The 116,649-nt window shown below is 41.2% G+C and overlaps 2 protein-coding genes, 2 long non-coding RNA genes and 1 other non-coding gene across 35 annotated transcripts; 1 reads left to right on the top strand and 4 right to left on the bottom strand.

Annotated features, from left to right (window-relative positions):
- Window positions 1-1,440: 1,440 nt before the first annotated feature.
- Window positions 1,441-1,512, bottom strand: trnam-cau (transfer RNA methionine (anticodon CAU)). The gene has a single exon. It is a non-coding gene; the product is annotated as a tRNA-Met (tRNA).
- Window positions 1,513-2,039: 527 nt separating this feature from the next.
- On the bottom strand, window positions 2,040-30,706 carry phf21ab (PHD finger protein 21Ab). 24 transcript variants are annotated; one of them, XM_023956010.2, is made up of 19 exons: window positions 30,467-30,696; window positions 25,815-25,854; window positions 25,469-25,520; window positions 25,226-25,315; window positions 22,076-22,108; window positions 21,938-22,003; window positions 19,628-19,780; window positions 18,356-18,592; window positions 16,912-17,001; window positions 14,805-15,149; window positions 13,598-13,705; window positions 13,453-13,504; window positions 13,281-13,360; window positions 12,428-12,488; window positions 9,153-9,175; window positions 8,411-8,566; window positions 8,002-8,077; window positions 7,811-7,914; window positions 2,040-6,937 (listed from the first exon to the last, which is right to left on the bottom strand). In XM_023956010.2, exons 3-19 carry the CDS (start codon window positions 25,508-25,510, stop codon window positions 6,254-6,256), a joined length of 2,400 nt encoding a protein of 799 aa, XP_023811778.1. In that variant the 5' UTR covers window positions 25,511-25,520; window positions 25,815-25,854; window positions 30,467-30,696; the 3' UTR covers window positions 2,040-6,253. The 24 variants fall into 24 exon arrangements, with proteins under 24 accessions (XP_023811778.1, XP_011474708.1, XP_020559866.1 ...); XM_011476406.4 differs by lacking the exon at window positions 9,153-9,175 and adding an exon at window positions 8,934-9,040; XM_020704207.3 differs by lacking the exon at window positions 9,153-9,175 and adding an exon at window positions 8,934-9,040 and having other exon boundaries at window positions 25,815-25,905; window positions 30,467-30,688.
- Window positions 30,707-37,791: 7,085 nt separating this feature from the next.
- Window positions 37,792-41,824, bottom strand: LOC144992512 (uncharacterized). The gene is made up of 2 exons (XR_013656555.1): window positions 41,356-41,824; window positions 37,792-39,701 (listed from the first exon to the last, which is right to left on the bottom strand). It is a non-coding gene; the product is annotated as an uncharacterized LOC144992512 (long non-coding RNA).
- A 10,522-nt stretch (window positions 41,825-52,346) lies between these two features.
- Window positions 52,347-114,702, top strand: dgkzb (diacylglycerol kinase, zeta b). Of its 8 annotated transcripts, XM_023956005.2 has the most exons (35): window positions 74,943-75,054; window positions 88,298-89,287; window positions 89,785-89,890; window positions 90,680-90,775; window positions 91,647-91,724; window positions 91,802-91,858; window positions 91,933-92,001; window positions 93,075-93,146; window positions 93,599-93,715; window positions 94,433-94,507; window positions 94,581-94,682; window positions 94,911-94,993; window positions 97,147-97,207; window positions 99,222-99,335; window positions 99,890-100,030; window positions 100,138-100,216; window positions 100,487-100,542; window positions 100,619-100,681; window positions 101,929-102,002; window positions 102,170-102,281; window positions 103,016-103,215; window positions 103,617-103,717; window positions 104,121-104,212; window positions 105,218-105,310; window positions 105,966-106,035; window positions 106,109-106,149; window positions 107,330-107,508; window positions 108,446-108,517; window positions 108,988-109,056; window positions 109,248-109,282; window positions 109,480-109,532; window positions 109,672-109,792; window positions 111,131-111,167; window positions 111,243-111,342; window positions 113,798-114,702. In XM_023956005.2, exons 2-35 carry the CDS (start codon window positions 88,299-88,301, stop codon window positions 113,912-113,914), a joined length of 3,924 nt encoding a protein of 1,307 aa, XP_023811773.1. In that variant the 5' UTR covers window positions 74,943-75,054; window position 88,298; the 3' UTR covers window positions 113,915-114,702. The 8 variants fall into 8 exon arrangements, with proteins under 8 accessions (XP_078805088.1, XP_078805089.1, XP_023811776.1 ...); XM_078948962.1 differs by lacking the exons at window positions 74,943-75,054; window positions 88,298-89,287 and adding an exon at window positions 52,347-52,393; XM_078948963.1 differs by lacking the exons at window positions 74,943-75,054; window positions 88,298-89,287 and adding an exon at window positions 52,379-52,591.
- LOC110015262 (uncharacterized) lies at window positions 94,604-96,178 on the bottom strand. The gene is made up of 4 exons (XR_002290433.3): window positions 96,071-96,178; window positions 95,316-95,406; window positions 94,902-94,967; window positions 94,604-94,740 (listed from the first exon to the last, which is right to left on the bottom strand). It is a non-coding gene; the product is annotated as an uncharacterized LOC110015262 (long non-coding RNA).
- Window positions 114,703-116,649: the final 1,947 nt, after the last annotated feature.

The following is a 116,649-nucleotide window of genomic DNA, read 5'->3' as shown; positions in this document are numbered from 1 at the left end:
TTGCTGTCCCGCATTAACCTGAGAGGGTAAAAATAAAAACTAGAATAAAGAATTAAAGACTGTTTTGTTATTGCCTCGATAAAAAGAAGAAAAATATAATAACATTAGCAGGCTGGCTTCCCATCCTGCAGCGGGTCTCTGTCTTGCTGCCAGCTCGCCTCCGGCATAGTGCTCAAGATCGCTCAGTTTTGAGCCAGTGCTGCCTTCTGCTGCAGTGTTACCGAAATTATAATGTAATCCAAAGCATTTTTCATGGACTTCTGTCCAAGTTCTTTTTCTTTTGTTATTTTTTAAGCAGCTGGGTCTGGTTCTGTCTCTCCGCATTGTTCAAAAAGTGTCAACTTGGAACCAAAATTATGTCACTTTTCACCATTTCTTTATGCTAAAGAGAAACTTTTGAGAATAGAGACTGTCAGTCGGTGTCGTTTGTGCCCCCCCCCCCCCCCTTCTTTGTGTCAAGCTCTTCACTCATGCATGATGCCATTTGCAGATAGGGGGGATCAAGGGCGGGGCTCAGCACCATTGGCCACGCCCATGTGGAGGAGATTTTGGAAACAGAGGGTTCAGATAGACATGAAACAAGGCTTTTTATGACATTTAGGATTGGGATTTTGGTTAAAAACTTCCTAATCATGATTATAAAACCACCAGGAAAGTTTTTATTTAAATTAAAAAAATTGTCATGGGGGACTTTGCTCTTTTAAAATAACTTTTTTACCATCTTGCAGTGCAGCTGCTTTAGTAAAAACAGCACATTCTGGCCCTAGAGTCAAAGCAGAAATAGATCAATGGTATTTACTCGCCAAAAAAAATCCTTGTGTGCGCACGCTTTATTCTGAGTTCCTGACACAATGTTATATTTTATGCAGGCTGGGGACTGGCACGGGCTACATAAATTGGCTACATTGTTAGGTAAGAGCACAAAGGATTTGCCCAAGGACCTACACTGTATGAAGCTCATCACACCCCCTGGGAAATGAACACTTTTCCCATGCACCAGTCCCACAGGGAGCCAACTGAGCCATCCAGCAGCTTCAAGCTGGAAACAAAGGAGAGTGATAAAAGCCCAGCGCCATTACTTTCACAGCCTGTAACAATGCAGAACTAGCAAAACAAGCATCTGATGTGTTTGCATAATTTAAATACAGAAACATGTACATGGTTTATAGTACATTCACTTCAGTTTTGCATATAAGTGTACTTATATCATAAACTTCAAATGTACTTATTCTTGCTAAGGAAAGCTGGAGGAAGTACTAACAGAAAGTGAATTTTATAATGTATGTGTGAATATAGCAGATAATTGCAAAGGTTTTTAAGTTCAAGATTTAAGAACTAAGTAGGTATAATAATTTAGAATTAAAAAATAAATAAAATTATTACAACAAAGAACAACTAAAAGTCCTTTTTATATTTCGGACAAGAAAAGGACAAAGAAAATAGCAGAGGATGGTTTCGATCCATCGACCTCTGGGTTATGGGCCCAGCACGCTTCCGCTGCGCCACTCTGCTGCTGCGGAAACACTCACGGCAAGATGATATATATATACACAATGTATTTACACATATCTGCGAATTCATACATGTATATTATATAACATAGTATATAATATATTATGTATATAATATGTGGTTATAATAAAGTCATGCATCTTACTGTTTCAAAACGGTCGTTTCAAAAAATTGTACTATGCCATACAGGTCGAATTTTTATTTCAACTTGTAGCTGCGGGATTTGACATAAGTGACTCTTCAAAATAGAAATATAAAAACACACACAAAAGTTTTGTGCATGACACTCCTTACTTTATCTTAATGCCCAAATATTATCACCGCTAAATTCTTAACCTGAGCGTTATGCTGCCATCTAGCGTTTGAGAATGGAAATACAGAAATATCGGAATAATGGACAAGAATGAATGTAAAGTGACAGACGTTGGACCACTTCAAAGTAGTAAGGAACACTTTTTTTTATTGTTGTTTTTTAGTATTTTTTGAATAATAAAAATGCAGTAAAATAAAAACTAATTCAGGAGACATTGTGCTTTTCACAATTTATTAACAAAATGATAAAATAAATAAATACAAATTGATCAAATGCTCCTAATATCAACTCTTCCCCATGATCCCTACAGTATTTCCTAAACACTGCATACAAAGAATTCATCACAGAAGAGGCTCAATACAGAGGTAAGAATCCCACCAGACCAGTCACAATGTCAGGCCAACAGAAGACACATCTGGAACAGAAGTCAAAAAAATAAACACATTCCTTTCCAAAATCATTATGAAAAAATACAAACAATTATACAAATATTCAGATTGTGTACCAATTTACACATTATTCAGCACACCAGGTGAACTTTTTCTTTATTCGTATCGCTACAATGCATCTCACCAAATGGAAGATAAAAAAGATTTCTTTTCATTTTTTTATTAATTTAATTTTTTAGTTCTTTTTTTATTTTAATCGTTATTGTTGTTGTTGTTGTTTTTGCACTCAACACACGCCCAATGGAATCAGCTGTGGATGAGGTAAGAAGCTGCAGGTGTACCTTTGGGTCAGGACAGGATGGAGGATGGATAGATGACAGAGGGCAGCTGGGTGGGAACAGAATAATGATGTCATGAATCGACAGAATACTAGAAGGCCACAATCATGACTCGATCTCTGACGAATAGAAGGGTGGAGTTGGAGAAAACAGCCTCACAGGGACCCCAGGGTGGCACGGAGCCTACTGTTTGATGCATGGCAGAGCCCCCGGGATACAACGCTTTTCAGGTGTACGACCACACTTGTTCAAATGATATGCAGAAAAGGCTTCAAAAACAAATCCACATCTCTTTGGATAAATTAACTTCAGCGAGGATATAAATTAACTTGCATGGGCCTCTTCCCGTCCCCACTCACCCCCTTTCATGCATTTCTGCAGGAACATACACAGGAACCAACATTACTTCAAGCAACTAAAGACGACGCCATCAATCGCCCTGCGCCATGTGGTTCTTGTGGATAACACAGAAACTTCTGCAGGGCAAGATGGGTTTTTAAAACCCAAACTTTTAAAAGAACAAAAAGACATTTCCTCTGGAATGGCTGAACTGCACACATTTAATATTAGGATGCAGGAACTAAGAAAAGTAACATAGAAAACAAGAAAAAAATATGCATATTAAAACAAAACTCATATAAAAACTTGCATAAGAAGGCATGTAAGGCGCCATACTTAGCCGACAGATGGCGCTAACTCGGTCAAAGTTTGTTGATCAAAAATGCACCCAGGCTCTGGCTCAATGACCTGACTGGGCAAGCTCCACCACCTTTGGGGGTGGGGTGGGGGGTGATGTTTTTTTTTTTTTTTAAATGACTGTGACCACTGAAAAACACTGCTCTCACTCTGACAATAATACTGGTCAAACTAAAAGTGCATCGTAAAACAGATCCAAGAGAAGTCGGTGACTTTCCTCCCATAAAGTTTCAGCAGAAAATCAACAGAAAATAAAACACATTTAAGGCAACCTCTAGAATCGACAACAAAACACTATGTGGTCAGTTCGGTATGAAATGTCGTTTTCAACTTGCATCTACTGTTGGCAGCCTGAAGCGATGTGACCGCGTCTGGAGTCTGGGGGAGAGCAGGGTGGGTGGAAGGAGGGAAATCCAAAGGGTAAATAAGGTTTTACGAGTCACAGTGCAAGTCAAGAGACAAATATTATCTGCTGTTTGAAGAAAGGCACTCGAGGTACCTACTGTACAGAGGGAGAGCTCCAGTCTACCTGGAACACGAATGAAAAAGACTGGATGACCGTTCTGAAGGACACACACCCGAGGACAGACACACAACAGGACACAACGGCGGGTAGGCAAACAGAGGTGGGGACACGTTTGGAGTTTCTCCTCTGGCTCTTTGTCTGGGGCTCAAACTATACAGACCACATTTATCCCAAAAAAATAAATAAATAAAACCGCAACACTGAAGCCAAACAAGAGATGCTCTGGGATCTTCTGAAAGTGGGCAGTTTTCACGGCTGTGGTGAGTAACCAGAAGTCAGACATGAAGGCTTCTATATACAGGAGCCTCCATGACACAAACAGCTCTCTGCAGACCCCAACATTATGTTCACTCCGAATTTCAGAACATCACATCCTCTGTCAGGATTACACTCTCAAACCTCGGCCAGATGGTGACGCCAAAAGACACGACAGACGTTCTTCCTGAGTCTGAGTTGATCAAAAACCAGGGTGGGACACAATGTGCAGAAACCAAATTTCAAGCAAAAATGAAAAAGAGATTCCAGCACAGCCAGAGGCACCATCTATGAGCAGACCAGAATATGTTATTGCCTCAAACCCAACAAGAAGCCCAAAGTCATGATCAGTTCAACGCACAAAGACACACCCGACTGACCACCACCACCACAAATCCCAGCATCCCAGCTCCGCCCACATGCAGGGGATAATGCTGAGCAACTCATCAAAAACATCTCCATGATTTGAGCCTTGGTGTCAGACAGAGGTCAGTATTTCCTCCTAGAAAAATATTGGCATGTGGGGATAAGTCACATCACAACAAAGAGATGCATACTCTGTTTAATTCCATGTACAAAAAGCTCTTCAGCACTTCTTTGTAATGCAGCAAGCTTGTGCTTTATTCTCAGGAGTTGTGTTTTTGTCCATCCGAAGGTTCACACCACAAGTCGCTCTGCTTCGGGACAGAAACACATCCTGTCAGTTATTGTTTGATAAGTTCTATCTCTACATGGGGACTTCCAATTTTAAAAAGGAGGCATCTTCATATAAAAATGCCAGCAGTTTGTTCTTTCAAGACAGTAAGTAGACTTGTCCCTGCTGAATTTGGATGCAACATCATTTTGGCAGTTCAGGATTTGAGAGAAACGCACAAAATGCAAAGATCCCCACTTCTTTGTGTTGATGATGCCAGTCCAGCAGGTTCAGGAACAGAAAGCACTTATTCTGAAGACGAGGAAGACCTGAATATCTTTTCCTATAAAAAGAAACACAGCCCAGATATAGTGTGTGTGTGTGTGTTGACGTTGCAATATTGCAGTTTCACATTTAGTGCTCACAGTTGACACACTTGACTCACGAATGAAAACTCAATCACTACACTTGACCGACACCACTGAGAACATCTGTAGGCTACTGCGCCTGTTTGGCCTCGTGCCTGCTGAGAACAACCTTTGAGGTCCACACGGCCTGAACTCGCCGTTGCCGGCGAGGCGGGGAATGTTTGCGAGACTCAGAGTACTCAGAGTTCTGGATCAGTATGCTTCAAATGAGCTTCACGAGTACACAGAAAAGAATTCTGCAATACTTCAGCTGACCTGACATGAAGCAGAAGCGATGGTTGATGGAAATGTGCGACACTAGTGTCATCCTTTTGAAGGACTTGGTACACACAGGATCTTTGTTGGGACTGTTTGGACTTTGGATCACAGCTGGTCTCAAAATTCACAGTTCAGCTGGGGTGATGAGGGCAAAAAGAGTGATGACATGAGGCGATTGTTTCGTAGCAAATTACCACCCATACTGTATCAAACCAAACTAGACTGTACTACTAAACTCTAACGAAAGCTTGACTCGAGCTTCGACCATACGCCGATGACACCTTCTCTTTTACACTCTAAAAGTTTGAAGCACACTGAACCTTTTTGTACTAGAAATTTTTCGTTTGGTTAAAACCACGATGACGAAACATCGGGTAAGGTAGAGCCAAGGCCGGAGGACTGCAGAGGATGATCCAGATCAGGTTGAAAGGAACGAGAGAACAAACAGGTCGACGTTTCAGAACACAAACTATCACAACACTGCTTCTTGGACCAGTTACCCCTGACAGATGTTTGGTTCCATGTTCTTGCTCATCTTTGCACCCATGGGAACGACTCCCCACCCCACAAGAGAACACAGGGGCCACTGTAACAGGCACACACCGGTGTGATGATGGATTGAACTCCCTTTGAGTATTCCCACCATGATTTCTATTACTAATTGGCATGATGACACTGGTGCGCACGGCTTCCTGGAGCCCGTCTCTACGGGTGGGTTGGCCGGCGTCTTTCCAGAGTCACGTGACTCCGGCTGTATATCTACCATTGACACAGTCTGACAATACAATGCAAACAAACAACATTTATACAGATTGGCAACTTCAGGGCACCGTGAGATGCAAGCAAAAGTTTTTTTTTTTTTATATATATATATGCTTGAATTCCTGCGACTGAAGACGCAGCGTTACTTTTTATTGTCCAAACTGCTGACGAGAGCTGGCAAAGGATGCTGGGAGGGTTCTGAGGTTTTGCTGTTGTTGTTGCCGCTACCGTCGCTGGTGGCGACCTCTTCCTGTTTCTTCTCCGCCGTTTCTGGGGGGTTCATGGTAACTATCTTATTCTCCGAGTTGGTGGCGGCGTTGGCGGTGCAGACTCCAGCGGGGCTGTGGTCAGGGCAGCTGGGCTCAGCCAAACCGTTAGTGGTGGCAACTGTTGCAGTGACATCACCCACCGGAGCAGCATCAGTTTCTGGGCTGGGCCCAGCCTCTGTGTGACCCCTGACTCCTGACCCATTTCCCAGCTTACCCCCTGCTCCCGCAATGGGACAGTTCTCTGCTGTTGGGACCAAGCTGTCCAGCTGTCTGTCTGCACTACCTGCTGCTCCTGCTGTCTGGTGCTTCTCCTGTGTGCTGCAAAAGGAGTGCCCTCCTGCATTCTCCACAGAGTTGGCCTCAGGTGCAGCAGGTTCAGAAGTGACCACAGCTGGTGGAGCTGCCTCCTGGACTCTGGCGTCCTTTCCGTCTGTCTCTGCCAGAGTCTGATTAAAATTGAAGGCTTGAATGAGGCGAATCAGGTGCTTCACTTTGTCGAGGGAAAGCTGCATTTCCTTCTGACGGGCCAGGATGGTGTTTTTTGTCTCCATGCATTTCTAAATAAAAACAAAAACAATATTAGGGTTAGGGTCATACAAGTCATACAAGGTATCCGATCTGAAACACCGACCTACATTTGCTTCTAACTTAATTCAGTGTGACTTTAACACATCTAGTTCTCCATAATCACCCGTATGCTGGTTCTGAGATGAAAAGGTTGACCTGCCCATGATAATATATTATTTTTATAATTTGTTGACAATTTTTGGTGTGTGGCCAAAATCCTCCCAAAAACAAGTTGGGTATTAAACACGTTGAAAAATACAGAATATTATATTTAATATATAATTAAAAATCTAGAGCCACAGAGAAAGCTGAGTCCTTTAATTTGGTCCTATTATAGTCATAAGAAGCTCAGCTGTGTACTCAACCTTGGCACAGATAAATGGGAAATACCAGACAGCTGAGAGGACATTAATTAACTTATATAGTCTGTTTTCATTAAAGTGTTTATTTATTGGAGGCAATTCTTAAATTAGGTAACATCTGTAAAAGTGCAGTTAGTCCTTGTTGGTAAAATCGGAAAGTGACTTTTTTTTTAAGTAGAGGTGTAACAATTATTCAACTTAATTGATGAATCAGTTTCTATTCCTATGATCCAACCAGAACTTGTGAATCGAATCGAAGCGACCCTATACCAATATAAAAGCATTTTTTTTTTTTTTTTTAGTTTTCCTTGTTAGTTGTTTTTTTCACCTATTCCCTCGTTTCCTTGCGTGTTTTTTTCTGTTTCTGTAATGATTTGTAGGTTTAAGTTTGTATTGTTACACTTGAGTGTTTATTTCTTTTTGGATATTTCCTGACCAGCCTTCCCTGACAGGAGATCTAACAGCCTCGCTCTGGATTTGTGTCTGACGCGTTTCTCTCACCGTTATGGAGTTGCTGAGCTGCTTCACTCTCTGTTCCAAATGTTCTCGCTCAAGCTTCAGCTCTGAACTCCACCTCATCAGCTTCTGCTTCTCCTCCTCTTTAGCTGAAAGTCAAAACAGAAATAGTCAGCAGGTCGTGCTTTCCCTCCACAGACGCTCGACAGAAAGAAATCAAAAGCTTCAGTCTGCACCTTCTTTGTAAGCGATGTAGGAATGGACAATAGCCAGGGTGCCGGGCCAGGGAATGGCTTCTTCTTTCTTCAGGATCTGCAGACAGAAGCTCTGAGATGTCACACAGGCTGAGGCACAAAAAAGACTTGAAAAGGCAGTTTTAGTGGTGGGCTGACAGGGGACAGGCAATGGAGTGGAAGGATGTGAGATGCCAATCTTAACTGACACAATGAATGAGACATAGGCACAAAAGAAACATAGGGTTTCATGTCTTTGCTTACAAAGCACTGAACAGTCCTAAATCTGAGGACAGTGTTGCAGAAGCATCTCTGTACATTTAAACACAGCTACAGGCCCACACAGGCCCTCCCCTGGACTGCGGTACCCCACTCCCCCTGACTCTGGATCAGTCTCGGCTGCTGCGATTACCTGATCTTGACATTTTGGACAGATCCACATGCCTTTAGGAATGGTTTTCAGGGGTGGATCCAGGCAGTCCAGGTGATAAACACGAGAACACGTGTCGCACATGAGCAACTGGCCACTGCGTCTGCACACAGTGCAGAAATCCTCATGGATGTCTCCCTGCGAGGAAGAATTGGACCAGTCAGTTTCCCTGCCCAACTTGGCCCGGCCCACCGCGGGTGGAGAGGTGAGGCGGGGCAGGGGGGGCACCGTGATCTGGTTTAGTTTACTGGCCTTGTTAACAGCTCAGATGGATGTGTGTGGGGTTACTTTACAGTTAGTGTGTGAGTTTGTTCTGCAGGAGGCTGTTCACTTTGTAAGGCTGAATCAAAGTAAAACCAGATGATGGTGATGATCTTGACATGGAGACAACAAACTCATGGAGATGTGTGTGCTGTGTGGAGGTCTCGGGGTGTGAATGACTGACAGCTACCGGGCCAAAAGGACTGTGTGCGACAGGGTGTCCGTCTCCCCCGTCTTTACTTACATCCCCAGAGCTGGGGCTGGGCAGGGGGAGGGGACGGATGGGGCTGGAGGGGGAGGTCGGGGTGAGGCTGCCCAGCTCCAGGACGCTGCTGTATTTGGGTGGGCGACCTGGGTGAAATGAGACAGACGACAAAGACGGAACAAAAAAAACAAACAAAAAAAACAAAAAAAAAAGATGGAGAGGGGGGAGAAAAAAAAACAGACCGTCTGTATGACATACCTTGGAAAGGGAGTCTTCGTTGGCTAGCATGAGTCAGGGAAGCGGTGAGGGAGGAAGAGGAGGGAGAGGAGGAGTCAGAAGCCAGACAGCAGTGTTAGTGCAGGAGAGCGGCTCTGAAGGTGAGCCTGAATCACACCTGCTGGATGGACTCGCGTCAGAAGTTAGCACGCCTCACACTTTCACCTGCATCACCAGGCAACCTCTCGCTCTTTGAATTTCCGGTCTGCAGAGCTGTGACCTGCTGCTCCACATCAAGAACTCTGATGTGAGCGGCAAAGCCTCAGGCAGGTGGAAAGAAGGAAGAACGCTTTCAGGTCCATCTGACAGTTTCTTCCTCAGTTTAGTCTCCCAACAAAACATAAAAATAAAAATCTGATCTTTCAACACAGACAGAAAACCGACCTTAGAAATTATAAAGTAGGAAGAACTGAAGTCATAAACTAAACTTCAGATACGGAAACGAGAGCTGGGCAAGAACAACGATGAACGGCTCAAGACCAGCACTTATCAGTCCATGTGTCAAACATCTGCCTGATGGAGATCAGCTTGTTGAATGAAGGAAGTGTTTATAGGAAGAAACTTCTCCATCATTCAGTTCAATCAGGGAAGCATCTGGGTGGGCATTAAGCCAACATCTTCAGGATGTTTGGGATCCTTCAACTGTTTGCTTGTAGACCCAGAAGATCAGGAGGATTTCCACCAAAACAAACAAAAACAAATTCTCTGCCTTTTCTGTCTACATGTACCTTTATGATGGACACCAGTGTTATGAAAGCAGTCTTTCTTCACCTTTACACCTGCCTGAACCCGCACAGAGCTGAGTAAAGTTTTAGGACTTTCCGCACAGAACACAGAGAACAAAGATGAAGCATCTTCTGAAGGTTCAGAGCTGTTTAATTAAACATCACAACTCAGAAGCTCTCTGATTGTGTTGTGCTCTGCAGCGGCTGCACGTCCACTTAAAGGTCAGAAGAAGGCACGTTACAGTGCCTTCTCCTCTCAGTTCTGTCACAGTCTGCTCAGAAATTGCCAGTCCAACTGTTTGTGATGATCCAAGGGAGCAGTTCTGTGGCTTTAATGCGACCTCCTCTGCACAGGCGTGATAAAATCTGACACCTACAGTTACAATGGCAACAACAGTCAGCTTTTGGTTAGAACAGACGCTCCTCTTAAACCGTCTCTGAACTCCGGGCCTCAGGTCCTGCTCTGTGAGAGGCGTCGCCACACAGCTGGGTTTCTTGTTAGTCGTGTTACTGTTGGTGCTCGTGTGTGGGATTCTGACAGGATACTGAACCTGAGCAGAAACCTTCGGACTTGAGGAATTAGGACTAACGTTATTCCTACACTTCCCAGGATGCATCCCACCCCCCAAACAGGTTTGTATGAAGACTGAAGTAGATTTATGGCTGTTTATCGAAGAGCTCTGCAGGTCTGAACTCACACATGTAGAAAAATCAGACCATCTCAGTCCAGAAATACTTTACGTTTCTTTCTTTCTCCAGTAAAGGAGCACAGCTGGACATGAGTGATGCTTCAGGAAGTCTCTTCTTTTCATCCACTGTCAGGCCGTTCACAGATGCCAGTTTCTAACATGATGCTGGTGAGGACTCTAAGAAAGACTAACTTTATCAGCTGAAAACCTTAAAAACCATTGTTTTTATCATACATTTCATCTTGTTAGACCAGTTTATTTGGTCAAAAATGGGGCAGAAACAAAGTCGCCTCAGGAAACACTTCTGAACCACATCTGTGGTTGATTATCAGCAGCAACAAACAGATAGATGTTAAACAAAAGCTGTCGTGTGGCTTTAGCTGAAACACATGTCTGACTCATCTAAAACTGGTCCCCAACCTTTTCAGCCCACGGACTGTTTCAATGTCAGAACAGATTTTCACAGATTTATCTGCAGGAGGCCAAATCCGGATAATCTGTCTTTCAAATTATAATACTTTTTTATAGAATGCCGTTTAAAAAAGCAGTCTGAAGATGTCTGTAGATGGTTTACAGAGGATAAAGATTCAATGAAACAAAGTGGTTGATTTGATGAAGTTGTTTCTGATTTGTAAAAAGTTTATAAAGGCGTTGTTACACGGTCATTATTCTTAGAATGCCATTTAAACATTAACTTAATCCAAGATCAGATTATCTTTCAAGGTAAAAAAAAAAAAAAATCCTATTCCGTTTTGACTTATCGTGTATTTCTCTTAAAGACAGAGGAGAATTTCTTTGTGCTAAAGTTTCTTAAAAGTGCCTGCGTATTTCGCTTTTTTGTAGGAAAATTCTTCAATGTCCTCTTTACAGGTTTCCACAAATCAATTTGTTACTAAACCTTCATCCTCTGTAGAATATTTTCAGCCAATTTAAACTTTTTTTTGTAGTCTAAGTTTTGTGTAGCACCGATTCAAATGTAACCGACTAAGTGGAAGCTACAAACAGGCACCAACCAAAGGTGTGACAGCTAAATGCTACAAAATAAAATGATACAGCGGTCATATAATTGTACTTTTCACCTACAATAATAATGATGGTAAATCCGCCATTCATGTAACTTTATTAGCACCGTATTTGTTACATTACATCACCACCAAGGGCATATTTTGCCTGGTGTAACAACGGTTGGAATAAATCCATATTTAAGGTAAGATTCATGTTAAAAGTCAATTTCTTTGTCTTTGACGTCGAAAACCTTTCCTCTAGGGCTCCTTTCCCTCCAATAAAACTTTCTTCAGAATCTGATAATAAACAAAACTGAAAGAATGTAAGTTATCGTGCATTTTTTTGTCTGGAGTCCGTCGCCAAGCGACCCACTGACCGGTACCGGCCTGAGGGTTGGGAACCACTGATCTGCCATACTTTTTCCCGCCACTGCTTCCTCAATGTGCAGTCTTACTTTTCTCACTGACTCTCAAAGAAGAAGAATGTTGGCTTATTAAATGTTAGCCTTGAGCAGCAACCACTTTCAATCAGTCCTAGCTCTTGAGCTGGGTGATGCCAACATGAAACCCTTAAAAACTCTGAAACAACGTGGGAGTCAGAGCGAGCTCCAGAAGCGCTCTGACAAACAAGCATAAATCCAGCTTCATCTGTGAAACTCAACAGAAGCGACAGGAAGCAGAAGGCGGGGGGGGGGGGGGGGGAGCAGGAAGACATTTACAGCATCATATAACAGCACAGCGGCGAATCGTCTGTTCTACATTCATTCACCCTGGACTCTAACATCTGCCGTGTGCTCATTCTGTTGAGAGAGACCTTCAGGTTCAAGTTTCATACGGACCTCTCTTTCTGGTTCCCTGGTGCAGGGGGCTGTTCAGGTAACTCACTGCGCTCTTTTTCCTCTGCAAAATACAAGAGAGACAGAGAGCAGCTTCATAAGTTACAGCATCTTGATCAGAGGAAGCTCTTCAGGTACCTTTGATCAATCAGGTTAATCATCCTCAGGTCCAGCAGTGAATGTTGGCTCATGGAGGAGAGCCAAATCTTTAACTAGAAGATTTTTACATTTTTTGTTCTCCAAATAATTGTTTTTAATTCTTGGTCTGAATTAAACCTCGATCAGTTAGTCCTGTATGTTTCAATGAAAGACCACCAAAGGCTGATGGTGCAGACTTCACTCAGAGTTGTTTGGTTCTGCAGTCCTGTGTTTTATTTTACGTCAACACAAAGCAGATATTTGTGATGAAGTCACTATGTTAAGAATCAGCAGAGCCTTGTGTGCACGAGCCTGTGGCAACCACACATGTGGAGCATTGTGATGAGATGTTCACACCCGGCTTGTAAACGTGTTCAAGTGGCCACTTCCAATCAAAAGACAATGTAAACGCACATTTTGGGCTCCTGCCTTTAAGTTATCATAAAATGAGAGACTAATAATTGCAGTTTGTGTTGGCCTGCATTTATGACATCAAGTCTTTTTTAAATATTGAAACAGAGCAGTGAAAGCAAAAGCCTGGAGCCATATTCACAAGATTTGCACCGCTTTGACATTTCACACCCAGCCTCTTCCAACTGTGGGCAGATGCACTAGTATTAAGTAACTACAGTGTGAGTGCCGCATGTTAAAAGCGCGTTCAAAGCGTTCACATGCCCCGTGTGTTTGTAGCACGAGTCTGCAGCTGAGCTCCGTGTACCTCAGGCTCAAACACGGCACCGCTGTACACTGGGTTGGCGGTGGTTCTCCTCTTCCTCTCCTGCCGTTTGCTCTGGATCTCTGAGAAGGTGAAGCCACAGCCATGTGAGAGCAGACTTGACAGTGTCGCAGCCGCGGCTACACTGTGTGCTGCCGCAAAAAGCACTGCTTACCTTCCAAGTGGTCGTGTGTGACGAGACCCAAGGACACCATGAAGGCGAGTTTCTGCAGGAGACATTTGATCATCAGAGGCTGTCGCAGCAGCAGCAGCAGCTCTGCAGGACGCTCTTTGATGTGGTGGTACGCTGTAGCTCTTACCTCTGGTTTCTCCTCTTTTTTGGGTTTGGGAGGTGGAGACAGCGGAGGGGTGGAGGAGGAAGGGAGGCTGACCACCACCTTTTGCTCGGCTCCTCCTGATTTAACAGTCTGCAAAGAGGAAGAATGAAGAAGATGGTTCAAAAGCTGCTGTCCTCCGACCTGAAGATTCACCAGGAGCGGATGTCTAAGTTATGCTGAGAAGTAGAGGTGTAACAATTATTCAACTTAATTGATGAATCAGTTTTTATTCCTATGATCCAACCAGAACTTGTGAATCGAATCGAAGCGACCCTATACCAATATAAAAGCATTTCAAAATTAAATAAATCAATGTTGTAGGTCCACTTTGTCTGCAGTTGTGACTTTACAGACCCGGATAAATTCAGATTTATTCAGGTGCTGACTTAAACTTAAGGGAAAAAAAAGATTGAACTAAAAAATTAAATTAAGGGTGTCAGACTCCGCCCTCTGAAAGCCCACTGCTATGAACTGTTGTTTTAATGGAAGCTGCTGCGCTGTCAGACATCTCATAAAGCCAACAGGAAGCTGGCTCAGAATGATAGAAAACAATAGGAGTCATTTTTTTTAAATCTAGATCCAACAGAGTTCAAATAGGCTGCTCATGATTTCTCCTCTGCACTGAGAGCTCAGAGGTTCAGGAGCTGCATCAAACATCCTTCAACCTGCTGACATCAGCTGCTCCTTCTGTAAAACGACAACATCAAGGAGGTGAAGCCCACACAGTCCTCAGCTCAATCATCAGACGCAGACAGGAGCCTCAGAACTGGCTGCTGTCATTGGAAACCTGCAAGATTTCTTTCTTTCGAAGCTGCAGCTCATTGCTGAACCTACAGACAATCAGAACAAGCTGCGAACACTTAAGCCTGGGAGAATGATTCAATGTGAAGGCTCTTCAGCTGTCCTGATTAGCTGCAGTCTTTAACCATGTAAACACAGAGAACATTTCAGCAGCACGCCTGTGATCAGCTGCTGCTTGACTTTAGGGATTACTGTCCTCGGTTTAAACATGAAGCAGCAACATTCACTTCTAAGGATATCAGAAAATAGTTTCAAAAACAACTGATCAAAGTTTTTTTTATAGGTTTACAGTTTGTGCATCACGTTAGCACGATAGACACCTGATAAAAACCTCTGAACGGAGTCATTCAGTATCAGTTCTCCCCTCTGCCAAAGGGGGCGCTCTTACCTTGGGCTCAATGTTCAGGCTGCTAATCTGGATGGGTGGCGCAGGGGGCGAGACAGGAATCTGGGCAGCGTTGTTGGGTGCCTGGGCAGGGCTGGCGAGGCGAGTTGGAGCGGCAGAGACCGGCGTGGTTATGACGATACCCGTCAGAGGGGCGGTGCCGGTCTTGCTGCATGGCTGTCCATTGACGATGCGCACCTGGTGGATGGGGGTGGCTGAAGGCAGCGAAGTCGAAAGCTTGGTGGCTAACATGACAGGCCTCTGCAGAAGCTGGGGTGCTGCCATCATGGGTGGTGGAGGTGCCGGAGCGATGGGGACATTAGTGGGTGTGGCCAGTTTGGGTCTGACCTGCTGACAACAAACAGCCAATCAGAAAAGAGGGATGAAGTAAACAGAGGTGGATGGGAAATGCCCCTACCGAGCTCTGATTCAGGTGAGCTCAGCCGTAACGCTCCGGGCTCAGATCAGAGCAGCTCTTTTATTTTTCATCTTGATTCACACCCATTGACTGTATATGAAAACTGGACTGACTGACCCCTCCCCCTTTGCATACCAAACAGGAAGTACCCGTTGGCTCCAAGAAGCCAAAATCCCAGACTTCTATAGAGAAATAAACAGCAATTACTCAGTCATTCTATTTGTCAGAATAATCATTCTTGCTCTGATACTATTTCAGAACTTGTTCTTGATAATCATATCTTATTCCATGACACTTTTTCTGTAGTTCAAGTTACTCAAGTTATAAACTGACTAATCAAGGGGCTCAATAAAAGTAGGTGGTGCCTGCTGGCCCCCACGCCCAATGTTCAAAAAGTTTGGCAGATTTCGTATCGACAAATGTAAGCGTTAGGGGTGTGGACTTCCAACAAGCTCGCTTCTTTGGAATGTGGTTGCCGTAGAAATTGCCGTAGACATTTTTTCCTCAGACCCACTGGGACCACTGCTCAGTGACGATGTCTGGCTCCAACGTGGCTACTTATAAGTAAATGGTTTTCTGTCGGTGACGTCACACTTTCCAGGTGACAAATACAGTCAATATTCACACTGCGCAACAGTTTTTCTGGAATCTAACTGACGTGCTGCTGTTTCTTCTCTTGTTGTTTCAGTTGGATAAAAGTGTGTGTGGGGGGGGGTGTCTGCGGAGCATGCTCAGTTGCTGGTCCTCTTTTCTTTTTTATGTATATATATATATTTTTATATAATTTAAACATACTTACCTTACTTAACTCCAGACAAGATGACTCACTAATTGAAATGAAAGCAATGATTTAGGAATCCCTAGAAGCCATATTTTACAAGAAATGTTAAGTTTAGAGACTGAAATCCTCCATTTCTGAGGACACCAGATGCAGGAATTCTAATGAAAAGCTGCTTTTTTTGTGCTTTTCCTAAAATCAAATGTTTTAACTGCAGGAGGAATGGTGCTGCTGGTGGTGGTGGTGGGGGGTAGTCTTGCAGAAAGCTGCAAAGCGTCCCATCTTTACTGTCTAAAGGCTGTTTTTCATGCCCTCTCACGTCGTTGCACATATTCTTCCACATTTTCTACTCTTTGTTTCTATTTTTGAACTTTTCTGAAAATGGCGGCTATAGAATTTAAATGAACAAAGGCTAAATTTCATATTTTCTATGTTCTAAAAACAAATGAGTAGAACTTTTCATGGGAAATATATCAATGAATGACCACTGCTTATTCTTTAAATTGAGATTTCTTTTTAAAAGACATAGATATTTTAGCATCCCTCTTCTAGGTTCATGCTGCCAGCGAGGCGTTACTCAGCATCATCATCATCAACATCACATCTTCACTCACAGGGTTGAAACAAACCAACAGCCAGGAAGACAAAAAAAAAGAAAGCCGCAGGAAAACAAGTTGAACTCAAATATAGGCAGGAAACCTCGGAGGAACCTGTTCACGGGTCAACTGGACAAACCAAAAGAAGCACAACAAGAGGAGAAGAGGCGAGAAGAGGGAGCACACAGCAAGGTGGGAGTGTTTGCTTTGGTGTGCTGCTGCCCCCTGCTGGAGAATGAGTATGTCACCTAAGGTAGGGACACACACACTGGTCTGAGGGCGGGGGTCAGGGTGGAGGCAGGTCTTACTGGGACGCACCTGTGGCTGAAAGGTGGGTCGAGGCGTCAGTCTAGGAGGAGGGACAAACTGAGGAACTTTGATTGGCTGGCCGGTGGTGGTGGCCTGCACCTGAGACAAAACCACAGCAGAGGGTATTTCTGTGGATCTGCTGCAACCACACATCTGCTGACATCTGGACCCACATGTGATTTATGACTGAACTGATCCAGGTCACCGACAATGACTTTTACAGATGGATGCCTGTCCTGCATGGGGACTGGCTTTGTAAAATGCCACAATACTTGGATTTAAGCTATAAGGAAAACTGAATTTGTGTGTGACACTTCTAAATAATTACAACAAGCACACCTTTCAAGCAAAGAGAGCAGCGGTCCGCAAGGGCAACTACTGATACACATTGGCGCCAGAAAAACTCAATTCCTCCTAGCTTGAGGAGCTTTTGATCCAGTCCACAACCCTTTCCTCTAATTCAAGCAGCTCCAACAGAAAATTCAAACAGTAATATTACATGAAAACAGATTTGTTTCCCTCCCTACAAAATAAAAACCTCATTTCCATGAAAGAGGCAGTTCTGATCCTTAATCCGAAAATATCTCCATCAATATAACGCCTTTTAAATACTTTCTTCAAAGCTAAACCAACTCTATAAGATATCTTAAAATCCAAGAATGTTTAAAAGTACAAAGCTCCAGCAGGAATTCTGATTCTCCTGGGAAAACTTGACTCACTGATCTGCATCTGTGTTGTGGTTGTAAATCAATTCAAACTTTTTTCACACTTTCCATTTAAAGTTTTCTTTTTTTGAGTCCAGTCCTCGTACCTGACAATCTTCAGAGGACTTTAAGTTCAATTCAATTCAATTCAATTTTATTTGTAAATCCCAAATTAACAACAACAGTCGTCTCGATAGGCTTCGTATCGGTAATTGAAAAAGTTAAACATAAAATCAAAAGGATCATAAATACGTAGAATTCAATAGGAAAATACTAAATTGAACTAACAAACTGACTAAGCTAAACTGGACATCGCTGCCCTTTGACCCCCCTTTGTTTTAATTAGATGTAAGCACAACACTTGGTCATTACTGAGTTTATTTGCTCTTTTTGCTTGCAGCAGTTGTTCAATGTTGTTAGAGGTGGGACAAACAAGTGAAAGACTCTGAGAAAGCCTGAAGAACCGTCGGTCCAAACCACTTCAGAAGATTAGAACCGTGTGGAAGCACGATGTTGGAAATGAAGGAATCAGATCACAGCCAGTCAGTCTCTGACAAAAACCACCACTGAACCACAGCCTGCATTTTTCACTGCTACAGACACATCCTTCAGAATGGAAACACCACTCAGGGGTAAAAAAAAAAACCTCTGGGGCAGCTGGAACGCCTGCAGCTCAACAGCAGCTCTGCTCACATCTACAGACCGTTCACACATCCAGCCACAACACTGCAGTGACCCGGGGAACTTACCACCACGGCGTTCTTGGACACCAGCCGTACGGGTTCTGATCCCTGGTTGGTCAGCTTGCTGGTCACCTGCAGATTAATGGGGGCATTCTGCGAGTCAGGTTTGGTGATAGCTGTGGTTACCATAGCTACAGTGGGAGGGCGCTGTGGCAGGACTGAAGCAGGCAGGGCAGGCGTGGCAGCGGCTTTCAGCACCAGAGGTATAGTCTTGGTGGTGAGAACCGGCGTGACCGTCAGCGTCTGTAATGGAAGACACACAAGTCTCGGTTTTCACGAGGAACAAGACGAAGAACCTTACCGATGTTCAGAAATGAACCACATGTGCAAAAAAGTTCACACTGGTGCATCCTTATTAATTTGTAAACAGCAAGAATACCTGAGAACAATTATAGGTAATTATACCTGCTCTGGTTGATTTATTTAAGACAGAAATTAAGATTCAAATTTGTGACAGACATAAAGATTATAAATAGAGCCAATTATAAAGAAACAATATTTGAAAAGTTTCATTTTTTAAAGACCCACTTCGATGAAAATAATGATTTTTACATGTTCTTGTGGCATTTTTCCATATATAGCACATATATAAAAAATTAAACTTAAAATGACATTTATGAGAATCGATAGTTCTTTATTCATTGTGAATCAAGAGCAGACGGGGAAAAAAAAGCTGTAGGAAAAACAGCTTATTTGTGACTTGAAAAACATGCTGGGGGGCCCATAAACTCCCTGCTCCCCTCCTCGCTTCTCAAGCATTCTCTTGTGGACGACTAAATCCACAATCGTCTTTGTTTTCCTCGTCCGAGCTGGTATTTGGCTCTAAACTATATGGCCAGATTGCTGCAATATTACTTACCATTTCTGCTGCACCTGTAATGTTAGGTTGGAGTGTGAGACGCTGTAAGCTAGTGGGAGAGCATGTAAAGAGATGGATGATGGGAAGCACCAACAGTCCTGCCCACAACTCAGAGATGGATTTCTAATGGACAACTGCCGCTTTGTAGAAACTATGTCTAAGAAAGCAACACAATTTTTTAAAATTTTGGCTAAAAATGCCATAAACATGATTAACAAATCACTGGGAACTCTTTATAATAGATCAAAAGATGATCGGAGTGGGTCTTTAAAGAGTTTTGACTGTCTACATTACAGCACCAGTGCCTTGAAAGTAAAGGTTATGGATACTTCAAAACCAGAGAGGTCCACTTCTTTGGGTCAAAAACACAAAGTCTGTGCAGCCTCTCAGCTGGGTCACCTGTGAATGACATCTCTTACCTGCTGCAGTCCTCCAGTTATCTGCTGGCTCTGCAGCAGGTTCACCGGCTTCATCTCACCCCCTACTGGAGGGGCCTGGACCTGCAACTGCAGCTTGGCCTCAGGTTCCTGCTTCACCAGGAGCTCCTTTCTGAGCTGCTCCACCACCTTTTTCTGAAAGTAACACAGTCATAGTTTTCCCACCAGCAGCTCAACAACTCATCAAACTCAGCAGATTAAAATTATCTCTTAGGCGTAAAAGTTGATGAAAGTCTCATCCTGGTCCCTCCTGGTCTCATCACCCTAGACCAGTAACCCATTTAGAAAAGGAGTGATAATAAGGATTTGATTGTACTGATGTGCATGGATGCAAACATTTTTGAAAAATATTTACAGAGCATTTCTTGCAGAGAAAAGCTGAATCAGGAAGGAAGGAACCTGGAGCTCACTGATCACTTTTGGAGAAGAACAAAAAGAAAATGCGTCTTTAACTGAGACTGGCGGGTCCAATCAAAGATTCCCAACAGAGAAATCACGGCCTGAGAAGGGAAGGGTTATTTTTATCAGCCGCTCTCAGATTGTGCTCAGCGCACTTACTTCCAGATTTTCAGCTCACTGACAGTTTCTATTTTTAGTCCTTTTTTAAAATCCTTTTGAGTTGGCAAGTGAAAAAATAAAACAACAAAATTCATGAGTAATCAATGACCACCTAATTCATTATGAGCTTAAAGTAACAAAGAAGCAGAATGCCGGCAAACGTATAACATGATGAGCGCAGAGGGAGAAGGTCACACACGAACTAAGTAACACATGGACTCTGAGGATAAAGCCCATCTGTTGCCTAGCAACGCTCTAAAACAGCAACTTCAAGCGGCGACGCATCGACTAAAGATGTCTGAAGAAGAGGAAACCAAGCAGAGCAGAGTGACCTGAAGCTCCAACATGGTGACCTTTTTGCTGAGCCACTCATCTGCTAACTTCATAATGTTCTCCTCAGCTGCTGCTTTAAAGGGTCACTTCACAGCAATCACAAACTCCAGCGTTCTCACGAAGCCCAGCTTAAATCCACATATTAAACATTCAAAATTTAAGATTCAAAAATCCCTCATTTGTTTTGTTTTAGTTTCTACCATTTCTTTCCAGATAACCGCAATCGATTCTGCTGTGGTGGACAAATCTAAACACATGAGCGCCCCCTAGGGTTCAGAAATGCAACGTCATTATTCGAGACAGCAGCAAACAAAAAGCTTTTTCTCTCCAGGAAGTTTTGATTTCCCTGCGATTGGAGCGGCACTGTACAACACCTCATTGTTAACAAGCAAATGACACACACGTGCACACACACACAGAGTGTGTGAAGCCTCTGATCAGACACTGCCTTACAACACTTCCTGTCTGTGCTGGTGTCAGAGCAGGTCGCACAAACTGCAACTGCACAAAAATAGAAAATGCACAAAAAGTAGTTAAAAATAATCCAACCTAAAATACATGAAGCAACAAAAAAAAAAAACATCTTCACATCCAGAATGTTCACCTGAAAACGGCAACATAAACTTCTGCAAAAGCACACAAACACTTCTGTTTTTCTAAATGCACAATTGTCTCATTTGGGATTACAGACAAACATGTAACGGAAACACAAAAAACCCAAATCACAAACATTACACAATAAATTTGATTTATTCATAAAACACCAGTTTACAAACAAGAAAACAGCAGACAGAGCTTTATTAATTACGATAGCTATAATGCCATTTCAGTCCAATCAATTCCAATCTTAATTATCTTTATCTTAAAAGTGATTATACTCAAGGGTTTTCAGCATAATCTCTATCCTGAACAAGCAAAAGGCGACAGATGACACCTGGTATCTTTGTTTACATAAATAACAGAAAATGATCCCAAAAAAAGCAGAGAGGTTCAGAGTATTCGGACTCCAGAGGGCAAAATCCATGACTGAGACACAGATTTATTTATCAAAGTCAAATTAAGAAAAGAAAAAAACAGCACCTGGCAAAACCTCCCATAGCCTGAAAGACACTGCAAAAAAGTGCCGCCAGTTCTGTTTCTAGCATCTCCATGTCGAGAAAAACCCAGAGAAACTGCCAGAAATGTAAAGCCACAGCTCACATCCTGCGTGCATCAGTTAGCATGTTTCAGTAAAGTTTGATGGGGGGGCTATAGTGCGCTGGAATCAGTCAGAGAGGGAATCCTGAATGTTTCCGTTTAAACCAGTTAAATGTGAGTTTGTGGGCACTGACAGCTCTTACATACTGGAGGGTTCAGAGCTGGTTTTACACTTCAACCTGTGATGAGTGGAGGTCAACACACCTGCTTCTCACTGAGCGCGGTGATCTTAGCCTGAAGTTCGTGCAGCTGCTTCTTCAGATCTGCGTTCTGAGACAGAGAAAGGGGTTCAACTGAGCAGCACTGGAGCATTCTGGGATTGAGACGGGCTAATAAATTTACCTGAGGGTCCTGTTTCATCTGAGCAACCAGTTTCTGCAGAAGAAGACAGAAAAAGAAAACCATGAGCATCAGGGAAATCTACTGGTCCTGACTGCTGGTGGTGGGCGGATCTATCGACCGATCTATAGGATCAATACCAAGGTGAAGTGTCAATATAAGCGTGATGACATCGGTACTTTCATTGCAGTTTCTCTTTAATATATACAGTTATATTTACTTACAGAGTTCATGCAAGCGCACCGTCTGTCTGTCTCCAGTGTTGCCAGATTGGGCAAAAAAAAACTGCCCAATCTGGCAACACTGTCTGACTGAACAACGCACACTCCCCCGCTGCTGCTTACACCCCCCCACCCCCAACAGGCAGCGGAGAGTTCATTAAAAAGCCACATATTTGCACTTATGGCAGGATTTTTGTTGTGTTTTTACACTTTTACATTTACCAGTATTTAAACCGCCAAATCGTTCCCTGAGCGGCTGTGTCAGCAGCTCACTGCCCCCCAGGGGAGGGGTTAAATGCAAAGAACACATTTAACACACTTTAACTCAACTTTATCAAGTTAAATTTTTGGTTACCTTTGTTTTTTACGACTGACTTTGTTATTTTTATTACTGCCTTTATTTGTAAAATTTATGTTTGTGGTCTTGTTTTTTTTGTTACATTGTAGTAGTTTTTTTCAAATTGTGTACACTAGTTACTGTTTCCTTCTTAATATTGTTGCATTATACCATATGTTCTATATGTGATGCATGTTCGGCTCAGATTGTTGTAATTTAAAGTCTCTTTCATGAGTTTTATTATACACGTATATACCAAAAATTGTGTGCATTATTATTATTGTATTATTGTGTATTTCCAAAAATGTTCTATAATCAGACTTTTCAAGAAAAGGTATCAGTATCGATGTCGGCGATACTGGCCCTGTAATTACCCCAAATTCCCAGTCTAGCCCACCCCCTACTGACCACAAACTACAAGCATGTGTTGAAAGATCCTCTATGAGACAACAACACAGAAACATTTTAACCCTCACTCACCTTACGCTGCAACAACTAAAATGTGCATTTTAACATCTCACCTTTGCTACACCACTTACCTGAACAGCAGAAGTTGATTTTACACAAAATAAAAGAGTTACTCAAGGTCAACATTCTTATCTCCATCTTTTTTTTTCATGCCCTTTCTCTAGCTGAGGTGGTGAGGTAAGGGTTGAGGTGAGGGCTGGGTGGAGCTACCAAGTACTGTTCTGGATCTTTCTCCAGTTCCATCAACCCAGCCCTGCAAACAAACGCTTTTTCTGCTAAATACAAAACAACCGTGAGCTTGTCTCTGCCTGCACCTCCAGCTGGACCTCTGCGGCTCTCCACGCAGGATCCCTTCTTCAAACGTGGCTGCTCATCTAGAGCTTTCTGTCAAATTAGACACAGATCCTGCTTCTTCACAGATTACTGTTCCCAACAGCAGCGTGGGCTTCATGCTCAGCTCCATGTGGTCCATTTGCTGTGTTTTCAGCTCAGACTCCGTCCCAACTACAGATGTGTTTCATTTCCTTTTTCGGTGAGATTTTCAAGACGACTAATAACACCACAGATTACTTTCGTAAAAACAGAATGAGTGGAAAACAAACCTGTGCCTTGTTTCACCAGCTGTTTTCACTTAATACTCTTAAAACATATTTTATTTCTTCTTTCTAATTAAGAAACGATTATGTTATGTTATGAAGCAAACACTGGCTGAGCTACATATTTGTGCTGAACAGAAATTTAAATCCACATCCATCACCCAATCCAAACCTTTTCCTGTGAAATGCTACTGTTTCCACTGACTTTCTGTCCACTTTTAATTCCTGAGAACATCTTAAATCCTTATTATTTCTGGACTTTGGACAGTTCGGAGTTCACACACTATTGTTGTTTTTTGGAGTTTTTAAAAAGAAACCACCAAGCTAAAGAAAGCTCTGCTCCTTGCATTCTCATATTTTCCTAAAAATCCACTCATTCTTTGAGCAAAACGAACCACAAGACCAATTCTATCCAACTTCAAAACTACAGAAAGTAAGGAGATGCTCATCATGATGAGAACAAAACCTGCTTGGATAAATATAAGTTTGTGCTCTAGTTCAAAGTAAAAGTGGTTAAAAAGTAAAATCCCTTATTAAATGACTACACCAAAAAGTATGTTTATGTTAAATTAAACTTTTAACAACAATAACAATTCAAATTGTTTTATTAAATCTGTTTAATGACTGAATATTTAATTGCAACATTTATATCTGTTATTGCCAGAATGCTGACATAAATCCTAAAATCTATTAAAATATTTTTTCAGATAATTTACTCGTATAATAAGCCACACCATCATATGTTTGTGTGCCCTTAACCTTGTAAATGTCACACTCATCAATCAAAGTCAGTGGGTGGAGCCAAAGCTCATGAAGTTAAGGCAGCTTTTTTAAATATATGTTTACTGCCTCAGCATGAATCCAAAATTGATTAGTCTGGGTTTGTATGGATTAACCAATCACACGTCAGAATCAGCCGACCCAAAAGACTGAAAATAACTTTAAAAAGTAAGTGTGCATGATTTTAGATTTACCTATTTAAGATGCAAACCAAATTTAAATACTAAGCAGACAAATATTGTTTAAAATGTTCTATTTTTCTTCATTTTAATATTTCATCGTTTGTATTTTTTTATGTCATTTAGTGCTTCTGTCATGTCACTTTTAACCTGACTCTGCAGGACATTTTCATCTTCAGTGTTCGTGCTTCTTGTGGGAAAAGGTCAGACGTCTTTGAAAGAATTAAATCTGTCCTGCAGACTTTAGATTGACAGCTGCTGCATATGACGGATTTGGCAGCTTCAAATTTGGGATCATTTTCAATAAACTAGACACAGGTTGTCCTGCCTGCTGGGTTTGTTCTGTCTAGCCTCCACCAGGTGAAATATTTTTGGCCTTTTTTTTTTTTTTTAGAGATGCATTTTTGAATTCATCTACCCACAGCAAACTCAAAGGCAGCTGTCTGTAGCCACTCAAACCTTCTGGAGGCTACCCCAGCAGACTTTCCACAGATGAGACAGACTTAATGGACAAGAAAAGTGGGAGGAAGGCCACCAACTCTGTGATCCAGCAGCCCAGAAAGACAGCTCACCTGATGGATCTGGATCTCCACCTTCAGAGCCTCCTGTAACGTCTGTAATTCCATCATGGATCCAGTCAGTCTGCCAGCCGATCGATCAGCCTGAAAACAAACGATACATCTCAACACAAAGTCTCATCCTCTGCAGCTCAGCTCACAGTTGTCATAGTTACGTCAGGTCCAGCGTGACCACCAAACCAGAACCAACACACCTCAGGTCTGCATCGCACGATGAAGAAGTGTCATGACTTTTACCTGAACACCGTCTCCAGTAGGAAAACCATCCAACTGAAGCATGAAACTGCCGCTGCAGCAAAGAAACACAAACTACAATCAAACATCATAACACCGGGAAAAAGGTAACACAATAAAATAATTCTTGGTTATATGAACTTCATTTTCATTTTCATATCCACAACAGCTGGTTAACTATAGTTGCCCTAAATCCAGCGGTATCTTTGTGTTTGATTCAAACTGATAGATCACATGCAGTCTGCTATTTTAAGATGTTATGAAGCACAGTAATGATGTGAGTCACATTCAGATGTGAAGCATTACTGTTAAAAAATAAAAAAAAAAAAACAAGGAAAAAAAGACTCACCACTTGGCTGTGGAACTGGACTCCACCCCTCTGCGCTGCCCTGTAAAGCACAACAAGCGCACACAGTCACAGAGCAGCGGTGCGACTCAACCTGAAAAAAAAATCAGTTTTCAAGACACAAAAAGATGCGGGACATGTAACTGAAATAGTGACTCATGATGCGTACAGAGTATCATTAAGACAGTGTAGAACTGTGTACTAATATTTGATTAACATAATTGTTGTTTTCAACCTTTTCTTTCAAAAAGATCCATTTAAAAACATCAAAGCCTGATAGAAAGTCGCAGCTTCGCATCTTCTTTTAAACTGAGTTTAACGTTTATTTAGTAGATAAACTGAATGAATTTAAATCAATCTTTGCTAAAATCTCTCTTTTTTTTTCAACATGCCTGTCACTTTTATAAGCAATCAAAAATTAACTTTTCAAATCTTGAGCAAATATTTTCTTTTCACAATTGTAAACATATATGGACTAGTTTGTCATCGTGTTTTTCTGTGGTTGTTTGGTTGAAGCTGCTGGTTTCTGGGCCTGTTAAGACTTTTGCTAATCTTTGAATGGAACTTTATGATCAATATGGAACGTGAGAAGCTAAAGGAGGAAACACGGAAACCATTTACTGCTGCAGCAGTGCGGGACAGAGGAGACGGTTTGTGAATATCCTCTTTCATTATCCTGTGCTAACAGTAGGTGACCAAATCAACTGGCATGAACCCTAAAAAAGCCACATCCATGCTGCGTCTGAGGAGCAGTCCTGACATCCAGGAGAGCCAGAGTGAGTCAGAGCGGGCTGGGGGGGCTGCACAAACTTCTCTTAAAGTCTACACTTTGTTAAAAAGAAAAAAGGCATCCATAAAGCTTAGGGTCCTGAGGAATCGATTACAATCATACAGTTTATGTGCCCCCCCATTCAGATTACTTCTACAAGAATAAACAGCACAAAAGCCCCTCAAGTTGTTTCATGGAGTTCCCTCATTCTGTGAGAACACAGCAAGATGAAGGACAGACCTGCTCCTCCTCCTCCTCCTCCAATCAGTTAAATAAAACCAGGTGAGAAGTTTAGAGAGGAAATGACTCACAGGCTTCAGAACACTGCAATGTAGAGGGATCCTTCAACACTGAATCTGCTCACAAACGCAGAGAATTTACTTGTTCTTGTTTCATTTAAACAATGATTTAGAAGAAAAGAGGAGATAGAAACGACATCATGATCTGTGGATATGTCTCTGCATTTTGGGTTTTTTTTGGTACTCTCTGTAGCGCCCTCTGTTGTTTATGTGTTAGGACAGAAAAACAACAGCTGCTGTGCTCCAACAAAAGCTCCTGAAAACCATCAACAGCTGTGGACACAAACAGAAACTGTTCATTTTTAAACCACCCAAACAATCCAGACTGAAACATCCACCCGAACATGACTGAACGAAAAAATAAGTAAATAACTTCACCACAAGTTGCAGCAGAAAGACACAACACAATAATCCATAAAACACTTCTGAACGGATAAAGTTTAGTTTTAGCTATGCAGGAGCCCTCAGCTGCCCTGATGTTTGTGGGTAAAAACCAAAAGAGAGAGTGAATGAAGCCGCATCACTGAGCGTTAATGCTAAACTGAAATAACATTAAGCTTGTGACGAACGCTGCACAGGAACGAGACAAACGCGCACACACACGGTTCAATATCAAAGAGTCTTTTGTGTAGTTTGATTTTCAATTTTCTTCCTCATACTCCTTAATAAATTATACCGTGTGAGGAAAACAAAAATGTATATTTCTCTAAAAGACAAAGAGAAATCAAAAGCAAAGAATAGGATTTAAAAAAAAACTGAAGAGCCTCGATTTGTGGTCGATCTCTAAAAGCATGAGCTTAGTGTTTTGGGGTTTTTTAAGTTTAAAAAGTTTGAGTCTTATTGTAAAATTCAACTACTGGGGTGAGGAAAAACACTATTTGTAAAGGTACCCCGGCACTGGGAGATTATTGGTTTGAAAGAGTCAGGTCATAGAAAAGACTCAAACAATAGACTCTGTGCTTTTCTGCCTCGCACTCAGCTTCAAGAGATGCACTGGAGGCTTAAATCACCAAATGGTCCCCAACGCAGCTGTGACTGCAGCTTGCAGCATGAGGAAAATACGCAGAATATGGTAAATTCAGGTTAGTTGACTTCCACTTTGGGTCTTTTTGTTGGTTTTTAAATGCCGCATACATAGTTTTACGTGAGTCGAATACATTATTTTATACAAAGTAATTCTTTATGAAAGAACAACACCTTTACTGACAAGTAGAAGGGAAACAAAGCAGCAGAAAAGAGAGCAAAGTGATGCTATAAAGTATTTACTATGTAAAATGTAATACTTTACTACATTAGCTTTAGCAATACTTCACAAGTATCTTGCAGTAATGATGTGGCCCTCTAAAAGAAACAGAAAGGCTTCTAATCATTATAACAAGCCAAAAGATATTTAAAATGTTGTATAAAAGATAAAAAAGAAGCAGTAAGGCAGAAGAACTACAACAGTTTCGAGGCGTTGCAAAGTTTAAGTACACCAAGGAACTGGGTAACTTTTTTTTTTAGGTAAACTATAAATTAATACGTTTTGTTGTATTTTGATTTTACTCAGAAACTACGTTAACATCAATTTTAAACCAGTGCCATATTGAAGCACGCTTTGTGTAGATAAATGTACAGAAATGAACAAAAACTAATGTCAAAAACTCTGTGCTCCAGGATTTTCTGATATATTTGTTTTATTTAAAAAAGGGGGTAATGCAATTTGATTAAAAAAAAAAGACTAAAATAAATATTTATTTGAAAATGCAGAATATCCAGATATTTGATATAACACTGTTTAAAAAAATACTACGAGCAACTTTTTATTTAAAAATATTTGTATTCAAGTTTCTTCATATTAACTCTTGGCTCCCAAATCTGAGTAAATAAACATAAATATAAGCATAAAGGTAAAAATCTTAAGCAGTACTTAACTTTAATCTAATAGTAAACAAGTAAACTGTAATATATTTTAAACATTTAAAGGATAGTTATTTAAGAAAAAAAAGTTTTATTTTTTTTAACTAAAACTTGAATAAGATGTTGCATTAAAAGCATTTGTATGTTTACTTCTTTTGTAAGTGAACTACATGACATTTTGATGCACCTCAAACTGCATCAGATGAGCTCCCTTGCAATCACTCATAGCTCGGTGCGCCCCCTTGCGGCAATAAGGAGTACTCCACACACATGGGAAAAAAATGAATTATCTTATTGTTTGAAAAATATATTAACACAGACTCATTCAAATGTCAAAAGATCACTCCTCAGAAACTTTGATGGTGCATTTTTGAGTTCTACCAGAAGCTTACAACAGCTGGAATCAATTAAATATTCAAGCAAACACTCAAAATGACTATAACCCAAAACAAATAACACCATCAGTCTGTAAAGTTTCATAACAAAAGTGGAATGTGAAATTATTTATCCTCAATCCACTAATAACAGACATGACAATTGGATGTTTAAATAAATAATTGTAAATAAGATTTGACATGTAATCAAATAGTGGTGTACGTTAGTGCTAAAATATTGATCAGTTACATGTTGAATGAGGTGGTATTTATCAACTTCCCGTGTGGAAACAGCAGAAACGTAAGTAAAGGTAGATTCTGAGTTTGGGGGGGGCGGGGGGAGGCTTGCCCTGAAATGCGGATGAGTCTGGGCAGCTGCTGCTACTGGAGCGGGGGGGGCGAGCGGAGCTCACTCAGTTCAGTCTCCGGCAGCTGCCTGCTGCACGGACGGGATGCGGGTTAATTGTAATTGGACTAATTGCTCTCTGGGTGGGACGCGAAGTTTTCTGGATAAACTTCGATCGGCAGCGCCGCATGCCTCCGCTGCGGAGGCCACAACTCCAGAACTGCCGTTAAGATGGAGCCCGAGAGCTGCCAAGTGCTGGAAAACACCGAAAAGTGTGGTTTTGTTTCAGCGGCCAAATAAATGTTTTATACGCGTCTTATTAACCCACCACGGCCGCGTGCACTTCTCCCCGTCTTTAATTTCCAAATATTTCCTTACGTAGCGTTAAGTGGCGTATTTCAGGATGCATAGCATTTTCCCCCTTTTTTTTTCCTCCTCTTTAATGTTTCAGCATGAAAAACCCACAGCCGACATCTCTTCTCTGTCTGTGAGAGGCGGCCAGCACTCCGAGAACAAGTGGATAACGTTAGCTCTAGCCGCTAATGCTAACATCCTGCTAGCTGCCCGGGCTAACGCCGCCAACACGCGGATAACTTATATCAAAGATCAGCTCGGAGCGCGAGGAGGAGGCGAGGAAGAAAGAAAGAAAACGGGGGAGGGAGTAAGAGAAATTCGCACGGGAGCAGTCCCGAAAGACGCCATCTTTCAAAACAAACCCTGACAGAGAGCAGGCGTTGGTGGCTCTAAGTTCTGTCGGCCCCTTGTCCTCCAGAACATCAACTCCTAGAATAAGAAACAGAGCAGCTAAACACACAGAAACACACGAAACACACGCCGCCTGCCAGCTCACACACCTGCCCGCATACGACCGCGGACACACGGCTAAAGACACTCAGCAGCAGCCGGGTGAAGTTTGACAACGGACAAAAATTAAAGTTATGAAATTAAAAAGCCCAATGTGCACTTACTCAGCAGCAGTCTTCCTCCAGATTAATTAAATATATATCTATTAGAAGCCGATCCGCGATGGAATAAGATCACACAAATAGTCCGGCCGCGTCCTTTCCGCGGAGCTAGAATTAGTTGTTATATTTTAGATGTAGTTTCAGTAAAAAATGTGTAAAAAGAGAGAAACTGAAGCTACAAAACAAGAAGAACTCTTCTTCAATCTCATTCAGCTCAGCCTCAGCACAACACAGATCCTTGCGCACCGGAGCTAGAGGAAGGGGGAGAAAAACTACTCAATTTTCTTAATGATGGCCATTTATCTGCCACGAAGCGTTTGATATTGGCTTTTGTCGCCCTTAAAGTTCGTTAAATCGAACCGATGAGCTAGGCTAAGCGGGCAAAAAATGTGTTAAAAAAGCGGACTACTTTATGTGTCGGTGCGGCGAATTTATTTCACTTTGCCTAAGGAACGGCGGTGCTGCGACTCCCATTGCCTAGGGAAAAAACCCGGATGTAAACTCAGTGAAACTCTACGGAGAGAAAGTCAGCACGCACGTACACACTCAATGACACACACACGCAGACACACGCCGTGAAAGTCGGCGGAGCAGTTCGTTGTGTTTTGATGGTTTGTGACGGGCACCGTGTTCCTCCTCCTTTTTACACGGCGCTGTCCGCTCCTAAGCAGCCGCTGCTCGGCCTCCATGTTCGGCTGCTGGAGCTGCCGGACTGTTGCACTTTTGTGGAGGAAGAGGGGGATGAGGAAACGGAGGACAGGTGGCTCCGTTTTTTTCTCTCATTCTACTGGGATCAGAGTCGGCCTCAGTCCACGAAGGGCGGAAGGGAAATATCTTCACAAGAAAATTACGAATAAATACAAACAGCAACAAAAAGGTTTTCTTTTGAAAAACTCTAATACATTTTTCTTACCTAATTAAGTAATTGATTTCCAAGGTTACATTTTTTTAAATCTTTGTTAACATTTGGATTATTTTAGAACCCTGAAAAAAAACAATGCAGTATTAAAATATTAAAATACATCAAATAAAATGGTGTGACAGATATGTGTGTGTGTGTGTGTGTATGTATACACACACACACACACACACACACACACACACACACACACACACACACACACACACACACACACACACACACACACACACACACACACACACACACACACACACACACACACACACACACACACACACACACACACACACACACACACACACACACACACACACACACACACACACACACACACACACAGAGTGGTGGACAAAATTGTTGGTACCCCTCAGTTAAAGAAAGAAAGTCCACAATGCTCACTGAAATGACTTGAAACGTTCCATAGTAACAATAAATTAAAATGTATTGAAAATTAAACAATCAAAATCAGCCATTACTTTTGAGTTGTTGATTAACAGAATTATTAAAAAAAAAAAAAAAAAACTAATGAAATAGGGCTGGACAAAAATGATGGTACCCTTAACTTAATATTTTGTTGCACAACCTTTTGAGGCAATCACTGCAATTAAACGGTTTCTGTATTTGTCATGAGCCTTCTGCACCTGTCCACAGGTATTTTGGCCCACTCCTAATGAGCAAACTGCTCCAGTTGTCTCAGGTTTGATGGGTGTCTTCTCCAAATGGCATGTTTCAGCTCCTTCCACAGATGTTCAATGGGATTCAGATCTGGGCTCATAGAAGGCCACTTCAGAATAGTCCAAGGCTTTTCTCTTAGCCATTCTTGGGGGTTTTTAGCTGTGTGTTTTGGATCGTTGTCCTGTTGGAAGACCCCTGACCTGCGACTGAGACCAGCATAGCAGCCCCAAAACAGAACTGAGCCTCCTCCATGTTTCACAGTAGGGACAGTGTTCTTTTGGTTGTACGCTTCATTTTTGAGTCTACAAACATAGAGCTGATGTGCCTTACCTAAAAGCTCCAGTTTTGTCTCATCTGTCCAAAGGACATTTTCCCAGAAGCTTTGTGGCTTGTCAACATGCATTTGTGCAAATTCCAGTCTGGCTTTTTGATGATTTCCTTTCAACAGTGGTGTCCTGTTGAAAGGACACGAATGGTGCGATCTGACACTGATGTACCTTGATTTAGGAGTTCACCTTTATTGTCTTTGGAGGTTGTTCTGGGCTCTTTGGATACAGTTGGAACTATCCATCTCCTCAATTTGTCATCAATTTCCTCTTCAGGCCACGTCCAGGGAGGTTGGCTACTGTCCCGTGGGTCTTAAACTTCTGGATAATATGTGCCACTGTTGTCACAGGAACTTCAAGCTGCTTAGAAATGGTTTTATAGCCTTTACCTTTACGATATTTGTCTATAATTTTGTTTCTAATGTCCTGGGACAATTCTCTCCTTGGCTTTCTGTTGTCCATCTTCAGTGTGGTACACACCTTTTCACCAAACAGCAACGTGACTATTTGTCTCCCTTTAAATAGGCAGACTGACTGATTATGGGTTTGAAAACAGCTGTGATGTCAATTAAAGGACATCCCTGAGTTCATCATGACCTCCTGGGCAATTAGTTCTCAGTCTTTTATGGAGGCACCATCATTTTTGTCCAGCCCTATTTCATTAGTTTGTTTTTTCAAATAATTCTGTTAATCAATAACTCAAAAGTAATTGCTGATTTTGATTATTTAATTTTCAATAAAGTTTAATTTATTGTTACTTTTGAACGTTTCAAGTCATTTCAGTGAGCATTGTGGACTTTCTTTCTTTAACTGAGGGTACCAACAATTTTGTCCACCACTCTGTGAGCTACTTCTTTGGAACCCATCACACTTGTCAAATAATGTGTTGCTTTGGTACCTTGCCTGGACTCAGGGCAATGCATTAGGACTGCTGGTGTTTTCTATACACCACAATTAAAAAGAATGAGCTCAAAGCTAATCCTTGATACATCCACCTCCACTACATCTCACCACTATCTTTCAGGTTGCATACATTTCCTGAACATTTTCTTCTCCAAAAGCATCCACTAATCAAATACTGGATCTATGGTTTTCTTTATTTGCATGAAGTCATTTTGTTACTCACTTACTCACTTCTGACCTCAGCTGAGCATCCACTACTTTTTCAACAACTTCATTATGAGTTATTTGGTTTATTCCTCTGCAGTTTCCACAACTCTGCACATCTCCCGTAAAATGAGCACCAGTAAACCATTCCTGAGGCATCTTTTAGAATATTTTTGTTGTTGTTGACAGAAGTAATTCTTGCTCTTTTCCAGGAGAGGATGATGTAGAGCTAAACAAAAAAGAAGAAAGTAGTTTGTTGATGAGTACAGAGACTATTAAAAGATCAGGTGTGGCTGTATTGCTCAGACAACACTTCATATTAGCCCTTTGAGTCAAAATGTTTCAATGATAAACTAGAAGTTGTTCCAAAAAGAAAGATGCAGGTGTTTGCTGATGATGCAGTTATTTTTACACATAGACAGTAAGCTTTTCTTTGCTGCTTTGACTACTTTTAACAAATAACCAAGTGCATCAAGAATTGACGCCTTTTAAGTAAATTGAAGTCTCATTTAATGTGTAATTGCAAAAACAAATGTATGTGTTTTTGTGGGAAGGCCTTTTTGCACATCAATTTGTATTACGATATGGTGACTTGCTGCTGGTGCAACACAGAAAAGACACAAACTCTTTCTCCAAAGAAGAAGTCACCCAAGTTTATGAGGAAAGTTTCCCTTTATGAGACTGCTTTTTAAATGGACAAATTAGTTAAAATGCTGACTTATAAAGTTGCATGGACTTGCTTCTCTTTCTTCAAAAAGGCTTTAAGACAAACATTGTCATGGTTTTCATTAAGGCCCCAGTCCAATAATACTGTGAAGTACCATGTTCTCTGTCAAAGTATTTGTAATCATATGTGCTAATTTTGAATTAGTACTCTGGAAAGAAGCTTTTTTATTTATTTACAATAGCTGTTGATCAATATTGACTGTCTCCATCAAATCCAGCCTACATATATACATATATTCATGAAACAAATAACTTCAATCCAAAAAAGTTCCAAGCTACTACAGGTTTGAAGTTGCCATGTTACCAGTAAATGTGAAAATAGCTGCTGAAAGACTTAACTTCACACCTGTGAGTAAGTGTATGTGGACTGTGACATGTTAAAGTTAAAATTGTTCTTGTTAACATGTTAGGACTTTTTTTTAACAACTTAGTAGTGTAGATTTGAAGAAAAATGCCTCAGGTAAAATTGTTCAGTCCATTAATACTATAAATGAATACAATTATTTGTATCTGAAAGGCTATTAATTGTAGAAAGGAATAGTTATGCCTGAATACAAAAGTAAATTCTCAACATTTTCATGAAGAGGTTTTTAACACTTGCCACACCCGCACTGTTACCATAGTAACGTCATCGTGACGTCTTTTCAGGCAGGAAGAGACTTGAACCCCAAAAAACTGTCTGAATTTGGACCAGAGGAAACATGCCAAGTCCACATGACGAACTTGTTGGGTCTTTTAGTTGAAAATAAAAACTGCTCTGATGGTCACTGGGTTGCCATGGTAACGTGGCGTGAAGAGTAGAGTAATGGATTTCTTTTCCGATCCCCTTTGTTCCAAGTGTTGCTGGAGCATATTTACTCTAGATGTCTGCCGGTGTGTGGATCCCTCACAGGTTACAACTCCAATCACAGCACCACACAAACAGAGACGTGGAGTTTGAAATTTATAAAAACATTTTTACCGTGCCAGAAATATGTGGCAATTTCCATCCGAATGGGGGGAGATTAACCCTTATTTTTGATGATTTCCAGAAAAAAGTAAAGTTATTTATGTTAATACTCAAAGCTGTGGCAGATTTGGGCATTGTGGGAAATTGTCCAAGGCGTTCACATAAAAAAAAAAAAAATCCTGCAAAAGGGAAAAAAAATTAAAACAAACACAAATAAACGCCTAATCAGATTCTTGTTATGATTTAAAATTTCCCATCAAATATCTCCCTGCAGGGCGGTTTACTTGGTCTGTAGCATGCTAGTAATATTACAGAAATATTCACAAAGAAGAAAATAAGTAAGTAGCAATATGTGAACATATGCTCTTATCCTTAGAAATTCATCATTGACACTCCTGTTTCTAAGCAAATGTTTCTTTAAAATATAAATATTTTTATGTAGTTTTTTTTTAATTTAGAACAAATAAAGAAAAAAAGACCTTATGTGCATCAGTAAAAGGGAGGGGAAAAAGTAATGCGTTAAAAAAGTGTCCTTATTTAAAAACCTCCTTAAATAAGGACACTTGTTTAAAAATATAGAAGATAAATGGGCCAAACATAAAGACAGGAAGCTACAGAACAAAAGTACTCAGGTTGTTAAACAGAGGTTTATGATGTAAAAAAAAAAAGATAGCGGCTCATGTGTGTCATGCTCTGCTAATTTATTTCTGTCTATATGTAATATAAAACCCAACACCTACAAATTAGTCTGAGTGAGGCAAATACATCATCATGCAGTTGTTCTGATTTTAAAAAGATCCTGACTTTTTATCATTGAGTGAATCTGAAACAAGTGAAAGTAAATCTTCAGCCCAGTTGAAAGTTCAATGTGTTTGTATTTAAATGAGCATTGTACTCTGTTTGTGGAATACAACACGTACAAACACTGAACCATGCCTCCAGTTTTGCTGCTATTGGTCTAGGCTGATGGGGATGGGGCAGCCATTCCAGCATACACTGGGCCTTTGGCCAGAGCTCTTTTCTTTCATGTTTACCGTATGTGCTCCATCCATCCATTTTCCAAATCGGCTTAATCCCTTCTGGGGTCGTGGGGATGCTGGAGCCTATCCCAGCTACTGTTGGATGAGGTAAACCATGCATGGTTTTCCAGTCCATCACAGGAGCAAACATCTGCTCACATTCACACCTAAGGGAGAGATTAAATGGTAAATGGTATATACTTATATAGCAATTTTCTACCTTTTTCGAAGGTCCAAGGCCCATAACAGTCACAGTCCCAAACGCTAGCACCACCAGAGGCAAGGTGGGGGTTCATTGTCTTGCACTTATACATATGGGCAATCAAACCTGCAGTCTTCTGATCATAGGTCGACCGCCCACCACTGCACCAGGGCCGCCCCCAAATGACCTGTGAAGCATTTTTTTCTAACTGTAGGAGGAAGAGGGAGTACCCAATGAAAGCTGCTCATTACATCAAGTTTAGTAGATCCATGGTAGCAGAGGTTAGATTGATACTTTAGACTAATTGTGTATTTTGTGATACAAGCATCTAATTTGGCATGGATTTATCTTAGAATCCCCTCCTCCAGAAAAGCACGTCAGCCATGCGAACAACATACAATATGGCGGCCATTTGTAAAGATGGTGCCCATTCACTTAAATGTTACCAAAATGTTCAAAATCTACATTTGCCAGTCTCAACAATATGGGTTACTCCTGCACAAATTGCAGTCTTTAAACTTGAGGTGCCCCTACAGAATGCTATTGTTTATATTTTAAGATCTTGGATTTTCTCATGGCTAACATGTTTTTTCTAAAAGAGAGAATTCTACTGTACATCGATCCTAAATGTGGTGCCTGTACTACAAAATGCACACTTTTTTGATGACTGGTGCCACCATGGGAGGAAATGGTTCTTTAAAAAGTATTTTAGTTGATTAACATAATGTATATGCAAAATACATCTTAAAAGAAATAACACATGAAGAATATCTGTTACTTTTTCATTAAGATCGCAATTAAAGTGAGACACGTCTATGCCATAGAAAGCATTTCTTTGTGTTTTTTAGTTTCCGTGTGAAAAGTGTTGCTTTCATTCTGCAATGATTTCAATTGGCCACTAGAGGGAGACAAATCACAGCTGTAGAGATCTGTGCATTTGATTCTCCTTCCATCTGATTCACAGCTCTGGAGTAAACCACACATCTAATAAACTTTAAACATTAAACTTTAAAAATGAAATGTATCAACTGTGAAATAACATAAAATACTGATTTCCATTTTTTAAATGAACTTTTAGATTTCCGTTAAAGCCAAACTGTGTTTTTTTCAGCAATTTACTGACGTTAAACTGTTTGAAATATGAGGAGAAACTGTATTGATGACTTTGAAATGTGCTTAAGTAAATGTGTCAAACTGTTGCAGATTAAATTAAGTCGGTAGAGGCAAAAACTATGTTAGGGGATTTTTTTTTCATCTTTAAATTAGAGTATTCTTGATTAAAAGTTTTTTAAAAGTTTAAAAGCATTCCAACAGAACCCTGCTCTCACATCTAATCCAGTTTTTTTTAACCTTCCACTACTTTTTTTTATTTTCCAAGAAAAAAACCCACTTCCATAACAAATTACAGTTTGAAACATTTTATTGAATATACTAGAATACAAAAAAAGTGATTCATAACAAAAAAATTATTAAAAAGTGTATAGAAATAAAAGCACCAAAAAAACACACATTTATTTTTCAATGGAAAAAACCTTAACCAAAATAATTATTTTAATTGTCTTCACAACAATTATTGAATTAGCAGTTTAACCAATTTTCTCAAATTTCTTTTTTAATCAATTTGCATTTTGTAGTCATGTAAAATACATCCATACTATTTTTTTTTTATTTAAAATTTGCACTGTAATTGTTAAATATTTTTCCCAAAACTTAACTAGTATGCTTATGTTATCTTTTTTCCTATGAGTCAGTTTGTCTTTAATATACTATATATAGTTTTGTTTTTTCTAAATATTTGTGGTATTTTATTGTTTCTAGTTCATGTTTATTCATGAACTTGTTGGATTTGAGTGAAACTCTGGAGTCAGTTTGATGCATTTATTGAAAACCCTGCGTAAACTGTTTTTTTTTGCCCAAAACACGACGAACCACCAGATGAGAAGTGGATTCATATTTTTGTGCCAAAGCAAAGAAAACAGCTTGTTTTACATATGCTTTGTTTATATTGTCTTAATAAAAAGTTAGGAATCTATTTACCCCAGGAATGGGCAACTCCAGACCTTGAGAGTGTCCTGGATGCTGTCCAACATACCCTGAAAACACCTGAAACAGGTATTCTATCATGAGTAGGGCTTGGATATCTGGAAATTATGCAGACACACCGGCCCCTCGACCCTGATCTATCTTTTCACAATTTTGGTAAAATGTAAATGAAAAATAAAATTGGTCTTTAGGTTCAATTAAAGCTCCATAAGGCAGCACAGTGGAGCAGTGGTGAGCACTTTCACAATCACAGTGAAAAGGTCCTAGTTTAAATCCCTATGGGACCTTCCTATGTGGAAATTGCATGTTCTCTCCTGTGCATGAGTGGGTTTTCTGCATCCAAAAACATGCGTTGTAAGTTAATTTGTAACTCTAAATTGCCCCCAGGAATGCATATGTCCCTGCAACAGAGTGGTGGTCTATTTAGGGTGTACCCCACCTTCACCCAGCAACCCCGTGACCCAGAAAGGGACTCAGCAGTTTCAGAAGATGGATGGATGGACGAATGAAGCTCCATAAGCACAACGCGGTGGACAATTTATGCTACTGCACCTCTTTCCTTCTTTCTTTCTGTTACCCCGTCACAGCATGTAGGGAGGATTTGATAGGATCTGCCCTGAATGCCTGTGAGGAATCCCACAGCACGGACAGAAGACCACAGCTTTACCTATAAATACCACAGACTCATGGACTTCCAGAAACAGATACTTCAGATAAAGTCACTCTTCTCTGTCGCATGAAAGAGAAAATTTACTTTAGATGTTTATTGTTTGAAAGGAGAAATTCAGAGCAGGAATCTGTATTTGGGGTCAAACTCTTCCACCAGATCCATCACAACCTGGGTGACTGAAATGAAGGCAAACAGATCCAAATTCAAACAGTCAGACTTTCTGTCTCATCCCTCCGCAGGCTAAAACTCTGAGATCCTTCCTGTTGGGAGAACTGTGACAGAAGTAGCAAAATGAAGTGTGACAGGAGCTCTGGACCAATCAGTAGACAATGTGTAACCCAATCACACACAAGCAGATCCATCATGTGCAGCATGGTGACTTCCTGTCCTGGTTAGATCCACATAACCACATTAAAGTGTGCGTTCATCAGCTTTCCAGGGGCGTCTGCTCTGATGAAGAGCAGCTCTAGTTCTTTGTTCTCTGCAGCTTCTCTCAGATCTCAATTCAAAGCTGTTAAACGGATCAGCCAGGCTTTCATGCTGCGAGGGCGGCACCTGGCGTTAGGCCGGGAGGAGCAGGACGCGGAGGGGCTTCAAAGCTAAAAGCAAATAGGACAGGAGATCTGATTTTAGATGCTCTCCAAAGACTGACACATTTCTGGTTATCATCATCAGCATCCTTTTATTCCATCACAGAGGCCTCTTCGTCATCTGGCACGTTTTTGTATGGACGACATGTGATTGCTCATCCCTCTGATCAGAGCTCTTCATTCTGCTTCTTCAGCAAACATGTTAAAAAAAACTCAGCATCATTTACCAACATTCGTAAACTCTTTTGCAGGCACACACACTTCTCTACCACGCTATGTCAAAACATTTATCTTACAGAGAATCTTATCTTTAGCCTCCATTTTTTACAGTAGCACTTTCATTCAATGTTTAGCCTGATGCAGTCTTTCCACTGCTGCACATTTAAACAAAAACTTTACAAATATGACATTTCTTCCATCTTAAAAAAAGCTAACATAACAAACTGAGTTTTTATTTTTAACATTGGTCACAATAACTCAGCAGCTTTTGTGGGCAAATTTAAGTTTAATATCAAGCACTTTTTACCCATTTAAAAAGGCATTTTTAGCATTTAGCATCTTCTTTTTACTGGAAAAACACTTTTAGCGGCTCAGTTTGCATTTCATACTTGAAAGCATTTTTTACTGTTTAATTTTTATAGGTTTTAGCATTTTTGTGTGTCAGTGTCCTCTGAGTTTTTTTTTAACATGGCAACATCTTCATTCATCTTTTCTAATTGATATGTGAAATGGATTTGCTAAATTTGTTTTATTAATTTTGTATTGTAGTTTTCCATTGTTTTTAATGTTTGAAATAATTAATTCAATCAAATAAAATCAATTTAGCAGTTACTACAATCATTAAGTATCATATACCGGTAAGTTGAATTACAATAATACTATAATCCAGAAGTGCTTTATCCTTTTGTTATTTGCAAATTTGTAGTTATATTATTATTCAGTTGATGCCTGTTGATTTTTAGAGATCAGAATTAACTTTTTTGGTTGTTGTTTGTTTTGTTTTTAGCACTCAGAGAAGGTTCTGCAGGATCACATTCGTTCAGTTTGTATTTTTTTACATCGTTTGATCACTTTGATCTGTAAAAAAAGATCACACAGAGGAAAAATCTACATCCTTATGTTTTTCACTCACATGTAGCTCTGGGTTTGATGTTTAATTTCAGCACATTTTCACCTTCAAAGGCCATTTGAGTAAATAATCTGCACTTCTGAGAACACTGGGGTACCTGTAGTCGCTTTAATGGCACTTCCATATGATTCACTAATAGTGCATTAATAGTTGGTAGTGAGAAGATTATTATCTAAATTCTTCAGCTGTTCACAATAGCGGAACCATTTACACAACTGTGAAGGCACAGAAAGTCCATTACCAACATTTGAAAAACTGTTAATAAACGTTGAACTCCTTAAAGGTGAAACATTTTCTTTACTGACTTTTACCTGTTAAACCTCATTTATAAGCCAGTATGCATGAAGTCTGGGAAAATAAAGGAGTAAAGACGAGCATTTTCCAAATAAAAAAGTAAAGTCAATTTTCTATCAACTGAACTGGGAAGCAGGTCAGCTCAGGTGTGGAAGGTCTCTACAAACAGAGACTGGAGAACAGAGGAGCAGCTGAACACCATTATGCAACAAGCTCACCTAGTTTACAGCTGTTTCATACCTCTTGTGTTCCCCCCACCTTTCCCCACCTGCCCCCCTTTCAGGTGTGACTAAAGAGACGGATGTGGAGCATCTGCCTGAAGCCTGCAGGAGGACAGCGGAGCGGGCAGTCAGCACAAAAAGCAGCTTCTGTTCTTCACTCAACGATGATAAGATTCCATTGTTTGCGTCAGAGCATTTTTTTCTGCAAGGGAGCCAGCCTGCTGATGTGATGAAGCCACCTCACAACTGCCACAATCTGCAGTTTCTTGATAACCACTGGAGGCCGACTGCAAAAGTGGGTCAGTCCCTTACTGTTATAAGAAGTCAAACTTTTTTATGAAAACAAATGTTTTGTTGTTTTTTACTGTTGTTGTTGTTCTATGAAAATTATCTTTGACTTAAAAAAATTCTTGACGATGAAATTGCATATAAACAGGAGAGTGAGAGACCTAATCAGAAAACTCCTCAAAATAAAGATTTAATTAAAAAAAAAATATATATATATACCAAGTTCAGCCTTAAAATGGGTAAATAGAAACAGAAGGAGGAAATACAAACAATGGAGGAAATATGTAAAGAAAACTAAGCTTTAAACTTCAATTTTGAGTATTCCTTTATTTAAATCAATGTGAACCAGGACCAGATGAAAAACTGTAGTTTGAAAAGGCACAGGTTAATAGCTGTTACAGTCAGTGGGCCAGAAGCTCCCTCCATTCGGATACATCCATTGCAGACAAATAGATCCATGTACGTCTTTGTTTCCCTTGTCTGAGCTGGAATCCGGCTCAAAACTGTACAGCTGGTTAACTCAGATTTTGCTCACCATTTTTATTGCGCCAGCAATGTCAGGTTGGAGTTTTGAGGGGCTCTAAGTTAGCGGGGGAACATGTAAACTGAGGAACGATGGGAAGGCGGTGGACTTACACCACGCCAACAGTCCCAACCACAACTCAGGTAAATTTTTAATGAACTCTTGCCGCTTTGCAGAAACGATGTCCTAGAGAACGTCACAGGTTTTTTGATTTTAGTTAAAAAGGGCGTAATCATAATTAAGCGACCATTGGTAACACCAGATCACAGAAAATGATTGGAGTGGGACTTTAAAGGCCGTGCTTCTTTGGATATATATATTTTTTGCCTCCCAACACAACTTTGGAAGCAGAACCCAGCCAAGACCAGCATTCTCCCTGGGACCTATAACTCAAAACAATTGATATTATTCTAACTAATAACAAACTTAAATAAACAGAATAAACTACACATAATTAAGTGTATACCCTACAAAAACACAAATGTAGTGTGAAAATGCATTATTGTTTTAACCTCTATTTGACAATATAACTAAAGACTCTTATAATGTAAACATATTAAAGATGGGATTAAACTGTAGAAAAGCATAAAGTTGTGCAGTGCATGGTGGTTTGTCACTTTTTTTTTGGAATGAGTGTGAAATCTGCCTAAACAAGGTGTGTGTCTAATAAGCAAAACTTATTTTCAGCTCTGTGGTTATCTGCATTGTGACTGGAAATGTCACAAAAGGAGAACAAGTGAGCGAATCCTAGTTGTAAAGTTGGCCCTTTTCGTTTTGAACAAGCCACAGCTGCTACACAGTGACGCACCCTTGCTTCACCTGCTGTTGGTTTCAAACCAGACTGTAGGAGGAAGTGAAAGTGGCCCTCTATTTTATTTTTTTTCAACAAAAAAAAAAAAAATCCCTAATCTAAAGGTGTGAGGATCGTTCCCCTGTTTTTTTGTCGTCCATGGGTTTAGTCATTTTGTTTTAAGACTTCCTCCTATCACAATCGCACCAGGTTCAAGTTTCTAACGCCCCCGTAGTTGCATTCATTTAGGTTAATAATCCTTGGTGTCTGGTTTTTCATTCAGCTTGGTCAGGTCATCTGCTGCTTTGTCATCCCTTTCCTTTCTTCCTTTGTTTGGTTCCTTGGTTTTGTCCCGGTTTGAGTTTGTTTATTAAAGTTTTAGGTTCCTGCTATTGAGGCCGCTCTGTTTTGGGTCCCACATCATTGTGTTCTGACAGTGATATGGCCAATCTTTAGGCTTCTTTCATGAGAAAGAGGATTCTAACCTTTTTTTGTGTTCAGTTCAAATTTGATATACACATCTGACCTTTACACACATGTAATTTTGTTTAATGTATAGTTTATTTTCAATTTGTACTTGCAATTGTAATTTAAATAAAGTTGGTTTAAAAGTAATCTTCAGACTTTTTGTCTTTATTCACCCATCATTTTATATGGGTCAGTTTTGACCCGTAACAGCAGTTCTCACTAGTGAAATTGTGGAATTTGTTTGGGGCAACTGTATATTTTTTCTTTAAATGAAAGAATAATGTAAATACCGTTCTCGCTTAAGCAATATAGGAAATATAATCAGTGAATTTAAACAGTTTTTGTAATTGAAACCAGGTGGTACATTGTAGGATAAAAGCTCTTTAGAGCCATAAAAATATTAAGTGTTTCCATTGATATGAATACATAATAATATTGGATGATATCTGGTGTTTTTAACGTCCAATCTCGGATCAACGAATAACATTTCAAAAAATCAAAAAAACTTCAACAGAAATTCACCTGTGGTTGTGGGTGGGACTGTTGGCACAGAGTAGGACTACTTTCATTTCCCATCATCCCCTTGTTTGCACACATTCTCACTATCTTACAGCCCCCTTACAAGACGCGATGCAACAAAAATAGCGAGCAATATTGGAGCCATCCAGATGCCAGCACACACAAGGAAAACAAAGACGTACATGGATCTAGTCGTCTACAAGGGGATAGATCAGGGGGGTCCAACAGGCCCTTGACCCCAAAAGAGATATAGCAGGTTAAGAAAAGGGATGGAAAATTGGTGTGTCATGGACAGTACAGTCTCTGCCCACTAGGCACATCTTGTGTACAAAGACAATTTACATAAACCTTAAAACTAATCAATTATCAGAATTAGTAAAGGCTTGGTTGTTAAAATAAAAATTTCAAGTAAGTAAAAAAAATAAAAATCACAAAATTAAAGTAACAGTGAAGTTGAAAATGAACCCGGAATTGTTTTTTTTTTTTTTTTTTTTGAGTTTTTTCTTACCGAAAAGGGCAGGGATGTCCAGTTAAACTTCGTCTGTTTAGTCTAGTCTATTTTAGCAATCAGCTCTTGTTTTATGAATGATTTTATGTTTTGTACAATTCATCATGTGAACCCCGTTGAGAAAACTGTGTTGTGGTATTGGGCTGTATGAGTAAAATGGAATGGAATTGAAATAATCAAATGCAGCTGAACAACAGATGGATTTAAGGCTTTCTGGAAGTCTGTTCCAGATCTGTAGAGCATAGAAGCTGAATGGAGCTTCTCCATGTTTGACCAGATCCAGATGACCGGAGAGGTCTGGTTGGTACACACTGGGTCAGGAGATCAGTCATGTATTTTGGTGCTAAACCATTCAAAGCTTTATAAAGCAGGAACAGAACCGTAAAGTCTAATCTCTGGCAGAGGATATACCGTTTTGCATTTGGGCAGAGCCAGACTCTGACCAGCAGAAAGTCAGTTGTTCATTATGATCTATGGTGTGGTCTTTGATGGACATTCACACTTCATGTCAACGGCAGACAGACTTTGTGACGGTTGGCTGGTCTACCCTGACTGTGAGCTTCAGACTCCTCTAAATCTGTAACCGTGAATTTACAAAGATGTTCCTGAACATCAGTCATGCTGCAGACAAACTCGGGGGGGTTGTGCAAATGAACGCCGCCCACAAGGTTCGTGAAGCTCCGCCCCCACCACGACACCACCACAAAGCTATCCCTTTTAGCTGGCTGGTGGAAGTGACTCATGACCAAGCGCTTGTGGATCAAATCAGACTTTCATAACGCTCTTTATGTAATTGGAGGGGGAGGTGGACGTGATGATCCTCCACCTGCCTCCCCATCACTGCAGTGCGGCTCGACCTATAAGCTGTTGAGCCTGGGTGTCCTCAAACCTTCTCCAGATGCAGAGCTGTGTGCGACCCCAAAGATCACTCATATCACACACACACTTACTTCCTGCAGCACCGCAAACTGACACACTTCAGCTAATTGTGGCTCCTCCAGCTCACTTTATCTTAAATGGACCAAAAATGACTCAAAGGTCAACAAGAAAATTCTTCTGATAGTCAATACTTTACCTTACAGTTATTTGTATTCCTTTTTTAGAATGTTTCTTTTCACCGTTTATTTCTTTAATTGATCTGAAATATTTCTCTATCTGGATGTCACCATATGTTTGAATAGAATTTTTTCCCATTTCAAAAGCTGTTTACACATTTATATTTTCTGTATATTTGTGGTCTTGTTTCCTTTTCCTCCATGACAGTCTGTCACTCGCTTTGAAGGCCTTCAAGTCGCAAATCTTGCAGTCATAACATGACGTTCTGTCACGTTTTCCTGAGAACGTTTCCATTACGTCATTGCAGAATTAAAAAAGGTTATGTGTTTGATGAGGTTAAGATCCTTTTCTTTTTACTTGAGTTTTGGCTTTCCTGAAAAGTGATGTTTTTTAAACATCACTTTTTTATGGATTTTATTAGGATTTTTATGGATTTTATTTTTTATTTATTAGGGATTTTATTTTCTGGTTTATCTGTGTTCCTTGGAGATGATGATCCTCCTGTGAAAACAGTTTCCTGATGCCTGCTGCCCCAGTTCCTCTGAGCTGCTGCTCTTGCTTTGGTTCTCCAACAGAAGTGAGGTAACACATGGTGGTTAATTTTAGAGCAAAAAATATTAAATTAAGTTAGTGTAGTCCAATAATGTTTAGCAGCAGGACTAGACCTCAACCACCTGAAGGCAATTCATTTGGCATTTTTAGCAAGTGTTTTCACTTTTATCCTTTTCATCATCCACCTTTTTGCAGCTCCTGTTATCCATTCCTTACTTCTTCCTGCAGGTAGCCTCATCATCTATTCATTTCTGTTGCTTTTGTGTTATCTCTGTCCTTTCAGCGTCTCTTAAGACCACAATATGTGAGTGACCCACATTCATGTAATCAACCCCTGCCAACAATAAAAACGGACTGCATGCACTGGGAAGACAGAACTTCTTTGTTGCAGTTTGTGCTGTGACCGACGGGGTTCTTCTTCTGCAGGGTTCTCGTTTTCTGTGGAGTTCTTCTCTTCGTTAAGGTAGCAGGTCGTCCAATGATCGATGGGTCAGCGGCTAGATCCCCGCTCCCCCTAGTCAACTATCGTTGTGTTCTTGGGCAAGACACTTCACCCTCCCTGCCTCCAGTGTCGCTCCACTGGTGTATGAATGCATGCGAATGTGGTGATAGTCAGTGGGGCAGTGGGGCAGTGGGCACGGACTGGCAGCCACACCTCTGTCAGTCTGGCCCAGGGCAGCTTACCATCACCAACTGTGAATGAGGAGTGAATGAATAATGGACACACTGTAAGCACTTTGAGCGTCTGAGAATAGTCAAAACCCTGACAGGTCTACACCTGTAGTTTTATATGGAGACCTTGTACTGAGCCTCTGGTCCACTTTGATGTACACAGACTTGACACATAACCATTCTCTGTTCACATCTTCACCCTTTAAGACCAACTCTGATGAAAATTGTGTTTTTTGCTGTTTTTAACATGGTGTGGCATTTTTCTAATTGTGGAGAAAACATATGAAGAAAAATTAAGCTTTCGTCAGAAATGCAACTCTACAACTGATTTTAATAATTATGAATCAGGAGCAGACAAAAAAGGGTTAAGTGACGTAAAAAGAAGGAATGGCCTTACTCCACAACTCAGATGCAATTTTCCAATAAACCCTTGCCGCTCTGTAGAATCCATGTTCTAGAAAAAGACAGTTTTTTTTAAAACTTTGCCTAGAAATGGCATCATCATAATTAAAAGACGGGGAACGCTGTTAAAATAGACCAAAAGATGATCTTAGTGGGACTTTTACCACAACTGCCCTCGTGGGTGATTGGGGGTTGTCTGAGGGTAAAAAAATGGGCAAACCGAAGTGCTTGGTGTATTGTAAAACTTCAGTAGTTTTGACAAAGGACCACATCAGCTTGAGGTTTCAAACCTGAACTCTGCGTGTTAGGATCTGCTGAATGGCAGCTGCCATGCTGTGATAAGCAGCTGCTTTGACTTATCTCACTTGAGGATTCAGAAAAACCTTGTCTTTCTTCTGTTTCCAACACGAAAAACACTTCAGAGCAGAACAGTGGGGCCAATAAATGCACCAGTAGGAAAGCGGCTTTGCCACCCTCACTTGGTTATTTTCTGCCATTTCAGGTCCTTATGTGACAAATGTGTCTGCAAACTTTGGTAAAAAATTCAAAGTAATCTATGGTCATGTTGCTCCAAACGATTCTGTGAGGATTTGTGTTGCTTGAGATGTTGTCACATTCTGTGTTAAGTTGTGTCCTTTTTTTTGCTAAACTCACACCACATCAGGGAATTTGATTAATTGGTCCATCAGCTCTATTATCCTTATCTTTACTGTTTTGCCATGTCATGTTTAGGGTTTTTCCTTTTGTCATGTTTAGTCATTTCCCTTTTTTATATGTTAGAGTCTAATTGATTAATTTTCTCTCTGTTCTGTTCTCCTGCATCTGTTTTCAGCAGCTGCAGGTACCATGTAAAACAGTTTAAGGCCATGTCACACAGAAACTATATACATGTTGCGCATCTTGCACGGATGAAACTTGGTCATACTTAAATATACACGGAAAAAGGGAGAAAAGATGCAGTCTTTATGTACAAATCTCACAATTATATCATGAATAAACCATGTTAAAACCACGGAAGAAGTATGGATAAACCACGCAAAGAACACGAAAATCAATGTAGAACATGAACCGTGCGTTATTATTGCACTGTTGATATGTGATTTATTAGTGATTTGTGTGTCAATTATATAATTTAAACATGATATGTGCGCCGTATTTATAATATAAAAGCCCATTAGACACACGTGGACTGAGGAACGGTCGTGGAAAGCCACAAATGTGAGTATGCATCTTGCAAAAGTCATGCACAATTACGTAAAAGTTACATAATAACTGCATATAATTCTTACAAATGTGTAAACTGCGTGAATCTCAACCGACCAAAAATTTCGAACAGCACAAAACCAAATTCATGTACAGACGCGTCAGCAGAAACTTTCAACGGACATCTGCACACATCGACGAAGGAACGACAGAAACACTTATGTATTACAGTACAGACCACAAACGTTTGGTCTGTACTGTATGTATATCACGCATTTATCAAGAAAGACCAAAATAATGTACATTGTGGCTGTGTGACATGGCCTTGAGGTAGCTCCATCTCCTCCCCTCACCTCTGCTCCTCTTTTCACGTGTTGCTCTGTGATTAATTCTAAGGTGTAGTCAAACTATGACTATATTTTTAAGTTCAAACTTCAAAATGAAACTGAGTTGTTCGTTTGTGACGCTGGGAAAAATGTGTAAGGACTGGATGAGTCCAAGTCAATGCTTTTGATCAAACATACTTCAGGTGGGGCTTGAATTGATGCACAAATTTAAGTTTTTGCAAATAAATATATCAAGAAAAACTTGGAGAAATATTTTTTTTCTGTGAGGATTTCCGGTGCTTTAAGCCAAATCAGTCAGTTAAGAACCAGGGAGGCATTAAAATGCAAACTGGTTCATTGTTCTGTCCTTTTTTTTGGTCCGTCTCAATGTGTAACCACAAAGCTGCTGCACACAGTGACAGTCTTCCTTCCTGGACAAACCAGTGATAAAAAGTTCAGATGGGAGTGCACGTTATGGCGTTCATTAGGAGTAATCCAATTACTGAGAATCAAACCGCAGTTTATTATGATGCTTTTTTACTGGGAGAAGTAATGAGATTACACTTGTCTCTGGGTTGTGCGCCTGTGTTGTGGGAGCTGCTGCAAGATCACTGAACCCCCAGCACAGAGGCTATGAAGCCCCCAGCACGCACAAACTGATGAGATTAGGAGGACAAGCACAATTCAAACACTTGTTTCATCTGCAGCCAAGGGACTAAAGAGGCACATCAGCATCGGGTTGGACAGTTGTGTTCCTGCGTAAAAGTTGCTTTTTCTGGTTTCTGAGGTTTTGATCTGTATCTGGTTTGACTTCCTGTTATATTTTGTAGAGCTCTATTCTTGATGCATGTTGTTTGGCATGTTGTCTTCCTGATTCCTTTTTATTCCTAGCAGCAACCCCAAGACTTCCAGACTGAAGCTTGTTTATAAAAAAACTTGACAATTGTACGGTGGTCCTGAAATGCAAATCATATCTACAAATCACTTGAAGCACTGATAGGTTTTGTTTTGAATTAGATGGAAAGGATGTTTTACTCGAACTGTGGTGAAGAGTTGACTGAAAAACTTTTGCAGTGGCTGTGGCCAGAAGCTTAAAGAAATATCTTGTGATTGTGTTAATAACGCCATTATTAGCAAAAAAAAAAAAATCCTTTTTTTTAGGACTTTGTTTATACAGAGCGGCAGCAGTTCACTAGAAATTTGCTTCTTGTAAAATGCACATCAGTTTTCTAACATTTAAAAAAGCTATTGGAATAGTTCATGCATGGTGTGACACATACGAATGCACGGTTTTTGAAGCCGGGTTTATTGAAATCATGGGAACTAGTTAAACTTGTAAAAGCACTAATTATGTTTAAAGCCAGAAATAACTTACTTCCAGTTAACACACAACAAATGTTCAAGGACAGAGATGGGGTTACGAGTTAAGAAAACAGCTGAACTTCATAAAGCAATGCTTTAGTACTGCATAAAAATACAATTTTCTTTCTCAATTTGTGATGTGGATTTATGGAACACAAAGGTTTAAAACAAAGAAAACACACAAACAGTGCAAAACATTTCACTTCCACAATCAATCCTTCCAGACTCATTTAGCTGAGGTTTAAAAAATGTACATGTATTAAAAAAACCCGACAAGATAATAATATCTTTATAAGGGACACCACTACAGCTCCAAATGCCCCTACATTTCAGTCAGTTTTTTTAATGTTTGCAACAACGTAAAAATTTAGATGCTCTTTGTTTAGTTCGATCTCTTTATTTTTATTTTTATTGTTGGCTCCTGTTTGAATTTGAGTATAAAGTCAGTCCTACAACCAAAGCTCTGTCACTTTTTTGTGAGCGTCCTTCTTTTCTTTATCAGATCTCCTTGCAGCTAGTAACAGCTTTGCTTAGCTGACAATAATAACCAAAAAGTCAAGGACCTTCGGGTTACAGCGCCCCCTGCTGGTTATGCATAGGACAACCCTTCCAGCAGTGGAGGCATCCAGATTGATTGGACTGTGACATTACATTGTATTTAAATAAAGCTGTCTCCATTACAGGTTTAACTGTAGAGCTGGCATCTGCATGTGCTGCACAAAACAGTCTTTGTCTGCGTGATGTAAAAGAATGTGGATAAGCATCAATGCTTTCTATAAATACTATCTGTGTTTTCTAAAAATAACGTAGATAATGAAAGCAAATATTTTCTTCCAGCGGCCATCTTTAATTGGGCGTGGAGCTTCGCAGACTTGACGTCAGACTCCACCTGAATAAACACTGGTCTTTCCGGTCGCCTGAAACCTGAGGCGGCGTTTACTTGTCTAGAAAGAGGTGGTGCCTGATGCTCACAGGTATGTATGTTCAGAGGTGCAGCTGGACTGGTCCAACCGGTGCTGGCTGGGAAATTTTCCCACAGAGGAAAAAACGCAAGAGGGTACTTGCACTGAAGCAACTGTTTTTTTTAGGTCACTTTTGCAGGTTCTTCCATGTTACTCTACTTGAGTGGTAAAAACCAGTTTTAATCATTAACTCTGACAGCTATTTTCAGAAGAAGCTGCACTTTGATCTTACAAACAAAACAAGAAACACGTGATGCTTTTGTCACCCTGAGAATGACCGTCAGATTAAGGCACGTCCTTGTGTGGATGAGGCCCCAGATTCTGTAAACCCTCACTTATAGTTACTCAGACATGTGACTTGCTGAAGCTCAGTTGACATCAGGTGCTGTTTGTGTCTGTTTACACCAGGTTGTTGAACTTTTACTTCAGCATTTATCGATCATGTGACCTCAGAGCGTGAGACACTGTCAGCAGCTGAGAGGTTTTGGAAAGATGGGACCCAGTTTTTCCTCTACTTCTTTCTGCACTTTGAGAGACTTAATAACAGAAGTGGAGATGACCGCAACAAATCATTCAAAATCCCAATAATTTTGAAGGGATTTGATCGTAGTTTGTGATATTCTGATCTTATTCTGAGTTGTGAAATGAAAAACTGGAGCTGATGTTTGGAGACAAAATGTGACAATCTGCTTTTAAGATGGAAACTGTTTTATTTTGAAAAGAATTTCAGTTAAAATGTTTTTTGCATCACAGTCAATGAAAGAGGATGCAACAAAACACCCAAACAGAGCCCTGTCTAACAGTCTTTCAGTGACTAGTTCAGTTCTGCAGGGTTCTGTGACATGACAGACCCAAATGAATAATCCAGAATAATCCAGCCTCCATTTTGTCTGCACCCAACTTCAACACATTCAATGCACAAAAACAATAAGAAAATAACTCTCTTTTATGATTCCCATTAATGTATTTTTTCTGTGACATTACTTTGCATATGTTGTTTATATTAAGTTTTATTTTTGCACCAGACCTGTTCAGCAGGTCTGTTTCTTCTTCTTTTGTGATCCTATGAAAGTGACCTGAAAATAGGAATAAGAATTTTAAAATGGGTTTCTACAGAATAAGAGCATGTTCCATTTTCTCTGTTTTCTTCCTGGTTGGATTTTTCTTGGTTTAACACATTTTGATTATAATTTGTACTTTAAATATTTTTGTTTCCTATGACTATGTCTAAAAGAGGTGAAAGACTTTTATTTCAGTCAAGTTCACGACAACAGAAAACTGAAACTGAGAGGTGTCATCTGACAGCATAAATTACAAAAACAAATATTTTATCCTACCCCCTCCGCTGTATCAACATTTGGTACAACCCACAAAGCTTTGCCCTCAGACACACCTCACCCTCCATGAGGAAGGACACTGCAGCCAGGTAACTCCTATTGTGGATAACATTGACCTGACTGTGCTTTTGACGGCTCTGAGTAAATCAACTGTTAAACACAAGTTTAATTTTGACCATATGATAGTGTTGGATGACTGTGATGTTCACTGATGAATGAGCAGGATGTTGGCTGAGTTCATGACACCAACCAAAGCTCCTTGTGTTTGTGGAGTTTGTCAGCTTCAGGTAGGTCACCATTGGCCTTTGCTGGTTTTGTCGCAATGTTTATTCAGGTGTGGAGCAACTGTTGTTTCTCTAAGTTCACGAATGAATGAAAATGGGGGTTGAAATCCGACCAGGATGACGCCTGACAGCCTCAGAGGTGCAGTCTCTCACATTTGCATATTGCAGTTTTTAGTGAGACGATGGCAGAAAGAAGATATCTAATATATGTTAGCCTTAAAGCAGAAACGTTGATATACAGAATTTTCAGTCATAACTAGACTCATCATGACTGCTACCAAATCAGAGTTTTGGTTTGTCCAGTCTGGCTTTTTTATGATTTCCTTTTAACAGTGGTGTCCTCCTTGGTCGTCTCCCATGATGTCCATTCTGTGCGATCTGACACTGATGCACGTTGATTTAGGAGTTCACCTTTATTGTCTTTGGAGGTTGTTCTGGGCTCTTTGGATACAGTTGGAACTATCCATCTCCTCAATTTGTCATCAATTTCCTCTTCCTGCCACGTCCAGGGAGGTTGGCTACTGTCCCGTGGGTCTTAAACTTCTGAATAATATGTGCCACTGTTGTCACAGGAACTTCAAGCTGCTTAGAAATGGTTTTATAGCTTTTACCTTTACGATGTTTGTCTATAATTTTGTTTCTAATGTCCTGGGACAATTCTCTCCTTGGCTTTCTGTTGTCCATGGTCAGTGTGGTTCACACCATTTCACCAAAAAGCAATGTGACTATTTGTCTCCCTTTAAATAGGCAGACTGACTGATTATGGGTTTGAAAACAGCTGTGATGTCAATTAAAGGACATCCCTGAGTTCATCATGACCCCCTGGGCAATTAGTTCTCAGTCTTTTATGGAGGGACCATCATTTTTGTCCAGCCCTATTTCATTAGTTTGTTTTTTCAAATAATTCTGTTAATCAACAACTCAACAGTAATGGCTGATTTTGATTATTTAATTTTCAATAAAGTTTAATTTATTGTTTCTTTTGAACGTTTCAAGTCATTTCAGTGAGCATTGTGGACTTTCTTTCTTTAACTGAGGGGTACCAACAATTTTGTCCACCACTGTAAATACCTTTAAATTGCACAGAGGTGGATTTAGATGAGTCTCTGGATTTTACAAGACAACTGAGAGTGAAATTGAGATCAAACAACGTTGTGGTCTGTTGATTGACAGGTGATTTTGATTGCCATCTCCAGGCTGGGCTCTCTGAGCATGCTCCCACACCTGTGGAGTTCAGATGTCCCTCACGTGTGTCGGATTTTGGAAGTGCTGAAATTGGATGCAATTTTGCAGAGGAGATGTTGCCCTCAGGAGATTAGAAAAATAATCATGCACAAGTTTGTTAAAGGTGAAGGCTGTAAGAGCATCATTGGTTGACAGGTTCCCATGGACAGGAAGGTTTCTATCCATCCGCTGGCTCAGAGGAACATCAGCAGGTTTTAATCCGGCTCTTTTAAGAGTTATTTGTCAGCAACCTCTGGACTTAGAGAAAGCGGGTTTTTCCTGCTGAAACTATTCTCAGGAAACCAAAGTTTTCATAATTCCTACTGGTTATGGACACAAGTGCAGGGTTTGCATGACATTTAAAAAAGCAGGTCAGTCAAGAATGCTAATTGCTAATTTGTTTTTGAATGCTCTGTTTGTGTTTTGATATTTAAGAGGTCTGTTCTCTGAACCCAGCAGGAACTTGGTGTATAAACTAATTCATTATGAATTGACTTTTTCCACTAGTCGTTCTGAAAATACCCAGATTAATTATGGTGACGTGAGGTTTGAGTCACATGACCATGTGCAGTGGGTGACCTGTCTCACACTTCTTCAGCATTTAATTTTATTTACGCTTTATTGTGTTCTTTAAATACTCAGTTACGTGTGGACTTCTGGTAGTTTGGAGAGGACAGTTGGGTGTGACACATTATTAAACAGCCTGAATGACAAGAAAATCTGTCAGCAGGGCAGAATATGTTCTATCCTACAAGCAACTTTAGCACTCAAAGTCTCCAGAAGTGCTGCCAGAGGTTCTGTCTGCTGACACTTAAGGCAGGCAGATGCTTGGGACCCCAGGCAAGTAGGGGATCCCAAGGCTGAATCGTTACAAGAGGGAATGAAGAATGTGCAGTCACAGGCGTAAACCAATGGAGAACTCCCCAAATGCGGCCCTCCTTTGCTCTCACTTTGTAGCAAAGGTGATTTCATGTAAAACCAACAGGTGGAGCAGTTGGAGTGAGGAGAAGTTATGTGTCTGACACTGAGAAAACAAGAATAAAAGAAAACGAGACAGAGGGGAGAAAGTGCAGACAAAATAATCCACCAAGAAAAGCTTACTGTTTTGTTTGATTTCAATCTGTTATATGGTATTGTAAAGGACTGAACCAAAAAAGCGCAAACCATTTTAAACTTTATAAAGTTTTATCTAAAAACTGCAGTCAATTGATGCAAATTCAAAAAAACGATTTTCATTGGTTGAAATGATCATCTTCTGTTCCTTTCGGGGTCACAGTGTTGCTGGAGCCTATCCCGGCCACCTGTGGGCAAAGGTAAGAAAGGTCTAGGTGCCTCAGTTTCAGGTCCCCCAGGCCAGGACTTGAACCAGGGGCCTTTTTGCTGTGAGGCAAGAGCACTAAGCACTGTCGCTTTTGTTTGAAATGATCAAATCAACTTTGTGCAGTGCCAAGCGCCTTACTATTGAAAACAACGAAAAACAGAATTTAAAATGGAAACCCAACCTACCCTTTACCCCCCCCTCCCCTCCCCTCCCCTCATGGTTACCACATACATCTCATGAACCTGCACACAATGAATACTCATAAAATAAACTTGAGGCTTGCCTATGCTGCAAAGAAACAGTATGGGTTCATGTGCAGAATTTAACTTTTCCATCAGACCAGACTGCTTTGCTGATCCAGATGTTAAATAGTTGGGCTAATTCTCATATAGCACCTTTTTTACCTTAATTACGGCTCAAAATGATTTACAGAAGATCAAAGCACACTTATGTCAGCTCAGCACACGGCATTAACCTGTAGCCACCAGGAGCAACAGGGGGTTCAGTGTCTGGCCCAAGGACACTCTGACACCGCCAAGGCCGGAACTGAACCTCTGATAAGAGGTTGAGAACAGCAGCAATAACCTGCTTCCTGAGATTACAGGATAAAGAGCTGCAGCACAAATGTATGTTAACGACCCACTTCAATGAAAATCCTGTTTTTGGTGTTTTTAACATGTTTTTGATCATAATTTCAAGATTTTAATTGCGTTTCTGGATATTTCTTTGTTCAAACTGTTGTGAATCGGGAGCGAGACTGAAAAAAGTGACGAAAAACAGCGGATCACAAGCACCCTGATGCATCCACTTGTAGATGACTAGATCCATGTACGTTGACATTTTTAGTAAGATGTTTAATCAAATTGTGTCAAAAGGTAAATCAAAGTGAAGGGTGAACAGGATAAAGGCAGTGATGCGCACGCAGCCTTGTTGCGCATGTATTTCGATTTAGACAAATCCTTCTGTGGATTCAGCAAAAAATAAGGAAAGTTCAGGAATATTTCCTGTAGTGTAAAACATCTTACAGATGCAGCCTTCTCTCTTTACTAAGTCCTCGAGTCGAATCTGCTGGATAGCACAGCCTGCCTTGCTGCTCATAAAATCGGCTTCCCTTAGGTGGTTTAAGAGCTAATATGAACCACTTGGTGTGACTTTATACAAACACTTTCATGTGTTTTTAAATATAATTTGGGATGTCAGCCCAAAAGGAAATGTTGGCCCTAACAAAACGTGTCCTTAATCAAAGGTCTCTTATTTTGGAATGGAGCGTAAAATCTTTTTGGCTTCACATGAAAAATTAAACCAAATGTCTACAAATTAAATTGAACAACAGACAGGATCTAAACGATAAGATCGTTTAGTTGTGTAATGAAAACGAATACAAAGTCCTGCAAAATCAGACAACCCAGCTGGATGTTGGAGCGTTAGTCAATCTGGAAGTTTTCTCGTTTGAGCTGCAAACGTTCATCTTTTCCACATTTTTATTCCCCTTTGGTGTTTTCGTTTGCTTGACTGGTACAGATCTGTGAAAGCAAGAGGTCTACAGAACAACAAAAGTTCATAAGAAGACAGTTCAGCTCAGTTTGTTTCCGTCAGATCTTCTGTGGTCCTGAAGTGAAAGTGAAAGCCCGTGGACGCCCCTGCGCGCGCACCACACATGTGGGAGATCTTTTTTAAGCGCAGGGCTCCCAGTCGTCCTCCTGCCCGCTGCACCTCTCTTTTAATTGGCTGTCAAAAATAACCACCTCATCCGGCTCCGCGGAGCGGGAGCCCGTGGGGAGGCATCCGCCGCGCGCCTGCAGTGAAGGATCGTGCGTGGGTCTGCGCGCAGCAGCAGAGCGACCCGCGCCTCGCTGCAGCAGTGTGGGCCGCCTAAACATCTTTATGTAAAACTCATGTAGGAGGGCGGCTCGTGGATCTGAAGATGAAGAGGCTGCAGCTCTTCATGCCTTCACGATGACTCTACTATCTTTGGCACCCCCTCCAACACACGCGCGCACCCAAAGAGTCAACTTCTTTAGTTTAGGTAAAAAAAAAAAAAAAAAGATGAGTGAGTTTATTTCCTCCTCGTGTCCTCTCTGATAACTCTTCAGCAGCTGCATAGGGCCTGACTTACCAGCAGGTGGCAAAAGTGCTACCTCCTTCAATTCAGCCAATCAGAGGCCAAAGAGGGAGTCCGGAGGCGGGACATAGCCAGGAGAGCAGAGATAAAAAGTCAAGAAGAAAGAGTCGAGCGGCGCAGCGGCAGAGAGGAGGCCGGTGGAGCGGAGGAACAGCAACAGGTCATCAGACAGGAGGAGGAGGAGGAGGGCAGCTGCTTCCTTCTCTCTGCAGCTTCGCTTCTGAGACTGGAAACTTCCTGGAAGCGGATCTGAGCTGGGAGGGTCAGGACGAGGAAGGAAGTGGAGGAAGGAGCTCCCGCTCCTCCCCGCCGAAACTCGCACAAGACTTTCAGCTTCCTGGAGTGTCGTGAAGTGAAGCCCGGAGGAGGCGCACTTCCTGTGCGCGCGTGGAGAGCTGTCAGCGCAGAGCCGCGCGCGCCAGTGAGGATGGCCGGACGCCGAGCGGACCGCCTGAGCGCCGCGCGGACCCCACAGCAGCCCCGCCTGTGAGCGCGCGCGCGCACAGAGCCAGCTCATGGAGGAGCAGTCCGCGCTGCTCTCGGCGGAAGATCCGCTCGCCCCCACCACGGCTCCGGAGCTGCCGGCTTCCGCACCCCCACCGCAGAACAGCAGGACATTCACCGGCCTGAGGATCTTCTGCAGGAGGTGAGCCTCTCACGCACGCCCCTCGGCTGTCAACACATCTGGGCACGCAGCTCTTAGGTCACATCAGGTTAAAAAAAAAACGCAAACACTTTCAGAGAAGGCTCTGTCTAAAACTGAAAAACATACTCTGGGATTCAAACCAACAACCTCTGTTTTGAGAAGCTGCAGATGAGCCGCCTGGAGGAGCTCCTGCTGTCCATCATACAAGGAAAAGATGGAAACAAACGAGGAGCTGTAAGCTGTTAGATCAAGTATGACCTGGTCAGAGAGGCCAGAGGTGGATGGGTGACGGATCTGCATGCGGGACCAGGACCCCTGAAGGTCTCTCAGCTTTGGTCAGATCCCTCCACATTCCCTGGACTCCTCAGAGACAATCATCTGCTTTCCTGTTATTTACCTGGATTGATCAGATCGGGTGTTCTGAAGAAGTCACCCTTTGATTGTCTATCCGAGGAAACTCATCCAGGGTTTTTAAATCATGCTGCGGCACCAAACATATTTCTGACAACGTCCCGTTTAGATTGGAGAGATCCAAACTCAGCAGAACATTGGGTCTAAACCTGCATGCATGCTCACATGAAGAGCTGCTCCTCATGGTGAACACATGACCCACAAGTAAATACCACGTGATCCTAGGTTTTACATTGATTTATTATTAAAGCAGATTTAATTTTCTTTATGAATAGAGTTTATTTTGTTTAAAAATAAACAAAAAAGCAGATGGAAGTTTTTACTTTTGTTTCCTTGCACAAAAAATTGCAGTTTAAACGGTTTTACTGCTACAAGTTCTCTAATATAATGCAAGTAAATATTTTGCAGTGCGGTTATAAGAAATAATCCGGCTCAGCTATCATACATCTTCTTGAGCAGCAGAATGGAGGAAACACCTTTTGTGTTTGTCTTTGAATACGGCGAGGTTGCTGTTGCCGCACACACCAGGAGGCATCTCGCTGCCTTCAGGATATGCTTTGGAGCGGTTAGGATTGCTCAGACCCTGTCGTTGGACCTGCTGGGGTTTCAGAGGAGCGTCGCCGAGCGTGGAGTCAGCATATCTGTTGAGCACCTGCTGGTCTCCCCATGCTCCACAATTCCAAGCTTCTTCTGTCCTCTAAGGACAAGCTGAGAAAAGCCTTTAAGAGGTCTCTGAAGTCATCTGATGCAAGCCCTGATTCAGACGCTCCGCTCAGAGCTCCTTTCTGTGCTTTTTGGTTGTCTGGAAACTTCAGTTATGGAGGTGGATGTGAGCGTCACACATGATGTGGAAAATGAGATCCAGCAGAGGAGGAGATGACTGCTGAAGTCTGAGGGCATCAGTCCGCTCCATTAGTTTCTCACAAGCTTGAGTCAGATGTGGAGCAGGTTCTTCACCGGTGACGTTGGGGGGTGATGCTGGACAGCAGCCTCTCTTTCTCCTGTGATGATTCGTTTCTACCTTTTTTGATCAGTCAGTGAACTGAAAGATCAGTTTTACTCGGAGCAGACGGCGACATCACGGGACTGACGCTCAGAAGACGCAGGAGGTTTCTCTGTTTCATCAGATGTTTGGTAGAATTGAGTTCGGGGCTTCAATATTTATTCTGCCCAGTTTACATTTTTTTAAGGTTCTTCCGAAGCATTAAATTTGTGCAAATTGAAACGGATATAATGGCAAATTTCTTCTTGGACACTGAGTTTTAGTGCTCACATTAAAGCCACGACTTGCCGTCTCTTCAACTCTGACATCTCATGTCCCGACGAGGCTGAGGGAAGCTGATTCATGTCTTCTCCTGCTGGCTGAGCTTCTCTAACAGTTTTCTGTCTCAGATCTCTGCTTAACCAGAACCGGGAGGACCGACCTCATTACTCCTGTTTTCAAGTCTTTACACTCGACGGCAGTGTAAACGGCCAGTGGTATTTATAGTGGTATTTTAATTATGATTATGCTGCCATTTTCTAGGACATAATTTCTGCAGAGTGACAGTAGTTTATTATAAACTAACCACTGAGTTGTGGGTGTGAATGTTGGTGTGGAGTAAGCCTTTCCTCAGTTTCCTTCATCTATCTGTTAAAACACTCCCGCTAGTTTGGGAAATGAAGACGTTCATGGTTCCATTGGTCTGCAAGAGGATGCATCAGACTGAAGCGGAGCAGGGACCCAGCACATTTTCCATGCAACATCTAGAAGCTTTTGCTAACGGCATGTACTCGTTTGCTCTTGATTCACAATAATTTGAATAAAGAAATACTCAGAAATGCAATTTTAAGCTAAATTTTCTTTATATCCCCTCCATCATTAGAAAAATCCCACAGCGTGTTAAAAACACTTAAAACACCATTTTCATCTGAGAGGGACTTTTACGGTGTAGGGCACATGTGGCAAACTCGAGGCCCGCGGGGCAAATGTGGCCCGCCATGTCATTTTATGTGGCCCGCGAGAGCATAAAGGTTTTTAATTTCTTAACATAAAAATTGGTGTGTATTTATTCATGTCTAGGAGGAATCTGACGTGAAATATCAGATTGGGCTTAAACACTGTCCATAACCTAACCTGACAGAATCAAATTTAAAAGTATTTATGCTAGAGTAACAAGCAAAAATATGTTTTCCATGCAACTGTAACTGTCACTTTAAAAAGTTATAATAAATAAATTCGTTATTCAACATTAAGGAGTAGGTATATTTATTTTTCATTACATTTAGTTACATGTATAGGTTACATCTGGCCCTTTGAGGACAACCTCTATGCTGATGTGGCCCTTGGTGAAAATGAGTTTGACACCCCTGGTGTGGGGCTTAAACACCAGCAGAGCTCTGAGATCCACAGGAAGCCATCAGCTGGTTGAACGGAGTCTGAACCCAACAGTGTGAAGCTGCAGTTTCCTGAAGAACTCAGATCCTGACTGTTTGGATCTTTATTTAGGTCCAGACTCAAAACGTTCCTCCTCTCTGCTGCTTCTGATTAAAATAGGGGTCTGTTGTGTTTTACTGCCGTTTTCCCCCTCATTTATTTTCATGTTTTTCCACACATATTTTTTACGTCTTTGAATTCTCTCTGTGTAGGAGCGCAGTGCAGTTCGCACTGACGTGTGCATGGTTTGTCGTTCTGTCTGTTCTGTGAAACTTTACCACAGCTTTTGTCTTGTATTTCTTGGTAAAAGTGAAAGGAAGTTGTTCAAAATATTTGGGTGGAAAGAAACTTTAGACTATAGCTGTTTTAAAACACATGAAAAGGTATTCCCTTGGGCTGTGGTGCAGTGTCCTGCTGCTCTGGTCCGGTCACAGTCTGGTTGTGTGAGGAAGAGGAAGAGCATTTGTAGTAAATATGTGGCCAAAATGACTTATGACTGTGGGTGGAGGTTATGAAAGATAACTTAAGGAAAAGCAATAAAATGAGGATAAAAATCATTTTGGAACGAGAACAACTTGCATAATTGAAATGTATGAGACGAGTTCAGAGCACTGGTTGATAACTGGTTTGTCCTCGTTTGTCGTGCTTCGGAAAGCTTGTGGTCCTGAGGTTTGTTGCAGAGCCAGAAGATGCCCGATCTTCTAGAGGTTCTGCAGTTTCTTTGGAAAACCAATCAACTATCTGTTGCAGCTCAGCTCTGATCCATTTCCAGATTGAAAAGTCTCCAAACAATCAACTGTTGTCAGCGCAGAGGAGGAAATGCAGGGTTGTGGTGGGTGTCCAGTCCCCACATGCAGAAGACCTCCCCTCTCAATAATCTGATGGGTCAGGAGTGTTCGGGATCTGATGCTGAGAGGGCAGCAGATGAGCTGCAGCCTTCCAAGAACTTGCAGACGTTTTACCAGATTCATGAAAGCTTTAAGGTGTACAGATGGGCTTCATCCAGAAGCTGTAGTATCTGCAGGTCCCTCATGAAATTGTCTCAGATGTTTGCTTTCGTCCGGCAGGTACTGCATTGTGTGTGTGTGTGTTTTTTTTTTTTCTGTGCACGTGCAGTGTGTAAAGACTTTGCAAACTGGTGTTTACATGGAGACTTCCTCTTTGGCTGTGACTCTTAAGTAACACATCGGTGAGTCACAGCGCGTGCTTGCTGTTTATCTGCGCGCCTTCACTTCCTGCGTGGATCCCACTCAGTTAAAGTCGCACGCATTTAGCGAGGGGTGGGCAGCAGATGGGGCCTCGCTTGGCAAGCATTTGGAGGTGTAAACCCCTGCAATCCAGCCCCTGAGGCTGAATGCTGAGCGCTGAATCCCATAGTAAGGGTTCACCCCAAGCCTTTCCGCCTCAGAGCAGACTCTTCAATTCAGCCACTGAGCTGCTATGAAGGAGGACTTCTTGAAAAATGGAGGTCAGCCCTGAAATATGAGCAGCAGGAAGTTCCTGTGTGGCGCAACCTCTTACCTGGCAGCTGCTGTCATCGTGATGCTCCGCTGTGAAGAAAAGCTCCACATTCAGGTTCTTCAGATGCTTCTTTAATCAGCTCCCCCTAATTATAGCTGCTATTAACAGACCAGCAAAGCAATTAATTAAAGGCGTTCATTTTTAGGGCCTGATGGGAAAGTTTGACTCCTGAGGAGAAGATTCAATCTACCGCTCTCAAAGGAGGAGGAGGAGGAGGAGGAGGAGGAGGAGGAGGAGGAGGAGGAGGAGGAGGAGGAGGAGGAGGAGGAGGAGGAGGAGGAGGAGGAGGAGGAGGAGGAGGAGGAGGAGGAGGAGGAGGAGGAGGAGGAGGAGGAGGAGGAGGAGGAGGAGGAGGAGGAGGAGGAGGAGGAGGAGGAGGAGGAGGAGGAGGAGGAGGAGGAGGAGGAGGAGGAGGAGGAGGAGGAGGAGGAGGAGGAGGAGGAGGAGGAGGAGGAGGAGGAGGAGGAGGAGGAGGAGGAGGAGGAGGAGGAGGAGGAGGAGGAGGAGGAGGAGGAGGAGGAGGAGGAGGAGGAGGAGGAGGAGGAGGAGGAGGAGGAGGAAGGTGCATCCTCATCCTCTCTGGATAGAAACAGCCAGGAATGTGAAGCAACCATTTTGGTTTTCCTCTCCTTAAAGAACACAAATGAGTCTGTGATGGTCAGGGGTGTAACGATTTATTTTAACAATTCGATTCATTTCGTAATTTGTGGTTGACGATACGATTCACTGAACTAAAATCGATTCAGGACATCTTTAACCAAAACTTCAGAGATAAATACCTGAGTACTGAACAGTGCAGGGGAAGTTTTCCAGATTCCTTGGGTTTCTTCTAGATAATCAAGTTTAAATTTAATATGTGTTCAAACAAACAAGTAAACAATAATTGAATAAATAAACCTACCATGTCTCAATCCAAAAGGTATTTTCTTAAAAAGATTATCAAACGATTTTATGATGGTAAAGGGTCAATTCGATTAACAACTTGCTTCAGACAGATCAATCTGGTTATATTGTAGGAATATAAGTTAATTAATTGTTACACTCCTAGTGAGGGTTTGTCTACCTCATGCACATTTGACTAAACCTGCTCCTGAATTCCTCAACTTGGTGTTGGTCTCATCTTTACAGGATTGTAATCGTTTCCATGTTCTGCCCAAACGCTGCTGTTTGAGCTGCTGCTGTTATAATGGGAGCTGCAGCTTTTTATTGTATTTCTTTAATACAATGAAGCTAAGGATGGATGTTTATTTACATAAAGTTCTTTAATGCGTTTCCCGCTTAAGAAGTGAACCATTTTCGCATTGTGTAGCGATGAATATTCTGATTTAAAAAAAAAAAGAACAATTAGACATGCAAACCTAATTCATGGCTCCTCATAGTTAGAAGTCAGAAGCTCATAAGGCATTACATATATAGAGGTTTATGTCTTTATTAAAAAAGACGTTCATTCTTCTAGTGCAGGTTCTCACTGTACTGTTACAAAATAACAAAGAATTTGTGCTGAAAATGTTGGAAAAACCTCATATAATTATATTATCATTGTTATCAAATCTTTCCTGGAGTTTGACACCTGTGACATACGTTGATTTAGTCGTCTAAGCGTGTATTCAGACCAAAGCTTGTGAATATAACCACGTGACTAAAAATCTTCTCACTCATTGGTCGGGAGTTACTAGGGTGGGTCAAAAGCACTTTGTAATGCTTGTCAGGATAGTTCACTGATTCAAACTTTATATTTCAATGACCAATTTTAAACGCCCGTATCAACGGCCCTCGTCAGCTTGGGTGTTTTCACTCTGAAAATGTTTCCAGTCTAAATACACCTTTAAAAGTGGATGCACCAACAGGGTGCTTGTGCCCAGCTGATTTTCTACATCACAAGTACAAACTTTCTCCAATGGCATTTTTTTTGTCTGCTCCTGATTCACATCAATTTGAATAAAAAAAAAATACTCGCAAAAGCAGTTTTGAGTTTAATTTTCTTTTGGATATGTCCTTCATCATCAAAAAATGCTGCAAGAACATGTTGAAAAAAACTACAAAACACCATTTTCACTTTAGTGGGTATTTAGAAGACTTCATGAAGGAAATAAAGCCATAGTTTAGTTTATTTCCACCTCAGTCTTTTCGTCCATCTCTGCTTGAACAGTGTTTACAACAAAGCTTGTAAAATAGGAGATCAAAAATGTTGCATGAACATTTTTTGATCCTCATTACTAATCATAACGACTAATCATTGCAGCTCCAGGGAAAAGAAAGAAGCAGGTTGACCATGACAGATGCTAGAACATTAACTGACACTCCAAACCCCATCTGGCGTTCTAACAATTGATCAGTGATCAAAGTTTGTATTCATGGATGGCTTTATTCTCCCTTAAAAAAAAGAAAATGAAAGGCTTGCTTAGTGTTTACGACGTTTGAATCAGTAGAAACTGTGGAAGGTGAGCAGCAGGTAACTGACGGCAGATAAGTGGTTAGGGGCACCTGCTGCCTCCTCAGGCTTTTTTATTTCACGTTTGAAGCTTCACAGATGCAACATGTCAGGAATTGTGAAATATTCCTAAAGAATTGCAGAAAAGAAGTCAAACTTCAACTGTAAAGATGCCGCATAAAAATGACCAGAAAGCGGAGCGTGTCCAGCTTTTGCTAGAAATCAGGTCCTGTTTTAAAGAAGTGAGTTCTGGAGATGTATTTTTACAACCTAATTAGATGCTCTGAAGCGGCACAGAGCCTCGCCGCTGAGGGACGCCGATCTGACGTGAACCTGACCTGAACGCACTTGACACCGACTCCTCTGCGAGTCCCGGGATGAGGTCAAGTCCTGTTAGAGGACTTCTGTCTAGATCAGGTGCTGCTCTGAACCTGACTCCTGAGCTCTTATGTTTCATCGTAGCCTGACACTCCAGCTCAGGCCACGCCCCCTCAGTGATATCTCACCTCTGATGCTTGATGGAAAACTCTTGCTGCTCCATCACCCAAAGGGGCGGGGCCAAAGTGATGATGGCAGGTAAAAAAAAGAGCTGAAGTTCTGCAGGTGAAGCTTCCATTCAGACTTATCTGATCAAATGGCTGAAGCTAACAGAGCAGCAGATCGTCTGACTGCACACCTGATGGTGAGAATCAAAGAGTCGATCTTTGTCTAAGCGCTAAAAAAGAATGCCTGCATGTTCTGTTGCCTCTAGTTTCCTGTCAGTAAATAATTTACATAAAATTCTCGTGCGTGGGGCAGTTATGGGAAAATGATGCAAAAGCAAGTTTTTTGGCAGTCAAATAAAACTTAACCCAAACTCTGTATCTACATTTATTTTGACATCATGGAGAAAGTGAGCAGAACAGTGTGAGACTTCACATCCTGGCATTTCTACGTCAGTGTCTGAAGGTTCTGTGGAATCCATCCTGTCAGTGACAAGTGGAGTTTTTTTTTTTTTTGCTGGATCTGTGAATGAGTGCGGCGTTTGGCCCCTCAGGGGGTGTTTTGGGCTGTCAGCTGATCGTGGAGCTGCGTGGCCCCGTGTGGCGGTTCCCCCTGGAGTTCCTTAATGTCAGCGATCTGCCAACACTTCCCTAATGAGTTTATGATCCTTTGATCGTCAGCGGCTGATGATGGAGGATCACATGGCTGCATGATGCAGAGACAACACCAACATCAGAGGTCCCAAAACCATCTCAGATCTCCGTTCTGTGGCTCGTCATCTTGATGTTTGGCCTCAAAAGCAGACTTCAACTTTTACATTCATTTAAAATAAAATCAGATATGAAACTAAAAATGTTCATCATGAATATTCTGATTCAGTTGGATTCACGTAGGAAAACAAAATAAGTAAAAATTGTAATTTAAAGAAGCATTTCAGAAATAAAAAAATGTTTAAAAAAATGATAAAAAAGCTTTTTGAAGTAATGAAAGAAATGATAAACCATAGAGTTTGAAGTGAATTCTCTCTTCTCGAGTGTTTTGATGAGCTTCCTTGATGAAGACCATCCTCCTTGTTCACATCTGCTTTGTCATTAATTGTTCCGTTTCATTTTCTCCCAAACATTCGTGGGACCAAAAACACTTTGGGTCACTCAGCTGATCAGAGTTTGACCTAAGCAGAGATGAAGATCATCCTGAGACATAGTTTCATAATCTGCAAAAAATGTGGATTCTTTAAAAAAAAAAAAAAATCTTCCAGACCAAAATTCAGCTTCATGTTCTTCCTCAGTCTTCATCAGTGTTCTTCAGTCCATGGCTGCTCTAGTGAAGAGCTCTCTGAAGCTTGTTGGTCTTCAGCTCTTCGTGACGGTTTGCATCTTCTCTGGATCAAGCAGCTGATTTCTGCTCTTCAGGGTCTGTCTGCACATTTCCACTTTGTAAGATAAAGTCAGTATGAGACTGAAAGCCTCTGATCTTCTTGAGTTGTCCTCAGCTGACGGCTCTCACAGAGCTGGTCCAACGTTTTGACTAACCATGGACATCATCTTAGATGTTGTGATGTTGGAATCTTCCGTCTCGTTTTGTGAATAACGTCACAAAACGTTATTCACACGTTATTCACATGTTTTCATGTGAGATGTGAAAACGCGTCTTCAGTGGTCAAACTGATTTGATTCAGCGGTTTGACGGTTGGCTTTAAGGTTCGTTTGTCCCACAGGTGGCGCTGCTCTGAGGTTTCGGGTGAATCCGGACTAAAGCTGTGCTTCATGAAAACCATGTGGGCTTGTTTCATTGTTCACATGAGGTTATGAGAAGTGTGTGTGTGAGTGCACGTGTGCTGTTTGGTGGTTTTCTCAGCTAAATAAGGATCTAGGTCAGTGCATGAACCATTTCTGGATGATCAGAGACCAAACCGACCCTGGTGAAGCCCACTCCGAGGCCCTGGAAGCAGGACAGAGGGACGAGCCACCAGACACGCTTCTGACTCTGTGCGTGTGTGTGCACGTACACGTGCTTGTGTGTGAGGCAGCAGGACCGAGGGATTACACAGACCCCATTTTCTGGACTATCTTCAGCACTCGTGGCCTTTTTTCTAAAAATAGTCTGATCCAAATGGGGGACGGGACTCTCTGGGAGGAGGAGAAATCAAGGAAAGAGGACACGAGGAGACGCAAAGATCACAGTCATGAGAGTCGACTGTCGGCTCGAGTTGCTCTGTTTACAGCTAAGCTGAACATTTAGGTAGATGTGACGTTATTGCCCACAGTTACAGTTTTATTAATCTCATCTTCAGATGGGGAAACCCTGCAATGTCCCCTATAATCACTAGATGGCAGCAGAGGGATGTAGAAATCCTCATTCAAATCTTTTTCTTCTTTCTTTTTTCATTAGAGCAAAGATGATTATTCATTATGTCATAGATTGATCAGATTTGAACAGAAAAAAGTCTGAGAGCTGATTGGTTTAGTTCAGTCACAAAGTTTATCCTTTATGATCAGTTTCAGCATTTTTGAATGCGAATGTGATCCAGAGGAATTGAGAATACAGCAGATCTGAGTAATGTTCTCATTTATCTATGACTCACATGTTGTGTTTAAATTGCATTGTAGTTCTTTCATTCATCTTCTAATCATTCATTTTCTAATCCGTTATATCCGTTTCGGGGTCACGGGGCTGCTGGACCCTATCCGGCAACTTGCGGGCGAAGGGGACATCCAGCTCACCAATCTGTCGCAGGGCCACAATCACACACCCATGCACGCTCACATTCACACCTAGGGACAATTTAGAGTGACCAATTAACCCCATGAAGCATGTTCTTGGACAGTGGGAGGAAGCCCCGGAGAAAACCCATGCATGCACAGGGAGAACATGCAGACTCCACACAGAAAGATCCCCCAATGATGTTCTGGTTCAGGTTCTGGTTCTGTTTTTTTTCTCCTTTAACCTTCCAACAAACCATTTTTCTCCTCTATGATGCCTTTTAACTCTGAACATGTCGCAGGAACTTGTTTTTTTTTTTTTCCTGTGTTCAAAGTCTGATGAGGATATTGACGCAAACTGACTATAAAAACTTTTTACCCCCCACCAATTAAAAAAAAAAAAGCTTGTGTAGCAAAAAACAATATTTGTTGGTAAATTTTTATTCTGTGGTTCTGCTTTCATATGATGTGGTAATTACCTTGCAGTTACGTCTGCAGGTTCTCAGTTATCATGTCATGTTCTTGTAGGATTCTGTCTGAAAACTGAAGAAGCTTCTCAGATTATCCGCAAAACGTCTTTTTGATAAATCCAGTCATATTGCCCCGAAGAACAAAAGTTCACCTTGCAGTTTTCTGTTTGCAGCTTTAACAACTGTCTGTCTTTCAACTGAAAGGATTAATCTGGATTTATTCAGATAAACCTTTGGATATTAAATTGATAAATGTCTGTAATTAAACGTGTAAACTTCTAGATTTATATGTAAATCTCTAAAAATAAATGTAACTTTCTAGATTTAAATCTGTAACTTTTAAGCATGAAAACTTCTGGATTTATTAGTGCAAACTAGGCCTGCGCAATATACCGCACATTTATCGTTATCGCAATATCCAGCTCTGCAATCTGCATATCACAAAAGACGGCGAAAATCTCAATAAATCGTAAACCTTAAATGTGTATAAACAATCTTATGGCAGCTTGAAGCTTTTAACGAATCAAATAAATCCCTTTATGCATTTGACCAATCCGATGGACGCCTTCAAGTTGTTGACCAATCGGATGGAGGACTATTATCTTAGATGTTTGCCTCCTATGGAGTATAACTTTTAACTGTTGCAATGAAAGGGGAATGATGTTTTTGGTTATTTTGCTATTTGTTTACATACCGCAAATCATATCGTTATCACAATATTAATCTCTAATATCGCATATCGCAAGTTTTCCTCATATCGTGCAGCCGTAGTGCAAACCTTTGAGCCCATTCCTGTAAAATTGTGGATGTAAATGTTTAAACTTCTGTTCAAACAACATAGAACGCAATAGGCAATTACTAAACCAGACTAAACAGACAAGGCTAACTGTCACGGTGAGGGGGGCCCGAGAGCCGGTAGGACCCAGACGCAGAGACGGGAGGCAAACGGGCTCAGGACTAGAGGGTTTATTAACAAACAAAAAGCGCTGCCGAGCAGGATGACAAAATAAAACAAGACTTACTGTGGCGTGGCTAGAAACATGGAAGCATGGCATGAAGGGACAAAGACACATGAAGACGTAAGACGCTAAGAAGTTACGGACGTTAACGCTATGACAAGAAGACGTCAATGGACCAACACAAGAGGAAGGCAGAGACAAGACTTATATACAGACAGGGCAGATAAGACACAGGTGAACACGATCAGGGCAGATGGGGACCAAGGAAGTACAACTCAAGACAAGACAAGACAGGAACCCTTTCAAAATAAAACAGGAAACAGAACCAAATTAAAGCCGCAAGCGGCGTTGTATGGCCCGCAGACGCAACCCGCCTTCCACGCCCAACTCTACGCACTACCGCGGCCCTCTCCGCCCTCACCGCCCACAAATTAAAAGCTAATCAAGGCTGGATTTGCTCATAATGCTAACTATGCTAACTATGCTAATGTGACTAAAAGTCCTAGCATAGCGATCAGCATAATCAACTCTCTCAGAAAAACACATTTCCTAAAATGCTAATTATGCTAACTATGCTAGCTATGCTAATGTGGCTAAAAGTGCTAGCATAGCAATCTGCATCTTCAACTGACTCAGAAAAACACATTACCTAAAATGCTAATTATGCTAACTATGCTAGCTATGCTAATGTGGCTAAAAGTGCTAGCATAGCGATCAGCATCATCAACTGACTCAAAAAAACACATTTCCTAAAATGCTAATTATGCTAACTATGCTAGCTATGCTAATGTGGCTAAAATTGCTAGCATAGCGATCAGCATCATCAACTGACTCAGAAAAACACATTCCTCCATTGGTGAGAGTTATATGTCATAAGTTGCTAAAAAGCCCACTTTTTCCAAAATGGCGGCTTTTCTGTTGATTTTATCTCCATAGCAACCATTTTATGTTTTGGTCCCCTCGGGAGGACGAACAGATTGACGTCAGTTTCGGACAAATCGGTAAAAGTAAACTTTTTGTCGTCCTTAGCAACAGTGGTTTTATGCTAACCACGCCCACATTCCTTATATGTCCATATCCAGTGTTTTTCAATGTATTCAGTTTCAGGCATTAATGCATGCATTCAATTTTCACTGTATTGTATTGAAATGCATGGGAGTTATAACAGTGCGCCACTTTGCTAGCTTGCCACGCGCACGCCGTTCAAAATCTACAACTTCTAATTCCAACATTTTTTACACAGTAGCTTGCCATTGATGCCCAAAAAGTTTTGAGACGATCGAAGAAAATTCCAACGACAAGTTTACGTTTGAATCTGGTGGTTAGGGTGTTTTTTATAGAAAATTCAAGATGGCCGCCTTTTCCCGAGGTCAAAAGTCGACGAAACTCCAAAGGTGATTGTAAACTTACGCTAGGGACATGCGAGTCAAATTTCGTGAAAATCGCTCGAAAAAAAGTTCATTTTTCCATATCGTGTAAAAACGCGAAAAACTCAAAATGGCAGATTTTGGCACAAAATGGCCGCCAAACCGTAGGTCGTGTGGCCATCACGTAATGATTTCAAAACTTTCTTTGGATATACCCGACAAAGTTATCTGGGTTTCGTTAGCCGATTCTTAAAAATAAAATCCAAAAAATTTTTTTTTTGCCGAGTCAGCACTTTTTTTTGCGACGGTTTTTTGTTTACCACGGCCACATTCCTTTATCGATTTTGTCGTATGTGACATCGTTTTGTTCAGTGTGGGCCAGGGTATCGCATATTTCAGTTTCAGGCTATTCCGATAAAATATGTGCGAGCTAGCTAAAATGGCGACGGTTGCGAATTCGCCACGCGCACGCGTTTCAAATTCTACAACTTCTAATTCCAACATTTTGTCCACAGTAGCTTGCCATTGATGCCCGAGAAGTTTCAAAAAGATCGATAAAAATCCCTAGGACGAGTTTTCGTTTGTATACGTTACTAAAGGTGCTTTTTTAAGAAAATTCAACATGGCCGCCCCTTCCCAAGGTCAAAGGTCAACGAAACTTCTTTGGTTATTGTAGAATCAGGGTCTTGGCATGTGTGTGCAATTTCGTGACAATCGCTTAAACAAAAGTGTCATTTTCCCATATTGTCAAAAAACACGAAAATCGCCATTTCTCTGAGTTCGCCACAAAATGGCCGCCAAGCCGCAGGTCGTGTGGCCATCCCATAATAATTTCATAACTTCTTTGGGATATCTCCAACACGCCTGTTTTGGTTTCGTAACTGTATTTTGAAATATTTTTTTTTGGCCCCATAAGCGATTTTCGGCCCATTCATTTTTTTGACGGGATTGCTCGCCGTGATGTCATCATCGTGGGGGGGGTGACAATTTCTTTGCCGAAAATTCATTTTCAATTTATCCTAGGTGTGTGCCAATTTTGGTGAGTTTTCGGGTATGTGGTGGGGGTCAAATTTTGGCTCAAAGTGGAAGAAAGAAAGAAGAAGAATAATAATGAAACGAAGCAGAAACAATATAGAAGTTTTTGCAGTCAGGTGGCCTATGTATTTCAATGCGGCTTGTCTTTTACTATAGGCTGGGCATGTCTTTTTGGCTTTAAACCCGTCGTTTGAGGGCTTTATGAGGCGTTTTCGTGATTTTGTCGTCATTTTTGCGACTACAATTCTGTCGTTTGTGCGATGGTGTTGTGCGTGTGTGTGTGTATTTTTGTTGCGTTACACAATTGTCGTGTCGTTTTGTGCTTTGGGCGACTTTTGACCCCATTTTTTGGCGTTTTGACGCGTTTTTTTGACGTTTTGGACTTTTTGAGTGTTCGACCCTCGTACCAGTTACAATATGGTCCTTGCACTCTGTGAGTGCTGCGGGCCATAACAAGACAGAACAAGAACTAAAGCAAAAACCAAGACAAAACAAACTCAAACCATGACACTAACTTCCGGATTTAAACGTTTAAACCCTCTGGATTAAAACAAGTCAACATCTGGTTTAAACAACGTCCAGATTAAATCGTGTAAATTTTAGGATTTTAAACATGTCAATTTCTGGATTTACACATGTAAACCTCTGGATTTTATCCATGTGAACTTTTGGATTTTACATATGTAAACTTATGGATTTTAAGCATGGAAAATTCTGGATATTAAACGTGTACATTTCTGGATTTACCCACGACTGGATTATAAAGATGTAGCTTTTTGGATTTTAAAAATGTAAACCTCTGGATGATATCCAACTAAACCTCACTATTTTATCCATGTAAACTTTTGGATTTTATGTATGTAAACGTCTGGATTTTAAGCATGAAAAATTCTGGATATTAAACGTGTACATTTCTGGATTTACCCACGACTGGATTATAAAGATGTAGCTTTTTGGATTTTAAAAATGTAAACCTCTGGATGATATCCAACTAAACCTCACTATTTTATCCATGTAAACTTTTGGATTTTATGTATGTAAACGTCTGGATTTTAAGCATGGAAAATTCTGGATTCTAAACATGTTCATTTCTGGATGTTGAGCATGTAAACCTCTGGATTAAATCCATGGGAACTTTTGGATTTTATCATGTAAACTTCTCGATTTTAAAGATGTCATTTGCTGCATTTTAAACATACATTTTCTAGATTTTAAAGATTTAATTTTCTGTTTTTTAAACATGTAAACAGCTGCTTCACTGCTTTTATTATTAATGCTGGACCATAAAGGAGCTCGGCAGTTAAGTTTGCTTAAAAATAAAGTCTCACATTTCTCTGTGAGCTCCTTATGAACAGATTAGAGTACCTGAGGCTGACCCCCCCACCCCACACCCTCTGGCTGTGGGTGACAGTAATCTCCTCTCGTCCAATGGGAGCCGGAGCTGCTGATCTTTTAAGCTTCTTCCACGTTTCAAATCGGTCTCCTAATTGAAGCTCCACTTTTGGTTCAGACACTAACTCTTCTTTGGAGGGGGCGGGGCTCCAGGTATATCAGGTACCATCCTGCAGGACTGACAGGTCACTGAAGGTCCGTGGTGATGTAATGGTCCTTCGGAGGAGCTGAGGAACAACCGTGTAACAGACTGGTGTTTTCATCTGCCGCAGAACCCGTGTGCGTACAAACTGACCATCATTTCATCGCCATGTTTTCATCTGAACGTTTTTCCACTTAGAACCCACAGCCCTGTTGTTCTGTCTTAATTGTTCACATTCTTCTGCAAGATGTTCTCTAAAAAACAATGCAGTTTGATGCGTTTGAAGCATGGAAACGGGCCTAAATATTCATGCAGGGTTTCATATTCGACCCAACTTCCCACTTTGGCGTGGAGAAATAGCAAATGAGCACGCAACCAGCTGACAGATGAGTTTGTTCTAGAACATGTTCTGGTTCCTGAAGCTGAACCGCCTCATGTGGGATGTTGGTGGATCTCAATGCTGCTGCTGCAGCACTCAGGTCTTTAGGTGTTTTCAGGTGTTTTCTGGTTTGAAGACTGTTCATCTGACCCGAACACAGGACTCGTGATAACAGAACCAGACCTGCTGGTGTTTGTCACAGTCGGCTTGTCTATTTCAGTTCCTTGTTTCATCCCAACTCCATGCATGGCTCCTCCTGTACAGTTCTGAGACATTTGGATTGTTTGTTTTTAACGGTTTAAATTTCGTGATAGCTAAAAATGTTCAGTTTTACATTTTGAAAGTTGAGTTTTATAAATGAGCATTCAGAAGTTTCTGGGCTTCTTGTTTGTAGGATTTTCTGCTGTTTCTACATCAGCCTGGGTTCTGTTTTTCCGTTTTGATTTATTGATTTATTTCAAGCAATGTAGTCAAAGCAATAAAGAATTTACACATATTCATCAAACTCATTACAGAAATGTTGAAATGCATAGTTTAATAAGACAGAAAATAAAACAAAACAAAAAAGTCACTGAAATTACATTTTGCTTAATTAAATACAGTGATCAGTAACTAAAGTCAAGTAGAGTTTGATTTATTGCTTGAAAAGAAGTGGGAAGAAGCGAATTTATATAATCCCACCCCTACTGAGTTAATTCATTTTTTAGTTTTAATTTTTGTAATCCGGTTCTGATCCGATAGATTCTTTTCAAGTAACAAAATGATTGATTATCTTCGGAAACCATTCATTCACAATTTCAGTTAACAGTATCGGTAACAAATATGTAATAAGCATTGATTTTTCTCTGGGTTTTGGAGGTTCAGTTAACCAGGATCTTCTCTGGAGCTTAAGCTGTTTTAGAGCTGCTTTCTCCTCTGGATGTGTGATTGATCTGAAGCTGCTTCGGCTCCACATCAGTTGCTCTTTGGAGATCTCCAGATGAGGCTCCAGGCTGCGGCTCTGATTGGTGAGTCCTGTGGTCGTGTGCTCAGGCTGTGAGTCCTTCAGAGTCTGTTGGTGAGTGTTGGTGAGTCAGAGCTCAGTGTCAGTTTAACATGCAGCTTTGCTTCCTGTCATTTTTCTTTCTAATTGGATCCATAATGCAGCAGCCATGGGCCTTGAAGTGATAATGAAGGGCGGCCGGCGGCTCCATTCATGTCTGCCGCTGTGCTGAAGTGCGTGATCACAAAGCCTGAAGCTGCCTGCTGATGAGCTGATCCTGGGTCAGCTGGGCCGGGTGGCCAGCAGGGGTCAGCGGCGTGCAGCTGAACTCAGAGCAGTTTTTCTGCTGAGAGGTTATTTTTGACGGCAGCTTAGTGAGTGTGTGTTTTCTGTGGGAGACTTAGTGCCTCAGTGTGTTTCTGCTCTTCATCTCTGCTGGAGCTGCTCTCCTCAGCCTCCTCAGGTTGTATTCTGCTGCTTCCTCGCTTTGTGTTGTGTTGGACCTGCTGGACCTTCTCAGTCCTTGTTCCTGGATCTGTCTCTGGATGAGTGAGGCAGATTAGCTCAGATTAGTCTGACTCCTGTAGTGTTTTGCTGCTTTGAACTTTGCATTTCGGTTTTGCTTCTTGTCAACCTGACTTCAAATTTACTAACTATTTCTCTGCATTCTAAGCGATACAGAGAGAAAAAAATCCCAGCATCTGTTTGCATTTAGTCTCCAAACTTTAGGAAATAATCCCTTATATTGGATAAATAATGGACTAAAACAGATTATTTTAATTAAAATCTTACTAGAAAATCCCTTTTCTCCATGAGTATGGTGAACATCTGTTCCAGAGAGGCAGTTTTCGTTTCAGCATGATTTCTGGCCGTCTGTGGCCACAGGTCACTGCTGGAGATGACGAGATGTCTTCATGCTGTTTGAGTGATTCGACAGCCTGGTAGCCCATCCAGACACACAGGGTTAAAAGAAGAAAAAATTAACTTGGAGCAAAATGAAAAAATAAACTGTTGAGTCAAACTTTAACCAGTTACGTCCACCTGTAATTATTGACAGTGCTGGAGAGTAAACTGAAAAAAAAAACCCATTACTTTTCCAGTCATTTCAAATACATCTTTATTTACTTAGCAAGGTAAAAAAGAAAACTTAATGGGCAGGCCGTGTGACTCTGTTCTATTTTTTTATTTATGAAATTACGTCCCTTTATTTTGGGTGATCTAAAAACAGTTTTCCTCAGCAATTTGTGGCTTCATCCCTTCTTTTGTGGCTCCTTAGCTTTAAAGGAAATGGCTAATAATGATAAAAAAGATTGGCTTTGCAGTTTTGGTTAATTTTTTTAAACTAATTAAGTTTTGTCCTTTTTATATTTAGATTTATTTAGATTTTAATATATTGTTATAAGAAGAAGATTAAAGCCCATTCTACTGTCTTTTGCTTAACAACGTAGTGTAAAAAAAAAGTAAAAGGAGCTTTTTTTTCAAGAATTTTTTTTTTTTGTTCTTGCTATAAAAATAAACAGAAAAGTTTTTCAACAGCAAAATAATCTTAGTTGAAAGACGCACATCAATGAAAATCATGTTTTGGGTGATTTTAACATGTTGGATGACATCTATGAAAGAATTTAGGATTAAAACTGCACTTGTGAGTATTTCTTTGTTCAAATCGTTGTGAATTTAGGTGCAGATGAAAGAAGCTCTCTTTTGAAACGAAACAACAGGTTAAGAAGTCACACTGCCCTGATGCATCCACTTGCAGACAAATAGATGCATAACATCTTCATTTTCCTGATCTGAGCTGGTATCTGGCTCAAAGCTGTACAGCTGGATAGCTCCAAGATTGCTCGTCATTTTTGTTTCACTGGGAATGTTGGTTTTTATTTGTGAGGGGCTGTAAGCTAGCAGTGCAGAGTGTTAACAATGGGATGTTGAGATATCAGCTGAGGCTTACTTCCACACAAACAGTCCCGCCCACAATTAAGAGGGGAATTTCGAAAGAACCACTGCTGCTCTGCAGAAACAATGTCCTAGAAAACCACACAGGCTTTTTTGATTTAGGCTAAAAACTAAATCATCCTAATTAAAAAGAGGAAATATATAAGATTATAGCCTTTTAGTCTAATTTCCATTTTTAGTTCCTACAGTACAGGTTGATGGTCTCGAAGTAAAAAGACAAGTTAAATCAACGCAGAAAAGATAACAGAAGGCAGATAATAGAAACAACACAGATGGGGTTGTCAATAGAAAAATTATGAAGGTAAAAATGTGTCTTAATGGACGAGCTTGTAGGTTTGATGTGAGAACTGTGAAAACGTGTGCACCAATCATCTGCATCTGTGTGTAAAAATCTTGTGCTGTAAAGTCTGACAAACAATATCAGAACCGACAAATTCCCATTTGCATGTATTCATTTAGAGTTACAGTCTCAAATCTGTGATTACAACTGCTCAAATGTGCTCCAATCCATGGGCGCAAATCACTTGTGCGTTACAACTGCACCCTGACTTTTGATACATTCCTTGCAAGATACTTGTGTCAAAACTGATCTGTGTCCGATATTGGAACAAGGGGGGGAGGAGGGAGTCAACCAATCAGAGTGCAGGACTCAGAGAACTTGGTAAAGTCAGAAAGATCTTCACAGATTGGGACTTCCTGCTTCAATCTTCTGATAAACGATCAAATGTGACAGCAAGTATCTCAATCATTTTGTATTAACACAGAGAGAGAACTACAAATGCATTTCTGAAGAAAAGATTGTTTCTTTTCTGCACTTTTATTAGAAATGGTCTTTTCCAGCTGTAAATGCAGACATGCAGCAAGGCGCCTGCCAAGGGACCGTCAACAAAGTGCAACTTCCGTGAAAACATCATTCTGTGAAAATCAATCTCTCAAAAATGAATAAATGTCTACATTTATATGAGTTGGTAATGAAGACTTGTCAGCATATTCATGCTACAATCAATATTTTATGAGAAATTTCATCTTTAATGTATGTTATATAGTTTTTCACATTTTAAAGGCCTGTACACACCGGGACCGACGTTTAACGCCTCATGACTAAACAAGGGGCACCAATGTGAGTGTGCACACCGACGCGAAAAACGCCACGCGTAAAAGCGTTATTTTTTAAAAAAACGCCTCGGGTTTGTTTTTTTGGTTTGACGCGCCGCGTCAAAAACTATACAACCAATGAGAATGGCGCTTTTGCACACGTGTCTGGAGCTTCTGAAGTTACAGTAAAACACAACTTGGGGGGGCTCAAACACAAAACTGTCTCGCTGAGCACACATACCAGCGAAGAAGATAGACGCCAAGTAGCGTCTACTGCCGCGAAGAAATAAGACGAAGAAGATGCACTCACTGACGGACATTCTAAAATATCCCCGAAAACGCTCATGATACATTTTCAACTCTTGTACCAGTCGATAAAACTCCCCATGTTCTTCTCTTCTCGTAACTATGGGATGTACCCAATATCTACGTCTTTTCCGGCGTCTTTCATCATTCAACAGAACAATAATTTTTTTCATCGCTGGAACTGGAGCTAGAGCTATCGGTGCTGGAAATATTCATGTTTTCTTTGTTTGATTCTGACAATCGCGTAAATACTTGCTCTCTTCTTCTGAGTGAAAAGCGACTTTAAGAAGCGTAAAGTTGCGCAGCGCCACCTTGTGTACAGGGGTATTTCTGTTTTACATTAAGCGCCATCTAATGTCAGGGAATGAAATTGCATGTTCACTCGGCTCATCGTCAGGGAAAATCACCTGGGTGTGAACACAAAAAACGTGTTGAAAAACGCTGGCGAATATTCGTCCCGGTGTGTACGGGCCTTAAGAGAGATGATTCATAATAAAAGGTGCTCAATAGTTCTAAAGATACTAAAGCTAATGTCACCAAACATTCTGTACTGACTAATCATGACCCCATTGTCTTACTAAAGCAAAGATTGTCAGTAAATTACTTTGTTAGCTCCAGTATCTTTATTGAGCATTTTTCAGCAAACATGATCCATATTTAAAATTTAAAAAATTCTTAAAAATAAACAAAGGGAATCTTAAAATGTGAAGAACTATAAAAAATATATTATCTAACTGAATATAACTGTAGACATTTATTCATTTTTGAGAGATTGATTTTTACAGAATGATGTTTTCATGGAGGTTGCACTTTATTGACACTCGCTTGGCAGGCGTCTCGCTGCTGCCGTCTGCATGTACAGCTCGACTTCTCATTAAAAGGCAGGAAAACACTATCGTTTTTCTATAGAAATGCATTTGTAGTTCTCTCTCTGTGTTAATACAAAATGATTGAGATACCTGCTGCTACGTTTGAACGTTTATCAGAAGAGTGATTGAAGCAGGAAGTCCCAATCTGTGAAGATCTTTCTAACTTTACCAAAATCTCTGAGTCCTGCACTCTGATTGGTTGACCCCCCCCCCACTCTAACCCCCCCCCCCCCCCCCCCTCCAATATCGGACACAGATCAGTCAGACACAAGTTCCTCGCATAGAATGTGTCAGAAGTCAGAGCGCAGCTGTAGCGCAATTGTGATTTGAGCAGTTGTAATCACAGATTTGAGGTTGTAGCTCTAAATAAAAACATGCAAATGGGTTTCCGGTTCCGGGTTCCAGGACGGACGTGTGTGGCTCACGGCGGCTACACAACTATCTTCAACTGACTTATACGTTGATTTTCTATTTTACTGATATAGCATTATTTTTATTGATCATATACATGACTTTTAAAAGTAACATAATCTGCATATATTTTGGATAAATGATCTACATTTGCCATGTTGATTTCTAAAAGTAATTTTTTTACATAATTATTTAAGTAATTCATCTTTGTCATGTGCTTTATTGATACTTCAGGTTTCTTAATTCTGTCTGATTAAAACTAGGAACCAGATAATGATAAATCATGTAATAAAATGGTTACGGTATAACGGGGTGGGATTATATAAATTCGCTTCCTTCCACTCCCTTACAAGCAATATTTATTGATATGTCTAATTATCCTAAGTTTGATTCGTCATTGTATTTGATTGCTTGAAATGAACCATTTCAAATCAAATCAATTTGTCAGTTCTTATATTGTTTGTCAGACTTTTGACAAAGTAAGACAGATGCAGATGATTGGTGCACAAGTTTTCACATTCTATTTTACAAGTTCTCACATCAAATCTATAAGCTTGTCCATTTAGACACATTTTACCTTAATAATATAAAGGTAACCTTAATAAAAAAAAACACAACAGTGAATTTATAAACATAGAAGCAACAATTAAGAGGGAAAACAAACAGATACAATTAAAATGTATACAGAGGTGTGGTGGCAGTTTTGATTGCCCTAAAGCTATGATTTGATCTGTTTTGCTAAATCTCAGCTCAGAGTTGTCAGTTGTCTTATGGTTGTGGGAATTAAAATCCAGGTGGGAGATGCTCTGTAGGAGAACACAGCCTGACTAACGGCGCTCATCCTGAGGGGAACAGTGCAATCAACCCTGGAAACTGCTGTGGTGTTTTGTGATAAATGTTTGTAAAGGTGGTGGGCCGGGCCATGAAGGATTGCGTAAGTTAAATATGAGTCATGGTATTTGACGTAACTATCCCAGTCCAGCATGTTGTCTTTATTTTCAGTATATGACAGTGATGATGGGCTTTGCGCTTTCTGGCTAATACTTGTAGAGCTTGTTTGTGGAGTGTTTTTGTTATGTTGTCTGATGCCCAGCTGGATATGCAGTAGAACAAATATGATTATTGCAAGAAAGTACAGTTTAGAAGACTCGAGGGTTAAGTCGTTGCTTATATATCTAAAATTTGACGCGTTTCATTTAATTGTGTTAAGAGTTTTCTTGACATGGTGTTTAAAATCAAGCTGTGAAACTAAAATTACTCCAAGGTATTTGCATTTTGGGAACAATTGAAGTCTTTGACCCTGTACCATGATGATGAGATCTGATTTAGTACTTACTCTCTTTGAAAAGTACATGCAGACAGTTGTTGACACATTTAGATGCAGCTGTGATATCTGCAACCTTGTACTCACATTGTTCATGACGAATGTTACCTGTTGTGCATCTTGATCTTCTTTCTCTTTCGGCTTTTCCCACCAGGGGTCGCCACAGCGAATCATCCTTTTCCACCTCACTCTATCATGAACATCTTCTACTCTAACGTTAGCCAACTTCATGTCCTCTGTTAAGACATCCATATATCTCCTCTTTGGCCGTCCTCTTGCCCTCCTGCCAGGCAGCTCCATCTCCAACATCCTTCTACCAATATATCCACTATCCCTCCTCTGAACGTGTCCAAACCATCTCAGTCTGGCTTCTCTGACTTTGTCGCTAACACAGGCAACATGAGCCGTCCCTCTGATGTACTCGTTCCTTATCCTGTCTAACCTGGTCACTCCTAAGGAGAACCTCAACATCTTCATCTCCGCTACCTCCATCTCAGCCTCTTGTCTCTGTCTCACTGCTACCGTCTCTAACCCATAGAGCAGAGCTGGTCTCACCACTGTCTTGTACACCTTTCCTTTGAGTCTTGCTGACACTCTTCTGTCACACAACACTCCTGACACTTTCCTCCAACCGCTCCAACCTGCCTGCACTCGCCTCTTCACCTCTTTTCCACACTCCCCATCACACTGAACTGTTGACCCCAAGTACTTAAACTCCTGCACCTTCTTCACCTCAGCTCCCTGTAACCTAACGCTTCTACCTTGATCCCTCTCGTTCAGACACATGTATTCTGTCTTACTACGACTGACCTTCATGCCTCTTCTTTCCAGAGCAAACCTCCACCTCTCTAGCTGTTCCTCCACCTGCTCTCTACTCTCACTGCAAATTACAATGTCATCCGCAAACATCATTGTCCAGGGAGATTCCTGTCTTACCTCGTCTGTCAGCCTGTCCATCAGCATAGCAAACAAAAAGGGACTCAAAGCTGATCCTTGGTGTAGTCCCACCTCCACCTTGAACTCCTCTGTCTGACCTACAGCACATCTCACCACCGTCATACTTCTCTCATACATGTCCTGAACTACTCTGACATACTTCTCTGCCACTCCAGACGACCTCATACAGTCCCACAGCTCCTCCCTCGGCACCCTGTCATACGCCTTCTCTAAATCTACGAACACACAATGCAGCTCCTTCTGACCATCTCTGTACTTTTCCATCAACATTCTCAAAGCAAAAATGGCATCAGTGGTGCTCTTACGGGGCATGAAACCATACTGCTGCTCACAGATCTCCACCTTCTTCCTAAGCCTGGCTTCCACTACTCTTTCCCACAGCTTCATTGTGTGGCTCATCAACTTTATTCCTCTCTTATTCCTCACCTGTTGTGCATCTTGATGTTTGTTTTATATCTAAACATATATAACAACATCATCAGCATGTAACTGACAGGTTACAGTTGCTGGACAGCAGCTTCCCAGATCGTTATTGTACAGGCTGAACCACAGTGGGCCTAGGATGGAGCCTTGTGACACTCCAAGAGGGTTGTGGATTTAGTTTGATGAGCCTTGACACACTGTAACCTTAATGTGAGATACAAATCCATCCATGAATTATCAGAAAAAGTTGAAACGAGGGAGTTTTTTTAACAGTATCTGGTGGTTGACCGTTTCATAAGCTTTTGTGAGGTCAAGAAAACCTGCATCAAGCTTAGATTTTATACTCTCTAGAAGGAGGCACACACTTGTCTCTGTTGAGTGATGTTTTATAAAACCAAATTGCATGCTGCAGAGCATCTGGCTTTTATTTAGATGTTGTATGAGTTGTTCTGCAACCAATTTCTCAAGTATTTCTATCACTGAGGGAAGGATGCTGATCGGTCCATAATTACTCGTTATTGTTGGGTCTCCAGATTTGAGGATTGGTGTGACAACCCCACTTTTCCAAGAGTCTGAAAATACTCCTTTGTTTAAAGAGTCATTATTCATGTCTGTAATTGGTGGGAGAAGAGGTTGTTTGGGAGTTTAAGAAATAATGTATCCAAACCATATGTGTCTTTAGCTGTAGAGTTTTTAGCAAGTTTTTGCAATGTCCTTCAAATCCTGGACTATAGTGTCGTTAATCTGCAACTCTTTGGTTTCTGCTTGTGTGATACTGTTACTTGTCATTTTTTTAATGCTTGTCCAGATTTCTTTAGTATTACCTTTAGCATTGGCAATAGAATTTATAATAAAAGTGTGCTTTTGGATTCCTAAGTGCTTTCACCCCCTTATTACTAAGTAAGACAAATATCTGTCTATCATGCATAGTTTTATGTAAGAGATATCTTGATAGCATGATCTCTCTGTTACATCTGAGTCCATATGTTGTCATTTAACCAGAGTAAAGTTTTCTTTATGCCAGGTTTATGATCTATATAAGAATTCTTGGTAAGACCATTTTTCATTCCCCACTGGCAGATTTAGTTTGACTAATTTAAAGAACATTTTTGAAGTTTTAAGAATTGTTTTTACCTAATTCTTGGAAGACTCTTTTTGCAGTTCAGTGTCTAGTTGCTGTTCAGAGATTAAAGAGGTAAAGAATTACATTTAAATGTATTAATTAAAAAGTCTTCACCAAAGTTGTCATATTTATCTTTGATAAATTATGGCAGTGAACCGTGAAGTCATTATGATAAATTATGTTGGGAGGGGAAAATTCAACCCAACACGGAAAAATACATTCATCTTCTGAAATAATTTTTTTTATATCAAATATTTATTTCTTATTTTCGAAGGGGATGTTTTCCTTGTGTAGCAAGCCCCCTAGTGGTTATAAAGGAGAACTACCGTGGCTCCAGTTATCTTGGTTTTCCAGTGAGTTTCATTCCAGAAGCTGCTCTAATCATTTACAGGTCTAAACTGTCTGTAAACTCTTTTTCAGCATTTTTCCATTTTTGATGGAGTAATGAAAATTTAATTAATCTGACACACAGCTCTGTAATTCATAACATGAATGGTGTTTTTGTGCCTTTTTTTTTCAATTGGTTTGTTCACATAGACAGAAAAGTAACTTATGGAACAAGTGCAGTTGTTGGGAAAAGAACAGTCGGCTAATTTCACAATAGTTATTTATGTTTTCAGGCTTTTACATCAAAAGATAAGCTCATAGATGGTCTGATCTCTCATGCTGCACTGCTGACCACTTTCATCTAAAACCCTCTTTTAAGACCCGCCCACAAGCATCCATTTGCTGAAAAGTGCAGGACCTTAGTTCGCTTCTTTTTATAGAGGTTCACGCAAATCTTATTATCATATACTTTGCATTGAATGGTCAGCAGGTGGCGCTAGAGTGCAATGGCACAGTGGTGGTTGTGCTTGAACAAAGACATTACCACGGCAATCAGGTTCAGATTTGTTCAGAATTCAGGAATCATTGGATCTCTGCAGAAATGAAATAAACTTTTTGGGGGCAAATTTATTTTAAGCTTTTTTTATATTTTATTATTACATTTAAGAAAATAAAGGTTTTTAAACTAAAAACAATTGACACAACAGCTAATTAGTTGTTCTGTAACCAAATGAGAACTAGTATAATTTTGAAACAAAAATGAGCTGCATCAAAATGACAGAAATGGAAAAAAAAACAACATAAAATGTGAGTTAATTTCTTTGGTGGGATCCGTTTATTGCCTGGGTTAAGGGTTTCGGTACTCTGGTCTGAGATAATCAGCTGTTTAATCAGCTGTAAATCCAGCAGTTAATCAGCTGCTGTTTAATGCTGCTCCTCTGGAGCCTCGTCTGTTGTCGTGGCAACGGGGCTTCATAATTAGACGGCAGCCGTGCTGCGTTTACTGTCTGATGGCACCGTTTGTGTTTATGCTTCTGCAGAGAAAGACAGCTGCGGTCCCCAGAAGACGTTTTTGGACTCTGAATTGGAGCCCAGCGCAGTCCTATGTTCAAAGAGGCAACAAACTGGAAGCTGGAATAACCAACGATGATGCATTCAGGAAAAAACTGACTCACAGTCGCACTCTGATCATCTTTTCATTTTGATTTTGTCGATTTTTAGACTATTTAAAAAAACCTCTATCGTTTTTTTTAGGACATTGTATCTGCAGAGCGGCAGTAGTTCATTTGAAATTCCGCTCTGAGTCATTGGCAGGACCGTTGGTGCAGAGCACCCCCCCCCCCCCCCCTTTCCCTTCACCCATAACCGAGAGCTTTGTTTACACACTCTCCCCCTAGCTTACAGCATTACCGGTGCAACAAAAATGGCGAGCAATATTGAAAACAAAAAACTTACATGGATCTATTTTTCTGCAAGTTGATGCATCGGAATAGATTTTTTTTTTTTTCATCTGCTCCTGATTCACAACATTTTGAATGAAAAAAGAATACTCTTTTTCTTAATATATTTTCATCAGAATTGGTCTTTAATAAAATGTAGATGAAGGTCAATAAAGGCCTCACAGACACCTGTGCAGGGTCACGCTGACTCTCCTCCCTCCTTAAGTGCTTCAATTATTTACTGATGAGCTGCAGGCTGAAAGTGAAGAGGAGGAGCTAAAAATAGGTTTCCCTGAAGTCAATCAGGTGATTATCCGTCTGCTGCTCTCTGATCGTAAATGTTGATGTGACGCTGCTGTCACTGGTGACGATGCTGGGGATGAAAGTTTCTGCAGACAAACGGTGACTCGCTGGTAAAAAAAGTAACGAACTAAACTCAGATATGAACTCAAAGTTGAAATACAGTGATTTTGTGATTTTTAAAAAAAAAAAAAAAAAAAAAAACTTTATGTAATGAAATCTTTGACGAAAGAGTCTATTCTTATGGAGGAAGCAGACTTTTAATCCAGATCTTAATCCATTCAGGAAGAAAACCAAGTAGAACGCCAAAGAAACAAGTACAAACCGACTGAAACAAAATCAAATTAAAACACGTCCCATCGGGCGACGAGTCACCTGCTGCTCAGCAAGTACAGATCATCAAAGCGTCTAAATTAAATACAAAGAAATACATTTGTGCATAAACTGATTGATTCAATATTTATTCTGTATTAATTTAAAATGTCAAACATCTTGATTTGTGCTATAAGATTTCACAGTATTATTTCTTATAACATTTAACTTTTCATAGAAAACTTGCTGCTCAGTGGCATTTACCAGAACATTTTTTATTTTCAAAGAAAACAAACATCTATTGTGAGCTGTTTTGAGTGTGAACACAATAAAAGATGTTGATCCAGAACCTTCTGACAATCGGAACCACATGGATTTTGTCTGTTTTTTTTTTATCTTCGTTCAGAGTAGGATCGTTGGTGTTTAGTTCAGGGTTTTTTGTGTTTGTATCGTTTTTCTGGAGTTTTGTTTTTGTGTGTTTTTGTTCTCTTGTGTCGCTGCGGAGTCTTCTGGAGTTGGTATTTTAGGGGATTGATGGTGGCGCGGAGCAGGGATGCTCATGTTTCCTGTCTGGATCACATGTGCGCACGCTGAGCGGTGACTCACGAGAACGCTGCTGCTCCGCATCAGAGGAGCCGTCGTCACAGTCTAATTGCTGAAGTGAGGTTTTGTTGAAGGCGGTTGTGGCTTTAATTACAGTTGTTTGTGTCAGGATGGAAATGACGGCTTCCCACTGTTGTGCTGCTGCCCCCTGGGGAGAAAGCCCACACACTCTGTTAGGAAAGGTCCTTAAGAAGCAACTGTTTGCTTTTTAAAACTCCTCTGCTGCAGATTTGGAACATTTGTGTTTTGGTCCAGTGTTTTTAGGAAAACCTGATTAGTCCGAGTACATCTTCTTTATTTTCTGAAAAATGAATCTACATTCCAGCATGGTGTCAAAGCTCCTAAGACGTTTCACAGAGGTCATGTGCAGGAGATATTTTAGAATTGCAGCCCCTCTTCTGATTTCTAATCTAAAATGTGTTCACAGTCGTGTTTGTCATCTGCACTAGAGGTTTATAGTCTACACTTTGCAGCAAGTCGGGTAGGTTTTGTTTTTTGGAGTGGAGATGCGTGCTTTATGTGTCCTTCTTGACTTTTTTGAAACTTTTAAAGCCCCACTCTGATTAAAATTGTGTTTTTGAAATGTATTTCTTCATTCAAATTGTTTGCCTTTGATTTAAAAAAAAAAAGGGAAAAAAAACTTCCATGGGCGACCCTTGGCTCCCTGCTTTGAGCTCTCAGCAACGGGTAGGGGGGCGGGGTTGCTCTGTGCCATTAGTCCCAACTACAACGCAGAGGAAAAATTGAAATGAAATATTGAAACTATGTCCTAGAAAACGACAGATGTTTGATTTTGTTTAAAAACTGCATAATTATAATTAAAATACCAATAGGAACACTTTTACAATAGATTTAAGGATGATCAGAGTGGGACCTTAAAGTACTCACAAGACAATATATAAATACATTTTAGAATATTTCTGAGGAAGCTTTTGAGCATTTATTTTTCCATTTTCCTTTTTACATAATTATCTACTTTGTGTATTTTTGAGTGATGGGTATCGGACAGGGCTACACGGTGAAGCAGTGGTTAGGACTCTCGCCTCACACGGAGAAGACCGTGAGAATTGGCCTTAAGTGTGAATGTGTGTGTGATTGTGTATCCCTGCAACAGACTGGTGACCTTTTCAGGGTGTACCCCGCTTTCACCCAACAGTAGCTGGGATAAACTACAGGAGCTCGATGTCTCCAAAAAGATTTCATCGGGTTCAGAGGATGGATGGATGGATGGATACTGAACAACCAAATTTCTCCTGATGGGATAAATGAAGTATTATCTATTCTATCTAGAGATTGCCTTCTCTGAAGGTCTGATTTGTGTGGCCCCTGGGAGAGCTTTCCTGAACTATGGTTCAGACCAAACCATAAGTGTGCATTCACAGCAAGCGTTAATGATTGTTCTACTTCCGTTACAACATGGGAAACGAGGCGTTCAGGTGTGAATAGAAACTCTGGCCCGGGACCAAGCCAGCGGACTGAGTCCTGCCTTGAAGAGGTGGTCTTGATCCACTTTCAGAAGGATAATTGAAGTGTCACACACTTGTAATGAAGACGAGATGCTATCGTATGGTCCCCTTACGCCACACTCTAGTCCTTAGAAAAGTGTGAGTACTCGCTCATCATCGAATGCTGCGTGCATGAGGTGTCCGGTTAGGACGCCCATACAAAACTGCGCTGAACCCCACATTGCCTCCCAATGAGAAGAGGCAAAATGAGGCAAATGATGTCGGCTGTAACAATCGGAGGGAATAACAAAAATATGGAGTAGAGGTGAAAGAAAGTCTGTTAGACAGAGACGAGCAGGACTGCCTTGTTTTGGTTTCTTTCTGATCCTGATCCTCGTCAGCTTAGCTCTGGGCAGTACCACGTCAAAGTGTGGTTCTTGAAAGCTAATTACTTTTTCCTGATGGATTAGTCCACTTTTGCCTTTCATTCCTTCTTAAAATCAATCCAAACTAAATAAAGATGCATGTTTTTTCAGGAGTTAACACTTTTTTAAATGGAGTCCACAAAATGTTGACGTGTTCTAAACTTCTACTACCAAAGTTCTACTTTTCTAAAAACTGGGGGTCAGGCTGGCTGTGACTCAGAGGACTGGGGGGGTCCAGTGGTCCTGAAGCTTTTTGCAGGACTGTGCAAGTTTCAGACATTTTCGGAAGCATGGATCCTCACGTTTGTGTCTAAAACTTACGGTTCTGTAAAACGCTCCACGCTGTGGTTTCGTCACGTGGAACTAACTCACTCGCTGTCTGTCTCCACGTCAGCATGGACACCTTTTTCCGCCGGCACTTTAAGAGAAAAGACGCTACCCTGCAGGTGAATGCAGAGGTCGGTGCCTGCCGCCAGCGCCGGCCCAGCGTGGCCGTCCCCACCAGCAAGGCCCGGCGCAGGTCTAGCGTCGGACTGCCTTCTTCAGCTCTGACCAGGCGGCGGCGCTCCAGCGTCCAGCTGCAGCCAGAACAGCACAGCGCAGGTGGGGGGAGGGTAGTGAACACAGCTCTGCGTAGCAGGTGGACGGGACAGAACCGTAGACGCTCCAGCACCACCACCCCAGGACTGAACCCGCGGTTCGCCGTGCGCCGGAAGAAGGTGGGGAAGCTGCGGACCATTGACACTCACTTGCTGGGGCCGTCCATGCTGCTGGCCAGCCTGATTCAGATGGCTGAAGAGGATGAGGAGGATGGGGACCTAGTGGAGGGGCTTCCAGCTGGGGAACAGCAGGTGGAGGTGAGGGGCGGGGCCAGCAATGGGAGGACACATTCCTGTTCCAGCAGCATCCACTCAGATGGAGATGACAGCAGTGAATACTCCAACAGCAGCCAATCAGAGAGCAGCCAGCTCTCAGAGGCGGAGCGTTTACCTGAGGAGGCGGAGGAAGGCTCTTGCTCCCCACCTCCAACACCTTGCTCCCCCTCCACACTGGAAGTGCTGAGAAACCCCCCAACACTGTCGACATCGCGGCCCCTGATCCGGGCTCCCCGCTGCCTCCGCAGAAACTCCTCTCAGGTGTTTGTGGGAGATGCTGCCCCCTGCAGGTGCCTTCAACCCTCCACCCTAAGAAAGAGGAGGAGGAGGATCTCCACCATTTCAAGAGCTGGGAGCCCCTGGCCAGGAAGAGGCCACCCATTGCCCAACCGCAAGAGCTCAGTGTATTACCTCAACCACCCGGCCCTCTGCAGGGGCCCCGGAGCCCTCAGCCCGCTGGGAGCCGAATGCTACGACTCGGGGCTGGAAAGTCTGAGTGCCTTTCTGCTGTATGTAGCCGAGCTGTTCTTTTACTAAAGCTCAAACAGAAAATAGGCTCTCAGACGATGACAAATACATCTTACTTTTCCATAAAAACCTCTTTGCCCTGATTTATCGTTACGTTACACAGACTCCACCCACTCCAGCTTTAAAGTAAACATACAAAAAGGCATTTTAATCTTGTTTGAGAAGCATGAGGGGGTGACTTTAGATCCAGCAGTGAAACAGTGCAGCCTTGATAGCTAGGTTTCCATATCAAACACATTTCTGCAAGTATTATCAAATGTATTCATGTTGGACCACAGAAATGATTTTAAAATGTCACACATGCTCCTGACACTGAGGCATACAGGTGGATGAAAGGAGGTGATGGTGTCTATTTGAGGTGTAGAAAACTGAAAACCTAGATCGAGTCAAATAAATCTGTTGGAAAAGCAAAATGTGTGACTGACCGCAGACTGAGAACCTGCAGGTTCCCTTCACTCTCCTCTTGTTTCGTCCACAGGAAAGCCATCGCAAAGTCTGGCCTGCCGCACATGGCAACCCAGCCCAATGTGTCGACGTCCGGGCAGAGCGATTTACCGCAGCTCAACAGCACCATCGACTGGAGCGTGAGTAAAGTTGCCGTTTCTTCAGCTGTCTGAGAAAAGTCCAGGACTGCTTTGTGCAGTTTCTGTGTGGGTCTGCAGCTCTTATGCTGATGAAACCTGCTGTGATGTGTGCATGCATGGGATAAAGTGTGCAGAACGGCGTCCTGCAGAATCTGACGGCTGTCCAGTGGGGGGAGGTCTGCTGCTTCTTTGATACTGACTAAACTGACTTGAACCTTATTTCATTTTATTTAACCTTTAACCATTTTGGCATTCAGAGCAGCCAGCAAAGTAAGCATCACATTGTACAAGGAAACCCGTTTCCTAACTGTGCATATGACAATAAACCACCTTTGAATCCTTTGAAACCCGAGAGCTCTGCAGTGATGAACGGATGCCGGAGGAGCTGATTGGTTCACATCCGTCATGTGATTTATTGTTTTCAAGAATTATTTGATTTATGGAAGTTTTTACAAAAACTTAAAGATACTGGTAAAATCCTGAATTATTTTCCTTTTTGAGTTCTGAGTTGAAACAGTTTAATTAAAAAGGAAAAAAATTAAACTTATTGAATTGAACAGAACAAATGCAAACATTAAAATTAAAATACAAGCCACGTTTAACCTAAAAAAAATTGCAAGAATTTTAAAGGATAATTTGTCATGAATTTATAATGTATGCCGTTTGGTTCAAATTAAATATTCAAATACTAAATTAAATAATTGGACCACAGATCATGGCGGCGCTGCTCTCTTATGTGATTTCATCGGTATTCTCCATGCAGGATCGTGAAAATGTTTGTGCTTGCAGGAGAACGCCCAGTACGGGGAGCACATCTGGTTTGAAGCTAGCGTTTCCGGAGACTTCTGTTACGTCGGGGAGCAGTCCTGCATCGCCAAATCTCAGGTGGGTTCTGGTCTCAGTGGGAGTCCAACAAAGTCTCCTAAAGAGAAAACCTAAAACCTGAATTTTTAAGAATAGTGAGATAGGAAAGAAGCTTCACTACAGACTTTTGCCTTTAAAACTAAAACCAGATCACAGAACAATGCAGTAGATAAACAGGTGAGACACAATGTAAGGGGCAGGGATGCTGCACAACAAAGAGGTTATGTTTTCAGGCCTATACGAAGAAAAGTGAAAATAATTATTTTACAGCAGAAAAATATGTTAGTCAAAATTCTGCAAGTTCTCACATTTAGAAAGATCAATTTAGTCTTTAATATCAAACACTTCAACTGTGAAAGACAAAATGTAAAATAAGAATCCTAAATCTTATACTTATTTTATGCACCATTATACAAATTCTTTACAAATCAAACAATGCGATTTCCTGGATTGTTTTTTTTTACATTTTTTCTCTTTTAGTTGGAGTGTTTTTGATGAACATTGTAGACTTTTTATGGGATTACTCGAAGAATTGGTGGTTGACAAATGTAATTATTATTTTTTTTCCATCTGGAGTTCACAGAAGTACTGCACTGCAAAAACAGGCCCCTTAGAAATAAGTCAAACATTCCTACCCCAGTGGCAGATTTGTTTTTATATAAACAAAAAAATATTTTGCCAATGGGGTAAGAAAAACAGTTTTGTCTAGAATTCTTAATGAGAAAAAAAATCTTGTCACTAAGACACGTTTTCTTGAACAAAGTATTTTGCTGATGCTTCTTGCAAGACAGGAAATAATTTCTAAACTTGGGTCTTTTTGGTATAAAGAGCCTGTTTATGCCCCTCCCTCTCTGCTGTGAAGATACTAACTCCTTGTTCTGTTGCTTTGCAGCAAAAGTCTGTGGCAAGGAAGAAGTGTGCTGGTTGTAAGATATGTGTGCACGTCACGTGCATGGAGCAGCTGGAAAAGGTGAGCGAGCTTTGCACCAACACCTTTCCTCTGCAGCACCCCCAGCCCCTGCCTCACAGCTTTTTATCTTTTGCCAGATTAACTTTAGGTGTAAACCATCCTTCAGGGAGCCGGCGTCTCGGGCCGTCAAAGAGGTCAGAGGTCACGGAGGTGCTGATGTCTGCCTCATTTCTGAGGTGATCCTGCTCATAAGCATGCTGTTTTTCAGGCTAGCGTGGTGCGACATCACTGGGTCCACCGCAGACGTCAGACGGGGAAGTGTCGGCAGTGCGGGAAGGTGAGCCTCCGAATTCTGCCGTTTCTGTCTGCAATTTTTTTAAATGTAAATTTCCATTTTATTTGTATAGCCCAAAATCACAACAAAAGTCGTCTCAATCGGCTTCATACCGGTAATGGTAAAGTAAACATAAAATCAGAAGGATCATAAATGCATAGAATTCAATAGGAATATTCTAAACTGAACTAACTAAACTAAACTGGGCATCCCTGCCCTTAGACCCTCCTTCGCAGTAAGGAAAAACACCTTAAAAAAAAAAAAAAAACAGATTCAGGAACAAAAGAAGAAACCTACATGTTTAAATAGTCCAGCAGATGGGCTTCATCCAATTTAAGAAAAAAATCTAAACCGATAACAAAAGGTATTACATTTTCAAATGCTGTAAACAAATGTTAGCAATGTGAGAAATCCCTAATATGTTTATTTTACAATAATAAGTTAATAATTTTGAGGCTGTAAAACTCCTCACTACACACTTTATACATTTTCAGACAGACAAACATTTCCACTTTTCTTTGTTTAAACTCTCAAAGTTCAAACCTTTGTGGAAGAATGAGTCTAGTATTATAGAATGAAAAGAAAGATCTGATCGCAATGGAAGACATTTGTAAATTTGGTAAACTGATTGCATCTTTACTGGAGATAAGACAAGAAAGAGGAAGATGATTGACCACGGTCTGCAGCCAATCAGGACGCAGAACAGTGTGCTGTCAAAAAAAAGAACAAAAAACATGCAAAATTGCTCCTACAAAAATCGGCAAAACACAAAGACCGCAAAAGGTGAACCAGGATGTTGCGGGGGGGGGGACGACATTGTACCAAAAATCCAGGATTGTCCCAGAACAATATCCCTGAGAAGTTCATAAGATTTAAAAAAAAAAAGAAAAAAAAAAGAATGATAGCTAAATGAAAACAAGTAAATCACATTCCTCAGCAGAACGTTAAGCTTCTTGGCTTTTTTAATAGAACTGCTTGTGTTCTCCAAGTTTCTGAACTCGCTCATCTCTTTGAAATCTTTATGGTTTGACCCTCCTGCACGTCGAGCTGACGCTGTGAACCTTCTCACCCCACAGGGCTTCCAGCAGAAGTTCTCGTTTCACAGCAAAGAGATTGTGGCCATCAGCTGCTCCTGGTGCAAGCAGGCGGTGAGTGCAGACTTCTCCAACTGTTTTCAGAGAAAACAGGAACTAAAATGGTGAAGAGCAGCGTTAGTTTCTGCAGTTTAAAAAGAATACAGGTCACGTGACCTGTCCTGATCCTTGACGGCATCTCATGGTCGAGAAAGCTGATGCCACAATGATGGAGAAATGAGGTTACAGCTGAATGGTGTCGCTCTCAGAGTTGAGGTAGAACAGGTGATGATCTGCCTGCTTTGTTTTAAAAAAATGAAGGATCTGAGCTGCTTCCCTGGCTTTTAGTTAGACAGCTGGGCTGCTGGCTGACGAAATGCTGAAGAGCTGATTTTAAAATGCATTACTTGCCAGTCATGCCACCCCCGTTTATCTTAGCCTGCCAGATGTTCCACATGAAGATCCTGACAGTGAAGAGGTCGGAGTCGCAGAGAAAAATGATTGAAGACTTCCTGTTTGTGTTTCAGTACCACAACAAAGTGACATGCTTCATGCTGCAGCAGATAGAAGAGTGCTGCTCTCTGGGAGCTCACGCTGCTGTCATCATCCCCCCCACCTGGATCATCAGGGTGCGCAGACCTCAGGTACGTACTCACAAACCCGTCAGTGTCTTTGGGAAACACTCTTCATTCAAACCGATGACGAAAGAAGCAGAGCGAGACCTCCTGCTCGCGTTCTGGAAACCCGGACATCGGTCTGCATAGTCGACACGTCACCGCTGCTGCTGGGAGTCACGGTCAATATCCGGTCAGATGGTTGCAGATTTGGTTCTCTGTTTCTCAACTCGTGTGTCAAACTGCTCTTGGGCAAGGCACTGAACTTCATATTTCGTCTGACGGTTACGGGTTAGCACAAGGATCAGCAACCTGCGGCTCTTTCCTCCCTGTGCTGCGGCTCTTTGTGGTTTTGTAAAATAACTATTATGTTCTAAGACTGTCATTGTGCCTTTAACACCGTCGGGATGTGTGAGTGGGCAGGAGGAATAGAAGCAGCATGAGCACGCAAAGGGGGCGTGTCTGCGGCTGTGAACGCAGACCACTTTTTTATGGGATGTAAAGTTCTTAACAGACAGTACATGTGGAATGAGAGGTGTATAAAAAAACCTCATCATGCAGGACCTCATCCGAGTCGTCTGTTGACCAGCTGTTGTAATTTTGTGAGCAGGTCTGAACCAGGAGCGGGTTTGGGCTTAGCCAAAGTCATTACATGCAGAATAAATTATCTCTGAAACTGCCAGCTGACTCCTAGAAAGTTCTATCAGGTTTCCTCACAGGCCATGCTGTGACTGAATCTTTCCGCAGACCTCTCTGAAGTCCAGCAAAAAGAAGAAACGGACGTCGCTGAAGTGCAACAAGTCGAGCAAGAAAGGAGCAGAAGTGAGACGATGCTCACAGTGAAGGTCCTTGAAACAACTGCAGACGTTGCTGCTCACCTTCTGCCGCCTTTCAGATCCAAGATGGACGATGGAAGCCCTTCCAAGTGAAGCCCCTCCCCTCGCAGCTCATGAAGCCTCTGCTGGTGTTCGTCAACCCAAAGAGTGGTGGAAATCAGGTAGTTTGAGCTCAACATGGCTTTCAGAATATGTTTTTGTTCTTGGGTTTGTTTCTCTCTGAAAATGTAAAGTTTTAGAAGCCGATGGCAGTTAACTCACAGAACCCCCCCCCCCGGATGAAAGGGGAGCTGCTTTACAAATATTCTGAAAAATGATTACGAGTAAACTTCCACATATGAAGCTTCTACAAGTCTCAGGTCCAATGGTTTGACTGTCACCTCTTTCAGGGAGCAAAGATCATCCAGTCCTTCATGTGGTACCTGAACCCCCGGCAGGTGTTTGACCTGACAAAAGGAGGACCCAAAGAGGGGTAAGTCAGAGAGGCAGAGGCATCAACCAGGTGCAGCCAGTCACAGAGGATCATCTGTTTGTGCTAATAAGATGGAGCCAGGACCTTGTGCTCAGTTCACACAAACTGTTATAATTCTTTTTTCCTTCCTGTATGGAACACTCCAACTCACACGAGGAATTTTTTCATAAATGATTTATTTCAATGTAGTTTTAATTAGGGATGTTCCGATCAGATCATTTGCTTGGAACTTGAGCCCGATCATGTAGTCTCACCCCGAATTTACGCTGGTTCATCTGCACGTTGTGTGGGGAGTTTGTGTCATGACTGTCAGTGAGTTTACATTGTCTCCATTGCATCTCTGGACGCTCCCGTTCCCCCCTGGCTCCCAGACGAGTGGTTTATCCTGCCACCCCCGTGTCAGGCAGCTCGTCCTGTAAAATTGTGGAGGGACGGATGTGAGACACAGATGTAACAGAGGCAATGTCGCATCTGTGTAACTTGTCGATTGAGTGTTCTTTTTTTGCAACGCAACAGAGATTCACTGCAGATGGACCAGTGGAAATCAGCCTTCACACTCAAAATCGGATGTTGCATCCAAATCAAGAATGGGCTATAGAGTTACTTTCATTATTTTCATCAGCGATGTTAAGCCCCATTTGATGTCTAGGGGGACCTGGAGCAACTTTACTTTAAAAGTAAAGTTTTAGCCAGTTTAAAATTAACAAAACACCAAAAGATTGTCTCCATACAAAAACACACATTTACAAATTTATAAATACCAAACAACAGTAACTTAAGGTGAAGCAAAAAGGCTTCAGGGTGAACCAAGCCCAAAACAACAAACAAAACCTCACCTAATGGAAATCTAAAATCTTACCTGTGAATGAAAGAAAATAGAATTAAATGACAAAACACTAAACTCCCTAGAATAACATAAACAGGAGTAAACATATGTGAAAGAAAATGGCAGTTCACCCCTACAGCTTCACTTAAACAAAACTACAAACAAAAGAGAACTCAGAGTGGGCCTAAACATAAAACCAAAAAAACTACAAAGCACAGGAAACTACAAAACGGATGGAGAAGAGCACCGACCTGCAGTGGTTGCAGCAAAGCTCCCTTCTTGCCGGCTTAAGGTCCACATGGTGCTTTTTAGGGCTGCTGCCATCAGCTTGTGTCCAATGGAAGCCTCACCCTGTCAAGCACCAAACCTGAAAGTAATCAGACAAACACAGAAACAAAGATCCACAAAAACACAGAGCTCCCACTTTGATACAAAAAGAAAATACCCAACACAGAACAAAAAGAAAAAAACAACACTAAATACGACCACGGCTATAACAGCGCTGTATGTTTAAAGCTTATTATTACTAAACATATCCTAATAGAAGTCTCTCTTCAACATATCATAAAGAGATCAGGACATTTTATTACCATACAGCGCAGCAGAATACAACAGTAGTTTGAGCAGGAGGAGCACAAAAACATGTCTGCCGAGAGGAGATACTTTACTGTTCTTGGGATTACCATTGCCATAACAAATTGCGTTTATTACAATAAACCTCATCATGCATTTTAAAAAACAGAGTTTACTAAATCAGCACTGTCCAGAACGACTTGGCCCATATACTGCACCAAACATTGACATGAACAGGAACAGGCACAAATCAGACATGGTAGAGATGTTGGTTTCATCAAAAATAACATACATTTTATTCTTTAAGCCCAAACTGAACTGTTAAAATTGAGAGTAGAGCACATGACTGGCCTTACTTTATGACACTATTGCAATTTTTATTAGCTTATTTGTTCACATGCCTGCTAGGTAGTTTAAAAAAAATAATTTATGTTTAGATTTACAATATTTCTCCTAGTTGATGCTTAACCAACTCAGAAATAAGTGCATTATTTAGGGGAAAATGAGAAAATAGGGTGAATAAAATAAAAGTAACCTGGATCTGTTTGTTTAGCAATTGTGATTTTTTTTTTTCATGTGTAGCAAAAGTGCAAAAGTATTAGATTGGGACTCTTTATCAGAGACTCAAACAAATGACTTGGACTTGGATCTGATTGGGATATCACTCATTTCAGTACTGAAATATATAATCAGGTTTCGTTGCAGGTTTCTTTACAGATGGTTCTGATTTCAGACTCTGCTTTTGTTTCTGCAGCCTGGAGTTGTACTCCAAAGTGCCCAACCTGAGGATCCTGGCCTGTGGGGGGGACGGCACGGTGAGTCCTGAAGCTTCACTAAACCCGAGGAGGAGGAGGGAACACCTTTTTTTTTTTAAAACAGCAAATTACGTAGATTTAAGCTTGTCCAACGTATTTTTACTTGTAAATTTTACTTTAAAATATATTTTCTATAAACTCTGTCTTGGAGTGAGGAGTTTCTCAACGAGTAATGAAAAAAAGGGAATTCAATGTTATTTTTAGATTTAAGGACAAACATCTCCATATTTTACTCTGTGAAAATATTTTTGAAATTGTTGAAAATATTTTCTGTGAATGAATGAAGCTTTGTTTATATTGCACTTTACGACTATTTTAGGGGTACCAAAGTGCTTTACAATAAAAGGAAGACAGAAGTTTAAAATTTGGCACAATGAAAACCCCCATAAACAGTCAGCAATGAAATAAATTTAAGAAGATAAAATGCCACCGACTATTGAGCATTAAAAGAAAACTAAAGTGGTACGCTTTTAGTCGACATTTAGAGCTGTTGAGGTCAGATATCATGCGTAGCTCTGGAGCAATGTTGTTCCATAACTGAGGGCCGGCGATGGAAAAAGCGCCGTCACCCCAGTGTTTCTGTTGTGACCTGGGCACATTAAGCAAATACTAATTTGCGGACCTTAAAGCTCTAGAATGGCTGCAGACAGTCAAAAGGTTGGGGCAAGAGCATGATGAGCTTTAAAAACAAACAGTAAAGGTTTAAACTGAATTCCAAAATGAACATGGAGCCAGTGAAGTGAACTGAGTGCTGGAGTGATGTGTTCTCGTCTGGATGTTCAAGTTAACAGTTGTGCTGCTGCGTTCTGGACCAACTGGAGGCGGTTCAGTGATCGCTGGGTGAAACTGAAGTACAGTAATCTATGCGAGAGGTAATCATGGATGGCTGTTTCAAGATGACTGCGGCTCAGGGAAGGTTTAGCTTTAGCTAAAAGGCGCAAGATATAAAAGCTCATTTTGACAACATTGTCAGAGAAAACTCCCAGATCTCTAACAGCGGTAGAGTCAGCTGTAGAGGTGGCACCAAAAAAACCCAATTCCCTTTGTTTTTGACTTGTTCAAATGCAGAAAATTCTGGCTCAACCCCTGCTTTACGTCATTAGTCCACTCTGTTCAAATGTTTTGTGACCTATTTTTCCCAAACTGAGCGGTAGATATATCTGCAGATCTTCTGTGTAACCATGAAAGGAGACATCATGCCATGCATTGACAGAGAAAAGAAAAAAAGCTGGACCAAGGATGGTACCATGTGGTACCCCACAGAATAGAGGAACCACGGATGAGGAGGCCACACTAATACTGACTGTAAAACTTCTCCCGGTTAAATAGGTCATAACCCTTGTGCTATCTTAGGCACTTTAACGTTGGGAGTTGGGTCATCTAGACCCAGTAGACAGTGCTCTGAACCTTTTTTCTTCAATGATTTGTGATCTTCGCTGGTGTCCATGGATTACATGAAATCTTTCCACCTTTATCCACCTTTGTCATGGTAGGAATAACACGGGTGGGGTCATCTAAGATAGCACAAGGGTTAAACCAGTCAAGTGCTGTCCCACAAATGCCGGCATGATATTCAAGTCGAGACAGGAGGATTGTAAGGTCCACCGTGTCTAAAGCTGCTGTCAAGCCCAAAAGCACCAGAGCAACAGGGTGTTTTGTGTCTTGCTCTGAATTTTAAGTTCTTCTTTGGATGAAGTGACTCTGTCTTCATCCAAAGAAGGATTTAAACTCAACTTAAAACATCTGTTGTTAAACGACAGTGTAAAGAAAATTTTCATGTGAAATAATCTGTCCTCCTGTTTTCTTTATTAACGTCTAACAACAATTAACCAGATTTAATCCCCATTACAACTGGTTCCTGATCACTCTTCCTCATGTGTTATTCGGTAATCGAGTACATATTTTTTAAAACATTGAAACATCTTATCAGTTCTTCATCATCTGTGAAGATCTAGAACTTACTGGAGCTGATGAGGAGCTGGGAGTCTCACCTATCTGCTGTGTTTGCATCCAGGTGGGTTGGATCCTGTCCGTGCTGGACCAGTTAAATCTCCGGCCTCAGCCGCCTGTGGCCATCCTTCCTCTGGGAACCGGCAATGACTTGGCAAGGACGCTCAACTGGGGAGGGGTGAGTTTTTTCTGGCTAAAAAGGAGCTGCTGATGTCAGCGAAGGGGCTGGAGTCGCTCTGCTTCACCTGACAAAGGTCATTCAGGGGTTATTCACCTCAAGACCCCATTTATGGAGTCCACAATGACAAGGATTCGTAATTGTCACTAAGAACACTTTAAAAACACAATTGAAATTGAGATAAAGATTAAATATTGTTTTATGAATTCCATCCACAAAGCAATTTTTAAAACTAAAAGCAGTTTTCTGAAACTAAAAAGTTTTCTGTTCATTTTTAACATTATGGTTGCCCTTTTAAAATTAGAACAATAGAAAGCACAAAACAAAAAGATGAAGACTGTTTTAATTCTTTAATAGAATGAACCCATTTATTTCTTTTTTTTGGTCGATTTGATATTTTCTTACTTTTGAAAAGGATTAAAAATGATGTTGAATAATAATAAAAGTTGTGATTAAAATAAAATAAATAAAAAGAAGAAACTGAGGTTTCAGCTGAGCTTCAGCTCCATCAGGCTGGTCATGCTGGGCAGCAACACCACATTTTCCTCCCACAGGGATACACGGACGAGCCAATCACAAAGATCCTCTCACATGTGGAGGACGGGAACATCGTCCAACTGGATCGATGGAACTTGGAGGTGGAAGCAAATCCAGAGGCCCGGCCCGAGGAGAAAGAAGAACATCAGACTGATAAGGTGAATTTGGGGCTGGTTGGAGTTCAGCCAGAGATCTGCTGAAGCTCTGCCAGAGTTCATCTAGACCTCGAGTAGACCTGACGCTCTCTCCCATGCTACTTTTTTAGCTACCAATTGACGTCTTCAACAACTACTTCAGCTTGGGCTTCGACGCTCATGTGACTCTGGGCTTCCACGAGTCTCGAGGTGAGTCTGCCTCTGCTGGCAGCAGTGTAGGAGGGCAGAAGGTGGTCCAGGATCAGAGAAACAAAAACAACATTCATCCCCTCGTAAACATTAAGAACCCTGATGCTCTTTTTGTTTCCCTGAAACACTTTGAACTGCAACTAAAAATCCTTTTATCAATGAATATTTTTTACCTTTCTTTAGCAAATGTAGTGCAGTTTTATCTGGTTTGAAACTTTAGATATGACCCAAAATTGCAGATGGTTTTTTCATGCTTCGCTGTGTTTGCAGAAGCAAATCCTGAGAAGTTCAACAGCCGCTTCAAGAATAAGATGTTCTATGCAGGGGTGAGTGTCCCCTCCCGTCTGCTGTCTTCATCCATCCTCCCACAGTGATGTCTCTCACACATGGGCTTTCTTTCAGACGGCCTTCTCCGACTTCCTGAGTGGCAGCTCCAAAGACCTGGCCAAGCATATCAAAGTGGTGGTGAGCTTAGAAGAAGAGGAAAACTCCTCTGACAAAAGCGGACCATTTAAAATGAATTTTCTTAGAAGTGAGGCAGCTTAAAAAAAACTATTAAGCGCTGAAGTACCACCTTTTCTTCAGAGTTCAGACCTGTAGATGGCCTGAAGCTAAGTATCAGAGTTTGTCTCCTCCAGCAGGTGAAAAACTCAAGGAGGAGCTCATCTGGTTCCTCACCTGCTTTCTCTATTTTTACCTGTCACCCACGCCTCCATCTACCTGAGACGCTGAGGGAGATCTGAGTTCCTAAAATGCTCCTGGAAAAAAGGAGGCAACACGATTAGCTGCTGTTTCCTCCACAATTTCTTTCCGATGACAAAAAAAAGCCCAAAAATGTCAGAATCTGCAGCATCATAACGTTTTGACTGCTGTAGTTTGGACTGCGTTGGTCAGTTTTAAATAAAGCCTAGAATCAGAACGAGTGAAAAAGAGCTGCCGCGCCTCTTTATCCTGCTGGATAGTCTCAGATAACAGTGTCAGGGAATAGGAACTGTTAAGACAGTGATTTGGTCACACGAATCACTGTAACGATCCAAACTGAAAATCTGCTGCTAATTTCTGTTTCACTCTTGGTTTGGCCATTTAAATATATGGATTTAAGATTCACGTCAGATGGTCCACAGAAGAAACTTCAGACTTCATTACCAAACGTCATTTTTAAACCCTCCTTTGTTCTGTTTGGAGGAAAAAGACAAACTTCCTCTTTCTCCTATTTCTACACCTCTGCTAGTTGAACTCATTGACTGTATTATAGAACTGGAGTGAGTGAGTGCGACCCATAGAAAATTCCACTCTCTTCAAGGAGGAGTGAGCTTTTTGGAGGTCAACACCTCTACCACTTGAAAGTGGGCAAAGGAGAACCTGTCAGTCAAGCGTTTTGAATGTTGAACATGGGAGCCTACAGGCACCACCTACTTCTATTGAGGCATCTGATTGGTCAGTTTATAACTGGAAGAGCTTGCACAAAAAATATCTCATGAAAAAAAGGTTAGGATTAGCAAGAAACATGTTAAAAAAAAGTATCAGAGCAAGAATGGTTGTTCTGACAAAAAAAATGACAGAGGAACAGCTGTTTGTTTCTCAATAGAAGTGTATGGGATTTTTGGCTGCAAGGGGAGGGTCACTCAGTCCAGTTCTCTTATACAGCCAATGGTTGAAGTACAGTCTGTGTTCCTATGAAAGAAACCGTAACTTTTTTTCTTTTTTCTCAGTGTGATGGCAATGACCTGACAGCCAAAGTGCAGGAGATGAAATTACAGTGCCTCCTATTCCTTAACATTCCCAGGTATGATGAAGTAACCAAACCTAGAAATCTTCCTTGTTGGAAATAAGAAAAAAAGCTTTTAGTCGCTTAAGGTGACAGAATCGTATCACTGACAGTACAGCGGACCCAGTATAACCTGTTTCCACATCTCTGAGAAGGATTTAGCACAATCTTTTCTTCCGCTGTAGGTACTGTGCTGGCACCACACCGTGGGGCCACCCCAGTGAACATCAGGACTTTGAGCCACAGCGTCACGACGACGGCTGCATCGAGGTCATCGGCTTCACCATGACGTCTCTGGTGAGCTTCTGCAGTTGTTCTGGTTCCAGATAAGTGATAGTGTAAAGTTTGCACATCAGAACAAATGAAAGCCTGATTCTATAGGATCCAGGTCTATACCTGTCTCATTGCAATCACCACAGTACCGTTCTCCAGGTACTGTCAGACCCATAAACCATTGTACGACTCAGAGAACAGCTATGATTGCTGAGTACATATGGCTGTTTTACGCTTGAACACCGAAGCTGGTGCAGGCGACAGTGAAAAACAACAAACGCTCTTTGAACTGGTGCAACTCTTTGAATTACGGTAATTCAAAGAACGTCAACACTGGAGCTAAAACTCAGGTGTTAAAGGGTTAACTGACTCTGATCGGTCATGGTAAACGAGTTTAATCACCAAAATGCCTCTACTTGCATTAAACGAGTCTATAAACATGAACAACGTTTCCGCGCAACAAAGACTTCTTCTGCATTTGACTGGGAAAAAATAAACTGCATCCACAGCTTTCTGCTGTAAATGTGTTTTTAGAAGTGAAAAGTTCCCTCACACCTTTAGAGGATCTTTAAGGTCATGGTGTTACTCCTAAGCAATATGGCAAAAACACTTGCTGAGTCAACCACACTCACTGCTGCCCCCTGTGGCCATGTGGGGTTCATTACAGTCATTTTATTTAAATCCTGTTCCATATTAAAGCTTTAAAGCTAAATTGTTTCAGCTAATGAGAAGTCATAAGTATCTCATATGTATTACAGGCCACGCTACAAGTGGGTGGTCACGGTGAGCGCCTCCATCAGTGTAAGGAGGTGACACTCACCACCTTCAAGTCCATCCCCATGCAGGTGGATGGTGAGCCCTGCAAGCTGGCCCCATCCATCATCCGCATTAGCCTGAGGAACCAGGCCAACATGGTCCAGAAGGCCAAGAGGAGGATCTCCATGCCCCATCTCAACGAGTAAGATTCACATGGCTCACATGATTGCTGTATCTGTGTGAGGCTGCTCAGGTAATTGTGGGGTGTGCCTCAGGGCTCTGTTCTCTATTTAACTGGGTTAAACTTAGTGAGAAGAACTCTGTGACTGTGTTACCACAGGGGGTACAAAAAAATGTTGGACTGTTCCTGTTCGTTGTGTTGAAGTTGCAACAAATCCGCCATGAAGCTTTTCAAAATAAAAGCAGTGTTGTCCTTCAAAAATATTAAGCATTTTGAGTAGGCTTTTAATTTTCTAGCAGTTGCAACCAAAAGAGCTGAGGGCTTCAAACTCTTGAGTTTGTGTTTTGTGCTTGATCTGTATGTGTGCGTGTGTGTGTTTCCTCTGTAGGTTAGTGTGTAAATGCAAGTGTGTTTGTGTGCAGTCAGCAGCCTGTTCCTGAGAAGCTGCAGATCAGGGTGAATCGGATCAGCCTGGCAGCGTACGAGGCTCTCCATTACGACATGGACCAACTGAAGGAGGCCTGTGAGTTTTCCTGTTTTTGGATCTTTTAAGTTTCTTTGCTTCGGGCGTTCATGGACTCACTTTGACTCTGATCTTGGGCTCTGAAACCACTGAAACATGAAAGAACTTAGATTGGACTATTATTCTCTGGAGTGGCCTATAGTTAAGGTCATAAGCAGATGTGGAGCTAATTTTAGTCCCTCTAGCTTGGAAGTCTTTGGAGTTTTCCCTCATACAGCGGAGAAGTGACTTGTCTGCACTTTTTAGTAAGAAAGTTCAGGAACTTTGCTGTTGAAGCTTTTATTACAAGAATTTATTAAATCAGATCTCAAATGTGCAGATCTCCATCTCTCTAAAACGGATTTTCCCTTCATCCATCATGAAGCAGCAGTTCTTAACTCTGAAGGGTTTTGTGTTTGTGCAGCGGCGCTGCTCGGAGTGATCACCGTCCCCGGAGACAGCGACTTGGAGACGTGCCGCCTGCACATCGAACGCCTGCAGAGCAACCTGGAGCAGGTAAGCGCGTCAGCACAGCCATGGGGGGTGTCAGAGGTGCAACACCCAAACTTCTTTTCCTGGTCTCAACCTTTTACTCCAGTCTCCGTAAGTTATGAGCTGCAGCTGCTGTCACCCAAAAAAGGCTAATTTGACAACCAACAGTTTTTTGCCAACAAGCTTCTTTGTATAAGTCGACAAAAATGAGTAGAATCGCAGTCAAAAGTTGCAGACGTACTTTTAAAGTCACGCAGTTCCACTAAAAAGAGGAAAGATTGAAAGAGACGTCCTCTTGATGAAACTGAACATCTTTATTCTTTACATTCATGGACTGGTGACGGATAAATAACTCTAGTAATGATAACTGTAAAAATTAAATGAAAGTGAAGCTTAATAGGGGTGGAATTTGCTTCCTCCCACTCCTTTTCAGGCAAAAACTCTTTTGACAAACTATATTTAATGTATTAAATGTGTTATGTATTGTATGTACAAATATGTCTATTCATGAATAAGAGGGATTATGATGGAGTAATTAACAGATGTATGTGGATGCGTATATATGGATGTATATATTTATTTCTTTGCTTAAATTTTTTTATTTTTTTCAGTCAAATAATTAATTTCTAAAGTTTGATCAATCTTTGTAAAGATATATATATATATATATATGTATATATATATATATATATATATATATATATATATATATATATATATATATATATATATATATATATATATATATCTTGTTTTTTCTTCTTTGGCACCTTTTGTTTATGAATGCTTGGATTAAACCAATGAAAAAAAATACAATGAAAAATAATAATATTTCTTAGTAAGTACTAAATTTAGCAAGTCCAACAGCTGTACTTGTGTGTGTTCTGTGTATTTTTTACCTCAAATTTTTTCTGTTGGTTATAGTTTGTCCAGATATTTACTTAAAAAAAAGCCCATATGTGATATTATAATTCTATGGTGCTCATTGAGGACTGTAAAATACTAAATGTAACTGAATGTTTTTTGTAGGGTATAAGTGAGGATGTGGCCAGGTGTGACAACGATCAAGAGGAAGAGGAAGAGAAAAGCAAACAAGAGCGGACTCCATGTCAAACTCTAAAGGTGATGTTTTCATGTGAATGGGTTTTTAAATATGATATATAAGACTGTTAGAGTATCCAAAAACTCAGATATTCCCAATCTGTTCCAGAAAAAAACGAATATTTGTGTAATCCACGATCGCCGATTAGCAATCTTTTATAAGGTAGAGCTATAGTTAAAAAAAAAAGAAGAGTTATGTTTATGTTTTGTTTACCGCTGAAGTTGACAGAAAAATCTCTAAAATGTTGTGTTTTTATCTGATAAGTTTTGTTGATTCTGACCTCTTGTTCTAAATAAAAGTATAAATGACTGTAATTAAATGCATATTATTTCAATGTTCATTCGTCCAGTATAAAAGCATGCATATATTAACCACTCAAACATAAAAAATAGTAAGAATTGTAGTTTGATCTGTGAATCGTTGATTCTGATTCATGAATTGAAGGATCGATCTACCACCATAATAATCTGCATGAGATGTCAATGAGAAATTAGATTTTTTATCTTTTTTTAAGGATAAGCTATTTATTTTTAAGTTCAGAATGAATAAGTTGATCCCACTTGTGTATCTGTGAAGCCAAAGCTGGTATGAAGCCTTCTGGACCAGAACCACCTGAGACCAGTTCCTAAGCACCAGGATTTAAAATCTGCTTTCTTGTTGTTTGTGTTCCTGCAGGCCGAAGACGACGTGAAGGAGGAGAGCCCATCTTCTCAGAAACTCTCCTCAAAGTGGTGTTTTCTGGACTGTAAGTCTAAAAACTGCAAACCTCAGTCCAGAATCCAGATCATCCTCAGACCCTAACTGGTCTCTGCTTCCAGGTACAACCGCGGATCGCTTCTACAGGATCGACCGCGCTCAGGTAAGACGATGAGCTTGCTGTTTTTTCCACCAAGCTGGTTTTACCGAGGTGTCCATGAAACAGGCCGCCACTTTTTCCATCATGGAAGAAAACCACTGAAGTTGTAACACGGCAGCGTGAATCCAGGTCCAGGAGACAGATGGAGCTTTGATCAAGTGAACATGTGATTTAGGAAATTCTCACATATTTGCATCCAGAACCTTCTAATTTAAAAAAAAAAACGTACAATTAGAAAAGATGAGCTGAAGTGGACCAAACCAGAACACACAAGACAGAAGACACCATGAGTGAGATTCCAGAGCACAGACGGCACTAACGGGAAACGACACACAACATTCAAGAACACTGGACTTTCAAAATAAAATGAGATCTTAATATCAAAAAATGCAAAACATAATAATTTAGCTGCTTTCAATTTTTAACCAAAAAAAATCAAAGAAACTTTATTTAATGTCTCCAAAATAAAAATAAATAAATAAAACATTAACTGCATTAAAAGACCCACTGATGAAAATTGTGTTTTCTGTGTTTTCAACATGTTCTTGTGCCATTTTTCTGATGATGGAGGACATATATGAAGAAAATTAGGTTTAAAAAAAGGAATAATTGAAAGATCAATGGAAATGTGTTTACAATAGATCAGAAGATGATCAGAGCAGGTCTTTAAAAGATGCTCGTCAAAGGAAACAGCAGCCTCGTCTGATAAACTGTTAAATTCATGTCCTCCTGAAAGATTTGTCATAACAGATTATTTAAACTTTGTTTTCACAAAGTTCATCTTCAGGTTTATGTCTATGATGCTTCCATGATGCAGCAGAACATCGAACATTTGTTTTCTCTAAAACTCCTGTAGTATCTTTTTCAGAATCAGAATTACTTTATTGATCCCACACGTGGGAAATGTGTTTGTTACCTTAGCAAATGACAGCAATTTAAACATAACAGAGAAAAAAAAGAATAATATAAAAACAGAAAAAATGTAAACAATAAGGTGGTATAATTTCAAAAGCCATTTACAGACAGTGCAGGTAAAAAGATGTGCAACAAAAAAAATTGTATATTTTCTTTTTTTTGTGTAGATTTGATATCTCACCAAAACTCAGACGTTTGACTTTGAGCCCAAAAGTTCTGGTAAAGGTTTTGTCGGATCAGACTGAAGCAGGAGGTGCTTCTCTTTCAGGAACACCTGAACTACGTGACTGAGATCTCTCTGGAAGAACTCTACATCCTGGACCCCGAGCTGGTCGTCAAGGAGACAGTGGGGACTTCCCCCAGTATGCCGGACCTGGTGGACTCAGAGGAGCCGCAGGAACAGTTTGCCTTCCCGTCCTCCCCTCCCTCCCCCACCTCTGCCAGCAGGTGAGTTGACCAGATCAGCTGTTCACAGGAACTCGAGACGTTTCGGGATTCCCTCCACATGTGAACTCAGGAATTTGTGTTGCGATCTCCTGCATTCTTGAACCTTGTGGAGTCGGGTCAAACAAGCTCCCGTTTCCATAGAGATGCCCATCTCCTCTGCTAGATCCACCTTCCAGTGTTTCTGCCTCACCTGTTATTTCCCCACTGAAAACAAAGTGGCAGAAAGGCTAATTTTTTCCCCCCAGAAAAAAAAATCCCTCCAATCAAACACATGGGCTCTTTTATCCCTGTTCAGCTGAGTCTCAGAAACCTTGGTGTGACGTTTGACAATTCCATGTCTCGGGAAGAATGATTTAAAAAAAATCTGGAAATGTGGCAAATTTAAAAATCGTTTTGTCTAGACCTGACTTGAAGATGATTATTTCCTCTTTTTAGACTACAGTTTTAAACTAAAGCTCTAAAAAAAGATCTGCAACTCATCCAAAACTCTGCGGCGAGGCTTTTAAACAAGATCCTAGAACTCCTCTACTCTAATTTTACTTCTAGTTTTTACACCCTTGCATGGGTAAGCCCCTGCATGCATTCTTGACCTTTTAACCCCTAACTCTTCGTCTCATCTTTTGAAGTCTGCAAAACCTTCTAACTATTCCTAAAACTTGTGATAACACCAAAGGAAATCAGACCCCTTAGTTGCCCCTCGTTTTTGGAACACCTTTGTCATCATGTCACATGACTCCATTAAGAGTTTTTATTCAGAAGAGCTTTTTGTTGATTTTAACTTGTTTTTTTATTTTGACTAAATGTTTATTCTAGTTTGTCCTATGTAAGAGATGATTGTTCTTATTTCCTGTTTCTGTATTCTGTGGGATTGTATGCTCTCTTTTACTTTTGTAAAGCACTTGGTGGTTTTATTTCTTAATGTCTTTCTGTCTGTCAGGATGGTTGAATGTCGGAGAAGAAGAGTTTCCAGCGATAGTGAAATGTCCAGCGTTTTGACTCCCCTCTGCAGGTAACCTCTGACTTCTACTCAAGTGTTTGCATGAGTTTGTTGTCGTGGTGCTTTTCCACTCAACCATCTAGTCACCGCTGCACAAACCAATCAAACGTCACTGGCTGTCATTGGTCCACAGGGTAACAGCATTTGCAGATGCTCTGATCTTCCTGCAGATGTCATTACTGGTCTGTTCCACCAGTTACAGCAAATGAGCGCATGTCGCCACCTAGTGTTGTGCTGGTTTATCACAGACAGATGCAAACACCAAATCAGTCAGTTATTGATCACCGCCTTCTGGTTTACTGTGATTATAGGTCTTTTCATTGATCTTTGTTCTGTAAATTTTGCTGGTGTCATGAGTTTTTTTTTACCTGATTACTGGATCAGAACCAAGTGACACTTTTATCAGAACCTGGTGTAAAGGGTGACCTTTGTGTTTATATGTCTGTATTGCGCTGATTGACGTCTGTCCATGTGATCTGAAGGAGAGGAGCAAAGATTATCAATGTTCACCGCTCCAACACCACTCTGGCTGCTTTCAGTCCCATCATTAGGTAGGAATCCATTGTGAGTGCTGCTCCTGCTGTCTTTGTGCTTTGCATCATTGCTTCATTTTCGCTTCTGCATGTTCCAAATCATGGCCTTCAAATCAGCCACATGTTATTTTAAGGACCATATTTGAACCTTGAAATGAGTTTCTTTGTTCTTCATGCTGTTTTCTCACCTTTCTTTTCATCCGTGACAGATCTACCGCAGCTACCTCTCAGAATGCAAAAGAAGGTAAACCAGCTCCTCCACAAAACACAAACCTCAAAACGCTTTCTGTTCCAAGAAGTTTAGCGTTCAGCTCCAGTTTGACCACCATAGACAAGCTTTCTAAGCTTTGACTTGAGGGGTTTCCTTTGCTGCCACTCAGAATCTAGAACATCCTAAAATATTCCAATGAAGCTTCACATCAGCTTTTCTGTCCTGCTTAGTTTCCTCAGATGAAGAGCTGATCAGCTGCATTAGGGACAAGAACCTGAGCAAGGTGGGTGTGGACTGAGCTTTGGTAATGTTGACCAAACAGTAGCAAACTCAACCCCCACCGATGATTCAAATGAACCACTGATGACTCCATTTTTCAGGGCATGACTGCTCTCTCACTGTCCTTTTGCGTCGTTCTGCAGCTGAAGGAGCTCCACCAGCAGGGGGCAGACCTCCTGCTGCAGGACCCAGATGGCTGCACATTGCTGCACTATGCTGTGAAGGCCGGTGACAAGGACATCGTCAAGTACCTCATCGATAACGGTGAGAGCAGACTGAGGTTCGAAGGGGAAAAAAATCTAAATCTAGATCTATGTGGGAGAGGGCGGCAATTACAGCCATCCAGGGAGATCATTTTTAATCCTGGCGAAACCCACAAGGTCAAATCGTTTTTTCAAATGTTTTTACTTATTTTATACTTTTGAATTTAAATTTTTTGTCTGCAATTATTTGCTGAAAAATGAACAAGTAAAATCAAAAGGAGGTCAAATTAAAGGACCTATAACACGCAAAATCAATTTTTGAGCTTTTGTGTGTATTATAATGTTGATTTGATTAAAAAAATTGCTCCTTTATGCGGCAAAGGTAAAATATAATCACATACATGGATATTGTTCACTAGAAAAGCCTTAAGAATAGCATGGTATACACCCTAACTTTAAAACACCTTGAAGACAGTTGTTCTTGGGTTCTCTAGGGTTAAAGCGTCTGTTACTGAACACAACATCAAATTTACTGTCTAGAAATTTAAAAAAAAAAAAACACATCTGTGTGAGTTTAAAACATCCACTTGTCCTTCATCTGCTCAACCACGGTTGCTGGAGCCTATCCCAGCTACTGTTGAGCGAAGATAGGTACACCCTTGCCAGGTTGCAGGGCAAGTTTATAAGAAATTGTTTTTAACATAATTTTTTTTCAAATGAATAACAAAAATGAGCTAAAAATTTGTGTTATAGTATCACTCCAATCATGTTATAAAAATCAGTAGTCTTTTAGTCATGATTATGCCGTTTTTAGGCAAAATCAAAGTAACTGTGTCATTTTTAAGACATAGTTCCTGCAGAGCGGCAGGAGTTCATTAGATATTCACCTCTGAGGTATGGACAGTACTGTTGGCGTGGAGGGAGCCTGCCTACATTACACCTCATCCGTTTGTTTACACTCTCTCCCACTAGCTTACAGCCTCTCACACACGCCCAACCTGACATAACCAGTAAAACAAAAATGGCGAGCAACATCTGTGCCATCCAGCCGTACAGTTTTGAGCCAGATGCCGGATCAGACGAGGAAAACAATGACGTACATAAATCTGTTTGTGTACCAGTGGAAGCATCACAGTGGAGCAGCAAAACAAGAAAAAAAGTTTGAATTTTAAAAGCTTGCTTTAAATTTCTTAGATAATATAAACATCCTCACTGCTATTAGAGAAGATGCACAAAGAAATCGACAGTTTGGTAAATCCCAACCCCCATCATCTCTGAGCTGTGTTTTCATGTGTTAAACACTTGGGGGTGTCGTTTCTGTTTTTTGTAGAGCTGCAACCTTTGTATGGGTTGTTGTAGGAGGCAGCAGCTCTGTGATGTGTGTGTTTGTGTGTTTCAGTGCCCACGTCCCACCTGGACACCGCAGACAGCGAGACGTGAGTCCCCGTTGGTCAGATTTTCTCTGAATGCAGGTGAACTATTAGCTCAGACGCTCCTCTGTCATGTTTCAGAGGAGCCACCGTTCTTCATAAAGCTGCTGCCAGCTGCCAGAGGAGCATCTGCCACTTCCTGGTGGAGGCGGGGGCTTCGCTCATGAAGACCGACCTGCAGGTAAACAAGCGCCACAGGTGAAAGTTTGGGCTTCCCTTCAGCCAGAATAAAGACTGCTGAGGAGCAGACAGGTGCAGCTCACGGAGCTGGAAGAAGATTGAAGGATCCTAACTGGTTTTTCTATAAGTTGTTTCACTCTGAATGTGTGGCATCTGCAGACGGATTCTTGTGTTTTAAACCGTCACTCCAGAGCTCCTTTCACACCGCCCTCGGCAACCGCTTCCAATGACGCAGTGAAACTTACCAAACTCAGAGCGTGCACTGTAAAAAGAGGTAGCATCGTCATCATCTGCCGTCTTATCTCTTTCGGGGTCACGGGGCCACCGGAGCCCATCCCGGTCACTTGTGGGCGAAGGCAGGGGGCACACTGGACAGCCCGTCCGTCTGTCCTAGCGCTGCAATCACACACCCATTCACAACTTAGAGTTGCCAATTGACCTATGAAGCATGTTTTTAGACGGTGGGAGGAAGATGGAGACCCCGGAGAGAACCCACGCATGCACGGGCAGAACATGCAAACTCCACACAGAAAGGTCCCCCATTGGGGTTCTGTTTACGGTCCCCCACCGGGGGCCTTCTTGCTGTGAGGCAAGAGTGCTAACCACTGCTCCACTGTGCACCCCCCAAAAAGAGGTAGCCTAAAACTAAAATATGATCACAAATCCTAAGAAAAATCACTAGGAAGTAGTACAATGATGTACTGATGTCTGTGCAGCAAGTCATTTTTACTTGAAGGGCCTATATCATGCAAAATCAACTTTTTCAGCTTGTAAGTGTATTGTAATGTTCATTCCTCACTATAAACAACCCCAAAGCGGTATTTTGATCCATTTTTTATTCTTTTTTTATTTTGGTGTTTATTATTTGTAGTATTCTGTAACCATCTTGGTGGTTGTGGGTTTTTGTTGTAGGTTTGTGAAGCTGTGTTTTGTCCTTGTGTAACTGAACAGCAGCATGAGTGAAGGATGATCATTTTGTGCGGATTGTTAGCAACAACTTTCCGCTGCTTCCAGCAGTCTTGTTGTGCGTCGTTGTGTGTTGTTGTAACAGCCAGCAGTCGGATCTGCACTTTAAATGAACGTGAACCCGTATGTGACCCACTTCTCTAAAGTGATTAATGTTGTGTGTCAGTGGGAAGCGGGGCGCCGCGGGGTCCCCTGGCCCTCGCTCCGACACACACAAAGAGCGTGGCTCGTCGTCGCCATGGTGAAGCAGCGCTTACAGGAAGCAGCCAGTAATCTGAGCTTTTCTTCTCCTCGAAGGAAAAGACTCCATGTGTTCGTCAGGGCTGGTGCAGAGCGGAGGCACAGAGCACAGATCCACACAGGAGGCTTCAGTTCTCACACTCGCCCGGCGTGCACGTGCTCGTGCACGTGCTGGTGTTTGTTCAGCATCTTTCAGGACTTTCAGCTCAAACTCAACTTGAGAAAAAAAGAAAACTGAATGAACAACAGCTCTGGAACCAGAAACAGCTGCAGCTTCCTGGAGTTCAGAAGGTGGAGGTTCCAGCCCCTCCCAGAGAGGAAGCTCTAAGCTTCATGAGATCAAGACTTGTGTTTTCTCCTTAGTAGGTTAAAGTCTGACGCTTCTGCAGGAACTTGTCTGCTTGAGCTTCTTTTTTGAGCCAAGCTACATTGTTCCTTGACGAAAATCAGAGGCATACAGACACCCAAAAATGTAAAAAAAAAAAAGTGAACCTCTGTAATAATGATGTACCAGTCCCTACTGGATTTCTAAGTGTTACTGGTTTTGCTACAGTTGTGGCACAAAAAGCTTAAAGTTGCGGCTGTTTTTCTTAAAAGTTGTGATAAAACTTAGTTTTCAATTCTACTAAAGGCTGCAAGGGGATGTAAACATATTAAAGCAGTTTATTAAAACACAGTTTTATATATCCTCACTAAATAAATAATAGAAAACCCAAATAAAAACAATAATTTCTATTGGAAAAGCGTTTCCAGTGGTCTTTTTAATTATGATGATGCCATTTTGAGCCAAAATAAAGAAAACTTGTCGTTTTCTAGGACATAGTTTTCACTAGGACACCCCCCCCCCCCATATTGCCGAGAGCTCTCTGTCTACATGCTGCACCGCTAGCTTTAGCCTCCAACCTAAAGATGCGACAAAAATGGCTATCAACATTGGAGCTTTTATACAGTTTAAAGCCAGATCCCAGCTCAGATGAAGGAAACAAAGACGTTCATGGATCTGTGTGTCTGCAAGTGGATGCATCAGAACGGAGCGGAGCCGGGAGCCTGTGGCACGCCCGTAGTATTTTCTACGCCACAAATATTATCTTTTTCAAGTGGGTTTCTTTGTCTGCCCCTGGTTCTGAATAAAGAAATACTCTGGACCTAATTTTCTTAATAAAAGTCCTCCATCATCAGGAAAATGCCACAAGAACATGTTAAAAACACAATTTTCATCAGAGATTTAAAGGCCACATTTTGTGTTTCAGGGTGAAACTGCCAAAGACCACGCCGCCAAGTCGAACGACCAGGATCTGGCTGCTTACCTGGAGAGCCGGCAACATTACCAGATGATCCAGAGAGAGGACCAGGAGACGGCGGTCTGAACCGGCAGCTGGTCCGTCCGACCCCCCCCCCGACCTGTACCAGTTCTGTCTTTTATTCGTTCATTCCACACAGAACAAGGAGAAAGGGGCAGATTCCCTCAAAGACTCCCCTGTTAGCGCTGCTGTGGGACTCTGGAAGCTCCAGAAGCAGTTGGTAGTTTTTAGTAGTGTGTCTGCTTCACAGAGCGGCGTCGTTCTGGATGCAGCTGCTTTGGAGCGGCCCGGAAAAGCTTCTGCGTTCGAACTGAAAGGCCTCGGGACACTAAAACTGTTTTAAACTAGTTTTTATTTCCAGACCACAGATGCTCAGGTCGCCTGTGTCGGGGCGAGGCAGCGAAGAGCAGCAGCTGCTGGTGGAGCGGTGAAGCCTTGGCGCATCTGTCCGAGCTGCAAATGCGCCTTCTGTGGAGCTTCTGTGACCTCTGATGTGTTTGTGTTTTGCTCAGAGACGAGTGTTGCATATTTAACATAAGCAGTGATGAGTTAAGGTATTTATGATCAGTGCGTAGAGTTAATTGCGCTGCTTCTGGGCAGACGTTTAGAAGAGTCCCTCGGCTGTGCGGGACGCTTTCGTTGTGGCCTGTAAATATCTGCGACTCCATGTTTGAACGTTCGGAGAGGTTCTGCCAAAGCGCGACAAGCGTGCACGACGAGCAGTGAGCTTCTGCAGCGCTGGGATGAGATGATCCTCACTGCTTTGTTTACTTGTTGCAGCTGTTTGGTTTCACCTTTTCTGAATAACCTGCAATAAAGCGCCGCGGCAGCAGCAGCTGTCTGAGCAAAGCTGATCCTCCCGTGTGAACTTTGTGTCTCCAGGAGTAATCACACATGCACTCTTCTTCCTCCACATCATCGCTTTCTGATTTCTTTTTTTAACATCAGTTTGAATCTCCACCAATAATTTAGGATTATTTGATCTTTCTATTACAAACCCATGAGGCTTGGACGTCCTGAACGTCACGGCGGACTGCTGTCATGATCCAGAGGAACTTGGCAGAGTTCAGATCCTCTTCCTCGCTCAGAGTGCAGCTCTTCTTCAGAGTGGATTTCCTTAGTTTTCATGGAGGAGTTGATGGTCAAACTGTTTTGAGCACAAAGGAGGTGCTGTCACCATCTGGACAGACTGGACTCTGGTCATGATGAGAGACTAGATTCAGCAGAAGAAACTAGTGAAACCATTTAACAATAAATGGTGAATAAAGTTTCATTTTTTTCCTTTAGAAGTGTCTAATGTTCTATTTATAATGAATTGATTCTCCGTCTGTTTTTCTGGTTATTTCATTTGAATGGTGTTTTATTTTAGTTTTTTTTTTACACTCATCTATTCAGTGTCACTGAATATTTTTTCCTGAAGACGAGCAGATATATGAACTGAGCAAATCATCAGGAAATGGGTTGTAATTCTCCTCTGTGAACTTTCTTTTATTGCATAGCACATCCTGGTTCAGTCCCCTTAAACAAGTGACGAAACAGGATTTGCATGTTTACCTTGAACAAACTGCCCAAGCATCATTCTTACACTTCAACTTCTCTAACAAACTGGGACAACCACACCTAAAGTTTTCAGAGAACAGCTGGAGAGGAAGAAGATTTGAGTCGTGACTCACTGATTCTGGCTTAACCCTTGTGCTATCTTAGATGACCCCACCCTTACATTGACGTGTTCTCCCTACCATGACAAAGGTGGATAAAGGTGGAAAGATTTCATGTAATCCATGGACACCAGTGAAGATCACAAATCATTGAAGAAAAAAGGTTCAAAGCACTGTCTAGTGGGTCTAGATGACCCAACTCCCAATGTTAAAGTGCCTAGGATAGCACAAGGGTTACAGCACTGCTCAATTGAAGTCAATTAGATTGCACAGATGTTGCAAAAGATTGTTAAAAAATACATATATGTAACTCTTCTTTTACATTTAAGGGGCTCTTGGCACCAAATCTGTGGAGATGTACGTTACAAAAGATCTACATCCTGGGTTCAAAACACCACTGCATGTTCAACATGCTGCTCAGAAGCACTTCAGAGATCATCCCAAGCAGCAGCATGGCTGTGGTGTGGTGGCTGCTCTGCCTCTGAATGCAAAGCTGTGTGGAAAGTTATAAGGTCTGTGGAAAAAATGATCAGGACCTCACTCCGTTTAGGACTCCCAAACCCCACATACCCAAGCTATAAAACACCAAAAGACATTCCTCAGAGTTCCTCTGTGGGCTTTTTGGAAAATGTCTGGAACTTTCAGTGCAGAACCAGAAGGTTCTGAAACTGTTTCGAGACTGCTAAATTCAAAAAGAAGCCATATGGAAAAAGTGACATTCTTGGTCTCCATGCTGCTGCTGCTTAATATAGTTTTGTATATAGTGGTTATTGTTAGTGCTTCTATTGCTCCGATGTATACTGTGTATACTGCTGCATTGATAGAAATACGTTATTTTATAGGCCACTGGTTTTACTGTTTTTTATTATCTGCTGTTAAAGTCCACAATACAATGTGCAGTAAACACGTTTTTTTTGCTTCAAAGTAAGTAAACAATAAAAGAAAACTTCATTACAAACTAAATCTTCACTGAATAGTCTTTCCATGTTTCCATCATTTTTCTAGATTAACTTCTTCCTGACTTTAGTGGTTCAAGTCCCACTCCGAACATCTTTTGATCTATCTTCAAATCGTTCCCAGTTGTCTTTTAATAATTGTGCCATTTTTAGAGCCACAAAAGAACCCTGTTGTTTTTCAGGGCAT

Source organism: Oryzias latipes, chromosome 6, assembly GCF_053564925.1.
Source record: "Oryzias latipes strain Hd-rR chromosome 6, Olatipes_Hd-rR_3.1".
Classification (NCBI taxonomy): domain Eukaryota; kingdom Metazoa; phylum Chordata; class Actinopteri; order Beloniformes; family Adrianichthyidae; genus Oryzias; species Oryzias latipes.
This window is presented reverse-complemented; position numbering and strand designations above follow the sequence as displayed.

Bases quoted from the DNA above. Each gene is read 5' to 3' on its own strand.
- phf21ab (XM_078949399.1), bottom strand. From the start codon at position 30,275: ATGTTCTGGAGGACAAGGGGCCGACAGAACTTAGAGCCACCAACGCCT. The intron at 25,316-25,468 runs GTAAAAGTCATG...GTTTGTTTTCAG, and splicing joins CTACTGGAGACGGTGTTCAG to GCTGATCGATCGGCTGGCAG. The intron at 18,593-19,627 runs GTAAGAGATGTC...CTTCCATTACAG, and splicing joins TAACTGGAGGACTGCAGCAG to ACGCTGACGGTCACGCCGGT.
- dgkzb (XM_023956005.2), top strand. From the start codon at position 88,299: ATGGACACCTTTTTCCGCCGGCACTTTAAGAGAAAAGACGCTACCCTG. The intron at 91,725-91,801 runs GTGAGCGAGCTT...ATCTTTTGCCAG, and splicing joins GCATGGAGCAGCTGGAAAAG to ATTAACTTTAGGTGTAAACC. The intron at 106,150-107,329 runs GTAAGACGATGA...CTTCTCTTTCAG, and splicing joins ACAGGATCGACCGCGCTCAG to GAACACCTGAACTACGTGAC.